The sequence below is a fragment of the Euprymna scolopes genome, chromosome 22 (genome assembly GCF_053919585.1).
Source record: "Euprymna scolopes isolate OS-2025 chromosome 22, ASM5391958v1, whole genome shotgun sequence".
NCBI classification, from domain to species: domain Eukaryota; kingdom Metazoa; phylum Mollusca; class Cephalopoda; order Sepiida; family Sepiolidae; genus Euprymna; species Euprymna scolopes.
In genome coordinates this window covers 79772347-79916525 of record NC_136503.1, presented here as the reverse complement: position 1 = coordinate 79916525, position 144179 = coordinate 79772347, and the positions used below count along the sequence as shown (strand labels likewise).

Here is a 144179-nt window from a genome sequence, read left to right as displayed (position 1 = left end):
TTTTATTCGATTTACAAAATGTTAGTAATTGTATTGAAATATTTGTGTTGGTTTTTATCTTGAAAGACATTTTTTTTTCTTGAACTTGAATTTATTTTTTCTACTTACCCGCCTTTCCATAAATTAAAATTATTTTTAACACTGAACATTACAATTTTTACCACATTTGAAGGATATAGATTGAATAAATATTTACTGTTTTGATTTTTATCGTACACTCTCTGGAATTTTTGTAAGGTTGGGAGAGTTTGTTATTCTATTTTTTTTTTTTTTTTTTTTGGAAATCGCAAATTATCTGTAAGAAAGTAAATAATCCATTTAAATCATTTTTCTTCCGCATGCTTGCGTGCCCATAGATTTGATTGAGTTCGTGAGTAATGATTAAAATAACTATTAAAAATATTATTTCACATCTGTTAGTCGTTTTTTATTAAATAGGATTTTATATTTGGAAATAAAAGAAACGTAAAAATAAATAAATGATAAGTTATTTGAACTAGTTTTTTCTTGTTTTTCTTTTTTTTTTTCAAAAGTTTCCGCAGTCGCTTGTTTTGTTTATCCTCAACTATTTTATATTAATTTACGTGTTAAAATTTAAAAAAAAATTATTGCACTAGAAGGGACACCCGACTTTTTCCAGGATCGAACGATGATCAACGAATGTTTCACATTGCTATATTTTTATTGTCATCGAAATCTATGAAATCGCCCATTTTTTTTTTTTTTTCAATCAAATCGACTGATTGCCCGCTTACTTTGGAACCCATCACAGTGCACCGGGAGGAAACTTCACATGCCTCCCTGCAGTGACGTAGTACCACAATACATTGTAGTCTACATTGTACTGTAGAGAACAACCTACTGTTGATTTTATGAAATTATTCATATATATAACGACTTGTATCAAAGTTTAAAATGAAAAAGTCAAGTATCACGATCCAATCTCCTCTAAACAGATGCATTCATTCTGTTCGCGCCCGTCATATCAAAGAACCTACTGTTGATTTTATATGCCAGGCCTTACTGCTTGTGCAGTGATAATGGTTTGAATTTAAGTTTAAAATGAAAAAGTCAAGTATCATGCTGCAATTGTGCTTTAAGCAAAATATTCATTTTGAAGGCGCACCTGTCATATCAAAGAACCTATTGTTGATTTTATATGTCGAGCCTTTCAGCTTGTATGGTAATAAAACTTCTCAAATGCACTTGTGTTGTTAGGCTGTGTAAGGTGTTAACTTTGGGCAAAATCACTTGTTCCTTCTTCCATTGTTTTTATTCCTGATTATCGATTATCAATACTTGTCAAAGACATTCTGATACAACACTGCCGGGCACATAAAATACCTCCATGTGAAATTTCATAAAAATCGGTCCAGCCGTTCTCGAGCCGTTACGCGCGAGCGCGATTAAGTGTTGATACCTGTACGAAAGTCAGTTAAAATGCGTGATGACAACGATTCCCTCCGTCCCTTGATCAGATTTTATTTGATCACTGAAAAGCGAAGCATTCACACGCCTACGCTTTAAACCAGTGTTTCTTAAAGTCGGGGGTATTGCCTCCACTCATGGGGGCAGGGGGCGGTGCTTTGATATCGATGGGGGGACGCTTTAATGCAAAAAGAGGCGGTGAGAGGGGCGGCACCGCAAAAATAGGTAGTTGGAGGGCGGTAACCAAAAAATAGGCGGTTGAGGACAACAGTACAGTAGCTGTAACTGCTATAATACACCGTCGTCATAAACTGTTTGCGGTAACCATAAAAAAAGTAATAAAAATTATAAATATAAAATTTCAAAAGATATGCCAATCTTTTACCTGGGGATTAAGGGGTCAGCCACGGCCACCGAGAGTAAGAAGAAGGCCTGTTAATTGAAAAATGTCTGCAGGCAATGTAGGTAAGATTTGTCAGACTGTCAGTACTATATGAGGGCCATTCGAAAAAGAGCAATAAAACATTTTTAAAAAGAAAAAGGAACACAATTCGATTAATACTTAAACTGAACTTTATTCAATATAAAATATAAATATTATCTATGTAAAATTAAGTAATTTTAAAGCAATATACAATTTAATACTGATAAAACTGAATTATGAATTTAGGGGACAAACAATTAAAGAAACATTAAACAAATATTTTTTGCCCTCGGAACAAAATCAGTGTAGTATCTGTTTTGATGCTACACTTTACCTTTTCTGTTTCGGTCGGTGGAGGAGAAATCTTTCATGACTGAGATTATTTTTGTTCCTATCCAGAGTGCCCCTTATTGGGAAGCTGGATTTTCTCCACAAGATTATATGTTTAAATATTTAAATAACTATTACTTTAAATACAGAAATTATATTTAAAGTTTTGGTTTTCTGTTCTTCTATATCCATTTTTTCCCCATGTTTTTCATCAAAATGTGTAGCGTATTAGTTGTCTCACAAGCCATCATCAGTGATTGCTCACTGGCAGTAACCTGTGGTGTTCCCTGGAAACCAAGTGACGAGTCTCCCCAGATTTCCAGTGTTCTCCACCTTTTGACCACTTGTGCAGATGATTGCATGTTATCGCAACAGCCGTTGTCACAGATTTCTCGTTGGCATCGGCCATTGGTGTTTCCTGGGGTTTGGATGACAAAATGCCTCCCCAAGATACCAGATTTGAACTGCACACTTCCAGTGGAGATTTGGTCAGTACTCTTTCGCCTCGGTCTTTCCATCCTCCCTAACCCTTCACAACTAGTTGGTGTGGTGTGGTGTGGCGCCAGTCGATATCATCTACACGAGTTTTTTTTATTATTATTACTATTATTATTATGATAATAATAAGAGTGCTTGTGCAGTGTACACACGTGTATTTTAAATATTATTTTCAAGTTAAATTAAATTTTAGGTTTGTATTACTGTACACATAGATTCTAAAAAGTTGTCAAAAAACAATATATCACAAGTAAATGTTATCAAAGGCAAGATAAGTTACTCTTCTACCTATCTGGGAAGGTTTTTAGTGGTTTTACTCACTTTAAAACGTGTAATCGCTTCGAAAATCATACAATGTTTATCAATATATTTTGTAACTTATCTTGCCTTTGATAACATTTATTTGTTATATATTTGCTTTTTGACAACTTTTTCGAATCTATGTGTACAGTAAAACAAACTCGTCATGTAAATTATTTACAGTTAAAATGTTATAAAAAACAAAAAATTGAAGTTTTAAATATATTTCAAAGAAATGAATTACGCCCTGTGCTAAAATATTGATAATTCACCAATCGTAAAAAAAAAAACACTGCCGTGAAAAATGCTTACTTTAAAAGGGTTTATATTACTATACACATAGATTCGAAAAAGTTGTCAAAAAAAAACAAATATATAACAAATAAATGTTATCAAAGGCAAGATAAGATACTTTTCTACCTAACTGGATATGTTTTCAGTGTTTTTATTTAATGTAGCATGTTTATTCAGCTCGAAAAACATACTGTGTTTACCGATGTATTGGAAAATTAAAAATGGCGCCCGACTCTCTCTTTAACACGGTAAGTTTGGGAAAAGGTGCTATAAATATAAAACTAGACAAAATACTGTTAGAAACTCGCTCAATATATATTACCGTGACATAGGTTGACATATATTCGGTGGTTTTTTAATAGTACTTTGTCTAATGTGAAAATGAAGACTATAGCAGAATATAGGATTCCTAACCATGTAACTGATGAAAATACGCTACATATTTTGATGAAAAACATGGGTGGTATAGAAGAAGAAGAGAAAACCAAAACTTTAAATATAATTTCTGTATTTAAAGTATTTAAAGATATTTAAATATTTAAACACATAATCTTGTGAGGAAAATCCAGCTTCCCAATAAGGGGCACTCTGGATAGGAACAAAAATAATCTCAGTCATGAAAGATTTCTCCTCCACTGATCGAGGACAGAAAAGGTGAAGTGTAGCATCAAAACAGATACTACACTGTGACCTTGTTCCGAAGGCCAAGAAATGTTTGTGTTTAATATGCTTCTTTAATTATTTGTTCCATAAATTCCTAATTCAGTTTTATCATTATAGTTTGTATATTGCTTTAAAATTACGTAATTTTACATAATATTAATATTTTATATTGAATAAAAAGTTCAGTTTCATTATTAATCGAATTGGGTTCCTTTTATTTTCTTTTTTAACATGCCCTCATATAGTATCTGACAGTGATAGCTTGACAAATCTTACCTACATTGCCAGCAGGCATTTTTCAGTTAACAGTAAAAGATAGTTTTCGGTCGAAATAAAGCAAATAAAAAATATGCTGCTTTTTCACCTAAGGATTACGTGGTCAGTCTTGACCGGCAGTAAATGAGAGATTTTGGTCGAGATAAAAAGAATAAAATGATAGTTACCTATATAAATAGTAGACCGCAATCTCAATGCTATAAAGATAGATTGTGGCTGTAGACTGCATGCTAAGTGCACTATATATATATATATATATATATATATATATATATAGTCTAACTACTTCATTTACTCACATAAATTTAATATGCGAAAGTATAGATTTATGCGTAAACTTTAAGTATTTACTTCAAAGTGCTCAATACGTAGGTAGAGCTAGTTAGTAATTTATAAAATATATATGGCGACTAAGCTACACTGAATATTCTGCGTTTCATCCACTGTAGGATTCGTCAGGCTTATGCGCGAATTTTGTGGTTGCTTCTTGTTTTTATATATGTTGAGGATTACTAGTAAGCCAATCAGCTTTCTAGTATCCACCGCGCCCCCTTCTATCAGCCAATGGGCATGCATTTTATCGAACAAAGGATCTGTTTTAGAACTAGGTTAGTGGTTTAAGGTAGATCTTTTCCCTCTTTTTTTTTATATATATGAATATGCCTATGTGTACACACACACATGCACACACATATACACATATATATATATATGTATATACATATATGTGTGATCGTTTATGTATATTCATGTTTATTTAATTTATTTATTTATTTGTTTTCTATTGTTATTGTTAGTTTTAAAGCTATTTTGTATCGCTATCCTAGAGTGAGTTTTATTTCGTGAACACAGTTGTTTGCTATTTCTTGTCTACAGTTTAATAGATTTTGAGGTTCTTTAAAGTACAGGATAACAAATTTTTCATGGAGGCATAATTTACATGGGTCGTCTAAGTGTCTGCATGTGGTAGCTTGTCTCATTATTTTCCATTCGACTACCGGTGAATGTCCGCTTTCTTTGAGTTCCCAGTATTTATTCGCTAGTGTTGTTTTTTTTTTATTTTTGAAGGTACTATATATATAAATGGTGTTGTCCGTTGTCGATGCAATTGCTCGATTCTATCTAATTCTGGGTTCTAACTTTATTGTGAAAAGTGTATGTGAATGGGTATATATATATATATATATATATATATATGAACGGAAATGTATAAAAAGAATATGAAAAGTATAAAAGCTTATAACTTTTCTTTATTCGTTTTCAATTGGTGGTGACGTGCAGGAATACAAAATAATATTATGAAACAAAAATTTAAAAAAACTTTTTTTGCAGGTACACAATTTCGACCGATCCTTCGGCCTTCATCGGTGTAGTGAAAGTGGTAGCATACACGGGGAAAAGGGGAATGGAAAAGGAAGGGGGAGGAGGAGGAGGAGGAGGAGAAGGAGGTATAGCCAATGAGAAAGTGGCACGCCAGTTTTAAATATATACACATATAAGTCCACACATGCACACAGTACATGTCTATATATATAAAAGCGAAAATGTATGTTCGCTTTTTGTGTATATCAAAGAAAAGCTTTTTTCAGAGAAGCGGTCGGTCGCCTAACAACTTTTTAAAACTTTTTATATTGCATGTAAATCGTAATATCTCAGAGTTAACAACGGAGCTCGCCTGTCTATTTAATTTGCTCGACTTCGGGAAGATAAATATTCAACAGTTTTCGCTCACCGCATATAGGTTAGGCCTTTTCCTATAATGTTTCCCCCTACTCTCAACGTCTTGGGGGGGGGGAAGCATTCCCGCACTAAATGAAATGCTACCCCGCAGTCAAAAGTCGACTTCATTAAGTCATTAAAACGTGCACCTGCTAATGTAAGTAATTAAATAAATTCAAACGCCTTTCTGTTAGCATCTCGCGGTGGCGCAATGGTTAACGTCGCACGTTTTTGTTTTTCACACTTTAATATCCAACTTTGACTCAAGAGTTCGGGTTCAATCCTCATACTTACCTACCAAAACTTTTTTATTTTACCCCCCCCCCTGGAGTTTTGATTTCCCCCAAACCACACACACCTCCAAACACCTGGGCAACGCCGGGTACCCCTCGCTAGTACACATATAAACGAAAAATTAAAAATTAAACAGTAAATAAAAATGAAGAAACGCGCCTTTAACTGTCCAATCTTTTGAATTCTAACGATGTTATCTATTCCAAGAGAGAATAAGAATTCAAAGGTTATAAGATGTTATGAGGAGAAACGCTATGGTGCTCATTTGTAAATAAACGGTTATTTCTCGTTCGAAAATGAACGAAAACGTCGTTTCCAAATTCAACCGTTTAAAGACAGAAACGAAACGCTACTTTTTATTAATTTATATATTAATATGTAAATACACATGTAACGGGATCCCAGGCGATGCCAGGTATCTTGTTGAGCTAGATGAAGATGGGAGAGGATGAGGTATAGTTAGGGGGGGCATGCTAACACTTGGTCGAGGAAAAACAGATGCTTATGAGATTTCTGTCCACCAGAGAAGAAATAGTATCTTTTTCAATGAAAAGAAAATATAAAATCTGATAATAGGATTCGTGGAACAAGAGATTGTTTATCTAGTTGGGTTTGGTAAAAATGAATTTAAATAACTAATTGAGTGAGACAGGTACAATGACTTGGGTTCAAAGGGTCTGCTTTGGTGTCTGGGAGATGTTGTCATTTGGGTCCACCTGTTGTATTTAACTACCAGGCCACCAAGCCAAGTGATAAGTTAGTGTGACAGATAAATAAATAAAATTGAACCTAGGGAGAGATATGGTCACGAAAGAGGAAGAAGACGTTCACAAGAAAAGAGGAAAGAATATAAAATAAGGGGATGGAGAAAGGAGTTTACGAGAGAAGAAAAAGAATAGGATAATGGGAAAGAGAAAGAATAACTCCAAAATGGTAGAGGGAGGAATTTCTGGTTTGATAAAAACGATTGGTTTTTTAGAGTTAGGGTCCTTTTACTGGCTGGCATTGAAGATTCCACATCGCTCTCACCCCGCCTGGGTGGGGGCGAAACCCTCATAAGAGCTAAGTTTAAAAGCTCTTGTTCTTAGCTGGGAAATTAATTAGAGGAACTTAAGTTATACAACCTGCATCATGAAGCTCGGATCAAAGAACTCGATTTTAAACAAGGGAAGAACGATTTATGAATAATTATTTTGTTGGTTTTTACGAAAATGAACCAGAGTTTTTCTTTCTTTCTCGATTACCAGCCTGAATGAAGATGCAGTTTATTTCAGGTATGCCCTGGCGCCAGATGATGAAGGAGACAGACTGGATTTAGCACGAAGCCAGAGTGACGTCCGAAATTGACAATGTTGCCACACAAACTTAGGGTCATACACATTTGCATGCCCTGAGCAGCAGAAAGATATTTTCCATTGGCCAGTGGGAGTCTGATCACTCTTGAGGGGTCCACCACTAGACAAGTAAGAATGTATCCCTGCTGGGTTGCATCTATTGTCCTGCGAGCCGGGAGCGATGAATACGGCCAGAAGTACATCACAAGTATGCTCCCGTGAACCAGGTTAGCGACGCATGCTGCCCGGCCCTCGAACAAGAGAGGGTGTTAGGGTTATACACATACGTATACAAACAAATACTCACATGTACAAATATATACATATATATGCATATATAAACGCATGCATATATACACATATACATATACTAACAAATACACATGCATATACATAAATATTTGCGCATATATTTACACGCAGAGACAGCTGTACATATATACACAAGTCAACATAAGCGAATGTAGGGAGAGAAAGGGAGAGAGGAAGAGAGGGACGGGAAAAGAGGTATAGGTGTGCGAGAAATATATATATATATATATATATATATATATATATATATATATATATATATATATATATATATATAATTTAAAACAATTTATGTCCGCATGGTGTCGGTGAACTTCAAAGGAATTAACCCTCCTACTGCGGTTTATTTAGATATTGGGTTCCCACGCCTGTTCTTAATCTTGCAATTCTCATCTTTTAATCATATCCAGCTGGAACTGACCTGATTCTGATAAAAGCAATTGTCGGCGTTTCTTTCTACTTGGTGACTCACGGTCAAAATTTCATCCATTAATCCTGCAATTTTTACGCCTCATGGAACTTACTTTCAGTAGAAAGTTCTGTCATGTTTCTGTATAAATAGCGCTTGTCAAACTGATCAATATAACAGTCAACAAACAGGTAGGCTACATGTTTCGTTTTCAAAGCTCGTCTCAGATATGTGGCCATTTCACTTTAATTTCAGAATTTGGAAATAGACAAAAGATGTGACAGAATAGGAGTCTATTAACGTAAGAACACAACAAGATTTTTAGAATATGGATGGTTGAACCTATGTCTGTTTTTACGCTTACGGAATTTGGTTTGTTGTTTATTTGTATTAGTGATTAATACTTATGGTTTAATTTTGTTTTGAAATGTATTTTGGTCATTTTTTGTCATTCGTATATGGGATGACATGGCCATATTATACGAGGGGCATGCAATAAGTAACGCCCCTGGCCCACTTCCAGTTGTCTGATCTAGCTGAAATTTTGCATGTGCAATTATTTATATCTCTACGAGTTATGTGGCAAATTACAGTTCTGAACTAATTGTGGTTTCTGTTTTACAGGTGTTTGAACTGAGTCAGGAGTGAAATGGAGCCTGTTGAATGTCGAGCAGTGATCCGGTTTTTGTATTTGAAAGGACGCACACCACAGGAGACTTTTGATGAAATGAAAGAAACTTATGATGATAATGCCGCATCATATGACCTTGTAAAACGCTGGCATTGTGAATTCAAACATGGCCGGAAGTCTGTGGTAACAGCTCCCAGACCTGGTCGCCCCGCTTCTGCCATTGATGAGGCATCTGTCTGTCAAGTTCTGCCATTTTGGAAGATCGGCGCGTTACTATTCGTCAAATAGCCCAAGATGTCAACATTAGTACAGGGTCTCTGGAAACTATCATTCATGATCATTTGCATATGCATAAGGTGTCTGCCAGATGGATTCCCAGGTGGCTCACACCATTCCAGAAGCGAGAACGCGTCGAGTGCTCGAGGATGAATTTGGAGATGTGCCAAGAAGATGAGTCAAAGTTTTTCAAAAGACTGATTACACAGGATGAAACCTGGGTCCATCACTATGATCCAGAGACCAAAGCCCAGTCAATGCAGTGGAAGCACTTGGACTCACCACCTCCAAAGAAGACAAGGGTTCAGCCCTCCACTGGCAAGGTCATGCTCACAGTCTTCTGGGACCAGGACGGAGTAGTGATGACAGATTTCCTGGCAAAGGGTACCACAATTACAGGAGCCTATTATGCTTCACTTTTGAGGAAATTAAGGGACGCTATCAAAATTAAGAGGCGGGGCAAGATCAGCAAAGGTACCCTCCTCCTGCAGAACAACGCTCCGGTCCACAACTCGCATGTCGCCAGATCAGAAGCATGGGTGTGTGGTTATGAAATCCACCTCCCCATCCTCTCTACTCTCCTGACCTTTCACCCTCTGACTTTCACCTTTTCTCAGCCATGAAGTTGTTTTTGAAAGGAAAGCGTTTTCCAGATGATGCAGCCTTGATTTCTGAAGTCATATTGTGGTTGGAGGACCAACCTGGGGTGTTCTACAAAAACAGTCTCCAGAGCTGCATCAAACGATGGGAGAAATGCATAACTCTGGGTGGTTCCTATGTAGAGAAAGACTAATAACTGTGCCAAGTTTCGTTGCTCTACTCCTATGGGAAGTGGGTCGGGGCATTACTTATTGCACGGCCCTCGTAATGTATGAGCGTGGCACTTGTGACGTAAAGAAAATAGTTTTTTGCGACATAACAGAAACATTTCTATGAAAGTACATTGAAATGAAAAAAGAATATTGATAAATTTCTATGAGTCAATCTGTTTATAATCGTTTATTTAAAAAAAAACTTACAGCCATTGAATTATAAGTGGTTTGCCATACTTATAGGTAAATGTGCACTGAACAGATACCATAATACTTAAAATCAAATTCAAATTTTGATACATCTTTTAATTTAAACACGAAAAAACCCCAAAAAACAATTGGGACGCTGAAAATGTACACAGTACAACAGTATGTTTTATTGTCGCGTTGATTATTTATTCCTAACACAAATTAAAAAAACATATTTTCAGGGTTATTTATTTATGTTAGTAGTGTAGAAGAAAATGTATGAATGCTTTTAAGAAATGTGTATTAAAAAATGGAGAATAAATTAAAAAAAGGAAGGTGGTAGATAAATCGCACTTATAAAATGCTCTTATGGTTGTCAATGGATTAAAATAACTTAAACATAATACGGAAATGAACGATGTAAAAAAAAAATTCAGAAAGTATTAACAATTATTTATTTGGATAATTTTAACGCAAAAAAAAAAAACAATTGGGATGCTGAAAACGTACACAGTAAAACAATATGTTTTATTGTTGCGTTGATTATATACACATGCGCAACCGGAAGTCGTAAACCGGATGTTGGGTTACAACACCCGTTAGAAGGTCATTTGAGTTTTATAATTATATAGATTTATGCACATGTTTAGTTCTGAGCGCATTTTTAATAATAAAATAATCTTTTTAGAAAACGTTTTATTTTGGAAATTAAAAAAAACATAAATAAAAATACATCGTTTTATTTAGAAAACTTTATTTAAGCAAAATAAAAACGCTCTCTCCATTTATTATATACTTCTTTTTCTCAAGGATTTGATTTTTAAAATATGCTTAAGTGTATGGAAATTTGTAAATAACTAGAATTCGATGGTATAATGAGATTCAGACGTGATTCTGATGAACACTAAAAAGCATATAGCTCTAATTGCTACTTTCTTTTTTTTCTCCATTTCATTGCAATTCGCTTTTCTCTTCATTTCTAACGGCAATTTAGTTTTCACAAGAATATGTTAAATATTTTCGACCAATGAAAATCGGTTCAAACCCCCAAACGTAACAAGTAGAGTAATTATTCGGAAGCTAGAGAGAACTTTTATCTGGTGATCACCTTGAACAGGACTCTAACAACGTACCTTCTGGATGGCTGAGTTTGTAGGCTTGAAGGAATTTCAGTGTGGGGTATTTCAGTCTTCTAGAATGGGCGCTGCTGAAAAGTTGAGGCACGTCGCATCACCCGGAAAAACTCTGAACTTGTTGACCAACTCATTGTTTCTTTTTATAGGTTTGGTTGATTTTATATAGGATTATTACTTTGGAGTTTGAAATGATTTTTATTATTGGAAAAATACTTTGAGTTCACACGTTTCTGTGAAAACTAACTTGCTTTTGAAGTGGTGAAGAAAATGAATCCTGATGCAGCGTAAAAAGAAAATGGGTACAATTAAAGCCATTTGCTTTTAGCTTTTGTCCGAATTGCACTTCGATGTAAAAATCTGATGCCAGACTGCCATGAAAGAAGTAAAAAGAAAAAATAGGAAAAAGTCCGATGAACAAACAAAGAAAAGACATAGCTCGTTCGCTTTGCGCATAAATTTCCAAACTACCACAAACTCACTTATCTTTTCATTGTTTGTCCTTTCATGCAATGGTTTTCATTACATTCTACTAAAATATAGGAGTTGGTCTTATCACATATAAGGCAAGTTCTCTAAATTGTAGTTGTCAGATATCTGTGTTATGTTTGATGATACATGCTATCGATTTAATAACCATGATGGTCATCGGATAATACATAAACTTTAATACATTTAATTAACAGATTTACAGATTAGATGGTCATATAGAATGGATGCATAATGATGGAGACGCATTTTATTTACCTCCGAAACTGTCATGGTGGAATGACAATACCCAAGGGCGATAACTCTGTCTGATTTAGTCCAATTGGAATGTCTCTATTATTTCTTTTTATTTTTCTAGATTAATGCATAACAGTTAGCTTTAATATTAATAAACTGCATTGGAGTAGTGCAGGTCACTTAGCATATTTGTGCAAATACTCGAATATAAGAAATTTTACTCAGGACGAATATCTGTATTGTTTCATCCAACAAACATTGTTCCTTAAGATTCACAGTTATATTTAATGTGATTTTAAAAAATCCGCAACAATGATTGGTATCTTAGCATATATTACTATAAAATCCACAGAATTTCTTCTTATCTTTAAATAAAATATAGGAGTTAGTCTTAACATCTATAAGGCAAGTTCTTACAGCCACCTTTAAATTGTTGTATTATATTTTGAAAGATACCATTCATTCCAATATTCCTGGCCTGTTTTATTTCTAGCATCCCACTTAGTTCCCACTCTCCATGATGAGGTTTTGTAAATAAAATCCTTTTAAAACAAGTTGGGCATCGTCTAACAAAATGGTCTCCAAATTACAGCCTGCGGGCCAAATCTAGCCCATCAAAGTCTTTAGTTTGGCCTGCGGAGCTCTTATAGAAAACCTAAGATATTAAAGAAAAAATTTTAAAAAATGGAAATATGTGAAAATTTTGTGGTGGTTTTTCTTTTTGTTCAGAAAATAATTTAAAGAATAAGGTTTTGGAAAAACCAGCTTCACTAAAAAGTAAAGCTAACAAGCAAAGCAGTAAAAATACGTTCAGATAATTGTTTTGTGTTTCGGCCCACGTAGCTCTAAAAAGTCAGCAATATGGCCTGCCGTTCAACAATTTGGGAAACCTTACATCTAAGATCAAGCCACAGAGTAAATATGGCATTTTGGTGAGTGTCTAGTATAGGGTAAGCCCCACAGTTTTGATAAAATGAAATGACGATTGAACCGTCACCATCGAGAGACAAGAAGGCGTGTTAACTGACCTATGATGTCACAGTTAGGTAATGCCTAATAGGCAACAGACCAGACTTCCAGTAGAGATCAACTGTTTTTCCTCGTTTTTCTGTCCCAAAGTGCCGTGGGAATCATAAAAACAGATCAAAAGTTGGTGTACGATTCTGCATTTGGATACGTGCAATTAGGTTGGTTGGTTGGTTGGTTGGTTGGTTGGTTTTGTTTTAAGGCATATCAACCCTTTTCGGGTTATTTAATGCCGAATCCAAAGATTTTGAAGAAAATTTTTCCAGAGAATATATTTGTTGTTTCAAGTCGGTTTCTATTTAACCCATAGGTGGGACCCTAACAGGTACTACCACTCTGGGTCAGAGTGGACCTGGGAGCAATGGTAATTAAAGGGTAGCTTCACACTCTCCAAAGCCCGTAAGCTGAGTCCTCACCACTGGATATAGTTTAAGATCATATCCAGGACCCGTGCAATTAGGAGAAATAATTTTAATTTGAGAAAATATAGCAAAGTAAGTGACGTTGTTTTTAATAATTAAAAACGTATTTAATTAGAACTGCATTTAAGTAATTACATGACATTTGATAACATTGTCAATACAAATTAAAGAACCAATCAGGTTTATTAATAATGCAACAAACAATGTGTTGAATTTATTTTCTTTTAATTATCAATTTTTCATGGGCTTAAAAAAGATTTTCACAATATGTCTATCAGAGAAAGTTGAAAATTTCATGTTTTTTTTTTTTTTGTTGTTAAATTGTAAAACATAATTTTTATATGATAATATTTTTTTCTGTCTTTTCTTTTAATAATAGATTAAAAATTTCATTGAGTACTAGCGGGATGTGGATGGGGGTGGGGGTGGGAGTCTGGCTTTGCCTGGACATAAAATATGCTTAAATATGATATTTTAATTTGTCCAGATTTTGTATATTTTTATAGAGTCGTGATTTCAAAAGTAAAAAAATAAAAACAGTATTTAGGGGCCCATCAGCTAGAATCGAAACTGAAACTTTAGCATTTAAAGCTGATGACGTTACCACTGTACCAACGTGACATGCATATAAACCGATTAAAAATTAAAAATTAATAATAAACTAAGATGAATGTACAAAATGTTGAACGATTTTTTCTATTTTGACCCATTTTTTACCCTTTAAAAACAATTTTAACTGGCTAAAGACCCAAAGGAGAATGTGCCATAAAAAATCCAATCATTTGAAGCCCCTAGCGCCGCTCTGCGACTTTTACTTTCGGAGGAGATAGAGTTTGAAAATAAGGAGACAGAGAGACAGACCGACAGACAGACAGACATATAACCGTTTATATATTAGATTTTCAATTATTTTAAAGTTACGTGTATTGTTTGGAAGAGACGTCATAGTTTGCACACCATTTGTTTTGTTGAAATATATTTATATCCGTTAAATGTTTTGTTTATTTGTATGTTATTACATTTTAGTTCTCAATAATTAGCGTGACTAAAGTAGGAACTAATTGTAGAAAAAATTTGAAAATTTCAATACTTATGTACCTATGTTTCCATGCTATTATTGTTACCATGCTATTAAAAGTATTTTTAAATTAAATTAAAGTTTATTAAATTGTTAGGTGAAAGTACAGAATAGTCCCAGCATACTTTCTCCATGTTAAGAATGACTTTCTAAATAATAACATTATTATTTCAGCATGGTAACATAAGTGCATAAGTACCATAATTTTTTGTTAAATTGTTAGGTGAAAGTACAGAATGTGATGGGCATGCACGGAAGAGCTCAAGACGTGTGTGTTTGTGTCTTAGTCGAGCCTACCTGCGGTAAAAAATGAGTTCATCAAAGGGATACAAAAAGACTCATTTAGCGAATAATTGCTGAGGTTGCTCTGGTGGCATGTCATGTCATATCAACGGAGTTGTTTGGGATCATATCAGGTTATATCGACAGAATCATTTGGGACCATGCCTGGTCGTGTCAACGGAATTGTTTAAGATTGTTCCAGGTTATGTTGATAGAAGTGTTTGGTACCATGTCATGTCAGGTCACATCAATGGTTATTGTCCGTGTCGGGTTGCATCGACAGTATTGTTCACGTTGAGTCATTTAGACAGAAGCATTTGGTTTACGTTTGTTGTTCAGTTAACTTGACGATTGTCACAGTTGTACTATTGCATATGATGACAATATATATATGGGGGAGGTCTGTCTTTTTCCTTCATGAAGTGACAAGTTATTTCGGCCATTATCGCCTTCAATCCGAAGCTTATAGTAGTGTTCGATGGCAATTTTGTTATGCCCACATGCTAGTGGGAAATGGAATAATCGAGAGGTTCCATCGTACAATAAAGTGCATTGCGGCAAGAACATGGTGCACGATCTTGGAAGCAGTAAGCTGGCACAACGTTACACTCAAGGGCAATAGAATGGCTATGATTGCACCTGCAAATGTAACATACAACTATAAGATCCGTGTTAAGAGAGTATCGATGAAGTAGTGACACCTAACAATGCAACTGCTAGTCTGTACAAGGAGAGAGATGCTGTTTAGATGAGGAATCCAAAGGGAAGATGTGCAACGCAGTTTAGCATGAGTAAAGTGCTGAAAATCAATAGCCCACACTCAATTTCGATTAATGGAATACCATGCCATATAAAAGATGTGCGTCCAGCGTGTTGAAATGATTGCCCATCCATGACAACATAACCTCTTCAGATGATGGAGCCCCACTGCTATACAAACGACCACATGAAGAAAGTGATGGACCCAACGAACTACTGTAGGAGGAGTTCAATGATGCTACAAATGAAAGCGCTATTGAGGAAGTTCCTGGGCCAGCACCGGTAAGATGAAGTATGACACTTTTTAATTAAGTGTCAAAAGGTTGACTGGCGAAGTTAATTAAATAATAATTAATCCAATTATAATAATAATTGTTTTATTGAACAGTATAAAATTCGTTTGGGTAGCAAACCCTTTTTAAGAACCAGGTGTAATAAACTGTCATTGAGTGCAAAGAGATGATGACCCGAGAAAGAACAGGATTGACCTATAGAACTGTCAATAAAACAAAAACCATCTGCAGGTGTATCGACCTTTCAAAATTATAAAAACATTATTAAAATAAATTCGTTTTGGGAATCCAACATTTTAAGTGCAAGGAGATTGTGACTCGAGCAATGACATATAAAACTAAAACAAAGTGCAGGTGTTTGCACTTGCTGAAAAATCATAATTTTCAAAATTATAAACAATAAATGTATTTCTAAAGTTGGCAAACATTGTGGGTCGGCCTAGCACAAGTTTGGCACAAGGCTGGGCGGCTATACATCGTTAATTAACTAATCACAGAATTGCTCCATATAGCCCCTCCCAATGACTGCAACTAATTGGCCGATTATCTAAAACCAATCAGGAGCTAACCAGGGGGATTGTTACGATGATAGCCATTAGTCGGCAATCCCCATTGGCTGACCAATCAGACACTGATTGTTCAAGGATTGGGGCCAATAAATAGAGGATACCCAAAGCGAAAAATCGAGTTGGTTCGTTTTTGTCGCCGCTTAAAGAACCAAATCCGTTGCCACTCCGTTCTACATCATTAACGCTGCCTAATTGCAGTTAAGATTTTCTAAGAAAATTTTATTCCGCCAGTCAACCACAATCACTCCCATTCCGTGGTGTTGTTATTGTTTATAACAAGCGCTTTCCGACATTGTCTTTTGGGTGCTTGGCAACTTTTCTTCCCTCCAGCAACAACCCAACCTTCGTCGACTGGACCGTACTCATCTCTTCTTTCTACAGATCTTAAAGCAACGTGGGCGTGGAAGGAAACAGAGAAAGACCAGTCGAAATATGTGGTGATCACGAAACCATCGGCCAACTCGGGTTCGTGAAGATATCGTACCACAGAAGTACCAGGCAAAAGCGACCTGCCCCACATTGCCATTTGTGTGATCTCGAGATCAGGGAGAAGTGCGTGAAAGTGCTCAAGACTTGTGTATCACTCTTAGTTGGCCTTCCTATGGAGAAAAATGAGTTCATCTAAAGGCTACAAAAAGATGACGCCAGGATCGTTCATCGTGTAACTGCTGAGATTGTTTTGGTAGCGTGTCGGATCATATTGATTAAGTTGTTTGGGATCATATCAGGTTGTGTTAATGAAATTGTTTGGGACCACCATGCCAGGTTGTGTCGACAGAGTTGTTTGGGATCGTGTCAGATTGTGTCGATGGAATCGTTTGGGACCATATCGGGTTGTGTCAATGAAAGTGTTTGGTGTCGAGTCGCATCGATGGTATTATCTGCATTGAGTTGTGTAAACGGAAGTATTTGGTTTATGTTTGTTGTTCATTTGACTTGACAGTTGTCGCAGTCGTACTGTCGTGTGTGATAACAATATATATTGGGGGGGGGGTCGTCTCTCTTTGCTCGTGAGGTTACACAGAATAATTACAAAACACCCTCCCATGTTAAGAATGGCTTTCTAAATAATAACATTATCATTTCAGCATGTTAACATAAGTGTACAAGTACTAAAATGTAATGTTATTTTTTTTAGTTTTTAAAATTGTAAAACACAATTTTTAAAATTGTAAAACACAATTTTTAAATGATAATTTTTTTACTTTTTTAAATTGTAAAACACAATTTTTAAAATTGTAAAACACAATTTTTAAAATTGTAAAACACAATTTTTAAATGATAATTTTTTTCAGTCTTTTCTCAGATAAAAAATTTCATTGAGTTTTTTTGTTGAATTTTTGTTTATTTATTTGCGTGTTATCACGCTTTAGGTCTAAATAATACACGTGTCTAAAATAGGAAATGATTACAACATGACTAAAATAGGAAATGATTACAACATGACTAAAATAGGAAATGATTACAACATCGAAAATTAAAGAAAATACTAGAAACACATGCAATAAATGCTACCAATCGTGTGAAAATGTAATGTTCAATCAGTAAATATTTTAAAATATAACAAAACAACAACAAAAAAAAAATGATAATGTTTCCTTCCAAATTCATTCCCACCCTGATATAATATTGCAAATGTCTGTCTACTATTTTTTCTTAGTTTTTAACAAGAGTCAACATTATGGTACTCTTGTCATTTAAGTTATTTCTTTAGTTCTTTAGTCCATTTTCGACCTAGAGATATAAGAAAGGAGACGTTAAAATTTGATCAAAAGACAGGTAGTATCATTACAGTCAAACATAAAAGACAAAGCCTTCGGAATGGTGCTATTCCTAGAATTTTGCCAAATTGTGCAAGAATCACCAAACTCCTAGAATGTTTGACTGAAGAATTTTGTCATTAAATATGCTATACAGAAAAGTATAAATTAAAATAATAAACGAATTTTAGCCTATGGAATCAATCATAAACCCCAATGTTTATCTTTTAATGCAAGGACAACATAAACTTTTCTTTTTGAATTAATTCTTTTAGTTAATATTGAATAAAGTTAAATTTAAGCATAAATAGTCTTCGGTATTTTTCCCTTTTTCAATATATTAAAAAAAAATTTCATTCTTTCTTTAAATAATACTGTCGTTTATTACCGGCAGTCTGACTGTGCAACAGATCTTGCTTGATTTACCTACTATGCATGACACAATTTTTCAGCTAACAGGCATTGTTTCTCGATGGTGATGATCGAAGCCTTCTCTAGATAAAAAAAAAATACATAAATAAATAAATAAATAATACAAAAACGATTCAGGCTTCATGCCTAAGGCAAACACTCAACTTTATGATTATTGTTTTTTGTTTATAAAAAAAAAAAACAACTTGTGAATATAAATTTTTTGCTTAAATAAAATTACTTGTTCTCGTATTTAGAAAAAGAGACATATCTATTTTATTTCTGGGTATGGTTGCAGTCATCTGAAAGAAAATTTTGAAGAAACTTACATAAGAATAGAAAATAAGAATATTTCAGTGCTTGTGCAAATTAGTGATGTTTTAAACCAACGCATGTCATCAGGTAAAAACATCATTACGTAGTTATGTGTCATATCGAAATTAGTAAATTCCAAAAATTACGAAAAATGATCCAGTGAATGTGCTAATTATATTTTAAACAATAAATCATCCGCAATTACGCTCTGAGAGATGCGTAATTAAAATCAAGGGAGAAAAATCAATTTGTTATGCAGATTGCAGAATTGTTTATAACTCTTTCACATTAAAACATACGATAATACTCGATAATTCGATGAATTCTATTTTTGCTCGTAATAATTTTTCTATTGGATCACTTTTCGTAATTTTGGAAATTTATACTAATTTCCCTAAGAAACATAAGTATGTAATAATTAGGGCTGTGACAACAGCATATTCTTTTCATTGTTATGACTCTTGCGTATATCCCCGTTAATATCTTATATGTTTTTATATAGACTGATGTGGTTATCGATTGATGGGCCGTGTCTTACTGTGTCAGATATATACCTGAGAGTCAAAAGATGAAAAGAATATTCTGTTGTCACAGCCGTAGCAATAGGTATATCAGAATTTTTGTAGGGATTTTTGACACCCCTAACACGAAACTGCGAATAAAATATAAAAAAACTCGTAATTTCTCTATAAAAAATGGGTTGTTTATTTTCTTTATGGATTATATTTCCAAAATAAACTATTAAAGTTGTTTTAAAAGTAATAGAAATATATATATTTTTTAAACAGTAATGAATTTTACGAGTTAAATATTTTTCAATTTTTAAACTTTAAAAATCTATCAAAATTTTTCTATTGATTCTATTTTTACGATATTTTCAGGGTCAATGTGAAATTTTATGCTCTTTCCAATAAACGGAATATAATATTTTAGACAAACGTTTTTTTTTTAATTCACGCCCCCCCCATTTTCAAGTGTCTATAAAAAAGTAAATAATTAATTTACTCACCAAAGTTTTATATATCACAAATTGAAGAGAAAAGGTCAATAAATAATATATTGAAATTTAAAACAAAAAATTAGTGTTTTTTAGAAATTTACCTGTAAAGTTTAAAACCTTCTTTTTAGACCACGTTGTTTGTTTTTTTTCTTTTGTTTTTTTTTAATGAAAACTTGGTCCTTGCTCCTTTAATTGAAAAAAAAAAATTAAGGCTTGAATTACATTTTTCGAGTAGCTATAAGCTTGGAAAGACAGGGGGGTCGAATAATTCACGCCTCCCATTTTGAAATGTCTATTAAAAAGTAAATAATTAATTTACTCACCAAAGTGTTATATATCACAAATTGAAGAGAAAAGGTCAATAAATAATATATTAAAATTTAAAACAAAAAAAGTAGTGTTTTTTAGAAATTTACCTGTAAAGTCCGAAGTTTAAAACCTTTAAAAAAAAAACAAACACGTTGTTTTTTTTTTGTTGTTGTTTTTTTTTTTTAATGAAACCTTGGTCCTTGCTCCTTTAATTGAAAAACAAATTAGGGCTTGAATTACATTTTTCGAGGAGTTATAAGCTTGGAAAGACGGGGTTGAATTATTCACTATTTTTAACGAAATTTTTGACACACCTACCGTAGCAATAGTGCTATTACGTCGGTTTAAATCATCACTAATGCCAAATATATATGTGCATAAGAACCTTTATCTCTCTTTCTCTCTCTCTCTCTCTCTCTCTCTCTCTCTCTCATATATATATATATATATATATATATATATATATATATATACTAGCAAAAGTACCCGTCGTTGACTGAGTTAAAAAAAACAACCTACAGAAAATGGACTGTGATTTATTAAAGTATGATAAAGGAAGGATTGTAAAGAGATAGCTTCGAATTCGGGAGTATCAAAACCAAAGAAAAATATGATGAAAGTAAAAATAAAATAGATAAACCCCATAATTTATTATACCATACCTGTTCACATTGAAACACTTATCACAATATTCTGTGGATCTATATTAAAAAACCTTGTTAAACTTTGTGACATATTTCCATTCTATGGAGGTCAGGTGCGAACGAACACCCCATAATTTTATTATACCATATTTCTTCAAACCGAAACATAATTATCAAAGGATACTTACGTAGATAGATATGAAAAGTCTTTATTAAAGTTTGTGCCTATTTCCATTCTATGGAGGCCAGGCGCGAACGCAGACCCCACAATTTTATTATACCATCCCTGCTTAAGTTAAAACATACTTATCAAAGTATTATTATGTACATCTATATCAAAAACACTTGTAAACGATTTTTTTTAATTTTTAATTTTTTTATTTCCATACTTTGTGGACCAGGCGCGAACGCAGACCCCACAATTGTAATGAATCACCATTCTGCCAGATCAAACATACCCATTCCTGTGTCTCTATACATCTTCTATCATTATACGTAATCAGTTTTTTAAAATAGTGAACCAACCATATAGGAGCCTATTCGTGACCACACACACAGCTTTATATATATATATATATATATATATATATATATATATATATATATATATATATATATATATATATATATATATATATATATATATATATATATATATATATATATATATATATATATATATATATATATATATATATATATATATATATATATATATATATATATATATATATATATATATATATATATATATATATATATATATATATATATATATATATATATATATATATATATATATATATATATATATATATATATATATATATATATATATATATATATATATATATATATATATATATATATATATATATATATATATATATATATATATATATATATATATATATATATATATATATATATATATATATATATATATATATATATATATATATATATATATATATATATATATATATATATATATATATATATATATATATATCTGTAATTATTTACCGCGAACATTAAAGAAAATTATACATTTCATTGTTAAAACCAGACACATCAAGTTATCAAGGGAGCAAACTCGTGTATTCCTGTAACTAAGGTTATTTCCCTTGGATTATTGGTCTGATGAAAAGAGTGAAGACTAAATTAATTGAAATCGACGTGCTATAGTTGTTGAGGAAAGGTATTTATTTTATACTAGCATGACCCGTGTACCGGCGTAGCCCAATCGAAGTATGTCTCCTATTCCATTTGTCAAAAAAAAAAAAAAATTCAGTACGGTTGTTAGTTGGATCCATTGTCCGACCATTATAATATCAGGCACTAGCACCCGTAGCCAAAAATGAATGTACCGTGGCAATATACGGGCGCATTTCATATTATTTATATATTCGAGTGTATATCTTTCAAGTAATTGCGTATTTGTTAATATGATTTTTTGCCAAAAGAGAAAACAGAATTTTAAGAAAAGAAATCTGTTGAGGAGGCCAAGATCACAGTGTAGTATCTGTTCTGATATTGCATCTTACCTTTTCTGACCTCAATCAGTGTATGAAAAATCCTTCTAGACTGAGGCAATTTATATTTTTGTTCTTATCCAGCGGGCAACACAACTAAATGAGAGCTAACATTTGTATAGAAGTCATGTGTCAAACTGTAATTTTTTGTTGTGGTCGTCGTAGTCGGCGGTAGTGTGATAAAATCATGAAAAAAATAGTTTCGTATTTTGTTTATTGTTTAATGTTTTAAGCATACTTTCTATTTTGGCATAATAATTCAAAGAAAATACACTAATCAGGAGTTAATTGTTTCAATTGAGTCACGTGTCAAAGTGTAAGTTTGATTATGTTTTGAAGTCATAGTTGTCGTCGTTGTGCTAAAATAAAAAAAAAGAATACACTTTCGTAGTTTGTGAATTATATATATATTTTTGTTGTATTTTTTTTTTTTTCTTTGTGATTATAAATCCTAATAGTCATGTTGATCGAGTACTTGCTGGTAATACTTGCTGGTATAATAAGCCAAAAAAAGGTAAATGGAAAAATGTTTTATGTAAAAAAAGGACTGCACCCATAAAAAAAAAGTAAAAAGTAGCAAGCAACCCCTTTGGATTAGTTTTGCATTGCAATGTATTCTAATACTTTTATTAGGTCGAAAAACAATAACCGTTATTATATTTTTAATTGGAAACATGGAAGTTTTCTCTATGGAAATGTAACAAATTCATTTATTTTTAAGTCACCGAATTTTGTAATATGGTTTTTTGCCGACAACCGGAATTTTAAGAAAAGAAATGTGTTGGGAAGGCCAAGATCACAGTGTAGTATCTGTTCTGATACTGCATCTCACCTTTTTCTGACTTCGATCAGTGGTGGAGAAATCCTTCCAGACTGAGTCAATTTATATTTTTTGTCCCCTTCCAGAGTGCAATGCACCTTTTTAATTTAGTCATGTGTTAAAGTGTAAGTTTTATTATGTGTTAAAATCGTTGTGGTCGTCCTCATTGTGCTGCAATTAAAGAAAAATACATTTTCGTATTTGTGAATTGTAAACATTTTTTTTTGTATGATGATAAATCCTGATGGTCTTGTTGGCCGAGTACTTTGGTTATTCTTGCTGGTATAAAAAGGCAACAAAAATAAGTTGAAAAATGTTCCAATCAAAAAAAAAAAAAAAAGTGCATCCCCCAAAAGTACAAGTAGTAGTGGATTAGTTTTCTATTTTATTAGGATCGGACAACAATAATTGTTAATGTGTTTTTATAACGGAGACATGGAACCTTTTCATAAGGCACTGTAACTTTTCGCTTCGCCGAGCAGTCTTTTTTATTTCAGTCGGCATGTGTATAAAATGGCGCCCAATAGTTGTTCAGCCATATTCTATTCAAGCGCTTTTTTATCGGTGCATCTGATTATCATCAGGAGCGATTGTTGTTGTTGTCGTTTTCTTTTTCTTTTCCTTTGAGGCTTGGTGTATTTATAGATTTTTTTTGTTGGTTATATAGGTGGGTGCAGGATGGTTAGGGGCGAATTATTTTTATTTTCAATTTCGGTTCTCTTATTTTATAGTTTATTTATTTAGTTTCTTATTAGTTATTAAATACTGTTAGTATATTTGTCCCGGTGTTAAATGAGATCTGGTTAAAAAGGGGCTGCAGTTTTTGATAAGTATGGCTTCTAGTAATTTTAGTCATCATGTGCAATCATTAAGGAATCAAATTTTAGTATTGTTAGTTAAGATATTTCTAATGTCGGACAACTGTAAGTTTTTATGATGGGATGTTAGGTGTTGTTTTATGGCGCTATTGTCAACTAAATGATAGGTTAATCGTTGGGAGTGTTGTGGTGGTGTGGCCTATGTATGCATTGTATGAGTTTTTAGAGTGGGTTCGGAGACATTCTTTGAAGGGGAAAATAAATTCATACGTAACATTAGTTTGCTTTAGTGTGGTGTTAGTATTATTATTGTTTTTAATTATTAAATTGGAGGTTTGAAATTTAGTATAATATATTATTAGTTTGATCTCTTTGTTATGGTCGGTGGATCTGGTGGATCTTTTAATTAGGTTTGTTATTATTTTTGCATCTTTTTTGTAGTTAGTGTGTAGTTGGTTTTTATAGTATATTTTGATGGTGTCGTTTTTGTTAGGGTTAGAGTTTATGTTTTTGTTGTGGAGTGAGTTTAAATAGATGGCTGATGGTATGGCGGAACAACAACTTTTGGGCGGCATTTTATACAACATGCCGACTGAAATAAAAAAGACCATTCAGTGAATCAAAAAGATATCCAGAAAAATTGAAAAAAAGAATAACTTTGTCGTGTTCAATCAGATGTGCTTGAATATATATATATATATATATATATATATATATATATATATATATATATATATATATATATATATATATATATATATATATACTAGCAAAAGTACCCATCGTTGACTTGGTTCAATAACAACCTACAGAAAATTGACTCTGATTTATGAAAGTATGATAGGCTATGAAAAGGAAGGGTTGTAAAGAGATAGCTCCGAATTTTGGGGTATCAAAACCAAAGCAAAATATGATGAAAGTAAAAATAAAATAGATAAACCCCATAATTTATTATACCATACCTGTTCACACTGAAACACTTATCACAATATTCTGTGGATCTATATTAAAAACCTTGTTAAACTTTGTGACATATTTCCATTCTATGGAGGCTAGGCACGAACGCAAACCCCACAATTTTATTATACCATCCTTATTTAAGTTAAAACATACTTATCAAAGTATTATTATGTACATCTATATCAAAAACACTTGTAAACGATTTTTTTTAATTTTTAAATTTTTTATTTCCATACTTTGTGGACCAGGCGCGAACGCAAACCCTACAATTTTAATGAACCACCATTCTGCCAGATCAAACATACCCATTCCTGTGTCTCTATACATCTTCTATCATTATATGTAATCAGTTTTTTAAAATAGTGAACCATATAGGAGCCTATTCGTGACCAGACCACACACACACACACACACACACACATATAGCTTTATATTATATATATATATATATATATATATATATATATATATATATGTATATATATATATATGTATATATATATATATATATATATATGTATATATATATATATATATATATATATATGTATATATATATATATATATATGTATATATATATATATATATATATATATATATATATATATATATATATATCTGCAAAAGTTGGGGTCATTTCTTGGATTAATAGTAAAACAAAAGAGTCTCATTTCAAGTTAGTTCAACCTCCAAAATTGACTTACTATCTAATTTATAAACTGATTGTGCATATACCATATAAGATATAAGGTTTATTAATTTGCATAAGTTTTGATAGTAAAAGTATGTATACAAGTTTTTATGGCAAAACTTATAATAGATACATTCAATAAGTTATTTTTTTTTTTAAATTGCCAGATTTATTTAGGCTCAATAACAAATGATTCGCACTTTCAGAATATATATAGTTTACTAACGATATATAGTCATCCGCAGAAAGACTGTTTCACTGTATTAAAGTTCTTCAGTGCAGCAACTACCCCAAGCCAGGATCGAAACTCGACTGCTTAGGTGCTTCTAATTGTTACACTATTTGGCGGTTGCTAAGATGTGTATATGAAATTATAATGATCAAACGCCTAAGCTCTATTTGTTTACACAAAAAGCATTGCATTATATGCTAGTAGCAGTGTTATTTCACTCACCAATATGCTCAACCCAATATAGGGAGCATTTATAGTCATCCAAAGACAGACTGTTTCGCGGTATCACAGTTTTTCTGTGCGGCTAGACTAGCAACTATCAGGATTGGAAAAACTACTTGATTAATTTACGTAATATTTGGAATATGATATGGCACTGGTAAATCGCAAAGATTTTCTGTATTTTTAAAAAATTAGGGTGAACTCTGGATAAGAAGCAAAAATTGTGTTGCTACCCTAAAATACACAATTACCTCTATTTATTTATTATTAAATTTAAATCACGCCCCCTTATTTCTTGAACGTATGTTGCGTGCATGTGCATATAATATATAAACGCGGCATTTGTTTTTCCAGATTTTTTTTTTTTAGAGTTACGTCCCTTGTTAGTTGAACTCTTTGTGTTTTCTTAGCAGAAACCGCACGCCTCCGAAATATCGCCAAACTATTTTTTTTTTTCTCCTTTACTGGCCCCTTCATCGCCCACAGATTTATATCTGCGAGGAAGGATATTTCATGGACGGCTTCACTATTTACTGACTTATTGCTCAACTGTTCACTTGGTGTATTTACTTTTTTCTTTCCGGGAGTGATAAAATACGCAGCAATCCTATTTTCTCCCAGGTGTTTCTCACGGAAGAAAGCCCATTAACTTATGTCGGCCTTTATTTATAGACAACTTCCTGCTGACGGAGCGTGAACAGATCTCGCACGCACGTCCTACTCATTTGTTGAACATAAATAATTAAAATATATATATATATTATCGATATATCTATAATTGATCTAAAAACATATTCGAGTAAAGTCGACGTAACGCAAGCACAAGCATCATGAAAAATAGGGACCTTATGATCAACCGGCTTCGACAGTTTGACGCATATCCAAAAACATTGGAAGATTTTCGCGTGAAAACATACGGAGGAGCAATCGGTAAGTAGATCTAGCTGTACTTACGCACTTATTGGACCGTGCTGAAATAATAACTTTATTATTTAGAAAGCCGTTCTTAACATGGGAGAGGAGGGTGTTTTGTAACTATTCTTTACTTTCACCGGTACTAGTGCTGTGACTGCAGAGAGTGAGCCATGCTAAAATCATAACGTTATTATTTAAAAAGCCATTCTTAACATGGGAGGGGGTGTTTTGTACCTATTCTATACTTCAACCTTACAATTGAATGAAAAAAACATATCATAAAACTTTAATTAAACTTAGAAATACGATTTAAAAATAGCGCGGATCACTCTCTGCACTTACTATAACCCTTCCACCTAACAATTTAATAATTAAAAAAAGATATCGTAAAGCTTTAATTTAACTTGAAAAAGCACCGATCTAGCTACCCCACACCCACTTTTAACTACAACGAAGTTTGACACAAGGTCAGGTTATAATGGGGGGGGGGTTTAGATCCAAGGGACTTGATTGATTTCGATATTTATGCAGAATACAAACCGTGCGTGCTGTTTTTGCTTTTTAGATCGGGTTTTCAAGTTCAGTTTAATTTTTATGGTATCTTTTGTTTATTAGATTGTTAGGTGAAAGTACAGAACAGTGAACCATTGGTTCACTGAACCAAATCACATAAATTGATCGAGTCGTTTAAAATGATTTTTAACGATTAAAAAAAAAAAAAAAAACAGAAAAATAATTATGACGTATACCGGTTACGAACCAAAACGGCATGTGAACCATTAACCAATAATTATTTTTCTGTTTTTTTTTTTTTTTTTTTTTTTTTTTTTGCTTTTTTGATTAGGTTGAACGACTTGCAACTAAAGGTTTTTACTTTCATTTTTCAATGCTTCTGCAGACTGTGCTTTTCCCCCAGGATTTTCAAGTTAAATTAAATTTTTATAGTATCTTTTGTTTACTAAATTGTTAGTTAACTTAGCTTCCTCTCATGTTAAGAAAGGCTTTCAAAATAATGTTATTTCAGCACGGTCTCTAAACTACACAAGTACTTTTTTTTTTCATTAAAATTACCATGTTTTCGATTGTAATTTTATATTTTTCCTTAATTTTTAACGGTTTGTTTGTGTTTTAAACATTGGCTATCATTTTTGGTAAACAAACATTAACAAATAATAATAAACAACAACAAAAAAAACACGAAGTTTTCGTTCGGCAGATTCCGGTGTTTTACCTGCCCGGGATATGTCGGCGATAACGCGGTTAGTATTCTGTATAAGAAAATTATTAAGATCTATTCTTAAGATGGACGGAGGGGGGGGGGGTAATTAACCCTAACCTTAATTTATGGATGGCGGGGGGGGGGGTGAAAAAGGTTGTTTCGTATACTCTCCGTACTAATTGACTGTTCGGCTACGGTTGACCATTTCCAGTCTATTCTGTACATTTCAATTTGAATCTTTATGAGGGGAGGGCCCCTGCCCCTGTTATAAAATTACTATTTGAAATAGGATTTTGAAAGTTAAATTTAATTATTACGTTGACGTTCGGTTATGAACTAAAATTTTAAGACTATAACTAAATTTTTTGTTTTTTTAACTCATATTGTTTTATAAAATTATTGGATGTAATTCTGTTTTTTACATGGGATTTATCGCATATCAAGACCCAGAGTCCACTCGAGGATGAGGGCTAATGAGTGTAAGGTGGTCACTGAGACAAGTGGTGGAAATTGGGTAGAATTTGTTTATTTTAGGGGACGGGACATCAAGAACTTGTTTACATTTGACTTGAAGATGGCCATGTTATAGTCAGCTGGGAAGCAGGCCAGCAGAACAGTGTTCCACAGGCGAGCAGTTCTAGGAAAGAAGCTTTGTTCATGGAATTTGTGCTTAGATTTAGGCGCTAATAGAGAGTAGGGGAAATTGTTCGTAGTGGTCGTAGCTAGACGAGTGCTTTTTGTGGAAGTTTGACAGAGTGGGACCATAGATTGAAGCTCAGATGAGCACTTGCCATGAAGCACAGAGACAGGCTCGCAATGTTTCTTCAGTAGGAAAGAGGTCCAAGGAAGGAGAAAAGGGCATCACCTGCTAGATTTTAAAGCCGGTTTTGAACTCTGTAAAGATAAGATGCTCCAAGCAGCTCCTTCCCAGTTGTGGCAACATTACTCCATTGTAGGGCCTATTTGGCTCTAATACAGATAGAGGAGTGCATCAGGAGTGAGATATCTTCTGGAGCGGTAGAATGATGCAACCATTTTCCCAGCGACCCTGGCAACAGATTTGATGTTAGTCTTCCATTTCAGGGCAGGAGTGAAGGTCAGTCCTACACGCTCGTTAAAGCAGGGTACGTCTTTGAGACGAGAGCCATTCATATCAATTGTAGTAAACTGGGGATCAGAGCATTGGTGGTGAAAAGATAGAAAATTGGTTTTGGATGCATTAAAATTAACCTGCCATCTTTTGCACCATGTACACACGGATTTTTTTTTAAAGAATTTTGGTAAAGTTGGAACATAGTTAGCAGTTAAGAAATCATAAATACCAAATAACTTGTACCAAATGCAGTAAAATTTAATTATCTACCGACTTGCATATTTTTAATGTGCTAAAACTAAGTTTTATTTTATTTTTTTTATGAGGTGGGGGTTGGATTGAAAATTTTTTTTGATGTTCGTGTAGTTTGCTGTCATATTAAATCCAAATTAACCGATCATGTAAAGCCTTACTTTGTACTGAAAAGGTAGTAAAAAAAATATTACCATACTATTAACTCTAAGTCCAAGTGGTAAGCCCCTCCCTTCCAAACACTCTCTTAAAACCACCTTTAATTGCCGGAAGTTTAGCAAAGTAAAGCTACGACTTTGCCACCATGTTGTTTTGGTGTGTCTATCATAGAACTAAAACGACAATGCTTTTTATGTCCGCCACCAATCGCAATCAGGATTTTGCCTTGAGTGACTCAAACCATTTGAAATCGGAAAAGAACGTCTGCTTAGAATATTTAAGAAATGCAAACTGGCGTGAGTTTCTTTTAATTCAAAACCTTTTTTATGCTTTAAATATTTTCGGATTTTACAATAATTTTTTTGTTTATTTTGTAAACAGAAGAAAAACATCAATCTATCATATTTTAGATGTAAAAATTATATTGCAATTACAACTCAACATAATGCACTGTGTATATAAATAAAATATGTAATGTTATATTACAGGATTCTATACTTTGAAATTTTCGTTCTAAAAATTACTTTGTCAGACAGTTCGTCATAAGTTTCATTTGTATACTAGCAATGGGGTGGGGGTGCCCGGCCTTAAAATACGTTTAAATATATTTTCATTCATGCAGATTTCGTATCTATTATTACAGAGCTAATTTTTTTTTATTAAATATTATATATTTTTAGTACTGATTTCAAAAGTTACAAAAAAAAAAAAAAAGACTTGGGTGCTATCAGCTAGAATCGAAACCAAAATATTTAGCGCTCCAGCCTTGCTCCCTATCATTTGAGCTATCGCAAAATAGACGAGAAAGATTTAAAATCAAACCACTTCAAGCTAAGAATGAAATTTGCTGCGCATGTGATAAAAATATGTCAGCAAGTTGAAATGAACAGTTTGCATTTCAACTTGCCGATATATGTTTGTACACGTTATTCATCCATCCAAACAAAAGTTTTACTCATTATGAACTATCTTTGGTGTATGATTACTATTTCCTGTTAATTTGTTTTATGTGACCAGTAGTTTACGAGTTTAACAATTAAATATTCACACACACACACACACACACACATTCTTACTGTTTTATATAGATTGGTTGGTAAGTAATCAATCAGGCAGCATCACAATCAATTGATGTTAGCAACAATGTTTTGCTATTCTGTTTCTTTGTAGTCAGCTTGAAGAACAGTAGAAAGCTTTCACAATTGTAATGTGGCTGATCAAGTTTTTTTTATATTTTTTTTTACAAGGAAGTCATCACTTATCAAGGTCTGAAGGCTACTTAAGAATAAGGGTTAATGAGTGTAAGGTGGTCAATGAGATAACAGCGTAGTTATCATTAGTGGTTAAAATTGGCTAGAATTAGAAGGGGGCAGCTAAACAAGAACTTGTTTACATTGGATTTGAAAATGATCATGTTGTAGTAAGCTGGAAAGCAGGCATGCGGAACAGTTCCACAGGCAGGAAATTTTAGGAAAAAAAAAAAGTCTTTATCAATTCGTGTTTAGATTTAGGCACACGTGAGAAAATTTGTTAACAGTTGTAGCTAGACGAGTGCTTGTTGTGAATGTTTTGTGGGAAGGAGCATTGATTGAAGCTCAGTCGAGCACTTGCCATGAAAATAATGATAGAGTAGGGATAGACTTGCAACATTTCTTCTGTATGAAACAGGTTTCAAGGAGAGGAGGAGATTGCCTACTAGGTTTTGAAACTGGGTTTGAACGCTGTCAAGACAGGAAAGGGTACTCTTAGCAGCTCCTCCCCAGATATGGCAATAGTACTCCATCTTAGGGCGTAACGAAACCTGTGACGATATACATTCATATTAGACCCTCTGCATAATCACACCAATGTTTGCTCAGAGATGTACCGCTGATATCTTTTTGCATTGTGTTCTGCAGTCCTGAACATGCTGCCTCAGATTTGTGTGAATGAACACGTATCACGGTCACATTTTCAGAGTTTTGTATTGTCTAACTTTTGTGATATTTCTAAGTTTTATGCATTCCCTAATTAGCTTTGTAGCCTTTATCTTTTGCTAATAGTTTTGTAACTTGGTTTATTAATGAAAAAAAAATTTTTTTAAGTATTTATAAATTCACAATGTAAGTTTAGTAAGCCAGTTCAATGCAGATTTAAAAAAAGAAAAATAAACATTTATTTGTTTATAAATCAAACTTTTCAACATAATCACGTCTTTGTGAGGATAGACAATTTTTTGTTTTTAATCTTTTTTATCCCTCATGGCATTATGTCAATAAGAAGAACAAAACCCGTGTGGTAAATCAACCGTGCTTTTTTTTTTTTGTTTATGTCCAAGCCAGGAGATATGCATGGTCGCACGTGAAACGTTGCATGAAGATATGTTTTTTCTTTGATAAAAGCGTTGTTTAAGTATGAATTCAAAATGTAAGTTTAGAAAGCCACAGGTCTTCTTTTTTTTTTTTTTTTTCAATAAAGGGTCACCACTTATGAAGGCCCGGAGGCCACTCGAGGATAAGGGTTAATGAGTGTACAGTGGTCAAAAGGACAATATCATAGTAATCGTTAGTAGTGGAAATTTGGTAAATTGGATTACTTAAGGGGAACAGCTCAACAAGAATTTGTTTACGTTGGACTTGAAGACAACCATATTGTAGTCAGTTTTATGTGACCAGTACTCCATTTTAGGATGTATTTGGATCTTCTACAGGTTTTCTTGTTTTTCTTAGTAGCATCATGCTATCAGGGATAAAAAAGATGATCATCAGAGAAAACATCTTAATATAAAAATATTTATGTTGTTTGCATCTTGTTGTGCTTGGCTTAGATCCTTATTTCGATTCCTTTAACATCACTTTTCCCTTGTTCAAGGGTCAGATCTTTTCTGATGTCATGTAAGCTCACAGTTCAGTGAGCAGTTCTCCCCCCCCGCCCAAATGTGGCAACCGTACTTCATTTTAGGACATATTTGGCTCTTATGCAGGTAGAAAATTGTGTCGCAAATGAGATACCTTCTTTTGTGTTACAAAGCTAAACTAAAATAATTTCACTGCATTCCGGACAACGCCGGGTAGATATCATGTAATTATCTTTTGTATGAATCGAGTTTGTAAACCAGCACATTTCTGCTGTGATGAATCTCAGTGACTAAAAGTCAATAATGAATATCATTTAACTTCATTCTGCATATATTGTCGCCATTTTAACATCTTTGCATCTTCCCCATTTTTTTTTTCTTTTTAATCTTTCATCTTCTATAATATAAAAGCAAAAATGTATTTTTCAGGGGGGGGGCTACCGTTTCTTAGAACTTTTTATATACTCCCTTGATTATAATATCTACGATTTGCGAACGGACGTCGTGTCTATCTTTTATTTGAGCAACTTTTATTTTATAAAATTCCCGCTATTCTGTCTTCTCACGTGTTTGTTTGTGTTTTTCGTATAAAGCGAAAGTAATCAAAGAAAATACGATTCGCTGGCACTCTTGCCACGGATATCCAGAAAAGCAATAAGCTTTGATCAATGTCGAGAAAACCCTTCATATCAAACAATTGCTATTCATTTGGACACTCCCCTTTTTGTAGGGAGCTGGTTTTCCCCAAAATCGTGAGGAAACAAGCTTAACTGGCTTGAAGCCAAAGTTAAGTGCGTGATTTCATTCCCCTATGGTGTGATGTTTGACCTTGTTAAATTTACGTACTTGTGTGAACTCATTTACTTTTTAATCGTTTAATTTACACCGTTCTCACTTCTTCTGCCCTCTTAGCGTTGTGGTAAGATATCATGTTTCTTTCACTTTCTTTTCTGCCTCAAGGCTTTGGGTTCGAGCCTACATGCATACTAACTTTTCTTTTTTTTTTTTTTTTTACATTCTTTTTCTTCTTCACTTTTTTTTTCCTACACACACACCAACAAACACCTGGGCAACGCCGGGCACTCCCCGCTAGTCTCTCTCTCTCTCTCTCTCTCTCTCTCTCTCTCTCTTTCTCTCTCTCTCTCTCTCTCTATATATATATATATATATATATATATATAAAAGGCAAGTGGCCACGCACATTTTTGTTTGTCCAAGAAAGGCTTTTTTCGGGGGAGTTCTCGAGAGGGTTATTATTTTGGAGAACTTTTTATATTCTTCCTAGATTATAATATCTACCATTTGCAAACTGTTTATATTCTTCCTAGATTATAATATCTACCATTTGCAAACGGACGTTGTCTCTACATTTATTTTAATCGACTTTTATAAAATTCCCTCTTTTCCATCCTTTCGCGTGTTTGTTCATCTTTTTTGTATAAATAAAGCAAAACTCAAAGCAAAGCTGTCAGTGGCCTTTCGTACCAAGACGTCCAGAAAGGCAATTAGCTTTCAATGTTGGGGAAACCTTTCATGTCAGATTGAAAAGTTAAAAAAAGAACTTTCTTGTCAACCTGATAGATAGTACTGATTTCAAAAATTAAAAAAAAAAAAATTTTCTTTAGTGTGCCATCAGCAAGAATCAAAACCAAAACGCACCCCCAGCTGAATAGAAGTTCTAAGTAAGTTTTTTGAGCAATCAATGGAAAGATTAAAAGATTTAAAATCAAACCACTTCAAGCTATGAATGAATTTGCACATGACCAAAAGTAACAGAAATATGTTGGCAAGTTGAAATGAACATTTTGCTTTTTAACTTGCCGACATTTCTGTATGCGTTATTCATTCATCCAAACAAAGATTTTACTCATTATAAACCATCTTTGGTGTATGATTACTATTTCCTGTTAATTTCAGTGTTATGTGATCAGTAGTTTAAGAGTTTATTGGTTAAATATTTTCACATACACACATACATACATTTATTATTTTATTTATATAGATTAAATGATCAATAGATTGTTGATATGCTATAAAACAAACTAAATCAAACTAAGTTACCAACAGAGCTTTGAAATCGGTAGGCCAAACGTGCCCGCTCATTAAAATTTTAAAGGTCGGATCCAACCAAAGAAATTTTCTTATTTGGATTCTTTGGACTACTGATCTCATCTTGAGTGTCATTTTTACACTTTTTTGTTTGATGTAACCACTGTTCGGACCCATAGCGCAGTGGTTAGAGTATATGGAAAAATCAATTGTAAAAACGACCTTCTCTTGAAGGTTGAAAGTTCAATTTTCAGCATGTGCAACCGAAAAATAAAATTGTGAATTACTTAGAACTTCTATCCAGACATGGCTGACAGAACGAGAACATGCTACCCCAGTAAAGTAAATAAAGGCTTCCATTTAAAATTCAGTCCAAATTTTCACGTTTGACAGAAACATTCCTGAGTTCGGTAAGATACTCTTGATGAAGGTTGGAAGTTACATTGACCAAAATGTTGTGAAAATGACAGAAGATGAGATTACTAGTCCGAAGAATCTAAATAATGCAAATAACCAATCCTTATCTCAAAAATTCAAGAACATAAATTTTCTTCTATTTATAGTTTATATTTTTTACTAGCATTTCAGCCCGGTGTTGCCCGGGTGTTTGGAGGTGTATGTTGAGCAAAAAAAGAAAAAAAGTGGTCAATTTTTTTAACTTTGACCCCTATTATGACCCCTTAAAATTTATTGTTTTGGGTTCAAATAAAGTTATTAAGTTAGATCCATGTCCAAGGAATCTATATCTAAAATTTCAAGTGTTTAGACCCAAAATTGGCGGAGGAGTTTGGTAGAGTTCTCAAAGGTCAAATCGTTGAACTTTGACCCCTTAACAGCCAAATTTCTGGCCGAAAATGGCTTACAAAGATTTTCCCAAATCTCATTACCCTGCATATCTAATTTTTAGTCTATAGACTGAAAATTGACAGTTATTGCATAGGAAAATGTACACACACACACACACATGTTCACTTTTATATATATAATCTATATATATAAAAGGCAAAATGTGTGTGACCATTTCGTGTATGTCTCGCAAAGGCTTCTTTCGCACACGCTCCAGGTGGGGGTGGGGGGGGTTACTAATACTTAGAACTGTTTATATACCCCCTATATAATAATATCTACGATTTGGGAATGCAGGTCGCCTTTACATTTATTTAAGTCGATTGTTACAAAATTATTGCTATTTCAGCCCGTCTTGTGTTCGTTCAGCTTTTTCGTATAAAAAGCGAAACTAATTCAAAGGCTAACACAGTTCTCGGCATCGCGCCGGGAAACGTCCAGAAGCAATCAGCTTTGATCAATGTGGGGCCAAACTCAGACAATTGCTATTCAATCTGGACAATGGGGAGCTGGTTTCCAAAAAAATCCAGTCAAATTTGGGTAAACAAACCCAAATGCTGCCCCGCAGCAAAAGTGAACTGCGTGACTTCTATTTGACCTCATTAATTAGGTCAAATAGAAGCAGCAGAATGAACTTTTATTGCGGCCACGTGTAGTTAAATAAATTCAAACGTGTTTCCGTTGTATGTCGCGTCGCATGTTTTTTTTACACACTTTAATTTCCAACTTAGCCTCAAGGGTTCAGGTTCGATCCTCATACTCACCTACCAAAACTTTTTTTTTTATTTTAGTTTAGTTTGATTTACCCAAAACCACACACACCTCCAAACACCGGGGCAACGCCGGGTACCCCCCCCCTGCTAGTAGATATATAAAGTGAAGTTTTCCCTTATTTCATTGAATTAATGAAACCTCTGTTAATACCAGCTGTTACAGATACAAATCTGTACCGGTAGCCATTCACACAAATTATTGACACATGCTATCAGAAAAGATGTGTTCCTTTCATTTGTTTTCAATAATTTGGATTGCATATATATTTGCACACATTTCCATATTAAAACAATAAATATTTTTAAAAATCGGGATAATAATATTAGTAACAAATTAATAATTAAATTAACAAAATATTAATAAATATATAAAACAAAAGAATACATAAATAACTTTAAAACAAATTCACGACTCGCTGTTATTCATCTGTGTGACAACTATCTTGGATTGTATTTCTTGTTCCATTTTTATGGCACATTTGTTTTTTATTTATTTTTTTTTTTTTTGAAGAAGAGGTTTGCTCTCAAAATTATCAAAGGCATAACACCACCCCAGTTATATTTAACAGTTAATCCATATTTACTGATTTATATGTGAAAGATCTTTTGAAAAATAGATATGTGAAGAATTGTAATTTAAATGCAACCTTCAGTTGTCTGTTTTATTTATTTTTTATTTATTTTTATTTTTTTTCATATACAACTTTGCATCGCTTCATCATCTTGGTATCTTCTGTTGCTATCAGCTTTTTGAAACGCTCACATACAATCTTTACATTTTTTCCAGCTTCTCCTAACATAGGCATCCATACAGGAAGTCGGAGGTATTTTCACTCTCACACTCAGATATACTGTCATTACCACTACCTTACACCTTGCAGTCTTATTTATTCTAAAACTATTACTAACTAGAAAGCAATTTTTTTAAAGCCAATTATGCAAAAAGGTAATGCAACTTATAAATTTAATACTAAAGTTTATTTCTTACTTTTCTGGTTGCTGTTTTATATTAATCTTGTGAGGTTTGTGTTCCTATTGAATGATAAGCAGCAAATAATTCAATTGTTCAAGGTTGGGAGCCAGGAATTTCTTGAGTTACTTTCCCAGGCAATGCCAGGATACTAGTTTGCTAGTACATAGTATAGATATTATTTATAGTATTTTGATTCTGAAGAGAAGGCTTTGAATTAAATGATTTTTGTTTATTTATTGTTAATGAATGAAATCAAAAGTATTCAATTACTGTTTAATAAAAAAACAACAAAACAAACAATACTACAATGAATAAAAAGAAATAGCAAGTCGAGAGGAGTCAAAATGTAACGTGATTGCAGAGTAAAATGGAGGGAGGGGATAAGTTTTTTAAAAAAAAATTCTACACTTTTTTTTTTTTTTTTCAATCTTTTTTATTTTTTTTATACACTATCGAGGGGTACCCAGCGTTGCCCGGGTGTTTCTAGGTGTGTGTGGAAACTCTGGGGGGTGGGGGTGGGGGTTAAAAAAAAAGTAAGTATGAGGATCAAACCCAAACCATTGAGACAAAGTTGTAAATTAAAGTGTGAAAAAAAGGTGCGACGTTAACCATTGCCCCACCGCGAGATGCTAACAGAAACACGTTTAAATTTATTTAATTACTTGAATTTGGCAGGTGCCCGTTTTAATGAGTTAATGAGGTCAAGTTTGACTGCGGGATAGTACCTTCATTTACTGCTGAACGCTTTTTTTTCCCCCCAAGATGTTATAGGAAAAAGACTAACCCACATGCGGCGAGCGACAAATGTTGAATATTTATCTTCCCGAAATCGAGCAAATTAAATAGACAGGTGAGCTTCGTTGTTAACTTTGAGATATTACGATTTATATGTGATATAAAAAGTTTTAAAAAGTTGTGAAGCGACCGACCGCTTTCTGAAAGAAGCCTTTTGTAGACACACAGAAAAAGCGAACACACATACATACATACATACATACATTTTCGCTTTTATTTTTTTATTTTATGACCCCCACCCCAGGCAACACCAAATAGCCCTGCTAGTCTTTTTATAAATTTCAAGTTTTGTGTTGTAACATAGTTTCCACCTGTGCACGTGTGAGTATGCCAGAAGTGGTCTTGGCAATGAATGATGTGATTAGATTCATTTTTCAACCTCTACAACATCTGTTGCAGATGTTTACATTCTTCACCGTTTTTCTGAAAATGTTTATCGCAAATATTAGTTCGCAAAGCTAACTTTATTGTAATGTATTGACAAAAGATTTGTATTTTGATTATTTTGGCATATCTAGTATGAAAAAAAAATGAGTGTCCCTTTTATTAGGAATTCTAAATATAAGCAAAGTGGATGCGGGATTAAGTAATAAGAGTACTAAGTTTCCCCGGCAGAAAATCGAGGCAGCATTTTTTGTCTTGCAGAAAACATAAGTTTTCTTCACAAATTAAGTGCAACACCACAAAAAATGTTGGGTAAGGAGACTGGTCATCTTCTGTCTATACTCTTTTTTTTTTTTGTTTTTACATGGGGGGGGGTCATCACTTGTCAAGGCCCAGAAGCCACTCAAGGATAAAGGTTATTGCATGTACAGTAATCAATGGTATAGCATTGTAGTAATTTGGGATACTAGTAGAACTACCGTAGGAATACTACTTTTAACGAGACATATTTTGATCCATTAATGCTTATTGAATGCCTATGAGACACTGGAGAGAACTTGAATGACTACTAGACACTATCCTCGAGTGTTTAAGGTCTCTCTGTACAGCGGTTTGTCAGAACAACCTGGCCTGAGGATACTTTTCCTTAGAAGTAAACCCTGACTAAATATTCAAAATCACATGGTATTTGCAGCCCAAAAAAGGTCTCCTCAGTATGGCTAATCTACACTAGTATTTGCAAGGAATGGTTTACTTTTTCCAAGTGATGTTACCTCAAAGTAACAGCATGAAGATTGATACTCCACCAGAATAGATGAATTGTTGTCTTGAAATTCAGTAAGACAAAGAGACCACAAGTAATAGATACGATAACATATTCAAATGGTCAATTAGAGAGAGGGAAATAATGTTCTCAAGTTCTTTACTAACTCAACATTTAAAAGGTAAAAAAAGAACTTTAATGGAATATTTAAAGATTTATGCATTTTATATAGAGATCGTGTTAGCTCGAGGAAGGGAGTCCCCTTGATATCTGAGAACTTTGAAGTAAAATGAAAAAAAAAAAAGTGACGATGGAAATAAGTCATACACCATCAACTGTGACTATGCAATTCTTACAATTAGAAAACGAAGCTATTAAACCTGACATAGTAATGTGAGACAAGAAAGAGAAAGAAGCAACCTTAGTAGAAGTTAATGTCCTCAATGATGTTGGCTTAAACAGACTTCAGAGGGAAAATACATAACGAAATGGCAAGGTTTTATGTACAACATGAAAAGAAACCGGAATCTTAGGAAGATCTCTATAATTCCAGTAATTATAGAAGCAACCAGACTCACGAAAAAGAATTTCGAAAACTACTTGGCAGATATACCCGGTGAACCAAGTGCAAGAGAGATTCAGCAGTTAGAATCTTAAAATGATGTCTCAGTTGGAATGTATGAGATAGCAGGTGAATGTCTGACATCCAGTAGGATGCCTCAGGCCCTGCTGGAACAAAATAAGAAAATTAAAAGAAAAAAAAATGATGTCAGTACAGATGCTTATTTTTGCAGATCATGCACACCTTTTTCTCCAAAGATATTGGAACGAAGTTTGGTTTGGACAAATGGGTCAAGTTGGGAAGAAGATCCAAACAGAAAATGTACGGCTTGATGAAGATATTGACATCAAGGACCTAGAAGAGCAGGAAGAATATAAATACCTTTTAAATTTTCATGATTAATAAGTTTTCATGATTCTATGTGGTGCTTCGTGATTAACATCTGTAACAGTGTCTATATGGCTGACTTGTGCCTGTAGTTCAGGTGTATTAGTCTTCGCATTCAAGGGGTTTTCTTAATATATTAGCCGTTTTCATTATTTTTATCTGTTCTATCTTCTCAGCCATCCTTCTGATTCCAATTTCTCCCATTCTTTTTTTTTTTTTTTTTTTCAAAGTTTTTTTGGGTTTGTTTCTTGTGCTTCTACTATTAGTGGTGTTATCTTGACTTTCTTCATTTTCCATATCCGTTTCAGCTCTCTGACCAGTTCTGTGTATTTGTTCTGCTTTTCTGTCTCCTTGATATTGACTCTAATTTATGAGTCTATTTTGTGATTGGTCTGATGACGAAATAAAACTGTTCCAGGTTTAGAAATCTGCTATGCTTGTAACATGGTAGTTACATATTAACGTATACTCGGCGTTGTGTATGAAAATCTCACAAAGAAACAAATGGAAAGAAATTTGTCGAAAGATTTTTTTTAGTTGAAAGAAAAGGCATTCATTATTGGTTGTTTACATACTCTCGAGGATAATGGTCAATGTGATTATAGCGTAGTAAACATAAGTAGTGGGAATGTTGCAAATTGGATTACTTAGGGAGACGGTTCATAAAGAAATTGTTTACAATCAGATTGTAATCAACCGGAAAGCAGGCAATTGGAAGAGAATTCCACAGGCGTGCAGTTCTAAGAAAGAAGCTTTGTTCATGGAATCTATATTTAGGTTTAGGCACAGATAAAGAGTGTGGGAAATTATTGATAGTAATTTTGGCTAGACGAGTGTTTTTCGTGAAAGTTTGGCAAGGGGGGGACCATAGATTGAAGCTCAGATGAGCATTTGCCATGAAAATAATGATAAAGCAGAGACAGGCTCGCAATGTCTCTTCTGTGGGAAAGAGGTTGTAGGGAAGAGAAAAAGGCATTCCCCATTGAGCTACGAAGTCTATTTTGAAGTCTGTCTAGGATCGATTAACAGTTTCTTAGTCTGCAGCTATAACCAGCTGTTGGCCTTCGGGACAAGATCAAAGCGTAGTATCTGTTCTTCAGATGCTGCACTTCTATTTCTTGTTCTCTTTCGGTGGAGGAGAAATCCTTCACGACTGAGACAATTTTTATTTTTGTACCTTTTCTCCACGTTAAAAAACGACCCTGGTGTCTAACTCTGTCCCGTGGGGAGGCATAGTAAATAGGTATAACCAGCTGTTATGTCTGTAATTCGTTCCACTGTTTATGGTCATCCAAAAATCTTGTTAAAAGTTTGTAGGATAAACAAATCTTGCATCTTGTTTAAAAGTTCCTGTCAGGCTGCCATGTGATTAATCAAAAACAATTGTCATGTTGACACATGCTTTTTTGTTTCTCTTCCTCTTCCTCTGATTCCACTGTGACATTACCCTTGTACCACAGCATGGTCATTTGCATCTGTGTTGGTGGCTTCGTTACATGCTGAGTCCAAACTCCTATTGTTATTTCCGTGGAAGGTGTTTCCCAGAGTTCCAATCTTTGGTTCCTTTTTGTAAGATATTCACAGCAACAACTCGTTTTTCTACCTCAACAAAAAGAGACTTTCTTTTTTTTTTTCCTCCTCTTTATTGCAAAAATTATTGGATGTAAAAAAGCTTTGAAAACTCAATCTTTTAATGCATAAAGATTTTTTTATAGTTTATAGACAAATTCTTTTCACAAAGTATAGCTGACTGTTTATGAAGAAATCAACATCTTCTATTTACCTCTCCTCCCTCAGCCAAGATCTCCTCCCTTCTGTTGGTGGTCATGCTTTGCATTTTGCTTCTCTTGAAACCATAGGAGCTTCAATGGTCTGGAATATGAATGAACTGCTGGGAGGTGGATTTCTAACGATTTCTCTTTGGAAATTTGTGATGATGTGGACTGCCCTCCCCTTCCTCAGCTAAGACCCTAAGGAATGTTGAGGTGGGAAAGATTCATAAAAGATAGTATGCGAAGATAGCAATAAATAGAAGCCAATTTCTGATGTTTGAAATAACTTTATTAAGTCATCTTCAGTAACATGAAAGAGAAAGGGTGTTAGTAAAAAAATATGTCTGTGAGTATGGGCGGAGACAAATGGTTAGAACGTGCTGCTTATAAAAACAAAAAGAATCCATGTATGAAGGGAGGATGTTTTTACGTCCATATGTGTGCTGCTGTAATACTCATGTTGAAACTTAGAGCTTCTTGTTGAACCCTGAACCCAGACGGGCCGGTGGGGGGGGGGCCCTAAGAGAAAAGGTTAGTGAGTGAAAGGAGTGCTGTGGAATGAGTTGGCTCGCTTTGGTTTTTGGAAAAGAGAATCCAGCTGGCAATTTTTTTTTATCAACTTCCATCAAGTGCTCAGCTTCTCTGAGATCGCTTCCAATTGGTTAAATCAAAAAGGAAGCTGAATGCTTGCACCAATCGGTGTCAAGCTTAGAAACTAAACACAGATTCAAAATCGAGTACCGTGCATTGTTGTCACTACTGCTGCTACTAGCACGGTTGCTAAAAGATAATATGCTGTTAAAAAATAAATTCCAGTGTCAAGTATATGACAAGTTCATCTTATTCGCTGCTTATGATATGTATATATATTTATATACATGTTTTGCATGTTTTGCCATGTATATATTTATATGCATGTTTTGCCATGTATATATTTATATGCATGTTTTGCCATGTATATATTTATATTCATGTTTTGCCATGTATATATTTATATACATGTTTTGCATGTTTTGCCATGTATATATTTATATACATGTTTTGCCATGTATATATTTATATACATGTTTTGCCATGTATATATTTATATTCATGTTTTGCCATGTATATATTTATATGCATGTTTTGCCATGTATATATTTATATGCATGTTTTGCCATGTATATATTTATATACATGTTTTGCCATGTATATGTTTATATGCATGTTTTGCCATGTATATATTTATATACATGTTTTGCCATGTATATATTTATATGCATGTTTTGCCATGTATATATTTATATGCATGTTTTGCCATGTATATATTTATATGCATGTTTTGCCATGTATATATTTATATGCATGTTTTGCCATGTATATGTTTATATGCATGTTTTGCCATGTATATATTTATATTCATGTTTTGCCATGTATATATTTATATTCATGTTTTGCCATGTATATATTTATATTCATGTTTTGCCATGTATATATTTATATTCATGTTTTGCCATGTATATATTTATATTCATGTTTTGCCATGTATATATTTATATGCATGTTTTGCCATGTATATATTTATATGCATGTTTTGCCATGTATATATTTATATTCATGTTTTGCCATGTATATATTTATATGCATGTTTTGCCATGTATATATTTATATGCATGTTTTGCCATGTATATATTTATATTCATGTTTTGCCATGTATATATTTATATTCATGTTTTGCCATGTATATATTTATATGCATGTTTTGCCATGTATATATTTATATGCATGTTTTGCCATGTATATATTTATATTCATGTTTTGCCATGTATATATTTATATTCATGTTTTGCCATGTATATATTTATATTCATGTTTTGCCATGTATATATTTATATTCATGTTTTGCCATGTATATATTTATATGCATGTTTTGCCATGTATATATTTATATGCATGTTTTGCCATGTATATATTTATATTCATGTTTTGCCATGTATATATTTATATTCATGTTTTGCCATGTATATATTTATATTCATGTTTTGCCATGTATATATTTATATTCATGTTTTGCCATGTATATATTTATATTCATGTTTTGCCATGTATATATTTATATGCATGTTTTGCCATGTATATATTTATATGCATGTTTTGCCATGTATATATTTATATTCATGTTTTGCCATGTATATATTTATATTCATGTTTTGCCATGTATATATTTATATTCATGTTTTGCCATGTATATATTTATATTCATGTTTTGCCATGTATATATTTATATTCATGTTTTGCCATGTATATATTTATATTCATGTTTTGCCATGTATATATTTATATGCATGTTTTGCCATGTATATATTTATATGCATGTTTTGCCATGTATATATTTATATGCATGTTTTGCCATGTATATATTTATATTCATGTTTTGCCATGTATATATTTATATGCATGTTTTGCCATGTATATATTTATATGCATGTTTTGCCATGTATATATTTATATGCATGTTTTGCCATGTATATATTTATATTCATGTTTTGCCATGTATATATTTATATGCATGTTTTGCCATGTATATATTTATATTCATGTTTTGCCATGTATATATTTATATGCATGTTTTGCCATGTATATATTTATATGCATGTTTTGCCATGTATATATTTATATGCATGTTTTGCCATGTATATATTTATATGCATGTTTTGCCATGTATATATTTATATTCATGTTTTGCCATGTATATATTTATATTCATGTTTTGCCATGTATATATTTATATTCATGTTTTGCCATGTATATATTTATATTCATGTTTTGCCATGTATATATTTATATTCATGTTTTGCCATGTATATATTTATATGCATGTTTTGCCATGTATATATTTATATGCATGTTTTGCCATGTATATATTTATATTCATGTTTTGCCATGTATATATTTATATTCATGTTTTGCCATGTATATATTTATATTCATGTTTTGCCATGTATATATTTATATTCATGTTTTGCCATGTATATATTTATATTCATGTTTTGCCATGTATATATTTATATTCATGTTTTGCCATGTATATATTTATATGCATGTTTTGCCATGTATATATTTATATGCATGTTTTGCCATGTATATATTTATATGCATGTTTTGCCATGTATATATTTATATTCATGTTTTGCCATGTATATATTTATATGCATGTTTTGCCATGTATATATTTATATGCATGTTTTGCCATGTATATATTTATATGCATGTTTTGCCATGTATATATTTATATTCATGTTTTGCCATGTATATATTTATATGCATGTTTTGCCATGTATATATTTATATTCATGTTTTGCCATGTATATATTTATATGCATGTTTTGCCATGTATATATTTATATGCATGTTTTGCCATGTATATATTTATATGCATGTTTTGCCATGTATATATTTATATGCATGTTTTGCCATGTATATATTTATATTCATGTTTTGCCATGTATATATTTATATTCATGTTTTGCCATGTATATATTTATATTCATGTTTTGCCATGTATATATTTATATGCATGTTTTGCCATGTATATATTTATATTCATGTTTTGCCATGTATATATTTATATTCATGTTTTGCCATGTATATATTTATATTCATGTTTTGCCATGTATATATTTATATGCATGTTTTGCCATGTATATATTTATATGCATGTTTTGCCATGTATATATTTATATGCATGTTTTGCCATGTATATATTTATATTCATGTTTTGCCATGTATATATTTATATGCATGTTTTGCCATGTATATATTTATATGCATGTTTTGCCATGTATATATTTATATGCATGTTTTGCCATGTATATATTTATATGCATGTTTTGCCATGTATATATTTATATGCATGTTTTGCCATGTATATATTTATATTCATGTTTTGCCATGTATATATTTATATTCATGTTTTGCCATGTATATATTTATATTCATGTTTTGCCATGTATATATTTATATGCATGTTTTGCCATGTATATATTTATATGCATGTTTTGCCATGTATATATTTATATGCATGTTTTGCCATGTATATATTTATATGCATGTTTGCCATGTATATATTTATATTCATGTTTTGCCATGTATATATTTATATGCATGTTTTGCCATGTATATATTTATATGCATGTTTTGCCATGTATATATTTATATGCATGTTTTGCCATGTATATATTTATATTCATGTTTTGCCATGTATATATTTATATTCATGTTTTGCCATGTATATATTTATATTCATGTTTTGCCATGTATATATTTATATGCATGTTTTGCCATGTATATATTTATATGCATGTTTTGCCATGTATATATTTATATGCATGTTTTGCCATGTATATATTTATATGCATGTTTTGCCATGTATATATTTATATGCATGTTTTGCCATGTATATATTTATATGCATGTTTTGCCATGTATATATTTATATGCATGTTTTGCCATGTATATATTTATATGCATGTTTTGCCATGTATATATTTATATTCATGTTTTGCCATGTATATATTTTTATTCATGTTTTGCCATGTATATATTTATATGCATGTTTTGCCATGTATATATTTATATGCATGTTTTGCCATGTATATATTTATATTCATGTTTTGCCATGTATATATTTATATGCATGTTTTGCCATGTATATATTTATATGCATGTTTTACCATGTATATATTTATATGCATGTTTTACCATGTATATATTTATATGCATGTTTTGCCATGTATATATTTATATGCATGTTTTGCCATGTATATATTTATATTCATGTTTTGCCATGTATATATTTATATGCATGTTTTGCCATGTATATATTTATATGCATGTTTTGCCATGTATATATTTATATGCATGTTTTGCCATGTATATATTTATATGCATGTTTTGCCATGTATATATTTATATGCATGTTTTGCCATGTATATATTTATATGCATGTTTTGCCATGTATATATTTATATTCATGTTTTGCCATGTATATATTTATATGCATGTTTTGCCATGTATATATTTATATGCATGTTTTGCCATGTATATATTTATATTCATGTTTTGCCATGTATATATTTTTATTCATGTTTTGCCATGTATATATTTATATGCATGTTTTGCCATGTATATATTTATATGCATGTTTTGCCATGTATATATTTATATGCATGTTTTGCCATGTATATATTTATATGCATGTTTTACAATGTATATATTTATATGCATGTTTTGCCATGTATATATTTATATGCATGTTTTGCCATGTATATATTTATATTCATGTTTTGCCATGTATATATTTATATGCATGTTTTGCCATGTATATATTTATATGCATGTTTTGCCATGTATATATTTATATGCATGTTTTGCCATGTATATATTTATATTCATGTTTTGCCATGTATATATTTATATTCATGTTTTGCCATGTATATATTTATGTTCATGTTTTGCCATGTATATATTTATATGCATGTTTTGCCATGTATATATTTATATGCATGTTTTGCCATGTATATATTTATATGCATGTTTTGCCATGTATATATTTATATGCATGTTTTGCCATGTATATATTTATATGCATGTTTTGCCATGTATATATTTATATGCATGTTTTGCCATGTATATATTTATATTCATGTTTTGCCATGTATATATTTTTATTCATGTTTTGCCATGTATATATTTATATGCATGTTTTGCCATGTATATATTTATATGCATGTTTTGCCATGTATATATTTATATGCATGTTTTGCCATGTATATATGTATATGCATGTTTTGCCATGTATATATTTATATGCATGTTTTGCCATGTATATATTTATATTCATGTTTTGCCATGTATATATTTATATGCATGTTTTGCCATGTATATATTTATATGCATGTTTTGCCATGTATATATTTATATTCATGTTTTGCCATGTATATATTTATATTCATGTTTTGCCATGTATATATTTATATGCATGTTTTGCCATGTATATATTTATATGCATGTTTTGCCATGTATATATTTATATTCATGTTTTGCCATGTATATATTTATATGCATGTTTTGCCATGTATATATTTATATGCATGTTTTGCCATGTATATATTTATATGCATGTTTTTCCATGTATATATTTATATTCATGTTTTGCCATGTATATATTTATATGCATGTTTTGCCATGTATATATTTATATGCATGTTTTTCCATGTATATATTTATATTCATGTTTTGCCATGTATATATTTATATGCATGTTTTGCCATGTATATATTTATATGCATGTTTTGCAAAGTATATATTTATATGCATGTTTTGCCATGTATATATTTATATTCATGTTTTGCCATGTATATATTTATATTCATGTTTTGCCATGTATATATTTATATTCATGTTTTGCCATGTATATATTTATATTCATGTTTTGCCATGTATATATTTATATGCATGTTTTGCCATGTATATATTTACTCTGGCAACGTTAGTTCCCCCCTCCACATGAACTCTGGCAACATTTGTTTCCCCCTCCACGTGAACTCTGGCAATGTTTGTTCCCCCCCCCTCCACGTGAACTCTGGCAACATTTGTTCTCCCGTCCACGTGAACTCTGGCAACATTTGTTCTCCCGTCCACGTGAACTCTGGCAACATTTGTTCTCCCGTCCACGTGAACTCTGGCAACATTTGTTCTCCCGTCCACGTGAACTCTGGCAACATTTGTTCTCCCGTCCACGTGAACTCCGGCAACATTTTTTCTCCCGTCCACGTGAACTCTGGCAACATTTGTTCTCCCGTCCACGTGAACTCTGGCAACATTTGTTCTCCCGTCCACATGAACTCTGGCAACATTTGTTCTCCCGTCTACGTGAACTCTGGCAACATTTGTTCTCCTGTCGACGTGAACTCTGGCAACATTTGTTCTCCCGTCCACGTGAACTCTGGCAACATTTGTTCTCCCGTCCACGTGAACTCTGGCAACATTTGTTCTCCCGTCCACGTGAACTCTGGTAACATTTGTTCTCCCGTCCACGTGAACTCTGGCAATGTTTGTTCCCCCCTCCACGTGAACTCTGGCAACGTTTGTTCCCCCCTCCACGTGAACTCTGGCAACGTTAGTTCCCCCCTCATCGTGAACTCTGGCAATGTTAGTTCTCCCGTCCACGTGAACTCTGGCAATGTTAGTTCCCCCTTCCACGTGAACTCTGGCAATGTAAGTTCCCCCTTCCACGTGAACTCTGGCAATGTTAGTTCCCACTTCCACGTGAACTCTGGCAATGTTAGTTCCCCCTTCCACGTGAACTCTGGCAATGTTAGTTCCCCCTTCCACGTGAACTCTGGCAATGTTAGTTCCCCCTTCCACGTGAAAGTTTCCCCCTTCCACGTGAACTCTGACAATGTTAGTTCCCCCTTCCACGTGAACTCTGGCAATGTTAGTTCCCCCTTCCACGTGAACTCTGGCAATGTTAGTTCCCCCTTCCACGTGAACTCTGGCAATGTTAGTTCCCCCTTCCACGTGAACTCTGGCAATGTTAGTTCCCCCTTCCACGTGAACTCTGGCAATGTTAGTTCCCCCTTCCACGTGAACTCTGGCAATGTTAGTTCCCCCTTCCACGTGAACTCTGGCAATGTTAGTTCCCCCTTCCACGTGAACTCTGGCAATGTTAGTTCCCCCTCCACATGAATTCTGGCAATGTCTTATTCTCTCCCATTAATTCTGGCAACGTTTTTTCTCTTCCCGACTGCATGTTAACTCTGGCAACGTTTGTTTACCCCTGACAAGTGAACTCTGATAAGCATTTGTTTTTCATTATCTTTTTGTATTGATTTGTGTTAAAACACATTTCTTTTTTTTTTTTTCTTATTTTTTGCAGTGACCCTTGTTAGTTCCGTCTTGATGTTTGTCCTCTTTGTATCCGAACTGAACTATTATCTCACAAAGGAAGTCCATCCAGAATTGTTTGTCGACACATCACGAGGCCATAAGCTTCTCATCCATGTTGATATCACTTTCCCAAGATTGGCTTGTTCATGTAAGACGTTTATGAAATCTCTCATTTTTTATTACGTAACTCGTTTAGATTTCAGGTAAAAAATGTAATCTGGAAAATTATTACTGTAAACAAGGGGATATCCTCTATCAAAAAATGAGCCCCCCCCTCTCCAAAAATATTATGCTTATCCATTGTTCACGCTACTATTCTTATAAAATAAAAACTAAATCAATGAAGTTAAAAAGAAAATAAAAATAAAATATCTCAAGCTGGAAAGTTTTAAAAAAAAAGGAAGAAAAAAGCTATTCTTATAGGAAAAAGAAGGAAATCTCTTATTTACAGAATCTGTCATTTGTATCACTTGTTCAGATTTCAAGAAGAAAATGTAGTCTGGAAAATAAGTATAAATCTGCTGTCAAAAATGGCAAAAAAGAAAATTATGCTTCACCAGTGTTCACACTACCATTATAAAAATAACAACTAAATCAGTGAAGTTAAAAATGTAAGATAGTCGTTACATGTCAACACTCGGGACCCACACGTTTTATGCAGACAGTTGCAAGGAAACAAGACAAGAATTCAACTCGTTGTTTTTTCAATTCAGACAACAGACATTTATTTTACAAAAAGAAATAAAAGAAAATATCTCAAACCGGAAAGTTTATTAAAAACGAAAAACGAAAACATTAAATGTTCCTATTTACTTGCCTCCCCATGAGGGCAGAGTTAGACACAAGGTCGGTTTTTAATGTGGGGAAAATCCAGCACCCCAAAAAGAAGCATTTAAAAAAATAAAAATTGTCTCCGTCATGAAGGATTTCTCCTCCACTGACCGAGGGCAGAAATGCTAAAGTGTAGTAGTAGTAGAACAGATACTATACTGTAATCTTGGCCCAAAGGTTAAGGAGAAAGAAAAATTTCCAAATTTATTTGAAGTAGTTAAGTAGATGGTCTGACTTTCTATTTGCTTTCTGCTTTCCCCTAAATACTTTAAATGGTTTCATCCAGCATTTTTATTTTTTTATTTTCCAAGTTTTCTGTGACTGGATGAATATATATTTATCTACAAATAAATACGTAGAGTGAATGCTTTTATAATTTAATTACTCATTGTGCCACACTCTTTGATTTCTCTGTCTCTATAAAGTTTATAGTGTTTAAATGAACATAAATTGAAAAACAGACATTTGTAATTTTTTTCTTTTGTTTTCTCTATTCCTTGTCAAGTCGTGAGTACAGATGCCATGGATGCTTCTGGTGAACAGCAGATTGATGTAGAGCACAATCTTTTCAAGCGTCGGTTGGATCTTGAAGAAAATCCGATTACAGATGAAATTGAGAAACATGGTAAGGTGCATTCACGTTTCATATATTTTAATTAATGTTAATTAAGGCATGAATTTTACATTTCATCTATTTTAATTAATGCACTATCTGTTGATCCTGTAAAAGTTGACTCTGAGAAATCTTACATTTTTTTTCAAACAAATTAATCAAGTATATAAATAATTGAGTGTAAAATTCACTAATAAAAACAGTTAAACTTATGGTACTTATGCAGTATAAGGACTGTGCTGGCATCAGTCATAGGGGTGGGTTTTTTTCGGACAAATGCAAAAAGGTGTTGGAACACTGAGCGCCTTAACCCTAAGACAAAAAATTATAAAGAAAGCATTTGTTTGTTATCATTGGTTTATTATAAAGACAAAAATTTAAATATGTTTTGAACAAAAAAAAATCATAAAAAAATAAACAAAAAGATTTTTGTTTGCTATCAGTTGTTTGTTATTCAAAAGATAAATATTTATGACACTTACCTTACAATGAGTGTTTTTTTTTTTTTTTAATCTGGATTTTAATTCTCTAAAAGTTATTGCTTTCATGTTTCAATTAATTTTTAATCAAAATTGTTTACATTTTTCAATTATTTTTTTGTATTGACAGAAATAATATATTTTCAATGAAAAATTTGGTCAGCGTTTGTGTAAAAAGAAAATTTTCTAAATGACAAAACTTTTGTTCTGCAATTTCCGTCATTTTTTGTAAACTGTGTGGACAGTTCTGACGATAGCATGGTCCTTATACTATAGTACCAAACTAATAAATTATACATGTTTCTTATTTTTCAATTCAAACTAAACTTAAATAAATCTTATTAGAATTTAATAATTCTTAATAACAACAAAACTTAATATTTATAATTACTATTGTAAAAATTACATTCCTATTCATTTCTTTTGTTTGTTTTATGACATGTCAACCATGTTTTAATTATTTAATATTGAAATATATAGGAAACAAAACGGAGTCGGTTGTGAGATTATTTAAGGAATGGGCCAAAGTCTTATTTCCATACATTGAATAAAATATGCTGTGGCAACGTTGATAACTAAAAAAAAATAAAAACTATCTGATCAAGGCTCTACGGACAAATCTATCTTTTAGTTGACCAGCCAAAGAAAAAAGTGACTAGCCAAACCCATATGATTTTTGGAATATGACATCTTCGTTCTGTTACAAGTACGTACACCATAAAGATTTTTCTGTATTATTTTTAAATAAGTGTAATTCCAAATATGCATCGAATTTTATCTTGAGACTTGAAAGTAAAAACATTAAAATTCTTCAGACGTTTTTAAACAGTCTTCATTTAAAAAAAAGAGTATATTGTTCTATTAAATTTTTTATTGTTTAAATAATTTGACTTTGCTCATTTTATTTCAAAAAAGTAATAATGGTTGAAAAGACATTTTTCATTCAACAATGAGCTTTGGAATATTGTCTGTGAAAGATAAACAATCGCCAAGAGATAAAAATCACTCACAAATGTGACTGTTTCACTTGCAATATAAAGCCCTGCTGATCTAGATGACATTTTGCACAATGGTTAGTGTTATCAAATAGTATCAGATCCATACATCAAATCTGTGCTTGATTTCTCCATGAATTGTATGAAGTATTTCCGAAATTATACCATGAAAACAATCATATTTATCTGATCAGGTGGAAATTTTATACCAAATTTTATCAAAAAGCATCAGATCCATACCTCAAACTTGAAGTTGAAATTCGGTCAAAATTTTGCACTTGACCAAACTTATTATGGTCATATAAGATGTCAGAACTTCATTGACTACAGTACGGGCCAAGTAGTGAGTCTCTATAATGAACAGAACTTAAAGTTATCACCAAAAGTTAGCTTTTCACCTTTTCCATGACCGTGACAACCCAAAATTAAGCCAAATGTAAGTTATTCCAGAGATGGGGGAAGAGTGGGTTATGGCATTCTGTGATTGAGTTCATCAACCCTGAAGTCCTCACATTTTTTGTTGTGAGAACTATACATGAGAACCCGACTTGAGGAGAGTGATACATGATTGGAAGTTTACTAGAGTTCCCACTCTGGTGGAGAAGAATTGATCAGGATGGAATTCAGAAAGTCTCTAAATTCTGTCTTGTCACCTGGGTGTATCACTCTTAGTTTTAAAGCCTGCACACTACTACAAAGTGGTGATCCTTCATGCAGGACTGCAGTAAACAAACACAGGTGGAGACAAATAGACTCCCCAATCTGCCCAAATTACAAGGAAGCCCCAGAACACAGAACACCTGATCCGACACTGTCCAGTCACCTGACTGGAAGCAGATTATGCGACAGCCCATCTATCTGAAGACAATTTCTTGGACAGGCTAAAAAATAGCAGTATAGTGGTCTAACTCATACACTACTACTACTACTACTACTACTACAGTTGAGAAAGATGCAGCCATGTTGAAGGGCGCCTGTTGGTTGCTGCCTGCAAACAATGCCTAGCACATCATACTTCTATGATGATAAGCATTAACCTAGCACTACAGTTGCAAGCAAAAGAAAAAGTTGTCCCTACATACGGGCTCCCTTTACGCCGATCAGTCAGTATCCGACACGGTGACCAAGAAAGCAATAATATGCAGGTTTGTTTTAAATTTTGCATGCCGATTCGGAAGTGAAAACTGAAGTGTTACAAACCAAAAGACCGTCACTCCATTTCATTGTGTGATCAAGAGATCAAGTAGGAGTCATCATGTGGGTCGACGAGGTCAAAGTATGGGCGCTTATGTCAACGATCATTAAATCTAAGGGAGATAACCAGTAAATTCATAGCAAAATAAGCATATTTTCCAAGATATAATTTGGGATGCTGAAATAATCAAAACAATGAAAGAATGCTAAATGAAAAAAAAAAAAAAAAAAATGATTACACGATTACTGTAGCCAAGTTCCGGAAATTGCTGAAACAGTTTACGAAAAGGAAACAAGTTAGCAAAGTTAATCAACGAACTTAACATATAACGATGTTAAGTAACAAAATAAACTTATTAATTAACGTATTACACAAAAAAAGTAAACTGTTACAATGTAACAATGTTAATTAATCCACAACAAAAATTAAATAAACTTGTTAATTAACGAAAATAAAGAAACATATTTTGAAGGAGATTTTTAGGTATTTAAACTGTCATATAATTTTTTTAAAGTATTTAAACCGTCAATGTAATACGCTATTTTTTAAATCGTATTTCCAAGTTTAATTAAAGTTAATCAAAGTTTTATGATATGTTTTTTTATTCAATTGTAAGGTTAAAGTACAAAATAGGTACAAAACACCGTCCCCTCCCCATGTTAAGAATGGCTTTTTAAATAATAACGTTATTATTTCCGCACGGATCAATAAGTGCACCATTTTTTTTTTTAATGAAAATAAAATTTTAAAAAATGACGGTTTAAATACTTCAAAAAAAGTTTTGTTATTTTCGTTAATTTAACAAGTTTATTTAATTTTTGTTTTTGATTAATTACCATCGTTTCAAACAAGTTTATTCAATTTTTGTAGTGGATCGTTACATTGTAACAATTTACTTTTGTTTTGTGTTAATTAATAAGTTTATTTTGTTACTTAACATTGTTATATTTTAAGTTCGTTGATTAACTTTTTTTCTTTTTTTTTTCTTTTTTTTTAATTTCCGGGAATAATTTCAGTTTCATCCGGCGCTTGCAGATATAGTCTTCGTGTAATCATTTTTTTTTTCTTTCTTTTCTTTACTGATTTTTCAGCGTTCCAAATGACATCTTGCAAAATATGCTTATTTTTGCAATGTTTATGCTGGTTATCTCCCTTAGATGATCCGTTGACATAAGCGCTAAAGTATGAAGGTCACGATGTGTGACGTCCATTAAGGAATAAACTGAGGGTTCTACTTACAACATAGCATTTTGTTTTTTGTCTGATGCTGAGTCCCCTTATGCAAATAAGTATATTTTTTTTTTTGCATTCGTAAATTTTCGTTGTTATAAAAACAATTTTTTCTTTATAGTTTAAAAATTTGTCAATGTCAAGTGTTTATAAAGAGGGAGGTTGGTCTCAGACATAAAAAAAAAAACTTAACACATGTATTTAACAAATTTACAGATTTGAAAATGACTTAGAAGCCGTTGGATATGCAATGATCGCCCCGTGTCGTGTTCTGCAAGGCACTTTTGTTTACATGTGAAATTCTCATAACCGATAAGGGCAGATAACTCTTTCTTCCATGGAGTACAAGGGAGATAACTGTCTTTCTTATTTTTAGGCTAACAATTTAGCATAAATCAACCAAAATGCCAAAAGACTGTTAATTTATGATGGGGAAAAAATTTCTTTATTTAACACTGAGTTATAATCAACAAAGTGCAATACAGCAAACCAACATAACATGACAGAATTTTTATTTTAGTATTTTTGGTGGTAAAACATTCTGCATTTACTACTACAAAAAAATATCCATTTTCTCTATTTTGAAGATGAAAACACTACAAGTGAAGGTAAGGTGAAGCCAGTTATGGCTTATTTTCGAGGGGAATCTTCAGAGACATTTTAGCTTTATACTTTTTAATCTTATGGAATAACATAATTGGTAAAATAATTTGCAACATGAAAATTAAAAAAAAAAAAGCTTTCACTTTGTTATAACATCTCTTCATTCTATCAACCTAAATTTTTCAGGATTCATTTCTTCTTATCAAATTGCATCAAAATCTGAGCCATTTTAAATTGTTTGATTTGTACTGAGCCATATATATATATATATATATATATATATATATATATATATATATATATATATAAACTAGATAGATAATATTATTTTATTATTAATTATTTTTTTATACCTACAGACACTAGTGTTTCATGCTTATGCAATCATCAGTGTAGGAAATGATAATTGCTACCAGCCATGAGATTTGAACTGTCACAAAATCACCCTTGGTACTTTAGGCTAGCATTCTATCTGAATTTAATACAGGAATTAAAGGAAATTAACACAGGAATTGAAGAAAATTAAGTAATTAAGTACCTATAATGTTAATTCAGTGGGCATAAGCAGTAAACAGTCTATTCAATGACAGGAAGTTTGAATTTTGCAATTTGTGCTTAGTTTGACCACCTAAAGTGGGCTAAACTTTATTTTCTTAAAGATGACTATAATAATATTTTTATAAATAAATATTGACAATTATTTTTATATCTACAGACATTAGTTTCTTGCTTACACAGTCATCAATGTAGGAAGTGATAATTACTGTTGGTCAGGAGATTCGACCCCAGTCACAAAGACATCCTTGACTTTGTAGGCTAGAATTCTACCTCCAGGCTACCAGCATGTAAAACTTAGTTATTCAAAGAAACATTGCATATTTCCTCCAAAAGCTTTTATTTACAAACTATTGTTTCTGCCTATTTCAAGAATGTATATTTTCATAATATACAAAATTGATTGATTGATATTCATGAGGAAATGTCATTATTGTATTAAAATTTCAGTTTGGCTGAAAATTTTTTAATGCATCTAACATTCGTTAAACGTGTACACATTTGCATTTCATTCAAAATTCAAAGAGGAACCTTTGTGTTAACTTTAAGAAATTTATATATATATATATATATATATATATATGGTGACCAAAAAAAACAGGACATTCAATTGTTTTTCTGAGCATTTTATAGTCAACAGAGAAAAAAAGGCCAAAGACCCTAGTGTTTTGATGTGATGTTTTGAATATAATAAACTAGTTATGACCAAAGTTTCATTTCATTCGGACAAAACACCAAGAAACGAGGCCTAATTAGAGTTAGGGCCCGTTTTTTGGGGGGTCACTCTGTATATATATGGTGGAACGATAAATTTGTCGCCCTAAAGAAAACAATACTACAGCTTTATTTTAAAAATTTTATTGAAAAATCAATTCAGGTAACTTGATTATGTAGTAGAACTGACATCTATTCAATGTAGCCGCCTTCAACCTCAATCACTGCCTTAATACAGGTGGAACTAGGAGCATGCCTTTTCCACAAGCGCCGACAGGAGCTTGGGGAATACTCGGCATATGGCAGCGATCAGGCTGGCTTTGGTGTTGTGGGAGGTCATGTTAGTGATGTTCTCGATGTATGACCAAATGAAGTAGTCCCGTGGGTTCAGCTCTGGGGAGGAGGAGAGCCAGTGAGAGAAGGGTACAAAGACATAGCACTCCTTCTGAAGCCAAGCCTGAGTCTCTTTGAACTTGTAGGCCGGCGCCGAGTCTTGCAGCCACACTAAGAGTCTGTCAGCGGTCACCTGATTGCACCAGGGGATCACCACGCTCTTCAGCACATCCAGGTACACTTTGGTGTTGACTTTCAAGCCAACCTTGAAGATGTAAAGTGACATGATATGGCTCTCACATGAAATCACACCAAAGACTATAAATGTGGCCAGAAACTTTGTTGTGCTTTTATTTTGAGGGTGCTGGTAATGGTCCTGTTGTCATAACTTGGATTGGTAGAGAACAGGAGTTGTACAGCGATGCATCTCTGATCTTGCTTCTTGAACATTGTGTCACTTTCAGACATGATAGAAGACTCTTATCGCTCTTAGGATTTGTACACAACTGACCAACTAGTAGATGGTCTGCAACAAAGAAAGAAAACCGGTGTTTATCAAACGGAAATGGAATCATGTTTTCTTTTGTATGGTGACAATTTTATCGTTCCAACCTGTGTGTATATATATATATATATATATATATATATTTATATATTGTTGCCATAAAAGAGACAACATGATTCCATTTCTATTTGATAAAAAACTGGTTTTCTTTTTTTGTTGGAGACCATCTACTATATATATATATATATATATATATATATATATATAGCTCATATGTTTATATATAATTTAACTACTTGGAGCTGTGATTACAGATGAATGAATAACAAAATTCTCAGATAGCTCAATAGTGCAATACTAGAGCTTAAAATATTTTTTTTTCAAGAGACCACGTTAATAGAATAGATACAGCAGTATTGACTTATTTTCAGAAAGTTTTTCATTTATTGGTCACAACAATGTGTACGATTGTTTTAGCCCCCCCCCATTCCTCTCATGTTTGTATATAAGGATATAATTGTTCATCAAATTATAACTTGCACAAACTTGAGCTTCATCAGCATGTTAGAAAAAAAAAAAACAATGTTCCAAAAGTATTTTTTGGGTCCACAAATAGGACCTTTCCAGTTAAATGAATGTCAACTGTATTAACTGTGGGATGAAAAAAAAACTTTTGAAATATTTTTTTTTTTTTCTAATGTGCTGATGAAGCCTAAGTTTGTGCAAGTTATAATTTGCTGAACAATTACATTCTTATATGCCAACATTGAGGGCTGAAACTATTGTATGCAATGTTGTAACCAATAACAGAAAAACCAATAAGAGAAGAACTTTCTGAAAATGAGTAAATACTGTTGTATCTATCTTTATTAACATAGTATCTTGAAAGAAAAAAAAAAACATAATTATCCACTGACACGTGTTTTGTTATCTACGACTCATCAGAGTGGCTGAATCTAGTGAGATTCAAAATCTCACTAGATGCAGCCACTCTGAGTCGTAGGCGACAAAACGCATGTCAGTGGATAATTATATTTTTAAAAAAATATATATGCCGCTCCCCATGTGGGGGTACCAAATTGGTTAAAGGGAAAATTATTCCCAACTCGCATTTAGGTAAAAATGCACTTTCGTAAATAATTGAATTCATTCAAAACATATCGCAAAAACAAAAACAAATAACACACACACACACACACATATATATATATATATATATAATATATATATATATATATATAATGTAGTTTCTGAATTTTTGAGATGAGGATTGATAATTTGGATTATTTGGACTACTGTTCTCCTCTTGAATGTCATTCGCACGACGTTTCTGCCAATGTAACTTCCAACGTTCTTCAGGTGTACCTTATCAGACACCAGAATTTTTCTGTCAAATTTGGGGAATGTGCACGGAACTTATAACAGAACCCTTTAGTTAACTCATAGGGGTAACATGCACTTTCCGTCAGCTATGACTGGGTAGAAGTCTCAAGTAATTTGTAATTGTAGTCTTTGTATCGTCCACGATGAGGATTGAACCTTTAATCTCCAGAAGAGTTTCGTTTACAACTAAATTTTATCTAGTACTTTATCTGTTATGCCACAGGTTCTTGAAATGAAAGATTCTTGAGTTTGACAAGATACACCTGGAGAAGGTCGAAGGTTACATTGACCGAAATGGTGTGTAAATAATACTCAAGATAAGTTTTTTCAAATAATCAACGTAGTTGTTTTTATTTTATTTTATTTTTTTAATTAAATTGTCATCCAAAATAAAAAAATCCATAGTTTTGTCCAAGTTTACAGCTGTTTCGAGATGTGTTCGATTTCAATTATACAAAATATTAAAATAATTTTTTTTAAATATGAGAACAGTGCCTTTTATAAGAAGAGTATGATAAAATAAATATTCAATACTCCAGAACAATATCTCTGATTAAGAAAGCATTATCACAACGAGAAACATACTTGAGATGGAAGTGAAATATCTTCATAGAATCATGAATGATGTATATACCATAGTGCAATAATATAATATGTAATATAATTAGATTTAGTCAATATCTCTCAATGTGTTGTTTATGTTTTTGATTTCTACAAGTTAAGTGATTGGTATATTGAAAGATAAAATCAAGATATAAAATAACAAAAAAAAGAAAGAAATATTTGAGTGATGTTAGAAAAATGAGAATTTATGAATCCTGAAAATCTCGAGGGACATACAATAAATAAGCTGATTTTTTTTTTAATTTAATTTTTTTTTTTTAATTTAATTTTTTTTAATTTAATTTTTTATTTTATTTAATTTTTTAATTTATTTTTTTTAAATTTAAATTTTTTTTTACTTTAATTTTTTTTAAGTTTTTTTAATTTACGTTTTTTTAATTTAAGCTTTTTTAATTTAATTTTTTATTTAATTTAATTTTTTGTAATTTTATTTTTTATTTTATTTTATTTTACTTTTTTAATTTTTTATTATAAGTTTTTTTAATTTAATTTTTTTATGTAAGTTTTTATTTAATTTTTTTTTAATTTAAGCTTTTTAATTTTTTATTTTATTTAATTTTTTGTAATTTTATTTTTTATTTTATTTATTTAATTTTTTATTATCCAAGAAAACGACTCCCATTTCATCCATTTTCATGTCTATCCTTTAAAACTCCTTTTATTCACCACAAAACAATCTCTTTTTAATTCTCTCAGCATCAAAATCTTTCACTTGTTCATTGCTAAAAACAAAAGTTCTTTGAGGAGGATGAACAAGATGAAAATTAAAGGAAGACTAAATTTGAACTGAAAAGAGGATGTGGCAGCCATTGTCGACCAACCTGAATTCGTTTTAGAATTTTTTGAGATCAGGATTGGTAAATTTGTATTATTTAAACTACTGTTCTCATCCTCAATCTTATTCTCACAATGTTTTGCCCAGTATAACTGCTGAGAGAGAAAAAGTATATATATATATATATATATATATATATATATATATATATATATATATATACTTCATTTAATCAGATAAATTAATATACGAAGGTATAATTTTATGCGTAAATTTTCAGTATTTACTCCAACAGTGCTCAATAGATAGATAGAGCTAGGTTGTAAGCTATGAAAATATGCCTAACAAATTCTTACAAGAATGAAACACGGAATATTCTGTGTAGCTTAATTGCCATATATATTTTCATAACTTTATATATATATATATATATATATATTATAAGAAAATTATTGACAAAATAAAATATATATACTGGTCTATATAAGTTTATTTATCAGTTCAAATAAGAACAGGACATCGATGGAAGGAGTGTTTAGAGATACTCTTTATACCTTATACTTTCGAAGCCTAATGCTTCTCATCAGAATAGGAAAGGAGTTAGGTTACATATAAGGGAATGGGACATCTAGCTTAAGTTACACTAAGAAGGCGACATTAGGAGGAAAAGTTTTAAATATCTGAAAGTAAAGGGGAGAGAACAGTATGGGGGTCAGTGAGAGATAACATAAGGCGGGTGGATGCATTGCAGTCAGATTGTGATTTTAGAGTCGTGGAAATTATAGATGGGATAAATATTTGGAGGTTTCCTATGGTAAGCTAGGGGGATATATCTAAGGTCAGAATGAAGGTGAAGGTATATATATATATATATATATATATATATATATATATATAATTTAAAGGAGATAAGAACAATAGTCTAAAGAGCAAAGTGTATTTTAATGTAATAGTAAAATTACTAGATTAATTAAAATACAGGGAAAGAAAAAGTGCTCGTTGTAATTTAGATATATAATAAGCTCGATAGGTAAATATCCTAGAGCTAATTTGATATTTAGTAATGTGATTGATAATTTAAAAATCAAGTTATAATTAAATTAAAAATCCGTTTCATAAGAAGGAACAACAACAAAATCAATTATTTGGACGATTGTTTCGGAAAACAATGTTTTTATTGTGGTAGACATCAAGTTACGGACAATAATTATTACATATAGTTTTTTATTAAACAAGGTTTCCATATCAGCAAATATTGAAAAGGGTTTTTATTAAATGTAAAAAAGACACCATAAATAAACCTAGCATTAAAGTAAGGCAGATGTATCTGGAAAAAATTAAAATAAAGGTATGGATTTAAAACTTATATATATATATATAAATGAAGCTAGTAAGAGAAATATATCTTATACAAAGCAAACTTATCAAGATAGAAAAAGCTCAACACTGTTAAGAGGAGTAATCAAAAAATATTGACTGAAAGATGATGAATAAAGATTTCATATAACTTTATTATAGCATTAGATCAATAAGGAAAAATATCTTAAATTATATTTTTCATTTCTAATTTAAATGTTGTAAACAGTTTTTATCTATATATTATATCTTGCATGATGCTGGGTTTACTCCTCTTCTGATGATAAGCATTTGGTTTTGAAATGCCATGACCTAAAAAGTTTTTTTTTTTTCCCTTATTTTCCTTCCTCATTGGTCTGATCTCTATCTCTTCTCTACTATTATATAAAAGGAAGTTTGTCTGCATGAAAGAGTTCGTTTCCTATGGACTCAAAAAATGACTGGATCGATTTTTATGAAATTTCACCCATAGGTACTTTATGTGCCTGGCAGTGTTCTTAGATAGGTTTTGTAACGGAATGTCTTCAATAAGTATCAATAATCGAAATAATCCAATGAAGAAGGAACAAGTGATATTGACCAAAGTTATCACCTTACACAGTCTACTATCACAAATGCATTTGAGAAGTTTTATGACCACACAAGTTGAAAGGCTCAACATAAAAGCAACAGTTGGTTCTTTGATATGACAGGAACACGTTCAAATTAATGTTTCTGTTTAAAGCACAATTGCACCATGATACTTGACTTTTTCATTTTAAACTGAAATTCAAGTCATTATCACTACACAAGCAGTAAGGCCAGACATAAAATCAACAGTAGATTCTTAGATATGACAAGTGTGTTTGAAGTAAATATTTTTGTTTAGAGCACAGTTGAAGCATGATACTTGGGTTTTGCATTAATTCAAGCCATTATATATAAAAATAATTTTATAAAATCAACAGTAGATTCTCTTCAGTATTGTAGACTGTCACTGTGAGGAGGCAAGTGAAGCTTTCTCTTATTGCACCACAATATATATATATATATATATATATATATATATATATATATATATATATATATATATATATATATATATATGGAAATAAGTAATAACACTACACTTCTGAAAACAAGAATAGGCTTAAGGCTCCTAAAATTCACACTAGAATTGTTCACATGGTTAAAGTAATAATGACTTCCAAGTTAGTCTTTTAGAGGTTTAAGGTTCAATCCTCAGTACAGGTGATACTAGGAGTATAATTATTTAAAACTTTTACTTGGTCATGGCTGGTGACACAAGAATAATCTACCTCCATGGATTAAATTAAAGGTTCTATTCAAAATTTTGCACAGATTCCCGAGTTCATGCTCTATAATCGATATGAGAGAAAAATGAATGTACACATATCCAAGGCAATTGCAGAAACTCAAGAAAGCAATCTTCAATCTGTAGTGGAATGGGGCCATAAATGAATGGTAGCAGCTAATGCTACTAAGACTAAGCTTCTTTCCTTTAACAACTATAAAACACCTTCTCAGCCACCGATTTCCATGACAACACCCTACCTGAGAGCTCATCCTTCAAACTCCTCTGCTTAACATTCGTAGGCAATATGAACTGGAACAAATACATTGAGGACATTGCCAAGGTTGCTGCAAAGAAGGTGGATTCCCTCTTCTGTACTAAAAAATTACTCACGTCAGAGAGTATCATATATGTTTACAAAATCATCATTTGCCTATGCATGGAGTATTGTTGGCAAATCTAGGCTGGTGCATCTACCATTTGTCTCAATCAGACAGTCCAAAAAAGAGTCTCACATCTAATAAGTCCTCCACTATCGGTTCAGCTCAAATCTCTGTCCCATCACGGCAATGTTGCATTCCTATGTTTGTTTTACAAGTACTTTAATGGAATGTGCTCTGATGAACTCTTAGCACTTGTGTCCTCTAGACGCACATATTCTCTACTAACTTGACAAGCAGAAAAATCTGGTCCTTCACTGTCGAGATCCCTAAATGCCAGAAAGCCTTCTACTCTAATAATTTCTTCACCTCGGATTTTTAAACTTTGGAAATCCCTCCGTTTCCTGCTTCTCTGATTGTACTAATCTGCAGCAGTTTAAATGTAATGTGAACAAAAATCTCACCACGGCTGAACTCTCCTCAGTCCCCCTTTAGACAACTTCCCAAGTAGTAACCCATTATGTCCAAGTGACAATATGCCTTGTTTGGTGTGAAAAAAGTTAAAAAAAAAACAAACAAAGACTAATAATTGCTTGGATAGTTAGAATCAAATAATGATTTTTGTAGAATAAAATTTATGACCAAACCGAGAAATAGACTGACTTCACTTTATTATATAGATTATTGCAAAAAAATTCACCTCATTTATTGAATTAGCCTTGTATTTATGTTAACATATTCTGGGATAAATGTCTGCATATATATTTAATACTGTTTTTGTTCTTGACATTAATTTTCTTTAACCATTTCTGTAACAAAGCTGAAATTATAATAAGATAACTAATATACACTTTGAATTTCTTTTTAGATTTGCAATATCTTTTTCTTCATGAGTAACCATCACTAAAAAATCAAATATATATCCTATCACGCCAGTATTTTTTATCCTTAAACTTTCTTTCTCCCCTCTTTTTCACTCTTCCTCTATTTTTCTGCTTTCTTCCTTCCCGCTTCCCTCGAATATCGGCCGCAATAACTTTTGCTAATTTAGAAACTCTGTCTTTCACACATAATCGCACAATTGTCTTTTTATTTGCACAATCACGTTTTGCTTCTTGATTTTTTTACCATCATTTTGTCTTTCAGGTTTATTCATTTATATATCTTAAGGTTTTCATGTATTTTAAGATACAACGTCATTATGACGTGAGAAGACTTTTTAGAATAAATATAATCATAGGAAATAAAAATGTAAGATGTCTATATGAAATGAAACATGCGTTTCTTTGTCTTCATTTATTTACTGTTCAATTTTTAACTTATATGCATATGTATTATATATGCATTGTGTGTATGTGTGTATATACATGTTAGGCTTACACAGCACCTTCTCATTGGTTATACCTTCTCCTCCTACCACCTCCTCCCTTGTACACACACATCCCCTTAGTTACTGAGGAAGACTGGAGGTACGGTTGGATATTTTGTTCTTCAAAAAATGTTTTGTATTCCTACATGTCATCCAATAAAAAATAAAGCAGCGAATTGACTAGTACAGGAGAGAAAGACTAAAGTTTTGTGAACTAATTATTTACTAACCTGGGTGATATACAAAGTTTCTCAGGGTGGTTAATTTTCTCTTAGTGATATTTCTCTCTTATCATAATTTGAAAAACTTTTGTTTTCTCTCAGCTCGACAAAATGTGATGTCATTACTAGTGTCCGGACGATTAATCAGAATCAGGAATCAAAAATATCGGAGTGGTATCGGAATCGTCAAAAAAATTGGTGCCTATTTTCCGATGCAAAAAAACAATTCTTTTGTTTTGATTTTAAAATTGATTTTAAACTTAATTTTCCAAGCTTCATATCAATGATGAAATGATTAATATTTATTGATTTTAAGTTATGAATAAAATTAAATTTGTAGATCACTCTCACATGTATTTTTTTTATGTTTGCGAAAATGTATGCCCATACTACATTGGGTTTTTCTCCCTCCCCTTAAAAAAAGCATCTTATATTTAAAAATTAAAAAAGAATCGGGATTGGAGGAAAAATATTGAATCGTCCCATCACTAGTAATTACTTTACTTTCTTTTCGTATCTTGTTGTGTCTTTCCCTGTGTTTGACCTGTTGCTTTGTGATTTGACCTTACATTTCACTCATCCTTAATTCACCTTTGGAAATGATTGTCTTACAGATTTTGGTCATTTCAACCTGTACTCAGTGTGCCTATTTCGGCCATATGGATAAATTTATCTTTAATTGACCTTTGACAACTAAATATTTTTGTTTACTAGCCAAATAGAAAAGTTATTAGCCAAACCCATATGATTTTTGGAATATGACACTTCGTTCTGTGATGTGTACATACATCATACAGATTTTTTTTTTTTTTAATAAGTGCAATTCTAAATATGCACAGAATTTCATGTTGAAACTTGAAGGTAAAAACATTCAAATTTTTTCAGGTGTTTTATTAAACAGCTTTTCGTTAAAAAGAAACCTTTATTAAACCTTTTATTGTTTAAATAATTTGACTGTGCTTGTTTTATCAAAAAAAAAAAAAAGGTTAAAAAGACATTTTTCACTCAATAATGAGCTTTGGAAGATTGGCAGTGAAAAAAAAAAACGCAGTTGCCAAAAGATAGGCGTTTTATTATTTTCTAGTCGTCACTTGGAAAAATCACTCGCAAATGCAACTGTTTTACTTGCAACATTAAACCCTGCTATGTCAAGCTTTATGCTAGCTGACGTAATCACCATCGACATGCTGTCCATAATATGTAACATATATGAGAGCATCACATTGATGAAGAGAAAATTTATTTCCACTTAACATTTAAATAAAATACTTTTTCCATATAAATAGTTGAATTTGTTTAAGTATCATAAATAAAAATATAAATAAATAAAAATGACGTATAATTTTGAATATTTAATTTAATGAGCAGTATGTGTAAAGGCAGAACTTTTTACAATGCCCAAGTCAAAGGTATGGCTAGCCAGGAAGATGCTGATTCATTTAAACACTTATGATGGAAGCATGTTGAAAAGAAGTCTATGATTCCCTGGCAGAATCAAGGACGAAAATCTCAGCTGCATCACCGTTCTCCATAATTTGGAGGTTAGTTAGGGAGGATCTCTTCGGTACGAAGCCATGTTGGAATTAAAAATCGACGCTGTTGCTAGGAGATGGACCATTGTGATACTATCAACATCCCCACTACCAAAGTATTAGGAAGTAAAAATAAAAAAGAAGAAAAACTAGAATAAAAACGAAAGGAAATAAGTTGATCAGCAGAACACAAAATGTTAGGAAGTGATGTTAGTAAAAAGACAATGGGGAGGAAGACTGAATAGTGACTGGCAGTTCCCCCCCCCCTCGCCCTTTCAATCAAACAAATTGTTTATTTGGTGCATTTTGAAATCTTTCTATCCCCATGTGAAATTGTTAAAATATATTTATGTGAGTCTTTTATTGTTTTCATCTAAGAAAACTAAATATCCATTTTGATAATAATTGACCAACATTTTTCGAATGATTATTGTTTTTCTTAATTTTTCTAACTGCAGAAATTGGAGCAACAAAAACGAATGATACCGGGGTAAGTAGTTCAAATGTAAGTAAAATAAATTAAAATAAACATATCATTATTATTATATTATTTTTTTTTATTTATTTATTTGAATCCTTTGAGATGAGCCTTTATCATTTGTTTATTCATTCTTCTGCGGACTGTTATCCTCATCTTCAGTGTTGTTGTTTCACCATGTTTCAGCCAACTAATCCTCTGGCCTTCTTCAGGTAAGTGGATAGAGATGTTTAGTCTCTACGGTTCCAGGTGAGCATTGTCTGAAGATAGCGGTTTCAATCCTACCCCAAGCAGGCCCAGAGGATTAGTTGGCCAAAACGTGATGAGACAATAATCATGGAAGGCAGTAATTACTGGGGATACAGTTACAAGACGGCATACCATTTTTGTGAATTTGTGATTGTAGTGAATCATCTGAGAAAGACCAGAAGATGAGTAGGCCGAAACATGGTAAAACAACAACAACCATGAAGATGAAGATAACAGTCCGCAAAAAAATGAATACACAAGCATTATTGTTTGATTAAATTAATTTGCATTTCTTTAAAGTGGAACTTTTTACTATTATTAATTTATTCCATGAGATATTACTGATAAAGGGGGAAGAATTGCTGTTTTCTGGATCAGAATCAATTCATTAACATTTTATCCTTTGCTAGTTTTTTTTTTTTTTTTTACCTCAAAGTAGTTTTGCTTTTTTAACTCCTTATATCAAATAGTTTCATGACTTGTCTGGAGCAATCTACATAAAGCAAAACAAAATTCAATATATTAATGAAAGATTAGCATGGCTAATTTTAATTTAGTTGTTGCAAGAAATGCTAGTAGGCAGTTAAAGCCTGGCCAGCAACAATCAAAGGGGATCTAGAAAACCTATTAGGTTTACAATTTGTTGGTCTTTAACTATGAAACAGGGATTAGCTAGACCATGGGTCTCCAAAGTTTTCCAACAGGGGGTCCATATTGCTGACATTTTAGAGCTACACAGGCAAAAATAAAACAAAATGATCTGGACTTGTTTTATATGATTTTGCTCGTTACCTTTTCTTTTTAGTGAAACTGGATTTCCAAAACCTTATTCTTTTTAATAATTTTCTGAACAAAAAGAAAAGTCACCACAATATTTTCACACATCTCCATTTTAAAAAAATTTTTCCCTAAATATTTTTCACGTTTTTCATGAGAGCTCTGCGGGCTTGATTAAAACCTTTGATAGACTAGTTTAGTATCATATGACCTAGCTAAGGATTAGTGAAAATGGATTGCGATGGTCAAAAGAAAATTGACTCAATCCGATTATGCTAATAGTCGCTACAAGTAGCAATACACATGAAAAAATTGAAATAGCTTGAAATATTTCAATATTGGTATGCATAGAAAGAGCTTGATGAGCTAAGAAAGAATCTTTTTAAATTTTTAAAATCTGATTTAAATTAAGGAAGTTATGGCTATTTTTGTGCCTCACACGTTTGGATACCATATGCGTTTCATCACATTTTTTACACTACTTTTTCGGTAAAAATGTTATATCTTTGTTAAAACACAAGACTAAAAAATGAAATTTACTGTATAAGTGTATTTTTGTACAAGGAATCAGAATATGCAACTGAAAATCTCCCAAAGTTTATGGTTTCCAAATAATCTGCAGTAAATGTGCATAAATATGCAGCAATTCCTTAAAAATGCCATGTATCCATAAACAGAAAAGAAGTTGGAGAACTCAAAGTTGAATTGTAATGTGCTTTATGTACAAAAAACTTAAATCTAAACATAAGACCATTTAAAAATGAATATATTGCAATATTTCTTTGGTATTATTGTAGATTAACACCTTTTGTTTAACCCCACTCAACTCCTTCTGACCACCCCTCCAAAATGTGATTCTACCTTTTTAGGAAATTATGTATAAAATGCCATGAAAAACTTTAATGAAAGATAAACAAATTATTTTAGAATTGAATGTAAAATAATTTCCTATTACAGATCATTCTAGCATTTTAGGGCAGTTAACTGTTTTTTTTTTCTATGGGAAAATATGCATGCTTTTTTTTTTTTTAAGATGATTATGTGTAGTTTTAAGAGGGTTTCTATGCAATGAGAATATGTGGAGGGTTGCCATTCGGACTTTGAATTAATTGTAGGGCTAAGGAAAATTATGTGTGAACATACTGAAAACTGGACAGAGACAAAGCTAACAAAAACAATATTAGAGGGGGGAGCGGTTAGTTTCACAAAAATTTAATGTAAAATAATTCACCATTTCCTGGCCATTCTAGCATTTTAGGACAGTTAACCAATTTATTTTTATGTGTATTTTCTTTAAGGAAGGATCTATTTTTTGTTTGTTTGTTTTAGATGCTTGTATGTGGCTTACAGAGGTATTTTGTTGGAGGGGGAGGGGGGCTTGCCACTCGAACTTAGTGTTATTGTTAGGGTTAAAGAGTGTTTTAGGAGGAGACTTGCCACACATAATTTGGATTAGAGGTGAAGTTAAGAGAGCTTTTTTTCAAAGAGAGCGTTCATCACTCATATTTACTGTTAGCGGTTCATAATTATTGGCTTTATATTATATATTTAGTTTTAATTTAATAAGAAACTGCGTTGCGAAATTTCAAAGAAAATTCCATAAATTTGTTGATTTCTATTTTCGAGGTTGAAGGTGTTAATTCCATAGGCCGTTTATACTACGCTGGAGCAGGTTGTAAAAATATCTTTCGCTTAATAAGTAGAAAAAAAAATTAACGAAATAAAAAGCTTCCTAATTGTAGTTTGATGTGTTTTCTAACTGCTTTTAAAATTTCAAGAATATTGATATAGATTTTGAGGGTTTGTATTACTATACACATAGATTCGAAAAAGTTGTCAAAAAAACAAATATATAACAAATAAATGTTATCAAAAGCAAGTTACTTTTCTACCTAACTGGATAATTTTTTAGTGTTTTTATTTAATGTAACATGTTTATTCAGCTTGAAAACAGTGTTTACCGATGTTTTGGAAAATTTTAAATGGTGCCCGCCGCCCGACTCTCTTGAAACGGTAAGTTTGGGGAAAAGAGTTAAAAATAAAAAAGTAGACAAAATACTGCTAGAAACTCGCTCAATATATGTTACCGTGACATAGGCTGACATATATTCGGTGAGTTTTTAACAGTATTTTGTATAGTTTTTTTTTTTTTAATTTTTAACTCCTTTTCTCAAACTTACCGTGTCAAAGAGAGTCGGGCCGGGCGCCATTTTTAATTTTCCAATACATTACATCGGTAAAGACTGTACGTTTTTCGAGCTGAATAAACATGTTACATTAAATAAAAACACTAGAAAATTATCCAGTTAGGTAGAAAAGTAACTTATCTTGCCTTTGATAACATTTATTTGTTATATATTTGTTTTTTGACAACTTTTTCGAATCTATGTATAAACGAGATTTTGATACTTATTTTGATTTTGAAAAAAAAAACATTTGTGGCTGTTCGCAGTAAAACATTGTTTTAATTCGCTGTTCAAAACTAATTTAAAGAATAAAAGTGCATGCAAGCTATATATCTACAAAAGTTTATTTTGTTTTTTTAACCATGTTTTTAAATTTGACGAAAAAATGTGAGAAATTGCAACAGATTCATTATGCCGAATTGGTTGGGATTGTTGTTATACATTCTGAAAACCGAATAGTTCTAAACTAATGTTATTCTGATAACAAAATAGCTCTAATTAAACATAAGAACATTTATATTCATATTTCATTATGTTTTCATTTTGTTTCATTTTGTTTTTCTTAATTATTTTCATTATGTTTCATTTTGTTTTTCTTAATTCGTTCTTGAATAAAAATTAAAGAACGCGTGCTTGTTTACAACTGTGCTATTGCTGATTCTACAGGCTGTAGCTGCTGCTGCTGCTAGTAATATTAACTTCATTTGACTAAATTCGATAAATAGAAACAATTTTTTTTTTCGGGTAGGTCCTTTTAAATTATCAATTACTGCGGTCCTACTCAACATAAAATAATACTTTTAATTGATAAAGATAGTAAAAAGATTGATTTACTTACTACTGGGTGTCCGAAGAATTTTTTTTTCAAAATGTTCGATACTCGGCATATTAAAGTCTTATTTTTAACACGACAAAAAAAGAAATGGTCAAAAATATTTCGGACACTTGACAGTATTAAGATTAACACCTCTTCTTATTGATTCCCAAATTTCATGACGAAATTCTTCATACAATCACGGTACGGACCTTTAGAAAACAGGGGGGGTCATTACAAAACCTTACCGAAAACGCCATTTTATGACGTTCACATTTTTATCACTTTATTTGCTCAAAACTCTTAAAATATATAATGTACATTCATATTTATTAATTCATTTGAAAGTATATTCATTTCCGAACAAAACAGTAGTAATTTGAAGACTTAAAGTGCTTTGGTTTAAAAAATATGGCTATTTTAGTAGAACTACCTTGAAATCTGTGATTATCCAAAGCGTTTTTTCGTCCGTGTGTATTACTACTACAAGTACGAGGTTAGAATTGTGTAAAAGAGTTATGAAAAAGGGAAAGTGGGTTATGTGCTGATGTGGGGACTGATGCAACCAGGCATTTAGAGACAGACAAGGTTTGAGATTCCCCTGTCTACGCTACATGGTGGTCTCTCACGCACACCCAAAGCTTAACTCATTTATATCAACTACTCATCTTCTATATATAAAGTAATAGCATTTGTGTGTGTCTGTGTGTACAACTTTCTTACAGCCCACACCACTGGACCGATCATGACCAAACCTGGCATCATAATGATCTCCCACCCAGGGATGGTGCAAACTATTTTTCAAGATTAAGATCAAGGTCATAGCCTATGTATATATACTCTCCTACAACCAACACCATTGGACCAATCATGATTAAACCTGGCGTGATGATGGTCCCCCACCTAGGGATGGTGCACACCATTTTCCAAGGTAAAGACCAAAGATCAAGATCATAGCCTATGTATACATATTCTCTTACAGTCCACACGAATGGACCGATCATGACTAAACCTGATAAGATAATGATCTCCGACCTAAGGATGTTGCACACTATTTTTCAAGGTCAAAGTCAAAGGTCAAAGTCATATTTGGTGCGGTTCTTCATAACTCCCACTTCTCAACTTGGTGTGCACCATCCATAGGTGGGGAAGTTTATAAAGAGCTATACCAAATATAATCTTAACGTTTGTTCTTGATCTTGAAAAATTTAACATTATGTTTAATACCCGGCAATGCCAGGTACATCTGCTAGTGTGTTATATTGTAACATAGTGACAAAGATGATCATCAGGTCACATGACCATGATTGACTTAAAAATCATTGCGTACAGCCTTCCTATGCATTACAACTTCTTAAAAGCCCGTGTGTGCATGTGTATAAAAGGGAAGCATCAGATGTAGTTTGAGCAGATTTTGAGAAACGTGAGCACTTTAAGGGATGCAATGCCTTAGTAACCAACAACTGATGCGGGTAGTTTGAGTATGGAATTTTTTTTTTTTTTTCAAAAGTCATGGGAAGTGTTTTCGGATGTGTAGCCATGTTCACGTGTGTTAGGCACATGGTGATCAGAAATGTGCTCCAGGTTGTTGGTGAAAAACAGTAGCAGCAACAACAATTGACCAGCACAGATTTCCGATGATGTTGGAAACTGATTCTGTTTTTTTCTTTCTAACTTCTTTTTTTCTTCTTTGTCCTCTCTCTCCTTTTTCCCTACTCCCATTCTCTTCTCTTTCTCTTTTACGAGGTGACTTCAATAACTTTCCAGACTTTTTTCCGTATGGACACTTTTATTGATAATACCCACATGAAACTCTATTTCCCTTCAAAGTAATCTCCTCCAGCTGCAATGCACTTGTTGTACAATTCCAACAACTATTGGAAGACCCATGGAAGTCCTCTTGTGTGAGCGTGTCAATGATCCTCATCACAGCCTCTTTCATCTCCTCAATTGTATAACAGCAGCCTCTAAGGTTTTCCTTGAGCTTAGGGAATAACCAAAAGTCACAGTGAACAAGGTCTCGACTATAGCGAGGGTGAGGAACTGTCTTGATGCACATGACGACCGTCTTTCATCCTGATCTTCTCTGAGCACCCTTGGAACAAACTTCACACAAATTTTCTGCATCTTCAGTTCCTCACGAATAATTGTGTGTACAGTTCCCACACTGACACCAAACTGTACATTTCTTATCTCTATAGACACACGACAGTCCTTATCCATGAAATTCTTTATTTGGCCAATCAACTCTGTTCTGATTTCCTTAATCCTCCTACACCTCTCACCATTCCTCACAGATTTGCTGCCTCCCTTGAATCTCTTATGCCACTCAAAAACTGATGCTTGATTCATGTAAGATGATCCAAAAGCAACCTGAAGCATCCTATACATTTCTCTTTTATTTTTTTTTAAGGTTAAAACAGAATTTTATTGCATGTTGTTCTTCTAAAGTGTCTTAATGTCCAGATTTCATTTTTAAATTCATCAGCTCTAACAATCAGGCTTTAGTAAGGGGTATTTTAATGCCTGCTGTAGCTGTTCATTTGAACCTGAAGTCATAAAAATTTGTCAGTCATCTTAATAAGATGTATAGCAATAACATACTGAATTTTCAAGAGTCTTCGACAATTTTAAATGTCTGTACAAAAAAGTCTGGAAACTTATTGAAGGTACCTCATATTGTCTTCGTTCCTTTCTCTTGTTGTTTTCTCTTTTTATCTTTATTGTCTTTCATCAATCTTTGCATCATTATTTTACCCCCAGGTAACAACAAGTAAAGCGTTACTCGACCCAAACCGATGTGAAAGTTGTTATGGAGCAGGAGAATCAATGGACAGGTATAGTAAGATGACGATATTTCATTACTTTCAGGTCCTGGATATGACCTTGAACTATATCCGATGGAGAGGCCCCAGCTTGTGGGCTTTGGGGAGTGTGGAGCCACCCTTTAATTGCCATTGCTCCCAGTTCCACTTTGACCAAGAGTGGTAGTACCTGTTAGGGTCCCAACTATGGGTTAAATAGAAACCGACTTGGAAAAAAAAAAAAAAATTCTATTAAAAACTTTTTACTCAAATTCACCGGATTTGGCATTAAATAACCTAAAAAGGGTTGATTTGCCGTAAAAAAAAAGCAACCAACCATTACTTTCATTCTTTTTTTTTTTTAATTTTCATTAATATTTGTAGGAATAGTTTAAGCCCTACACCCCACAATAGCAGTGTTTCCTTCAAGATTCAGGACAGGTTTTTCAGCCTCTGTTCATGTTGCCATCTTGTAAGGTAATGAGATATGTGTTGCCATCTTGTAAGGCAATGAGATATGTGTTGCCATCTTGTAAGGCAATGAGATATGTGTTGCCATCTTGTAAGGCAATGAGATATGTGTTGCCATCTTGTAAGGCAATGAGATATGTGTTGCCATCTTGTAAGGCAATGAGATATGCGTTGCCATCTTGTAAGGCAATGAGATATGCGTTGCCATCTTGTAAGGCAATGAGATATGCGTTGCCATCTTGTAAGACAATGAGATATGCGTTGCCATCTTGTAAGGCAATGAGATATGCATTGCCATCTTGTAAGGCAATGAGATATGTGTCGCTATCTTGTAAGTCAATGAGATATGTGTCGCTATCTTGTAAGGCAATGAGATCTGTGTTGCCATCTTGTAAGGCAATATGTGTTGCCATCTTGTAAGGCAATGAGATATGTGTTGCTATCTTGTAAGGCAATGAGATATGTGTTGCCATCTTGTAAGGAAATGAGATATGCGTTGCCATCTTGTAAGGTCATGAGGTATGTGATGCCATCTGGTAAGGCAATGAGATATGCGTTACCATCTTGTAAGGCAACGAGATATGCATTGCCATCTTGTAAGGCAACAAGATATGCGTTGCCATCTTGTAAGGCAATGAGATATGCGTTGCCATCTTGTAAGGCAATGAGATATGCGTTGCCATCTTGTAAGGCAATGAGATATGTGTTGCCATCTTGTAAGGCAATGAGATATGTGTTGCCATCTTGTAAGGCAATGAGATATGTGTTGCCATCTTGTAAGGCAATATGTGTTGCCATCTTGTAAGGCAATATGTGTTGCCATCTTGTAAGGCAATATGTGTTGCCATCTTGTAAGGCAATGAGATATGTGTTGCCAACTTGTAAGGCAATGAGATATGCGTTGCCATCTTGTAAGGCAATGAGATATGTGTTGCTATCTTGTAAGGCAATGAGATATGTGTTGCTATCTTGTAAGGCAATGAGATATGTGTTGCTATCTTGTAAGGCAATGAGATATGTGTTGCTATCTTGTAAGGCAATGAGATCTGTGTTGCCATCTTGTAAGGCAATATGTGTTGCCATCTTGTAAGGCAATGAGATATGTGTTGCCAACTTGTAAGGCAATGAGATATGTGTTGCCATCTTGTAAGGCAATGAGATATGCGTTGCCATCTTGTAAGGCCATGAGGTATGTGATGCCATCTGGTAAGGCAATGAGATATGTGTCGCTATCTTGTAAGGCAATGAGATCTGTGTTGCCATCTTGTAAGGCAATATGTGTTGCCATCTTGTAAGGCAATGAGATATGTGTTGCTATCTTGTAAGGCAATGAGATATGTGTTGCCATCTTGTAAGGAAATGAGATATGCGTTGCCATCTTGTAAGGTCATGAGGTATGTGATGCCATCTGGTAAGGCAATGAGATATGCGTTACCATCTTGTAAGGCAACAAGATATGCGTTGCCATCTTGTAAGGCAATGAGATATGCGTTGCCATCTTGTAAGGCAATGAGATATGTGTTGCCATCTTGTAAGGCAATGAGATATGTTTTGCCATCTTGTAAGGCAATGAGATATGTGTTGCCATCTTGTAAGGCAATGAGATATGTGTTGCCATCTTGTAAGGCAATATGTGTTGCCATCTTGTAAGGCAATATGTGTTGCCATCTTGTAAGGCAATATGTGTTGCCATCTTGTAAGGCAATGAGATATGTGTTGCCAACTTGTAAGGCAATGAGATATGCGTTGCCATCTTGTAAGGCAATGAGATATGTGTTGCTATCTTGTAAGGCAATGAGATATGTGTCGCTATCTTGTAAGGCAATGAGATCTGTGTTGCCATCTTGTAAGGCAATGAGATATGTGTTGCCAACTTGTAAGGCAATGAGATATGTGTTGCCATCTTGTAAGGCAATGAGATATGTGTTGCCATCTTGTAAGGCAATGAGATATGTGTTGCCATCTTGTAAGGCAATGAGATATGTGTTGCCATCTTGTAAGGCAATATGTGTTGCCATCTTGTAAGGCAATATGTGTTGCCATCTTGTAAGGCAATGAGATATGCGTTGCCATCTTGTAAGACAATGAGATATGCGTTGCCATCTTGTATCTTGTAAGGCAATGAGATATGCATTGCCATCTTGTAAGGCAATGAGATATGTGTTGCCATCTTGTAAGGCAATGAGATATGCGTTGCCATCTTGTAATGCAATGAGATATGCGTTGCCATCTTGTAAGGCAATGAGATATGCGTTGCCAACTTGTAAGGCAATGAGGTATGCATTGCCATGTTGCCATCTTGTAAGGCAATGAGATATGCGTTGCCATCTTGTAAGGCAATGAGATATGCGTTGCCATCTTGTAAGGCAATGAGATATGCGTTGCCATCTTGTAAGGCAATGAGATATGCGTTGCCATCTTGTAAGGCAATGAGATATGCGTTGCCATCTTGTAAGGCAATGAGATATGCGTTGCCATCTTGTAAGGCAATGAGATATGCGTTGTCATCTTGTAAGGCAATGAGATATGTGTTTCCATCTTGTAAGGCCATATGCGTTACCATCTTGTAAGGCAATGCGATATGTGTTGCCATCTTGTAAGGCAGTGAGATATGTGCGGAGGATGAAAATGTGTGTTCTCAACTCCAACATTTAAATGAGACAACAAAGACCAATTTACATATATACAAATAATATATTTATTATGAACAATGAAAAAAAAACAACATAAGAGCATGTGTGTGTGTGTACACGTGTGATCAGGCATAGTTCTGAATTGTTCATTAATGTTGTTTGTAAAATTAATTCAATTGTTCATTGCAAACCATTAATGTTTATGGTGAAATTATGTTATCTTACCTTGAATATTAGCACATGTGTACAGATTGAAATTTGTTCCACTCGTGTATTTTGAGTGATGCGATATCACGTGCATTTATGATCATGTCGAGATGAAAAGAAAAAGAAAAAAAGAGGAAAAAGAAACAGAAGTAAAAGGTCAAAAAGAAGTGACCTCAATGTTATGTCAGATCGACATTGTTTTTTGTGTGCTGCACATGTTTGGCTTATTTTGTGTCTGTGTGTTCGTGCCACACGCAAACCTGATGTAGTAGTCGTAATAGTTCCTATATATGGGATTCAACCACTTCTGATCAGCAATGGTTTTGGCATAATGATCGTGTCATTATTAGGTGGATGTGTAGCTGTAAACTGGAAGAAAGTATCTCTTCAACTATACTTAATTGGAAACTTGGAACTGATAGAATTAGGGATTTCTTATACAATTGGCATCTGATTAAAACTTGTCTCAGAACAGTTAAGTAAGATACTGAACAGATTCTGGGTTCAACAGTCTACAGTGTTTGCCGTTGGAACCGTGACTGTCTGTTGGTAGTGACAGCATTAGTGATGGATTGCCGGGATTGGTCAGCTTTCGTGCGAAATGCTGTAAAATCATTGGAAAGAGCCAGCTTAACGGATTCGAGGTGAATACCGCCTCAAGACAGGTAGTTTGGCCATACCATGTCTTGCATCAACTCCATAACATGCCTGGTTGCGCCAGGCACTAAAGTATGATAAATTAAGGAATACCTTGTGTGAGTGCATAAGAAGGGATATGAGTGCATGCAACCTGATTGATATCACTCTTTGATTGATATCACTCTTTGATTGATATCACTCTTTGATTGATATCACTCTTTGATTGAGCAAGTTTTGAGAAACATGAGTGAAGAGCAGGCATGAGATGTTGCTCACCCTGGAGTCTGGGGCATTTTGCAACATGTTAAATACCAAAACCTGATGATGATGAAATGATTGTTTTTCCTTGGCCTGTCAGCCTTTTTGTGATTCATGACATGCATGCTTCTATAACAGTTTATCCAGGAGGAGGAATGCTTTGCTTATGTTTGATATTGCATCTCATCTCCAAATCTGCATGAATGGACATCTTTTAACAATATTGACTCTTATTACTATTGACTCTTAATGATATTGACTCTTATTGATATTGACTTGTAACAATATTGACTCTTATTATGATTTTAAAACTATTTTCTGTTAAGACTTATTTTGATAAACAGGACTAAATATATTTATAACCACGTTACCCTGAACATATGTAAACACCAGTGTGTGATTCCTGGCCGTAAATAACATTTGATTGCAAAACTGCTCACTGTTCACACCTGGATGGTCGGTCACAAAATATCTGTTTCAGAGAGACACTGTATAGCATACCTCCTACCTATACTGTGTTGATTTGGTTAAAAAAAGAGCAGATAGATTCCGAAAGAACAATGTAATTCACAAATGAGTGGATGTTATGGGTAATAATTCAGTGTTTCATCAGAGCATATTGCATTAAAGTATTTGTAAAAACTGACATGGGATGCAACCTTGTGGCAGTAGAACAAAGGTTGGATTTGGCCGATGGTGCTGGACCTATTAGATTTGAGACTCATTTTTGGACTCTGTTTAAGAGAGACAGAGTGACTAGTGGTAGATGAACCAGCTTACATATGGCAACAATACTCTATGCATGGATGAATGGTGGCTTTGATCCTTCATTGTTATCTCATATTTCTGAAGATATTTGTTTATCCCGAAATAAAATAGTGGATTCAGTGTTGCATGAGTGGCAAGCTAACACATTATTTTCATATTTTTTCAAATTCTATTTATTTCCGTTTTTCAGTTGCTGTAACACGTGTGAGAAAGTTCGCGAAGCATACCGTAAAAAAGGCTGGGCTTTCAAACCTGCTGAAGTCGAACAATGTCAACGAGAAGGTTGGAATGAAAAACTCAAGAAAGAAATGAATGAAGGCTGTCATCTGTTTGGGACAATCGAAGTCAATAAGGTAAAAATACAACACAGATTTGTGAGATGAATCTGTGGAAATTATGACATCATTTGCTTTTGTCTTTTGTAATCATGTCCTGTAGGATTAATAAGAAGAATGATATGATGTTTCAGTTCCCAACTATCGCCATGGGATGAGTCAGGAATGTGATCCTATAACGAGCCAAAAGATCTAATATTTGGAATCTCTGACTCCGGACAAATTTTCCAGTCAACAACGATCTTTTTAGTCGCTAACACTTCACTGTTATTGCTTCTAGAAAATTTAATTCCGAAAGAATTTTAGCCATAGTTACAATTAAGTGTAACATTGACCAGGAACCAACATGTAGCCTCAGTCGCAAAGTAGACAAAAAATAGAAAAGAACTTTAACTGTTTCTTTCACAACAACATTTATTTCCTCAGACTCCCACCATGCAACACTTCTCATTACAGCTGTGATTTCTCTCATATGATCATCTTCTCAAACGTGCTCTCGAACGTCATCCACATCTCTAATGTTGTCATCTTCTCAAACGTGCTCTCTCCTTTTTATAGTCTTCTTTTTCCTTACGATGACGTTATTTTGCTCACAGTTCAGTATTTGCATATAACTGTCCATGCTATGGTACATAAGTACAAATTCTTAAAAATATTCCATATTGAAATGAAAAAAAAAAACAATCATTAAAACATTCATTTGCCTTTGTTTATGCAAATTTACTTGTCTCTTCATTTATTGGTATTTGTCGATAATTGTTAAATTTATTAACTCATTGTATTTCTTATTATTTGGTATGTATTAGAGTAGGTGAAGCAGGCTTTAGCCTTGGTATGCAATCACTTCGCGAAGGGTTAGCATTACTTCAACTAAGGAAATGACTTCCAAAGAAAATCTCTCAAATCTGTTGCCAAGATCGCTGGAAAAATGGTGGGATCCTTCTTCCGCTCCAGTAGATATCTCACTGCTGATGCTACCTATCTCTACCTATATAAGCGCCAGGTTCATCCAACGATGGAGTACTGTTGCCACATATGAGCAGAAGCTGCTAGAAAGACCTGATCCTGCCTTGACAGAATTCGTAGCCTAGTGGAGGATGCCTTTTTCTCTTCCCTGCAACCTCTTTCCCACAGAGACGTGATGAGCCTATCTCTGCTTCATTGTTATATCGTTATTTTCACGGCAAGTGCTTGTCTGAGCTCCAATCTATGGTCTTATCTTGCCAAACTTTCACAAAAAACACTCATCTAGCTGAAACCACTATCAATAATTTCCCCCACTCTTTATCTGTGCCTAAACCTAAACTATGCTTTCTTAGAACTGCATGCTTGTGGAACTCTCTTCTGTTTGCCTGCTTTCCAGCTGATTAGAATTTGGTTATCTTCAAGTCTAACGTAAACAAATTCTTGATGAGCTGTCCCCTTAAGTAATCCAGTTTACCAAATTTTCGCTACTAATGATTACTACGATATTGTCACATTGACTACTGTACACTCGTTAACCCTTATCCTCGAATGACCTTCGAGCCTTGATGAGTGCTGACTCCTATGTAAAAAAAAAAATCTTGCATTGAATAAAAATCACTCATTGAAGTATGTATTTTCTTTAGTTTATTCAAAGTTACTTGTCTTTTCGTTCATAGGAATTTGTCATTAATTATCTACTTTGTCTCAATTAGCTCATTTCAGCTCTTACCATCTAGTATGTAAAAAAAAAAAAAAAAAAATGGGATTGAGTAAAGGGGTCAATCATAGTTAAGGGTGACCCAAGGCTCTCTTTTCATTAGCTACTACATTAAAGAGGGTGCCACCACTCTTTTCCCTAGATTACTCCACTTACTCTTGATCTTCACCTTACAATACGGAATCAAGTATCATTTTTTTAATCTTTAGTATGTCCGGTCTCTCGATCCATTACCTATTATTCTAACTATGTATAAAGTGGCTGACCATAGTTAAGAGCAACTACTACAACAACTACAAGCTGTAGAGGAGGACGCCATTCCTTTCCCATCATTACTCCACTTGATCCTCACGTTATAATGCTGAGTGCTTAGCAAGAAAGCATATAGTACCATCTTAGTTTAGTTCTTGTTATGATTTGACTGAGGATTGAACCCTGATCTCCTGGCCCATTAGCCAACACCGTTACCATTATGCTAAGTGAGCTGTTATTTAAAACATATAAAAACATCAAACGAGTCTCACAGGAGAATTTTCTACGTATCTAACTGCTATATCAATTATGATAGAAAATTCACACACCCTCCAGTAAAAGACCTCAGTTGGAAGTTATAGGTATGGCTATTGTCATGGAAAGAATAGTTTTTTTTTATGTTTCTAGGAATGTTGTAGTTGCATAGTTTCTCCAGTGATATTCAGTTGTTTGTTTATGCTTGGAATGGCTAGTCCTCGACAGAAGACGCTCGGCAATCACTAACAAATTTGACTGTCACAATGTAACATACTTTTTGAAGACATTTCAACATTAAATCTGCCTTATCTTGAGAACAGCTGACTGGTGCTACCAGATCAGGCTGTTTGAAGATATTGGCTTCCTAACATGAAATGCACCTAACATTTATGCCTTTTGTTTTTCTACTTCTTTTTGCAAAAACATAAACAACAACCCACCTTTTCCCCCTTTTCCTTCTTCCCATTTCCCCTTTCTTTTTCTACCCCCCCCCACTTCCTGACTGGTTTCCTAACTTAAAATGTACCAAACATTGATACTGTAACCCTTTTCCCTCTCCCATTGCAAAACTCATGCTCTGTAGGGCAAAGAATAAAAACGATAAAATCCACTATAAAACAACCAAACCAAACACTACAAACTAGCGATTGAAGATACAAATAGCTTGAATAATAAAGACCTTCTACAAAATAACTCGATGCAACATGAATACTATTTCCAAAATAACTGGATTCTGCATTAAATAAACCGAAAAGGGTTGATATGCCGTAAAACAAAACAACAAAACCTAAGAACAGTTGTTGAGTGGTTTTAACAATTTCAAAAGAATGAATGCCTGTGTAAAGGAAAAAGAGATAAGCACAAGTTTCAGACGAACAAGTGGACAGAATTATTGCTGCAATCGAGAAGCGTCCGTATACGGCTAAAAATCCAGCTAGCCATCAGCTTATGATCCCTCAGTCCACTATTTGGCATTTGACCAAAACGATGTCTACCCTACAGGCTATACCCTGCTCAAACACTTACCAATAATAACAAGAAAGTGGATGAAATTTTGCGCTTGGATGCTTTTTGTGTTTGGCCTGTGAGATTCCCCGACTTCAACATGTGATTTTTTTTGTGACTATATATAAAGGATAGTGTTATGCTGTGAGACCACGTGCTCCCACATTCAACAACAATTGCCAACCGTAATGCTGTATGCAGTAGGGTTCTTCTCTTTTATCTTCTCTTTTATCTTCTCTCCTGACTGTGTTATCACTAAGGCTGTAACAAGAGAATATTCTTTTCATTGTTTTGACTCTCAAGTATATATCTGACACAGTTAATCAACAGAGAACCACATCAGTCTATCTAAAAACATATAAGATATTAACTGATATATACTCGAGAGTCAAACTAATGAAAAGAATATTCTCTTCACCTCTCACATTGGCAACTTAACAAATACCCCGGATATCTTAGCACTAAGTGAGACTAACCTATACTCCTCCATCCTCTCTAACCACTTTAACATGCCTGGATATCTCCCACTCTGCCGTAAGGACTCTGACAGACACATGCACGGACTTGGAGTTTACATTCGTAATACCCTCCCCCTGACTAGAGAAACAAACCTAGAAACAGATGATCAAGCCTTTATGTGCTTTAGACTAAACATGCAACACAATATTAGCTACTATTATTTTCTCTACCGCTCTCCCTCGACTCAGGACTGCACCATAATAAACAAAGTCTCTGACAGCATAGATACAGCACTCTCCCTCGACACTAGCGCACAAGTACATGTATTTGGTGACTTTAATGCCCACCACAAAAACTGGCTTGGATTCTCTACTTACACAGATGCAGCGGGCAGCACAACTCATAGCTTCACTATATCTCACTCCCTATCACAAATTGTTACGTTTCCAACCCGTTTCCCTGACCAGGAAGAACAACACGCATCACTTCTAGATCTGTTTTTGACCACAGTTCCCGATGACTGCATAACGAAGGCCCACACTCTAGAGCCAAAACTGAAGAGCCAGTGCTCAAAACAACGAGATATTATAAAAAGGCTGACTGGGAAGCCATCAGGGAACTAATCAGAGATGCCCCATGGAGAAATATTTTTTCTCTCCCTGCTGAACAGTGTGCAAACGAGACCACTGACTGGTTCAAAACTGCAATCGAAGCGCATGTTCCCATGCGGAAATTTTATAGTAAGCCCCACTCTCCCCAATGGTTTACGTCGACTTGCGCAACTGCCATTGCTCAAAAGCAGCATGCATACCGTAGGTTTAACCGACATAAGTCCAGTTCAAACAGACTGAAGTATATAGAAGCTAGAAATAACGTTAAGAAAGAAATAGCGACAGCTAAGAGAGAATTTACGGAAACCACTAAAAAGCGCATCGAAGCACAAAAACTAGGAACGAGACTTCTGGAAAATCTACAACAGTGTAGTAAATAATGGGCAATCAACAATTCCCCCACTAACCAATAATCACGAGGTTGTCTCCTCAGCAACCAACAAGGCTAACATGCTTGCCAGCCGGTTTGCCTCAAACTCCACACTGGACCCTTCCAACCACCCCCTACCTGACTTTCCTATGCAGACAGACGCCACGTTAGACGATCTGAAAACCACCCCTGCTCAGGTGCATGCTATCATAAAAAACCTTGACACTTCAAAAGCATGTGGACCCGATCTTATCCCAGCTGTGCTATTAAAAAAGTGCTCAGCCGAAGTAGCTCCAGTTCTCTCCAAACTCTACAACAAATGCCTTAATGAAGCTTGTTTTCCGGGCTGTTGGAAAACTGCTTCTGTTGTACCAGTATTCAGGAATTCTGGCGAAAGGACTGACCCATCAAATTATTGCCCCATTAGCCTCCTCCCACTTTTTGCCAAAATATTTGAGACCTTAATTAACCATGCTCTAGTCCATCACCTTACAGATGCTAAACTTCTGACTGACAAACAATATGGATTTAGACAAGCCCGTTCCACAGCAGACATCCTAACTGTAATCTCTGAATGTATATACCATTCACTGGACAAAGCGGGGGAGGGCAGAGCGGTAGCTCTAGATATATCTAAGGCTTTTGACAGGGTCTCCTCAGGAAAATTAGATCATACGGTATCACTGGTAGAATACTTAACATAATTAAATCCTTCTTAGATAAGAGAAAAATCCAGGTTGTCCTCGACGGTCGTACATCTAAACAATATGATATAAATGCGGGGGTGCCCCAAGGTTCTATCCTTGGACCTCTATTGTTCCTGATATTCATAAATGACTTCCCCGACAAAATTGCCTCTGAGATGGGTATATATGCTGATGACACTACACTCTATGGCAGGCACGACAGGAAGACGAATGAACACATTTCTAAAGAAATGGCAGAAACACTAGAGGAAGACCTCCAATCTGTGGTGGAATGGAGACAAAAGTGGTTGGTCGCATTCAATGCTGCCAAGACTAAACTAGTTTCTTTCAATAATTACAAGAAACCCTCTCTACCACCTATAGCAATGGCCAACGACTCTTTATCTGAGAGTACATCTTTCAAACTCCTTGGCCTAACGTTCACAGGAAACATGAGTTGGAACAATTACATTGAAGGCATTGCCAGGGCCGCTGCAAGAAAGGTGGGCTCTCTCTACCGTGCTAGAAAACTACTAACACCCGAAAGTATCCTGTACCTCTATAAGGCCACCATTCGCCCATGTATGGAGTATTGCTGCCACATCTGGGCTGGTGCATCTGCTACTAGTCTCTCGCTCCTTGACAAGGTTCAAAAGAGAGTTGCAAACCTGATAGGCCCTGAACTGGCATCTAAGCTTCAGCCTCTGTCGCATCGACGAAATGTTGCATCCCTCTGCCTTTTCTACAAGTATTTTACTGGTGAATGCTCTGACGAACTGCAATCACTTGTACCCCCACGACGTGAGCACCTTCGACAAACCCGACAGGCTGCTAAATCTCACCCCCATACTGTAGAGATCCCTAGATGTAAAAGATCTTTTTACTCCAATAGTTTCTTCCCCAGAACCGCTAGACTCTGGAATTCCCTTCTGGGTCCCTGCTTCCCTAACAGTACTGACGTGCAGAAGTTCAAGTGTAACGTGAACAGACATCTTGCTGTCCATATCCCTACATAGTACCCCAGTAGTTGTTGCCCCTGATAGTAGCCCCTACACCAAAGTGGCAATTTGCCTTGTTTGGGGTGAAAATGTAATAAAAAAAATTAAAAAACAATTTTTTTAAAACTGCCAAGGGGGTGCGCACGAGTTCACAAATATGAAGAAATAAAACAACTCCAAACACAAACTCTAGCGAAACAAGACTTCAACACATTTTATATATATTGGTTGGGCTCTGGGTGCATGTGTGATACTACCATGGGAAACACTAAGTACAAAGGTCCACATCTGTCATGGTCAAGGCCTCTTTGTCGTTGGTTGAGGTCAGTTTAACCCCAACTGACAATTGTCCTCAACTGTTGCAAACTCAAGACTGTCTGCAAACTTTTCCTAACTGTTGTAAACTATTGTCTTAAAACTGTCAATAAACTAACTTGAAATATATTGACATCCATCACTGCCACACCTTGATTAACAATCCTATTTCAGTTGCCTTTGCGGCCAACTTTCCCTCTATTGTCTTTCTACTAAACTCTATAGTTTTACTGACCAGTATCTTTAAAAAAAAATTTTTTATTTTTATTTATTTATTTTTTTTAAAGTTTTCCTCTTTTTTTTCTAATACTTGGGGTGGAGGAATGTTGATAGTATCACAAAGCCACTATTCACTAACTTTGATGACCTTAAGTGCTAAATAACAACACCAGTCAACTTGGTGGCTCATGATATATTTTGTCTGTGAGGAATTCTCTTATTCAGGGCTCCACATTGCGAGTGATTTTTCAAAGTGGCGACTAGAAATAATGAAACGCTTATCTTTTAGCGATTGCATTTCTTTCACTGACAATCTTCCAAAGCTCACTACTGAATGAAAAATATCTTTTCAACTCTTTTTTTTTTTTATAAAACGAACAAAGTTAAATTATTTAAGCACTAAAAGTTTAATAGAACAATATACTCTTCTTTTTTTAATGAAGGTTGTTTAAAAAAATATCTGAAGAAATTAGAATGTTTCTACCTTCAAGTATCAACATAAAATTTGTTGTATATTTAGAATTACACTTATTTAAAAATATGCAAAAAATCTTTATGGTGTACATACTCATCACAGAACGAAGATGTCATATTCTAAAAATCACGTGGGTTTGGCTAGTAACTTTTCTATTTGGCTAGTAAACGAAAATATTTAGTTGTCAAAGGTCAACTAAAGATAAATTTGTCTGTAGAGCCCTGTTATTGCTTTGGTGTTGCCTGTGCTGAACACTTGTAAAACAAGAAATATGAATAGAATATTTGTGGTCAGGTTAGAATTTTCTATTTTTTTTTTTCCTAATTAAAATATTGCATCATGAAATTGTTTTTTTTTTTTTGTTTTTTTTATTAACATTGTTCAGTCTATGAGGAAGTGGGTTTACCCTACTTTCATTGTTTTTTTTTTTTTTTTTTTTTTTTTTTTTTGCATATTGCCATAGGGCAAGGCTATTCCTATAACAGGTCAAGATGTATGGAGCTTTTTACTGAATACAAGATTTTTAGTCAGCTAACATAACTGCTTGCAATTTTCACTCTCATTACTCCAAGAAAATTTCATTCTGAAAGTGGATTCTAACCCATCAGATTTATTTGAACTGAGATTCTGTAATAAATTTACATATTTTTGTGAATATACTGTAAAATATCAAAATTGAATTTCATTGAGGATTATTTTTTTTCACTATTTTTAATTAAAAAAAAAATGGTGGTTCTTCATTATAATAGCGAAAATCAAAATATTGAATTTGAAGTAAAACAAACAATATCTACTGAATTGTCATGTCACAGTGATGAACATATCCAAAAATTACAAAAAAAAAGATGAAGTAAAAAAATTAATTATTAATGAAAAATTTCCAAGAAAATTAACAAAAATTGAGTTTTGCTAAAATTTTCAGAAAAAATTACCTCCCTTGTTACGATTCAACCTCTCCCGTTTCTTCTTTAACAAAACTTAATTTTCACTAAATTGCCTTTGAAAACTATTTTCATTTAATAATTGATTTTCTACCTTATCATTTTGTATAATTTTTGGATATGTTCATTACTGTGACATGACAGTTAAGTAAATACGATTAGTTTTAGTTGAAATTCAATATTTTGATTTTCAAATTTTGCCATTATAATGAAGAAGCACCATAAAAAAACATTAAAATTGTAGTACAAACTGTTTTTATTTCTTAAGCTAGTTAGTTTTATTGTATCCCCCCCCCTTGATAACTGCCGGCCTAATGCTGTTTGCCGTGGTTTTCTATTCATCTTCATTCTTTCATCTGGTTCTCGTTCTGACCATGTTGTCATCTCTCATTAACAATTGCTGAGAACGCAAGCACTGGCTAATAAATATAAAAAAAAATTATATTTTTGTTATTTATTTGTATCGTTTGAGATGAGGCTTCATAATTTTCTGTATTCTTTTTGCAGACTGTTATTTTCATCTTCGTAGTTGTTATTGTTTGACCACATTTCGACCAACTCATCCTTGGGCTTTCTTCAAATGATTAACTGCTGAGTCTTATAACTTATCCCCAGTAATTACTGCCTTCCGTAGTTGTTGTCTCATCACCTTTTTGGCCAACTAATCCTCTGGCCCGTGGCACAGTGGATAGAAGCATTGATTCTCTACAGTTCTATGTGAGCATTGTCTGAAGTTAGCGGTTACAATCCTACCCAAGCAGGCCAAGAAGAAGAAGAAGAATGAGTTGACTAAAACATGTTGAAACAACAACTTTGAAGATGAGGATAACAGTCCGCAAAACGAATGAATGAACAAACGCAAAAATAAAAAAATAAACACGTTGTGTGTGGTATTCATCCATCTCATAGAGGAGGGGGGAGGCACAAGCCATCTTTTGTAGCGAGTTCTTTTTTTTCTCCTAACCTCCCCAGAAGATACATACAGCACTTAGCCTTCCCAAATGGTCACCCATCTGGTACTGGCCAGGCTCAACATTGCTTAACTTCAGTAATCTGGCGAAAACTGGGATTGTGCCGTATGTGTGTGTGGTATACCATTGTGGAAAACGACTTTCCAAAAGTCCACGTCTTTGCTATCTGTCAAGGCCATCACTATCAGTTAGTTGACGTCAGCTCATCTCTGGTTGGCTAAAGCTCTCCCGATCTGTTCCAAACCACAAACTGTTGACAACTGTCACAAACCAACCCTGACTCTTAAATTTATTAACTCAAAACTGAAAATCATAGACGTCTCATCTTTGTCTTGGAGTGATCAATAAGCAGAAATGAGATGAATCATTTCCGCTGTTGTACTGGTTAATGGCTTTTTTTTTAAATTTTTACTTCCAACAGGTTTTTCTTCTCTTTTATGAGTCCTTTCGTAACACTGGTGTATGTGTGTGTGTGGGGGGGGTCATATATATATATATATATATATATATATATATATATATATATATATATATAGTTAGAAAGTTACTAACGCCCAAAAGTATCCTGCACCTCTATAAGACCACCATTCGCCGATTTATGAAGTATTGTTGTCATATTTGGCCTGGTGCATCTTCTACTAGTCTCTCGCTCCTAGACAAGGTTCAAAAGAGAGTTGCTAACCTGATAGATCTTAAACTCTCATTTAAGCTTCAGCCTCTGTCCCATCGACAAAATGTTGCATCCCTCTGCGTGTTCTACAAGTATTTTAATGGTGAATGCTCTGACGAACTGCAATCACTTGTACCCCCTCGACGTAAATACCCCCGACAAACCCGACAAGCAGCTAAATCCCACCCCTACACGGTAGAGATCCCTAGATGTAAGAGAGCTTTCTACTCCAGTAGTTTGTTCCCCAGAACTGGTAGACTTTGGAATTCCCTTCTGGGTCCCTGCTTCCCCAACTGTACTGACATGCAGAAGTTCAAGTGTAACATGAACTGACATCTTGCTGCCCAACTCCCTACATAGTACCCCTGTAGCTTATGTCCCTGATAGTAGCCCCCTACATCAAAGTTGCAATGTGCCTTGTTTGGAGTGAAAATGTAATAAAAAAAAAATATATATATATGTATGTAATTTGAGGTTGCTATTTTTCAAAGGTAAGGTAACCAGCTCAATACGGAAGTAGAGAAAGTTACACTTTCAATTTGTCTTTAAGACAAATTGAAAGTATATATATATATATATATATATATATATATATATATATATTTATATTTATTTTAAAAACAGTAATCTATGTAGACGTGTTTCAGAGCCCTACTCCTCTTCAGCGTAGCTTGACTGTTGTTAGGATTCGAACCGCGGACCTTATGTATTTCAGTCCAGCGCCCTAACCCGTTACACTATGATGCTACAGACAATTTACTGTTTAGTTGTTATTGTTTATCTGTTTACATAGTTTTTGTTGTTGATATTTTAAACAATATTGAGGTTAACGTCTCCGCCTCGGAGAACCGGTGTTTTTCTTAGAAAGTCGCCCATTTTTTTAATTTGGCCATATTTTTTATTTATTTATTTATTTATTATTTTTAATATATATATATATATATATATATATATATATTGTGTCAATCTTTTTTAAGGTTTGCTTCTTACATTGACAGCATTGTTTATTCCAGAAATATTACTTTTTCTCTCATGTTTTAGTTAAAAAAAAAAAAAAAAAAAAATTGCTGACATTTCGATTCGTTGAAGGAAAAATGTTTTGCCCACAAACTTATAATTTTAACTAGCACGTCACTTTGCATTGCCTGGTCAAAAAAATATGCATAAATATATTTTACTTTATGCAGATTTCTTATTATTATAGAGACAATTATAAAAAAAATATCAATTATATACCATCTGCTAGAATTGAAACCAGGACACTTAGCGTTCTAGCCTAATTTGTTATTTATCTCTCCAGTGCCGTTATCATCTGAGCTATTGACAGATGGATATGAAAGATTAAAAATTAAGCAAGTTTGAACTATGAATGTTTAATTTTAAGCATATGCAAACGTAACAGACGGAGTAATGTTTTATTCAACTATCCTACTAAGGTCAACTTTTTTTTTTCAACTTTGACCCCTTAGCAATTTTTACCAGCTAAAATCCAAATTGAAAGTGTGCTACATGTCCAAATACCCTATATATCAAATTTCAGCTCTGTAGACCAAATATTCAGAGGAGTTTGGTAGAGACTTCGCACACACACCGATTAGGTTACTTATATATATTTCCGTGTGTACATTTTCATCTTAAATTCTACGCAATTATGCAGAATGTAGAAACTATGCATAAAAAGAACTCAATGTAATAGTGAAATGAACCAATCATCTAATAAAGAAACCATGAAAAATGAATAAGTAATTAATGCTCATTTTTTGAAGGAATATGCAAATTAGTTAACATTTATGTGGTTGCTCACATATCCATAACTGAGTATATTAAGAAGTTTGTTTTAATAATTTCTAAATAGAAAAAGTAGGCTTTTAGTATAAATGTCAGGGACAAAAAACTTAACTTTATAGATGTAATCTCAGTTGAAATAAATTTAATGAGCTAAGGTCTCTTTTCAGAATTAAATTTTTTCATAACGATGAGTTGGCCTTCAGGCCAAGATACAAGTGTAGTATCCGTTCTGATGCGACACTTCAATTTTTTGTTCTTGGTTAGTGGAGGAGAAATCCTTCATGACTGAGACAATTCTTATTTTTGTTCCTTTCCCCACATTAAAAACCAACCTTGGTGTCTAACTCTACTCTTGTGGGGAAGCAAGTAAATAGGAACAATGAGAATGAAGTGTTAGCCAGTGAGAAATCTTGTCTTCAGTAAAAACCCTAAATGCTAGATCTCTTGGCCTATTATAGGGATGACCTTGTCATGAGGACAATAGTCCAAAGAAATATGATGTAAATAGGCTAAATGTTATTGATGAGCAATGTTCATTTATATTTCTCTTTCAGCCGATGTGCTTTCTCACCTTAAGTGAAAGCTTGTATTACAATAAAGTAACTTTGAAAATATGAAATGTTTTGAACGGATTTGTTAACAATGTTTGATTAGTCTGAATGTTTTGCAAATATATATACACGTGTACTTATTTATTGAATTAGGTTGCTGGAAACTTCCATTTTGCTCCTGGTAAGAGTTTTAATCAACATCACGTTCACGGTGAGTTAATAAATTTCCCCTTCCCCCCCCCCTTTTTTTCCAAATGCCAACTGTGTGTGTGTTACACATATCATCAAAGATGGTTATGTCTCTCCATCTGACTGATCACTACTGAGAATGGTGTAACAGGTGACAAAGAAATTGCTAAGATGCTGTTAAACAGATACGAACTGAATGAAATTTCTTTTAGCTACTCCAACATTTCAGGATAAATATCTAGCCATAAGAAACAACCTAAAAATCTAACAACAGTTACAAAGAAGAAACTGGAATACTTGTGCCATGTTGATTAATCGGATTGTTATTCTCATCTTGGGTGTTATTAGCACAACGTTTCGGTTGCTGCAACCTGCAACCTTCTTCGGGTGTTGAAAACATGCTTCTTTTTCGTAAAACATTTGTTCACTAATATTAACAATTAGTATCCCGAAAAACTGAGACATAGGAAAGACTTTAAAAAAAATCTTAGTGATCTCTGAAGATTGAACCTTCTTTATGATCCATGGACCCACCCTCAAACCCATGGTTCGAATTTCTTGTAATGCAGAGCCAACACTCTTTTCCTTAGAGAAAAAGAAGCATGTTTTTAACACCCGAAGAAAGTCGCAGGTTGCAGCGACCGAAACGTTGTGCTAATAACGCCCAAGATGAGAATAATAGTCCGATTAATCAACATAACACAAGCGTTCACATTTCATCTAAAAAATTCAGAATTGCAAGAAACTGGAATGTTTGGTAAATAAGATTTTTCTGAATATTTTTCACTGACCAGAAACAGTTTTAAGAATCTTCCCTGGCAGAAAATATTTGATTTGGAGTTTGTCATTTTTATCTCCCTTGCCTACTTAGACTCCAACCATATATTCATTTTAAAAGCTAGTAGCAGTATTTGTGATATAAAGCGTATTTTATTTCTGTTTTTCATGTAAAAATAAATGTTTTTTGTGGGTGCTTCTACAGAATTGGGACGAGATTTTCAGAAATCATAAAACTGAATTCTACATGAAAACAATGGTATCTACGTATTCCTTGTATTTTTAAGATGATTATACCCAAAAATTACTAAAATCAATGAGGTAGAAAGTTTTTTATTAAAAAAAAATAAAAAATAGAATTTGATGAAAAACAATCAAAACACAGGCAAGTTCAACAGAGAGGTAATTTTCTGTTTGAATTAAACAAAGATGGCGGCAATTTTTCACCTGCTAACACAATTAAAGTTTTTTTTTTTTAATAATTCAATAATATTCCGGTAATTTCACTGCATAATTTGGAAGCTACCATTGTGATTTATTAGAATTGACAAAAAAATCAGTTGAAACGATTGTTTTCTATTTGAAAACTCCATTTATTGGCTACAAAATCTCGTCCCAATAGTATAGAAGCACCTTTTTGTGTTTTCGTTCTTCATTTTATTAGATTTTTCTTTTTAATTTGTTGCACGCTTCTATCCCCCGAGACTAACACGTGACAGTATATTTTTCTTTTTTACTCTCTAGTTCACGATTTACAGTCTCTTGGGAGTCAGAAGGTAAGTCTTTATCTCTATACATAAAAGTGACCTTGTCTGTCTTTTTTTTTTTTTTTTTTTTTACAAAGGAGTCACTACTTATCAAGGCCTTGAGGCCACTCAAGGATATGGGTTAATGAGTGCACAGTGGTCAAGTGGAACATGTTGTAGTCATCGTTAGTAGTGGAAATTTGGTAATTTGGATTACTTAGGAATCATCAGGAATTTGTTCACGTTGGACTTGAAGACAACCATATTGTAGTCCGTTAGATAGCAGGAAAACAGAACAGAGTTCCGCAGGTGGGCACTTCTAAGAAAGAAGCTTTGTTCATGGAATCAACGTTTAGGTTTAGGCACAGATAAAAGAGGGGGGAACTATTGATAGTGGTTTCAGCTAGACGAGTGTTTTTCATGAAAGTCAGGACAGAGGGGGCCATAGATTGGAGCTCAGACGAGCACTTATGTCTGAACAGTTTCTACTGAACTCCTCTGACAATCTTTGGTCTACAAACTCAAAACTTGATATTTAGAGCAGGGTTCATACAGATTTTCAATGTTCATTTTCAAGAACTCCTGATAAAATTCAAGTTTTCAAAACAAAATGATATAATAAATCAGAAAAATATAAATTGATATTTAAAAAAATATTTTAATCGTATTTATATCGATTTTGTATTTCACTTTGACTACATCTATAAAAACTTTTTGGATAACACTGGATAGTTTTGTGATAAAGGGGCGTAACTCTTGTATCAACAGTACTGGAAATAATATGATGCAATTTTAAGAATGTGTTTATTTCAATTTTATTTTTAATATCTAAAACATACTTTAGTAGTATTTATTTCTATTTTATTTTTAATATTCCAACACAAATTTTCGCTAAACATGAAGAATACGATTTTCAAGCCCTTTTCAAGACATTCCCATATTTTCAAGATCAAAACATTTTTTCAAGGTAATAGAAATAAAGCGTTTTCAAGACAAAGCTCAAAATTCAAGGCCTTTTCAAGCCTGTACAAACCCTGTACTTCTAAAGCCGGTAAAAATAGCTGCTAAGGGATTAAAATTGGGAAAAAAATTGGAACTTGGCAGGCGTAAGTCGAAATAAAGTACTCTTCTACACATGCGAAAATATACATTTATAGGTTAAACGTTATTTTTTAACTTTTTATGTGTATAGACATTGCACAGAGAATAATTAATAAGGCTGGAGAGCTATATATTTGGATTTCAATTCTAGTTGTTGGCACCAAAGTCAGTTTTTTTTTTTTTTTTTACTTTTGAAATAACTATATTGGGTACAATATAATAATCAATAGAAAATTGGTTCTATAAAAATAAATACGAAATCTGCATAAATTAAAATATATTTAAGCATATTTTATGACCAAACAGCCTGCTAATTATTTCTAAAGCACAAATTAGTGTAGATTTTTTTATAATTTATTTTTATTAATATGAATACTGTGTGTGTTCAAGCTCCATGATTCAGCTACAAACTGGCCTTTCTTTTGAAAGTGTGACAGATTCAATGAATTACAGATCCATGAGATTTACCTATGAGGCAGCACTACTCCATCCAAGATGTATCTAATTCTTATATAGACAAAGGATTGTATCAGGAATCAGATACTTTCTGGAGCGGTAGAGTGATGAAAACATAGCCTCATCAAATTTAAAACTCATTTTTATGTAAATTTTGGTGACTCTGCAGCTGATTGTCGAGGATGAGTGGCATTGACGTTTGATACAGTTAACGCCATGGGAGTTGGCTCAACCCATCCCAGGTGAACATCGCTATAAGTCAAGTCAGAATTTGGAATAACGGTTTAAATTGAACCAGACTTTGGTTATGGGGAAGAAAAGCACTTAGATAAAGATTCTTCCACTTCCTGTTTTTTTTTTTTTCAGTGGGGGCGATTATTTGGGCTGTTCTTTTCATCTTGAGTGTTACCTCCAACCTTCTTCAGGTGTATCTTGTTGAACTATGGAATGTTTCTGTAGAACTTGGGAATCAGGATTGACTGCAAAGACGTGTCATATAATGAGCAAATTACTCAAGATTTCTATCCGGTCATGGATGACAGAACGTGAGCATACTACCTCTATAGATTAAATAAAGGGCTTCATTCAAAATGCTGTACAGATTTTAGAGTTTGACAAGATACACCTTAAGAAGCTCGGAAGTTACATCGTCTAAAACGTTGTGCGAATAACATTCAAGATGAGAACAGTAGTTCAAATAATCAATTCACATTTCAAAAATTCAAAAACGTAAGAGAAAAGTTTTTTGTTTTTTTTTATTATCAACCTTTAAATCATCTCTTGCGTTCTCACACAATTTTTTAAAAAAATTTTTTGGAGGGGGGGGGGGTCATTTTTAGCTGCACTAGTTTTTAAGAATGAAAATCTTTTGTGTTACAAAGATTTTTTTTTTTTTTTAAATCTTTTTATGTCCCGTTTATTTAGATTGTCCCCATCTGACATGTTTCAACCGAGTTAAAAAAAAAAAAAAAAAAAAAAAAAATGGAAAGACTATTTTCTGCATTCCAAAATTATTCTCAGAACTTTTTAATCCAAAATATTCATTTACAGAAAAGTTATATTTGTAACTTTTCCAACTTACATTATTCGGTTTCATCCTATCTTCCACTGCCAGCAAGTTATTACACTTATTAACCTCAAACAAAATATATTCCCACTTGGGAAACAAGGGGCCACTATTTGGGACTATTCTGGGTACAGTGAGGAGTTGAGCAGCGGGATGTCGGTTCACATTACATTTCAACTTCTACAGTTCAGTACAGTCAAGGAAGCAAGAAACAGCGAGGGAATTCCAAAGTTTAGCAGTGCAAAGGAAGAAACTATTAGAGTAGAAGGTTCTCCGGCATCTAGGAGTCTCTACTATGAAGAGGTGGGATTTTGCTGCTAGATAAATTTGTCAGGTGTATGTACCTTGAGGAAGTACAATTAATTGAAGTACTTTTAAAAACACAGGGATGCAACATTATGTGATGGGGCAGAATTGGAGGTTGGTTGATGGTGTGGGACATATTAGATTAGAGACTTTTTTGGGCCCTGTTTAAGAAGAAAATAGTAGAAGTGGAGGTACCAGTCCAGATATGACAACAATATGCCATACGTGGGTGAATGGTGGCTTTGTAGGTACAGGATACTCACTTCCAGAAAAGTTATACTTGTAACTTTTCCAACTTATTCATTTTTATCTCATCTTTTTACTAACAACATATCGAACTTGATGTGCCACCAACAATTTATTGCTTCGTTCGTTTGGTTTGGTTTGGTTCACTGAATCCTGAATGAGGGCCGACCAAGCATGGTGATCCATCGACAATCAGTGAAGACACCTTACAAAAAAGAGTTTGCCAATAGGAGAATATATATATATATAAAAAAAATTTTTTTTTTCATTAACTTAAAAAAAAAGAAAGTGTTTTGATAGAAATTATAGGTGTTGCTGAAAATTTATGTATCTATAAAATCAAAACCCATTTCTATCTTTCAACAATCTCAATTTACTTCATGTAATTTGGAATGTGTTTTTTAAGCAAACTGCATGTAATTTGTAATGTGTTTTTTAAGCAAACTGCATGTAATTTGAAATGTGTTTTTTAAGCAAACTTCATGTAATTTGTAATGTGTTTTTTAAGCAAACTTCATGTAATTTGAAATGTGTTTTTTAAGCAAACTTCATGTAATTTGTAATGTGTTTTTTAAGCAAACTTCATGTAATTTGTAATGTGTTTTTCAAGCAAACTTCATGTAATTTGAAATGTGTTTTTTAAGCAAACTGCATTTAATTTGTAATGTGTTTTTTAAGCAAACTTCATGTAATTTGAAATGTGTTTTTTAAGCAAACTGCATGTAATTTGTAATGTGTTTTTTAAGCAAACTTCATGTAATTTGTAATGTGTTTTTAAAGCAAACTATAACATATATTCTGCTGTTCCAGTTTAACATCACACATAAAATCAAGAATTTATCTTTTGGTGAACCATACCCTGGAATTGTAAATCCGTTAGATAATACAAAAGTAATTGCAGAATCTGGTAAGTTCCATCCATTTTTTTCTTCTTTATATACTCTTGCAGAAGAGATCTCCAAAAATTTTACAGAGATTCCAAACTTAGCTAATTTGAATGAAAAAGAGATTACGAACACCAGTTAATTTTTGGTGATTTCTTATTTGTACCGGTTTTTGGATAAATGCTTCCCAACTTCTTTTAATTATTTCAGCAATAATGTTTCTTATAACTTCTTTGCCTTCTTCTTTCTCTGTATGCCTAATTCCAATATATTAGCCTCCATTTGCAGTCTTCTCCCCCACACCCTCCACAAAAGATTGAAATAAAATATATATAAGAATTTCCAGAAGTTTATCAGCCCCCCCCCCCATCCCAAAAAAGTTTGTCAAGCATTTAAGTAGCTACATAAATCATGAATGAAGAATCTCCATAAGTATTGAAATTCTTTGAATGTCAATTCTGCACAAGCACTTTTTTGGTTTTTATCCAGAATTCCCCATATTAAAAACAAAACAAAAATCTCTGATCTATATACCCATAATGAAACAGAAATATCATATTCCAAAAATCACATAAATTGATCAAGTAGTTTGATTTTTATAAAGAAAATCATTTTTAATCAATTAATGGGAATTTGTAGGCATTACAACATAAATGTAGTAAACATGAATTATAATTGTTTTTTTTTATTATTTTTTTGAGATTTTTTTCAAAATGAAAGGTGAGACAGTCATTCCTTGAATGGTTTTAAAATTTAATTTTTTATTTAAAAATAAAATTACTTGGTCAATTTACATGATTTTTAGAATATGATATTTTTGTTTCGTCATGGATACATAGATTATACAGTTTTTTTTTAAAGTAAGGAAAATTCTAAACAAGAACTTTTTTTTTCTGTAAAAGCTGTCAACAAATTTCGATCAAAACTTCAAAAAATTTTTTTTAATAACTCTTAAAAAGGTTGGAAACAAAAAAAAGATTTATTTTCAAGAGATTGATGTAATGGTGTCTGTTTTCGTAGTTGCTCTAAGAAGTTTTGATTGTTTCAAAGTAAATTACATATTCATCCTGGGTCAGCACCGAATTCCTGTACCAATGGCCATAAACGTTCCAAAAGTTCCTCCACCCTGAACCATTGTTTTACCAACATTCTGAACTAATTCTCGGCCCCGAAGTCCAAACCTGAAAAGAAAGAAAAGAAAAATATTTTATCTTCACATATTAATCAGAGCCGGGAAATCCATTATAATCTTATTCTTGTCCGTTACAAACAGATAAATGATTATACAGTGCTTTACGGACACATTTATATTCAATTCAAATCCACATGATTATTGGAATATGACAGTTTCATTCCATGATATCATAAAGACTTTTCTGTTTTTTTAATCAAATGCAATTCTAACTATACATTGAATTTTATGTTGAAACTTGAAGGTATAAACACTCAAATTTCTTCAGATGTTTTTTTTTTAAACAGCCTTCATTAAAAAGAGTATATTGTTCCATTAAACCTTTTATTATTGAAATAATTTGACTTTATTTTTTTTTTAAAACGAACAAAGGTTAAAAACATTTTTCACTCAGTAATGAGCTTTGGAAGATTATTGGTGAAAAAAAAAAATATAATCACCAAAAGATAAGTGTCTAGTCTTGAAAAAATCACATACCAATGCGACTGTTTCACTCGCAACGTAAAGCCCTGTTATAAGTGTTAATTCGGCATTGGTAGATTTGTTCTACGAATTTTTTCTACTCTTTCATTTGCTTCTTCCATCCAATAGAAACGGTTAGAACTGAATTCCACTTAGTTTGTTTATAAACTTAAATATAAACTGCAAAGCTAAATGCAGTTATTAATCTATATATCACTAGCACTGAAACCCAACATTGCCCGGGATTGAATGTTCCACACTTCTTATACTTTTATTTTTGTCGAAATCACCTATTTTGCAATCAAATTAATTGATTAATTGTTTGTGACTTAGTGAGGTGCACTAGAAGGAAGCTTCACATGCTTCTACAGGTGACTTAGTCCTCAATACATTGTTGTCTACATTGCACTGTAGAGAACTTACTGTTGATTTTATAAAATATTTTTATATTATGGTTTGAATTAAAGTTTAAAATGCAAAAGTCAAGTATCATAGTTCTAAACAAAAACATTAATTTCAAATGCACCCCTGTCTTACCAAAGAACCTACTGTTGATTTTATACGTTGAGCCATTCTGCTTGTATAGTAATAAAACTTCTCAAACACAATTGTGATGTTAGGCTGTATAAGGGTGTTAAATTTGGTCAAAATCGGACTGTTTTTCCTTTAATTATCGATTTTCAATCAGAAGCATTCCGATACAAAACTTATCTAAGAACACTCCCAGACACGTAAAAACATTTTTAGCTGTTTTGGAGTTCATAAGGAGTGAACTCAAACACACAAAGTGCCTTTTATATAAAAGTAGAGATTAAAAAAATTGTGTTTTTGGAGTGGCTGTACATATGCAAATAGAAACCTGTCATTCCCTTTTTTGCCAAACATTACTAACACAGTAGTTTTTATATCAATATTGAAGTTTGAATCTCACATAAAGCCTGAAGGCTTTTGTTATTTTTTTATACTGGATACATGTTTTATAGATTCAAAGAAATTAGGGAATAGGACAATTTGGCGTCTACCATGCCAGTCATATTTTTATAAGGATTTTATAACTTTAAAAAATTAAGAAAAACAATATAAAAAATATTTCACTTTAACTGTTTTTAAGAAAAATCAGGCTTTTGCAAAACTCGTTTTGGTTAATTATTTTCTGATTAATTTTTAAAAAAATATAAAAAAAAAAAAAAAAACTTTGACTATAATGACAAAGCACTAACTTGACACCGAATTGGTTAAGCTAGAATATACCAAACCCAAGAAATTAACATAAAATAAAAAAAGCATTACATAAGTATTAAAAAGTAAAAATGTTTTTTTTTTATAATAATAATCTGAAGTATCTGGTTATTTGACAGTAGTTTAAAGTAAATCATTTTTGTTTGCAAATATAATTTCTAATGGTTTTTGCCAAAAAAATGAAAATATAGGTCCCTCTCTGATAAATCGGGGGACCAAAAGAAAATAAATAAATAAATATAAATACATTAATCATAGTTACTCACTCATACAAATACTAAGTAGTGTATTTTTCTTTCCACAAAATCTCTATATATAAAGCAGGAGCGTTCGTGTGTGTGTCTGTGTGTGCAACTCTCCAAAAGCCCACACCACTGGACCGATTATGATCAAACCTAGCATGATGATGGTCCCCCATCTAGGGATGGTGCTCACCATTTTCCAAGATAATGTTCAAGGTCATAGCATATATATATATATATATATATATATATATATATATATATATATATATAGCAAACGTGTTTCAATGACCCCCTATCAGGGAAAATCACCTCATCAGGCCAAAAACCATCCACCTGATGGCCTGATGAGGTAATTTTCCCTGATAGGGGGTCATTGAAACACGTTTGCTAATGTGTAGCCAATAGCTCTCCAACAATCAATATATTGCTCTGTTTCATGCATTGAGCACTCTTTGGAATGACATATTGTGTTATGAGTTACTGAAAAATTCTACCAACAGTATAATAATAATATATATATATATATACTAGCAAAGATACCCGTGCTTCGCACGGAGCTTTGTTGCGCACTCGGGTACCAAAATCTGTGGGCACCTTTCCAGTAAGTTGATGTTGTAAGAGCAACGATTGCATAAGGTGATTAACATTTTAACTACCTCTTGTAGTGACTGAAATTCAATCAGGAACTTTACAAAACATTTTCATCAAAAAGGAAGGTTACTTGATGTTACATAGTAAATTTTTCATTGAAGTAATTTTCAACTCTTGCTTAAATTTTATCTTGCACATTCAATACTAAAAACTTACCACAATCAGATCATGTCAGTTTTTCCTCATATCCATTTCTCGAACTTTTCACTGAAGAGCCTCAGGGTAAACTACATTTCTGCTGCTTCGATTTGGAGCCAGAATGTAGAGTTTTTCTGAACTTCCTGTCCGGCTGATGGAGACGTAGAACATACGGTGACTGAAGCAGTCTGATGTCAAGTCTACGCCAATGGTGTTAAATGTCTGACCTTGACTTTTGTTTATGCTCATTGCAAAACACACCTTCAAAGGAAATTGGAGTCTCCGGAATTTAAATGGAAGTTTTGAGTCCGATGGATCTAAGGGGATCCTTGGCAGTAGAACGGTTTCGCCTTTGTAGGGACCACAGGAAATGGTGGCCTCAAGTACATTGGTGTGCAATCTGCTGATAACACATCTGGTTCCGTTTGTTGTTTTTGGCGGTTCCAAGGATCGAAGAATCATGATTGGCGATCCAATTTTGAGATTTCAAATGTGTGGAGGCATTCCAGATATCTCCAAAGAGTTTAAAAACTCCACAGGGTAGTGAACAGCTTCATATTCATTAGTAGCCGAATCAACTGACTTGTATTGCTTTGTGTCTCCTGGAAATTCATCCATTATTGAATTGTTCAAATGATTCACATTGCTGTTTAATGGCGAAATAATAGCCCTCTCAGCAAGCCAATCCGGTGATTTTCCATTGTTTTGCAGGTCTGGGTACACTTTGTCTTTCAGTTGCTTCTGATTACCGACACATTTACCAAGTGCAGTTGGAATCTTAATTGTGTCAGGTGAAGAAGTGATAGGAAACTGACCATTACCGATTTGGAGAAGCAATTTTGAGAAGTCTGCTGCAGCTGTGTTATCAGAGATATAGGCTCTCATATTAGTAGTCAGTCTCTTCACTATAACGTGCCTCCAGAGATAGGATTGTTTCAAACTTGCATTGACAATGTTAGCCCTTGTGCCATTTTTAACCACTGGGAGGATTTGACAGAAATCACCGCAAAATAAGGTTGGAATGCCACCCATGGGATTCTTGTTTCCTGTGATGTCTTGCAGTGTTCGGTCAATTGATTCATAAGCACTCTTGTGCGTCATTGGGGCTTCGTCTACAATGATTGCAGAGGTGTCTCTAATTACATTTGCCAAGGCTGAGTTACCAGTAATTTTGCAAACTGGCTGATCCATTCGATGAGTATCCAAGGGTACTTTAAAAGTGCTGTGAAGAGTGCGGCCACCTTGTAGTAGAGTAGCAGCAATGCCACTGAATGCTGTTGCAAGCACAATCTTTCTCATGGATCTAATCTTTGCAAGGATCAAATTGATTACAAAAGTCTTGCCCGTACCACCTGGAGCATCAAGAAACATCATGTTTTTGTTCATTTCACCTTGTGCTTCCAACATTGCCATGAATGAATTGTAAACTTCTCTTTGAGAATCGGTCAGTTTTTCTTGCATATTTTCTGCTTGTAGGGAAAGTTCTTCAAGATTATAAGTAACTTCACGTTGATACTCTCTCGCGAGTCTTTCATCTCTTCCTTGCATTGGTGCAGGTAATCCATAGCTTGCCAATGGTTGACCGCACATAAGGAGAACTTTTTCTTCAATTAGACAAAGAGTTTTATTGTAGATGTCCTCATTAAAATCTGCTTCTGGATTGTTAACTTCTTGCCTGTATCTGTGAAGAATGTCTTCAGATATTACATCACGAAAAGCCATCCAGATCTCAAGAGGATTTCTTGGCTCACAGGCTGTTAAAATTATCACAAATAGGCTTCGCAAATTTGAAGGTGATTGAGTGGCACTTGCCTCTCCTACTGCTTGATGCAAGTGATGGTCATTTTCTAGAAGGCCTCGAGCAAGGCACGCTGCTCTGTATGTTTCAAACACCTGACCATTGTATGCTCGCAAATTTTGAAATGAAGTTGGACCAGCAACCTCATTGAGCAACAGGCGTAAGAAATAACACTCCCCTGCTTTTGGACTAATCGTGTAGATTCTCCCAATGCATGGTGCCTTCCATACATCATCATTTTCAGTACCTTCAACTTGTACCCCACGCATTCTTCTCATCCATTTCTTTGTCGATTTGTTCCAAGTGTAAAACTCAGGGACTTCTACGTATTTGAGACCCCTTGCAAAGTCATCCTCATGGCAGAGTTGAAAAAATGCTGTCAAAGTTGTGGCAGGCGGTGGACCTTGGGCTCGTTCCAGAGCAGTATCAGCTGAGAACATGACACGCTGCCCATTTTCAAGATGAACAGAAAGTTGTACAATTGGGGGGAAATGTTCATGGATGGGATGTTCCAATATCCTCCAGGCCGCCTCTGAACTGCCGACATACCTTGCATTCTGGAACTGCTGGATCTCATCCACAATGTGACTTTGTACTTGGCCTTGTTGGTTAGCTGCTCCATCAGTTCTTTGTAGTTCAAACACTGCTTGATCACATCCTTTATTCACGTATTTGAGGACATATTTGATGCTTTGGATCGAGCTGCAAATTTCTACGTTAATGTGAGCGTTGAACTGCTGAAGGAGGACCTTGTTGTACGGAACAATCCACTGGTTTGTTATTTCTTGATTAACATACCGACCATTTCTCTTCATCCTTATTCTACCAGTCTGGCCTCCATCTTCTGGTTTTCTTCGCCTGTACTTGGGGTAAGAGTCTTGGCCTTGCTCGGTACACTGAAGAAATTCTTTTGGGTATTTTTTGGAACATTTGTTGTCAATCATACATGGACAATTTGGATTAAATGGTCCACAAGGTCCATGCACCATATGTGCCATCACTTTAGCATGAAGATCAGGATCTTCCTCTTTGTCAGGGATCTCTGCAGATATGCAGAGATCCATTTTTTCTGGTAGAAGTTTGTCCTCTGGGGCCTGCCAGGTGAGGATGTGTGCATGCGGCAGTCCTCTTTTTTGATATTCAATACTGTACAGGAAAGCCCTCAGCCTGCCAAATCCTCCCTTTTTAATAAATTCAAGTAACTTTTGTAGCTTCTGCCTGAAAACCCTGGCAACAATATCTGGACGATCCTGAGGGTCTTGCCCTTGAAGACAATTTTCTGTAATTTCTGTCCACTTTGGATTTGTTGTGAACGTGATGAAGAGGTCGGCTCGGCCCATTCGCCGAACATATGCCATGGCATCACTTTGACGCTCAAACATGTATCGAGGGCCTCCTGTATAAGTTGCCGGAAGTACAACTCGTTGACCAAACTGTTCTGGATTCCCATCCTCCCTAAGAATTGAATCTCTCAAGTTGCTATAATTGTCAGCTCTCAGGGTCTGTTGCTCACGCCTCAGGAACTGTAAACGTTCTGTTTCAATCTTGCAGTACACATCCACCAGCCATTGTTGAAATAGCCTTCGGTACCAGAGAAAATAGTTTCCAGGCCGAGTCATTAAATGGTACGAATAAAATTGCTGTTGGGTAACTTTTCGCCCATTGGATGCCTTCATGTAGATGTTGTAAGATGGAGAACCATAGGGGTACATTAACGGGTACATTAAAGTATCGTAGAGGGGATGTAGTTCGGAGATCCATTTTAATGTATCATTTCTAAAACGCAAGACAATATCCCGGTTAGCTGTTGGTTCATTCTCCATTAATATTCCAATCTCATACGTTGTTGTTGGAGCATTGAATCGCCGTGGATGCTCTTCTTGCGACCTTCGGTCTTCCCTTATGACAACTTTATGTTCTACCAAGTGTTCTTCTTCAATCCTCTCCTTTGTTGTTTTCAGCTGACAAATAAAGCTGTTGTTCTCATGTAAAAATTCAGTCAGACTTTGGAGAATGTCTCTATTGAGTCTACTGTCACGTCCCCGATTATGTAGTTCCTCTTCCAGACTATCCAAGAAGTAGACTTGAATAAACTTTGCTGTTTCATCTTCAGGTGGTAAAAGACTCCCAATCTGGTGGCAAACCTGGCCTCGAATTCTAAAAGAAGGACTCCACCCATGTACTGCCGCAATTTTGTGACCAAATGATGTCATTGCAAAACAATTGTTATAACAGCGTAGATTTTGCAGAAAATCTTTAGAGATGGGACCATTGCCGGAGAGCAAATCTTGAAGCAACTGAGGCAGTGGTGGAAAGCTATCAAGCACAACTTTGCCAGAAGAACAACAACAACCAGGGGTTTCTCCTTTAAATTTTACAGCTGAGCAATGTTGACATACTTTGTCCATTTTTCCTATATCAGCTGTAGTGAGAGAGTCATTTTTGTTGTAGAGCAATCCTTTTCTATTGCAGTGTTCTATTTCATAGTGTCTCAAAGCAGTCATTCGTTGTCTAGCTGCCTCGTTTTCTGTCAATTGCTGGGGCAAAGTCATACTCTCTCTCCATGCAGCCTCTCGTTGTTGCCCTTGGTATAGGCGAAAGCTTCGTTGGGTTTCCGATTCATTCTGATGTCGTTGAGCCACTCTCAACTGACCTTGTGTACGTCTACTTACCTCATATAATTCATTCGATCGTAATATTGCTTCTCTTTCCAGTGCATATCTTTGCCTTTCTTGAATTTCATCTTGTGATGAATTTAACCGCCTTACAGCATGTCTAGTTCTGTCAGCTTCACGTTGGGTTTCTCTTTCCAAATCTGACAGTCTTGCTCTCCTTTCTCTTTGACGTATCCTGTTAAGTTCTAGACGTCTTTCTCTATCTGAATTGTTTTCATTGGAGCGAATTGCAGCAACTCTTAGTCTATTAGCTTCCAATCTTTCCATTCTTTCTTCCTCACTTTCGTTTCTACTTCGTTTGGGTGGCATAATTTCGGTTTTAAACGGAATTGTTTAACGATATTAATGATTGTAAATTAATTAAGCGTAAAGGAAATGTATACTAACTGAAATGGACGAACTATAAATAATATTTCTGAATAGTACAATTATAAACAATTATATTGTACCTATTTACTATGCCTCCCCACGGGACAGAGTTAAACACCAGGGTCGTTTTTTAACGTGGAGAAAAGGTACAAAAATAAAAATTGTCTCAGTCGTGAAGGATTTCTCCTCCACCGAAAGAGAACAAGAAAATGAAGTGCAGCATCTGAAGAACAGATGGTATTTATTTGCTCCCCCACTGAACAAATTAGGCACAAGGCCGTTTTTAATGTGAGGTAAAAACCAGCTCCCCTTAAAGTAGGCAAAAAGGGGGCACTCTGGTTACCAAAAATAATAATTGTCCCAGTATAGAGGGTCTCCCCTCCATTGACCGGCACAAACCATCCCAAGTGCAGCATCTGAAGAACAGATACTACACTTTGATCTTGACCAAAAGGAATGAATAAAAGCGACCTACGTGTGACTCATTACTTCCGGGTGTAAACGTCACAGTCTAAAAGTAATAATTAAAAAAAAAAAGTAAATGTAAAATAAATGTAATACCAACTTAGGTTAACTAAGTAAACAGTACAATTAAAACAGTTCTATTAAAACAAATAATTACTAAGATCTAGGTAATTGTTAGTCTCATTGTTATGGTTTTAAAGAAAAAAATGTGTAAAAAAAGTTCTGCTTTTGTGAGTACGTGTATTTCTTTTAAATTACATAACCTTTTTATTTTATTAATTATATCTCTTTTAAATTTCTATATTTTGTTAGTAAACTGGAAGAAATTCAGTTGAATAAAACCTTGTTCGTGTTCTTTACGTTAAACTCATATTTTTATAAAAGGTTCATCCGGTTTAAAGAAAGCACTAAGTTTAAATAAGACTGGAAATAACTAATTCAATATATAAATAGAAAAATGAAATAAATATAAGCTTTAAGTCTTAAGATAGTAATAATCAAAATGTAATAAATTATTTGTAGTTCAAATCTATGATAAGACAGGCTTTCGAAATAGGCTCGACCAGAAAGATTAAATTGGAACGAAATTATAATCTCCGTGCCATTTTCAAAACAACCCCACAAAAGTAACGATATCCTGCAGTTGGTTAAATGACAATGGTTGTAAGAAAAATGTAAAAGAAAATGCGCTTATCTGTTTATTTTGACCTGTTTTATTTAATTAAAAAAAAAATTGGCTATAACTGGAAGAGAGCGTTATGTTTTGGGGGTTGTTTAAAAAATAGAATGGAAATAAAGTTAGTTCCGTTTTAATTGTCTTTAATTGCGGCAAGAAGCGCTAACAAAATCGAAAAATCACTGTTTACATTCGAAATGTTAACTTTTATAGGTTTACAGGTTTGCTGACAAGGCTGGGGGTGTTTAATACAATTATTTTACTAAATTGATTTTTTTCATTTAAAAATAAAATTATTTCTTTTTTAATAAAGTTTTAGGTAAATTTATACAAATACCGTGACAGCGAATTAGTAGAAAAAAATGTACCCTAACCCTAACCCTAACCCTAACCCAGTTTTCAGATTCGTGTTCAGCACACCGAAACGTAACAGAATACTACGTAAAAGATTTTACTAATTCGCTGTCACGGTGTTTGTATAATAATACCAAGTATTTTAAAATATTTGTTTTTGTTTATTTATATAAAATTACGATAGTTGAATTGTATTCTTTCAATTATATTGGCAAGTAAAATATAAAAGATTAAAACGGAACGAAATTGAAATTTCCATTACATTTTCAATACAATCCCAAAACATAAAGCTTTGCTCGCCAATGAATTGTTTTGATAATATACGTAAAGTGAAATAAATCGAATATAAAATTAAATGAAAATATATTAAATAATTAAATGTTAAATAGATTTTGTAAATAGTACAGTTGAAATGATTAGAATATTTCCAATATGTAATAAGGTCGAGGTAATTAGTTAAAGAGATTTAATATAATGTGATATGCAAATGAGCATAAGTCATTCGATATGGGGGTGGTTTGTAGACTAGTATATAAAGAAATTAGGCATAGATTCTTATGTCTCCTATAACAGAAACATCCTAAAATGGGTTCTAATGTTTCTCTACCAGGAGAGATCTACCCTCTTACCTCCTTTATATTTCGTTGATGATGGAGAGCTGTACACACAGACAGAAACACACGAACCCTATTACTTTATAAAAATATATATATATATATATATATATACACACACACACACACAGTCTTCTACAACCAATATCATTCGACTAATCATGACCAAACCTGACATGATGCTGGTCTTCGACCTAGGGATGGTGAACACCATTTTTCAGGCTCAAGGTCATACTTGATGTGGCTCTTACAACATCCACTTACTGTAAGGGTGTCAGTGAAGCAGGTACCCGAGTGTACAGCAAGTCCTGAGCAAAGCGTGGGTATTTGCTAGTTTAAAATATTTTCATCCATACTAGCTGTAATGTGGTAGAAGCTAAGTAGAGATGAAGGTATTTATGCAGAATACAAACTGTGCTATCTTTGGCTAGGATTCAAGTCAAATTCAATTTTTATAGTATCTTTTCTTTGTTAGGTGAAAGTACGGAATAGTTACAAAATGTTCTCCCCCCCCTCCCCCATCCATGTTAATGGGTTTCTAAATAATATCATTTCAGCACAGTCCATACTCTGCATAGATGAGATGAAAATAGAGATACCCAGGTACTGTACCAACACCGTTCAAGGAATGGGTATGAACTAGCATTAGAATAAATTGCTGCAATCGTCAAATATTTCAAAAGATTTATTTTCGTTTTTCTCATCCTTCAATGCTTCAGCAATCTTTTTTGTTCTCAATGCCAATCTCTTATTACCATTGTTTTTTGACAAACGGTTCTTAGAACATGCCATTTGTGACTTGGAGCACTGTTGAATATGGATCTGTATATGTTCGTTTCTCCTGTGAAAGTTCCACATTTGGATATTGGATCATGAGGACGTAGAGAGATAAGATTGAAGATTCAGCTTATTTCGTTGTATTCTTTGGCGCGCCATAAACAAATCTACTCATCTATGACTGACACTGCACGAGCGTAAAAAAAATGGCTGTCAAAGAATACAATGCAAAATACAACTTTTTATATCTCGATAACTAATTATTTCTGCAAAATTTCAATGCAATTTTCGTATTCAGCATAGTCGAAAACCTATAAAAGGTGTCATTTAAAAGAAAATTGTGGAGGTGAGCCTAATCTAAAAAAATACGAAGGTAACAACTAAAAAAAATAAATACACATCATTAAGGAAAAACCAAGGTACTTCTGTTGATTAAGGAAACCGTAATGATTCTGTAGATGACTGCATCAAATTTAGTGGTGGTGGGAGGGGGAGCATTACTGAACATCACATGCCCATCTACAATATAAATTTCGCCTGTCTGTTTAAATGTGTGTCTGCCTAAAACTTGCGACGGATTTTCACGAGATAGGTATCTTTGAAACTCAACCTTTCGAACAACAAATTGGCTAAAAACGTTAATTCCTTCACCCTCAACTGAGCATTTTTTTTACAGGGAGGGGTCGCTTTTTTCGCCAAAAGTCATCACCTTTTTTCAATGTCTAGCCTTAATTTAAACCTATGTCACTTCTGGTTTGGCAATGGCCGCAACAGCAAACACATCACGTTTTTTTTTTTTTTCACGTTCTTTTCCTCCTTCACGGTACGAGTTCGAGCCTGTCTGCCTATTACAACTTTTTTTTTTTTCTTCTTTTTTTTGCTCAACACACACTTCCAAACACCTGGGCAATGCCGGGCACCCAGGTTAGTCTATATAATAGTTGTCTGTGTGTTTGTATGTGTAGCTAAAACTTAAAAAATACACAACAAACCCCTACAAAATTTTTAAATCAGCATAACCCTCGAAAAATAATATCTCCAATTTATAAAAAAAGGATTCATTCTTTGGGGGTATTAATGAATGTTATCAAGAATTAAATACGATTTTTAATGTCATCATGTCCAGTTTTATCAAATTGAAAGACATTAGCCCTGGATTTGATTTATTTTTTAAGGATTGTTATATCTCTACAAAGAATGAGGGGGGGGGGGTAGAAACTTAGTTTTAGTGGTGTTCTGGAGGCACCCAGAATTTTATTTGGTGCTTTCAGTTGCACTTAAAGGTCTCTTTAGTTTTATTGTTTCACTAATTATATATGAAGAATTTCTCTGGAGATAATGAGAAACTTAACACAATTTAACATTTTTTATTTAGTTTTTTATAGCTTCCTGAAATTATAAAAAAAAAATGTGACTTGTGCACTTTACATTCCCAAACATGTGGCATTTCATGTACTACAAATTGAGATATCGCTTAATCATCTTGTATTGCTTGGATTTTATAACAGTTGCAAGCAGAGTGTGGTTTAATTTTTGTATATCATATTGCAACTGAAGAATAAGAAGTTACTATGGTAGTAGCCAGATTTATAAATTGGGCAACCTGGGTGAGGATTTGACAAGATATTGTTGATACTGTTGTGAAAACAGGAAAAGAATTTTAAAGGCAAGCAGTTTGAAGAAAGAAGCTATCAGTGTAAAACATTCCAGTACCTAACGACCTCTAGAGGGAAGGGGTGGAATTTAGCAGCATTCGAGTAGGTAATTTTGGTTCAGCAGATGCAAATACGATAAGTTCATCAAAGCATATTCTGTGAGAGTACTTATAAAACAAACACTCGGTGACGGGCGTGGAGTTTGGCAAATGGTGTGGAACCTATTAGGTTAGAAATTCTTTTTTGCACTTTAGCGAGAGGCTAGTGATTGGCACACCACCTCAGATGTGGAAATCCATATTGTCATACAACTATTGTGTATTTTCTCATTTATTAACTAGCATGGATACCCGGCATTGCCTGGGTTCACATGAAGTTCTGTTTGGACACACTTGCTATATTAATGATATTGATCACTTTCTCATTATTATATGTCAACTCCATCAATAGGCAATGTCGATACTCCCACAACAATTTAAAAAATAAAATAACGGATAAAAACACAAAAATATAATCGCTGAAAAAAGAAGTATGTAACAACCTCTCCACCAGATGTTTCAGTAGAAAGGATATGAAGAGAAGATATTTACCGGATATTTAGCACTTTTTGTTACCCGTGCGTTTTTTCTGAAATTTTGCCACAAATTGTATTTCATTAAATAGATATGCACAGTAAAAAAATTTTTTTGCAAAAATTCCAATTGCGCAGAGGGGCTCAAAAGAGGCCAAAAAAATGGCCCAAAATGACATGTTTTGATCCATTCATTAGGTTTTTCTGAAACTTGGCCAAAATGTGGAGCCCATTGTTCTTAATATAAATCCAGTAAGGTTGACCCTGGAAAAATTCTGGTTCACATCCCGGGGACTTTTACTGCTAAAAAGCTCCTTTTTGTGGCTCTTTTTTCATATTTCTCAAACACTTGATATGTATGTCTATATAGTGGTTTTCCATGGTGCTGAATTCAAATATACATGTCTTAAGTTGTGAAACTGCATCATTTGTCCATTTTCAATGGGATTCGGCGTTTCCAGGAGCTCAAAAGGTGTCACAAATGCCCCAAATTATAAAAAATGACTCTTTTTACCCCATAACTTTTGCCCCATCCATTAGATTTTTTTGAAACTTGGTGAAAATGTGAAGGCAACGTTGGCCCTTCACATTTCTCACATTCATCCTTTCTTCACTGTTTTTTGTGGCGTCATCTCACATGCAGCATCAAAGGGGGGCCACACACTCACGCACGGCTTGTTTTGAATATTTGGTCAAGGTTTACTTTTAGAATGAAGTATCCTCATGTCAGGTTCTCCTGACAAATCCAAGTACAGAAAGACTAAAGATACTTGAGGACAGTTTTATTGTGAGTAATTCAAACTCACCCGAGAACTTTTATTATTATTTTTTTTTTGGGGGGGGGGGTCAACATATGAATATTTTATAGAATTACTGAACAAATGAAATGTTTTGTAAAATTACATTTTTCGAATGCATGTTTATTTACCTGAGAGCAGAAAATCCACCAAATAATGCACCCGATGCCATTCCTACGCACATACCAATCATGAAACCGACTTTGACACGATCAAAACAGCTAACACCCCCTGCCATTGCGGAAACAATTCCTGGAAAAAGAGGGCCTTTTTTTAAAAAAATAGGATTCAATGTTGGGTTAAAGATTAAAATTTAAAAAAAAAAAAAAATGTTTAGTATTTTTGTTTACACATTAGAAAAAAATTACTTGTAGTTTGCATGCACATAATAGAAACCCCTTCAATAATTGTTAAAGATTGCGGCCAGAGTAGAATGCAGCAAAAATTCTGTATATGCATTAAAAATGGTTTTATGTTGTTGCTTTTCTTAAATATTATTGGATGAGGAATCATTTAGAGTTAAAATCCATTTAGCATTATGCATGTAACTTGAGAAAAACATTATGGTGAATAAGTGAAATCACACGACATGAAGTCAAATCTGGTCGCCATCTTGTTTTGATTTTGTTTATTGATATTAATGTGTGGACATGTTTTCAAGTGTTTTTTTCTCAAGTTACATTTAACAAAAACGATGGCAAGAAACCATTTTTAATGACTGAATTTTTTCTCACAATTGTGCTGACTGAAATCTTTAACAATTACCACCGTTTCTTATTTGGGGAGCACCTTGTTTTGATGATATTAAGAACAAGAAAGCGCTGATTATTTAATTCCATTTTCAACACTAAACTAAATACTATATTTATTCAAAGCAAATACAAAATGGCATCAATCGCACTACATTTCTTGTGCATCCAATGCTTACAAGTACCACAAAAAAATATAAAATTATACCTAACTTCCTTTCAACAAACTGAACAAAGGAACTTTCCTCTTTCTGGATGCTGTCCAACATGAAAACCACTGATCATTATTTTAGTTACTTTTACTCTTAGACTTTTACTTTCCAAAGCTTTCGGTGCTTGTATAGTTTAATCAAGACATTAAAAAAATAAAAATATCGGGGGGGAAAAAAAAGGTTATATTGTACGTATCCATTTTGGACTGAAGATCTCTGGAAAAAACATTTCACTTAATTTGATAGAGTAGGTTTTTTTTTTTTTTTTTTTTTTTTTTACAGCAGAAAAACACGTTTTTATAAGAGCACAATAAATTTTTTTAACATACCATGTGGAGATAACTCAGTTTAAAGCGCCAACATTCCCTCCCCATCTTTAATACTAGCTTTTCTTCCTAAAAATCAAAACATAACTACTTTTTGCTCGGTATTACAAATTGTTTTTATGCTGTAAAAAAAAAACTTCATTCCATAATGGATATGTACAATATTAGCTTTTTTTGATGTTTTCATTTTTTAATGTCTTGATTAAACTGTACAAGTACCAAGCTTTCCTCTCAAGTCTTAACATCTAGACCTTCCATTGTTTCACAGACAAGTACTAAATCATCTACATCTTTCAGACAATCCATACTAAACACAAATGAAAAGGCACCGGACTATATGGATCCCTGAAATACTCCTACTTTAATATTAAAGCTGTCATTTAAATGTGCTGTTAATTCTAATAGTTTTCTGTAAAATTATGCTTGAAAACTACACAACTTATTCCCCTCCCTCTTAATTAATCTACAGGAATCAAAAAATGAGATAAGTGATATGTTTTTATTTATTTTTTCTCTCAAACAAGGCCTCGTGCCACTGGAATGTAAGAGGGTTATAATGAATTAGAGATCAGATTTAAATGGAGCATCCTCAGTGGAGAGTTGTGCAGCAAAGTGTTTGTTCACATTACATTTAAATCCATACATGTTGGTACAGTTAGGGAAACGAGAAAGAAATTCCAAAAGCAAATAGTCTGAGTAGAAAGCCTTTCAGCATCTGAGGAGCTCTACAGTGAAGGGGCAAGATTTTGCTGTTGGTCGGCGGTACTTATGTTGCAAGAGGGGCAAGTGCAGTAAGTTCGTTGGAGGACATTTTTGTAAGTACTTCTATAATAACAAGAATGCAACTTTCAAAGTGAAATAAAAATTGAAGTTTTATTGGATTCGGATCACTTTACTTGCACGCACAATGTGAAATTTAATCTGTTAATCCAGTCACAGTTCATTTTTAACATTGACTTTTAACCATGCAGCTGTTTATTATTATTATTGGTAAATTTTTTTTATTTCCTTTCCACCTTAGGCTTCACCTTTAAAATGACATATGCTGAAAATGAATACCACATTTAAATTTTGCACAGACAAGTAGCTTTCTGGATATTAAAAAATTTTTTTCTAGTGCATTACTTAATAAATGTCAGTGACATTTGCTATTCTTAACATGGAAAGGAGGGGTGTCTTAGTATTTTTCAGTTGGAAAAAAAAAATGGACACCAGTAAAAACAATAGATTACATTGGATAATAAAGGTTTTAATATTTAGAAAACTATTTGTCTAACCAAAATTTAAATGTGATATTCGTTTTTAGCATACTTGAAAATCTATAAAAATCGTCATTTTAAAGGTGAGTATTGAGGTGAACCTTATTAAATTAAAAAATTTTCAGAATTTTACTCTAAAATAAATAAATTTAAACTTCGGTCAAAAATACTCACCTTTCAAAAGTTGATTTTTAGAGGTATTCAGATGTTGTGAATGAATATCGCATTTAAAATCGTCCGTGGCGACAATTTTAAAGGTGGTATTCATTCAAAACAGGTTCAAATACCTCTAAAAATCAACTTTTGAAAGCTGAGTATTTAGTTGGCACACAAAGAGACTTCGACATAAACTTTATCGATAAGCCGGTAAAGGAGGTTATGCACGTGTCAGGATTGACTTCCCATTTCGTTGAATCACGTATATGCATGATATTCTATAGCAATCAAATTTAAACAGTGAATTGTGATAGATATAGAAAACATACAGTTATTTTTGTAGTGGCATTGCAGCTACAAAGTTAAACACAAGGTTAACTCCCTCAAAAAGGAGTTGGAGATTGCTACTCTGAACAACCCTGAATTTCCTGGTGAGGTTACGTAAAGCAATCGGTCTTATCAAAAGAGGAAGTAATATGGCCTACTGCACTTTAATTCCTAGTCTAAGATAGACTTATGATATACTATCTTTTCTATCATAAGTCAAGGTCATTAGTTATGCGACTAGGGTATTAAGACCATATACTAAGGTTTTGATCCTCTTCTGTTGAAGAGTTTCAAGTAGCATTAGTAATTCACATGAAAACTATGAGGGTAGGGTCACTGGCTCAGTAGGAAAACTGGTATTTGTATTTATGGTTCGTCCATTCTGCAGCCAGGCATGACTTGAAGGCATTTACTAAGGGGACATTGATGATGGTGTGAGAACTTAGCCTGTCCAAATAGGAGCCACTCTACTAGAAAAGTGGCGGCCACCGGGGCCAGGATGATGCTGGCTCTGCATTTTCAGATTATGTCCCCTTGTTTTAGTGATGTCAATTTTCTTTAGTGGATTTTTTATTCTATTATATTAAGCCCCCCCCCCCCCAAATATTTCCTGCTAACCCTAAATCTTACTAGTAAGACACTTTACCCACAGATTAACTAAAAATCAAAACATATGGCTTTAAAGGCCAAAAATACATAGAAAAAATTTGGGAGATTATCGAAACTCCTCAGATGATCATCTTCAGTCAGTTTTTTTTTTTTTTTTTCTCTCCTAGTTTTAAATTGACATTCGACAGTACTTGTGTTTCAAAGAAAATGCTTTAAAATGAATTTAAAAAATTATCCAGGTAGATAGAAGTTAATTTTCTTGCTTTAAAAAACGACATGGTGTCTAACTCTGCCCTAATGGGGAGGCAAAATAAAGAGGAACATTTATTTGCTATATACTTTTATTATATATTTTTTTTAAAACCTCTTTTTCGTTTTGCTGTAAGCACTGGAAAATTCTCAATCGGTCTTTAAAAAAGGATATAATAAATTGGGAGAATTGCACTTTGATTCTTGCCCCGAAGTGGGGGATTTTTTTTTTTTTTTTTTTAAGAATCATCCTCTCCACCCTTACAAAAAAACAAAAAAAAACTACCACTAATCCTAAATATTAGTTACAACATATCCCCCCCCCTCCAATATTTAACTAAAATCAAAACATGGATTTAATATATACACTTTTAACGGCCCAAAATACGTAGGAAAAGAAAATTACTTCTGCACTTTAACACCCGCAAATGTTTTTATTTTAGGAGAGTTTCGTCTGCTGAAGGGAAGAGGTGGCGGACCTGAACGAGTTTTCCCCACAAATAAGAACGTGAAAAGGAATTAATTTTACAATTAATTCATTTTCACGTTTTCTTATTTTTTCTGCGGATTATCGTCGATAACAGACTTAACGGTCAATGTGCATTGGTTGTCCGACCTACAAATTGTGTTTATTCCGAAAGCTGTTTTTCACATGGGGTGGTTGAAAAATACGAAAATACCTTTCGGAATAAACAACCCTAACCTCCTCATGTTAAGAACGGCTTTTAAAATTTACACCGGTGGAATCCAAGTTTAGCGTTACAAATTCCAGAGAATTATTTGAGGATGGGCACTATTGCCAAACGAATTATTTTTCGCTAAATAGTATTTTTTGTTTAAAAAATTAACCCTTGTAAACGTAGAAAATATTGAAGCCGGTCATTTTGTTTATCTTATCGCCATCATGTAAATTTAAAAATAAAAATGTCCACTTCTTCGTCTTCATAAAGTCATCCTTTAATCTGATTGGTCCATTTTTTTTTCTTCGAGAGTGATCTACCCTTGGGGAGGGGTCCTTTCTTTTAATTTTACATTTTTGAACGGAATAAAATAAAATAAACGAAAAAATTATTAAACAAGATTTGAACAAAATAAAATAAAACAAACTAAAACCTTATTTAAACAGTTATTTTACATTTGTACAAAATAAAATAAATTTATTTTATTTTGTACAAATGTAAAATTTATTTTTAAATTTACATGATGGCAATAAGGTAAACAAAATGACCAGCTTCAATATTTTATTCTACGCTTACAATGGTTAATTTTTTCAACAAAAAATACTATTTAGCACAAAATAATTCGTTTCGCAATAGTTTCCATCCTCAAATAATTCTCTAGAATTTGTAACGCTAAACATGGATTCCATCATGAAGTAACTTTCATATCAAGATTTCTTCTTTTTTTTTTTTAAAGTTTATTTAATGTCTTTTAATGTGCGGGATCACTTTTCAATTATAACATTCTATTAAATTTATACCCCACTTTGCAGTCGTTCTTTCTTATAATTTTTTCTTTCATAAATTGTTTCAGTTTGAATTATTACAATTTCTTTTCCTTCTTCCTTATAAATTTTTATACCATAGCAGAAACGTGACACCTTAAGGAAAGTTGTGCTGACTGACCGCAAAGTGGGGTATCAACTTAATAGAACGTTATAATTGAAAAGTGATCCTCCATGTTAAAAGTCATTAAATAAACTTTTTAAAAAAATTTTCAGTGCTTCTGTAGATGTGTCAGAATTTTGGGGGAATTTTTGACACCCCTAACACAAAACTGCGAATAAAATATAAAAAAACTCATAATTTGTCTTTTTAAAGTGGGTTGTTTATTTTCTTTATGGAATATACTTTCAAAATAAACTATTAAAGTTTTTTAAAAAAATAGAAATATGATTTTTTCTTTAAAAAAAAAAGAAAAAAAAAAGTGTTTATAAAGTGCATGAGCGCGCTCATGCAGCCATTTTTTCCACGTACTGAAATGAATTTAATTTTACAAGTTTTTTTTCAATTTTTTCACTTTAAAAATCTATCAAAATTATTCTATTGGTTCAATTTTTATGATATTTGTAGGTTTAATGTTAAATTTTATGCTCTTTTTCAATAAACCAAATATTGAAATGTCTATTAAAATGAAAATAATTTTCTCACCTAAGGTTTATATATCACAAATTGAAGATAAAAGATCAATAAATAAAATAATCTAATTCAAAGCAGAAAAAAAAGAATGGTTTTGTGCAAATTTACCGGTAAAGTCAAAAGTTTAAAACCTTTTTTTTTTTTTTTTTTTTTAAAAACACGTTTATTTTTATTTCATTTTTTTTTTTTAAGTGGAACCTCATATTTTGAAAATATTGTCTAGCACTTACTATAAATTTTTCTGTTTCATTCAATGTTGTTTTATTTTAGATATAAAAAAAAAAATTCATTCTATAAAGAAGAAATAAAATATTTTAAATCAAAAACTCATGTATTTCTTTAAGAGAATAAAAAAAAAAAAAAAAGGTACTTGTACAGTTTAGTCAAGACATTAAAAAATGAAAATATCGAAAAAAGGTTAAATTTCACGTATCCGTTATGAAACGAAATTCTCCGGAAAAAAAATTTCACATAATTTCACTCAAATAGTTTTTTGTTTTTTTTTGTTTTTTTTACAGCGAAAAAACAACTTATGATACCGAGCAAAAGGTTTGATTTTTAGGAAGAAAAGCTAGAATTAAAGATGGGAAGAGGGTGTCGGCACTTTACATTGAGTTATCTCCCCGTGGCATGTTGTTCAGCAAATTTCACAATGGCTGACTTCAACGCGTTCTCATAAGAACGTGTTTTTCCGCTGTAAAAAAAGAAAAAACTATTCGATCAAATTAAATTAAATTTTTTTTCCGGAGATCTTCAGTCCAAAACGGATACGTACAATATAATCTTTTTTCGATATTGTCATTTTTTAATGTCTTGACTAAACTGTGCAAAAAAAAAAAAAAAAAAAAAATGGAAAATTTGTCGAGGGGTTTGTAAACTTATGAGTGAATATGATCATTTTTCAAGTATGGTGACCCATATTAACTAACTTTTGTTGACAGTAAACACATGTCAGAAATAGAAAGGGGAGATTAATTATGGCGCTTTTAGGCTACTGTAGCTCTCAACTGGAAGAAAGGGAAACAAACCCGCTCTGTGACCATCTAATATGACAATTTAAAGTCGCTGTATTTTTTAATCCTTGCTTAAAAAATTATTTTATTTAAAAAGTACATGGAATATAAAATATAAATATGGATACATTCTTAAGAATGAAGAATGGAAGTACTCATTGATTAATATTTTTTATAGGTAAGTGATTTTTTGAAATTTATATATATTTATTATATTCGAAGTAAGTTAAAATTCGTTGATTTTCTTGAAAAAATTTTAAAAAACAAATATTGCATATTTTGTTATTAAACCTGTTATTATTTAAAATTTTGGTCTTTGTTACTTTTATTGAAAAAAATTAGGGTTTAAATTACATTTTTCAAGTAGTTATAAGCTTCGAAAGATAGTAAGTCTAGTTATTCAAGTTTTTAATTGCGATTTCTGACACTGTTAGTGTTTATGTATTTTTAGTACAGCGCTATTTTTAAATATTTTTTTTTTCAGTTTAAATTCAAGTTTCACAATATCTTATTAAATAAATTGGGGTTTATATTACTATACACATAGATTCGAAAAAGTTGTCAAAAAACAAATATATAACAAATAAATGTTATCAAAGTTACTTTTCTACTTAACTGGATATTTTTTTAGTGTTTTTATTTCATGTAACATGTTCATTCGGCTCGAAAAACATACAGTGTTTACCGATGTATTGGAAAATTGGTTATCCTTTACGGAGATGGTCCCGACGTCCGCCTCGTTCTGAGTTCGGGGAGCGGCCGTCTGACGTAGGCGGTGTTGAGGCAGAAAATTACCCTAACCCTAAAATATGCGATATGTCACAGACAGATGCTTTTACAAATATTGGGAAACAAATCGCAGAATTTTACAGGGTTAACTAACCACGTGGAACTATTCTAATCATGTGGACTGTTTTTTTTGTTTGTTTTTTTTAATTCTTATTATTTGAACTGTTTATTTTTTTATATTCTAATTATTGGAACTGTTGAATTATCAAAAATTCGGGTTTGTATTACTGTACACATACATTCGAAAAAGTTGTCAAAAAACAAATATATAACAAATGTTATCAAAGGCAAGATAAGTTACTTTTCTACCTAACTGGATATATTTTTCGTGTTTTTATTCAATGTAACATGTTTATTCAGCTCGAAAACCATACAGTGTTTACCGATGTATTGGAAAATTCAAGATGGCGTCTGACTCTCTCTTTAACACGGTAAGTTTCGGAAAAGGTATTATAAATAAAAAACTAGACAAAGTAGGGTTAAAAAAAAACGCCGAATATATGTCAACCTATGTCACAGTAGCATTTATTGAGAGTTTTAACAGTATTTGGTAATCTCCAAAAATACCGTTAGGGCTTACAACATGGCCGCCAGAAGAGTCACGTGATCCGGTTGATCCAAAACATGAATCGTGCAAATGGAAAACGCAGCCTTGAAGGCAAACTTTGACAAACAATCACAATTTGTTTGTATTTAATTTTTTGTTGATATAATGTTGTTATAAAAATAGGCAAACTTTGAGAAACAATCTTAGGTTGTTTTTAGTTAAAACAGTGTTTATAAAAAGTATTTTATTCAGAACAAACAAGTGGTTTGCGTTTTCCGGTTTCGTAATACGGCGATTCATGTTTTGGATCAACCGGATCACGTGACTCTTCTGGCGGCCATGTTGTAAGCCCTAACGGTATTTTTGGAGATTACCCAGTATTTTATCCAATTTTTTATTTATAACACCTTTTCCGAAACTTATTGTGTTAAAGAGAGAGTCAGACGCCATCTTAAATTTTCCAATACATCGGTAAACACTGTATGGTTTTCGAGCTGAATAAACATGTTACATTGAATAAAAACACGAAAAATATATCCAGTTAGGTAGAAAAGTAACTTATCTTGCTTTTGATAATATTTTATTTGTTTTTTGACAACTTTTTCGAATGTATGTGTACACTGTACAGTAATACAAACCCAAAAATTCTAATTATTTGAACTGTTTATTTTTTTTTATATTCTAATTATTTGAACTGTTGAATTATCAAAAATTCTAATTATTTGAACTGTTTATTTTGTAAAATTCTAATTATTTGAACTGTTTATTTTTTAAAATTCGGGTTTTTTTCTTAAGTTAACAACTGGGCACTTTATTGAAGGGGTAATTTTCTGCCTCGAAACCGCCTACGTCAGACGGCCTCTCCCCGAACTCAAAACGAGGCGAACGTTGGGACCATCTCCGTAAAGGTTATCCGGAAAATTTAAAATGGAGCCCGACTCGCTCTTGAACACGGTAAGTTTGGGAAAATGAGTTAAAAATAAGAAACTATACAAAATACTGTTAGAACCCCACCGAATATATGTCAGCCTATGTCACGGTAACATATATTTAGCGAGTTTCTTACAGTATTTTGTATAGTTTTTTTTATTTTTAACTCATTTTCCCAAACTTACCGTGTTCAAGAAGAGTCGGGCGCCATTTTAAATTTTCCAATACATCTGTAAACACTGTTTTTCGAACCGAATAAACATGTTACATTAAATAAAAACACTAAAAACGTATCCAGTTAGATAGAAAAGTAACTTATTTTGTCTTTAATAACATTTATTTGTTAAATAATTGTTTCTTGACAACTTTTTCGAATAATAAAACAAACTTTGAACACTATACCAAAAATGCATAAGTTTCATTTGTTTTGTTTCCTGTTAATATTAATGTTAAGTTTGTAATCAACGGTAATCCGCAGAAAAAATAAGAACACGTGAAAAGGAATTAATTTTACGGCGGGGGGGGGGGGGCAGCTCGTTCAGGCCCGCCGAAGACGGAAAGCCTCGAAACCCCCTCCTCATGTTAGGAATGGTTTTCTAAGCTTGCTTGAGGATGTTAAACTGCACAAGTGCCGTTTGTAGACTGGAGCGATTCTATATGTTGTAGTTTTGAGGGTGGGATTTTGTACTTTTGACCACATTTCTGAAGATCGGGCATACAGTGTCAGTACACTATTAGGACGAAATTTCGGAAATCGTAAAACTGAATTTCACATGAAAACAATGGTATCTACGTATTCCTCATATTTTTACGATGATTATATCCAAAAATTACGAAAATCGATAAGGTAGAAAACTATTTATTAAAGAAAAGAAAAAGAATTTGATGAAAACAATTGTAAAACACAAAGTTCAAAAGGGGGGGTATTTTCCGTTTCGATTTAAACAAGATGGACGCAATTTTTCACCAAACACGATTAAAATTGTTTTTTAATAATTCAGTTAATATTCAGATAATTTCGACTGCATAATTTGGAAGCTACCATTGTAGCTTATTAAAATTGACAAAAACATCAGTAGAAACCATTATTATCATATCTGAAAACTCCATTTATTTCGTCCTAATAGTGTAGAAGCGTCTGGAAATGTTTCAATGAGCTAGTTTAAAATATCGCAGCAGAAGAGTTGGCGTCAAATCAGTTGAAACAACGAATGGTGATAATGTGTTGTTCCTATTTACAATGTCTCCCCACTGGACAGAGTTAGACACCAGGGTTGTTTTTTAACGTGGAGAAAAGGAACAAAAATAAAAATTGTCTCAGTCGTGAAGGATTTCGCCTCCACTGACAGAGAACAAGAAATTGAAGTACATTATCTGAAGAACAGAAAAGTCTAACGTAAATAAGTTCTTGATGAGCCGTTCCATATAAGTTATCAAATTTACCAACTTTCATTACTAATGATTACTATATTGTCCAATTTCTACTGTACACTCTTTAACCCTTATCCTTGAGTGGCCTCTTGGCCTTGATAATGTGGTGATGCCTATGTAAAAAAAAAAAAAAAAAAAAAAAAAAAACACTACACTTTGATCTTGTCCCGAAGGCCAAGGTTGTGAACAATGTGTTGTTATAGAAAACAAAACTGAATTTCTGCTTAGTTTATTTTTTATGCTTCTTAAATGTTTAATTTTTTTAAAAATGCCAAAACCGGCTTTAAATGACCTTCGTTGAAACCGAATCGTGTTCAACTATTTCATTTAAATGTCTTAAAAAAAAAAAAAAAAAATGTTCATGCGAACATATTTCAACATTTTTTTTTCAAGAATATCGTGGTTTTTGACAATGCGAAATTTAAATTAGGAAAATATTTGCAAAATGTTAATTCCTAGAGGACGAAAGCGAAGATATTTGCATTTACAAAATCACACAAAAAGAAGGAAGAGTTGATCAGTTAACTTACCTGTAAGTGAATTTATTTATAAACGTTTTGCGAATTTCATGCAAATCTTAATATTTCCGACTTGATCACGTCCGCGTGTAAAAAGAAAAAAAAAAACAGAATCTTGTTTGGGGGAAATGACCTTCAATCGTAATGACGTCACTTCCTGCCCCCCCCCCCCCCGCCTCAATTAGTGGGGAGATAACTCTAGTCGTATTCACAATTGCTTTAATTATTATTATATATATTTTTTTAATCCATTTCTATAACTTCCACTAAAGAACTTTTAAAATATCCTAAATAAATAAATAAATAAAATCAAATAAGCTAAACCAAGAGAAATACAATAGCATTATTATAGATTAACACTCATCAAAATCACAACACAGAGACACATACAAAATGAGATTACATTTTTTAAACTTGAAAACTTGGCAGAAAGAAAAAAAAATATTATTTTAGAATTTAAAGGTCAGTTTCATATATAAATTTAATGAACAATGATTCCCCATTTCCGAGACAATTATTTGTTTATTTAATTACTTTTGCTATGAGAGATAACATCTGTATTTTTATTGGAGAATGTTTAGTTTTTTTTTTAAATTTTTCTTATTAGTTTATTCAAACTAGGGATGGGGCATCCTACTGGATGCCACACATTCACCCACTGTCTCAGATACTCCAACCAAGAGTTCTTTCTAAGATTCTGACCGTCCCTTCAAGTGCAATTGCTTGAATCTCTCTTGCACTTGGTTCACTGAGTATATTTGTCAGATAGTTTTTGAAGTTCTTTTTCATGATTCTAGTTGCTCCTTTGATTACTGGAATAATGGAGATCATCCTAAGATTCCAATTTCTTTTTTGCTTATTATTTTAGGCAATTATGTGTGATTTATGATATTGCCAGTTGTGCATAGAGTAAGTGGCAAAGCAATTTAGTTAATTACCATGAAGTTAGGGTGGGATATCATTTTATGTTAATTTTATATATAAAACTGATCCCTCATTAAAATGTTTTTTTCTTTCAGAGTGTTCACAGGTAATTGCTTAAAACAAGTAGAATATTATTTTAGAAAATTTTCGCTTTTTATAAATCTATTCATTAACTAATTTTAAACTTCCCTCAACACACGCATCAAGCTTAGCATTTAAAATTTTTTCATATGTCTGCCAAAGGCTTTTTTTGGCGGGGGGAGGGGGGGTCACTGTTTCTTAGAACTTTTTATATACTGTCTAGATTATAATATGCTCGATTTACAAAACTACGTCATCAATATCTTTTATTTCAGCAAATTTTATGTTACAAAATTTGTGCTGTGATTTCATTTTCTCTACTACTACTACTACTACTACGATGTGATGTTTGACCTAGAAAACCACACGTTGATGTTCAACCACCTGCTTTTTTAAAACGTTTATTTTCAGCTGTTCTTAATTCCCTGTCCTTGTAGCGTTGTGCTAAGTCATCAGGTTATTCCCCTCAAAGCTTCAGGTTCAAGCCTACCTCCCTCCCCAAACTTTTTTTTTTCTTTTCATCCGGGCAACACCGGGCACCCCTGCTAGTTAATATATATTGGTAAATTATCTTTGACCTCATGAATAATGTTGATATGAGGTCATTTTTAAGGGTAGCACTTGTGGGGTAGGGGAATTGCAGAAATAATTAAATAGATTTAAAATTTTCTGAATAAGTAATCACGATGATGCACTGATTTTTGTTAGATCACTGAAGTTAAGCAACACTGAGCCTGGTCAGTACCAAATGGGTGACCCTTTGGGCATACCAGGTGCTCTATGTAGAAGTATGCACACAATTCCCTGCAAGAACTGCAAAAATCTAACCTTGTCATTTCCCCTGACTGACTACAAGCGACTGGGGACCGCTTGTGATATTATATTCCCATGATACTTCCTCCTTGAAGTCATTGTCCTATTTTAGTCTGAAATAACTTTTTTATTTTAACAGTTATATGCATGAAATTATAGTATCATAAAACAAAGGCAATAAACTTTATTTTTTTATAAGTAAGCTTGAGAAACTTGTATTGTTAAATGCAAAAAATGACATCCTGCAACTACCTTCCATTTTCTGCTTCACAAATTTTAGCTCTTTTGATTACCTCTGCCATAACCTTTTTCCAAAGTTTCTGGCCTTATTTTTCTTATTTCTCTAGTGATGTTTTCCTTTAGCTCTATTAGAAAGAGATTGGGACTTGTTGACAAAAACCTTTTCTTTTAGCTATCCCCACAAGAAAAAGTCGGGGTTAGTGAAATCAGGAGAACGAGTTGGCCAATTGAATTATTTAGCCTTGATTTTGATAGTAAAATTGTACAATTTTTGTACGTTGGACGATACTGAATTTTTCCATAATTTATTTTCAGGATCTGAAAAATAAAAAAAATATTAAGAAATTAAAAAATACTTAGAAATAAAAGAGTTATTTAAAATTAAAATGGATCAGTGACTGTTGCTCACCCTGTAGAAGAGTTTAAAAAAAAAAAAGCGTACAATCCTTCTAACCGTTTCTAAAGAATAGATCACTCACTGTTTTCCAGTTTGGATTCCAAGCGAAAACAAGCGAGTTGATCTTTAAGTGTGAGTTGGACTTTTTTTGTTTTACAAAGGAATTACCGCTTAGCAAGGACCAAGAGCCACTTGAGGATAAGGGTTAATGAGTGTCAGGTGGCTGGTAAGACAACACTGTGATGATTATTAATAGTGGAAATTGGGAGAACATGATTATTTAAGAGGGTAGCTCAATAAGAACTTGTTTACATTGGACTTGAATGGGATGAAGTAAGGATGTGGTTTGAAGGTGAATGGTGTACTTACTATATTGTTTTTATTTGAAGAGGCCAAAATCAAAATAAAATAAAGCAGAGAATAAACATCTTTGATCTTAAATTGAAAATCAAGAAAGTGTGGCGTTTTACAATAAATAACCCAGAAGTAGTTGATATTCTGTAAAACAAACATTTCCCTCCCTCTCCCCCCTCTCTCTCTCTCTCTTTAATTTTGTGAGAAATTTTTTGCTTATGCTTTTATTATTATTATTACTTTTTTTTTTTTTTTCAGAACAAATGATGTTCCAGTATTTCGTAAAAATTGTACCAACAACATACGTAAAAATCGATGGCAGTGTAAGTATCATCATCATCAATTCAATGCTGGCATGTGTTAGACAACTTCTAATCAAATCTATCCTCCTTTCTCTCTTAAATCCATCCTTATCACTTCCTTCCATATTTTCCTTGGCCTTCCTCATGTCAGCTGACCCTGCTACCTCAACTGTTCTACATCTACTAACCAAATAATTCTCATCCATCTGTTTTCAAGGTCAGTGTTAACAAATTCTTGAGTCATTCTCAGAAGTAATCAAATTCTGCCCAGATCGATCCAACTTTTATATTTCTCCTTTGTCTATTAGTCAGGTGCAGAGACGCTATCAGAGTAACACTTAAAAAAAAAAAAAAAAGTACTTAGCTTTGTTTCCTGGCTAGGACAATGAACACCACCCTACCAACTCTTTCTGAGCAACTTGAGGACACTTGCTTGGCATTTATTTTCACACAACTAGTCTGGATCACCATTGATCTGACAGGTTGAGAGTGCAGCGTGTCTGGCTGCCATTTCTGATTGATAGTACAGGAACCCTAACTCTTTAGTAGCACTAAGAGTAGCGGTTCTGTCAACAGTTGTACAATATCAGAATAACTGTATTTCCATATTGTACATGGAAAGGGACTTTGGATTTATCCCAGTGAGTCCACAATTCCATAAATAAAGACTCAGGGTTATAGTCAGCTAATGTATTTCCAAACTTCCGGCGTCGCTGCTACGGGAAGCGGTGATAAAACAAATCAGTTCCTTCACTTTTTTTTTTCTCACGCCTATATCTCCCTTGTGCATATATTCTTTTCACTGTCTTTAGGTTTTGGTTTTGATCTCAGCTTGAGAATTTTTTGTTTTTTGTTTTTTATACTTACAAGAAGTGAACTGCTTAAAAAAAGCATAATACTCACATGCACATGTCTCAATTTCTTTATGAATTAAAATATAATATTTATGCATATTTTACAATCGGGCAATGCTGGGCTGTCTGCTAGTTTCAAATAAAAGAAAACCTTTTATCTTTTAATTTCGTTATTAAAAGGTAAGGAAAAAAAAATCTGTATTTTTTATGTCTGAGCGGTGAACGTTCATTTGCGTGTGTAGAAACTTGACTACAGTCCGATAGGTTGATTCCACTTTAACAAAAAAATCTAAAATCTACTGAACAAAACTTTAGGCTAGTTTTTGATACCTACTATTTTATTAAATAAAAATAAAAAAATAAAATTATTTGTTATTGAAGTCTAACAGTTTTGTTTTGTTTTTTGAATAACCAGCCACCTGAAAAATTGAACAAAAAAAGAAAAAAAAAAGAGGTGAAAAATCTTTTTTCTTGTCCTTTGTGAGACATTTTAGTCTTTACTTATTCATTCCCAAATCAAAAAGTGTTTAGAAATTGTCTCCAAATTCATGTGAATGGAATTTAGTTTTCAAATTTGTGGAAATTATCAAAGTATGATGTAACATAGTGAATAGATACGATTTGAATTTGTCTGAGATTCAAGTAAAAAGTTTTTTTTTTATTAAAAAAAAAGTACTTATTTAAGAAATTTTTTTAAATCAAAATAATAGAAAAGAGTGTTTTATTTCAATCAAAAATACAAGTAATTGAAGAGTATTCTCAATAAAATAGTCTAACAAGAAAAAATTTTTACGAAAAAGCTATTGGGTTTTATTTTGATAAAAATATTTGATTAAATATTTTTAGATATGAAACTGACTGTTGAGAAAAAGGTATTTTGTTTTGATTAAAAAATATTATTAATTGAAGGATGTTTTATTTTGAGGGGAAAAAATCTATTAAGGTATTTTTAAAGTAATAAAATACCAATAAGTAAAAGGTGTTTATCATTTTGTGAAATTATTCATTTTTTTTTTTTTTTTTTTAAGATTTAATGATTAAGAGACCAGACGAGTTCAAAAATTTGAAAAAAAAGTATTGCAGTTTTATTTTAATAAATAGAAATGTTTATTAAAATCAGTTTTGCACTTGTCTGGTCTTTTAACCGTTAAATCTTAAATTCTTCATTTTGAGTGCTTTTCAAACAGTGGATTTCCTATTATTATTAACCCATGCATTCGACCAAGCATTAACACTGTTATCAGACATTTAAACATCATTCAACCTCAACTTCAAACTTCTGAAGATGTGCTCCACCATGGTGCATAAGAGAAGGAAGAAGAAAAAAAAATTGCATTTCCTGAAGAAGAATATTTTATTATTTGAAAGTTTGGAAAAAAAAAAAAAAAAATTCAGTTTTATTTTAATAAATAGAAATGCTTATTGAAATCAATTTTTGATCTTAAACTATATCCAGTGGTGAGGCCCCAGCTTGCGGGCTTTGGGGAGTGTGGAGCCACCCTTTAATTGCTGTTGCTCCCAGGTCCACTCTGAGTACCTGTAAAAGTCCCAACTATGGGTTAAATAGAAATCGACTTGAAAACAACAAATATATTCTATTAAAAAATTTTTCTTCAAAATCTTTGGATTCCGCATTAAATAACCTGAAAAGGGTTGATATTCCGTAAAACAAAAAAAAACAAAAAAAAAATCAATTTTGAACTCGTCTGGTCTTTTAACCATTAAATCTTAAATTCTTAATATAGAGTGCTTTTCAAACAGTGAATTTCTTGTTATATATATATTTTCATTTTTTTTATTTAATACAAAATTAAATATGAAAATAGAAAAGATTAAATGCAAGAATTTTATTGCGATGAAGCCTTTAAAAAAATTTAAATGGATGTTTATAACATAACCATATAATTGAGCTATTTAAAAAACAAGTAAGACCTTTTTTTTTTAATTTTTTTTTTTTAAGATTGCCATAATAATTAATTCTGTTTTTGTGTAAATTTTTTGCTTTAGGTGCTGCATACGAATCAGTTTTCGGTGACAAAACATTCGAAAGTTGTGTCTTCAGGAATGGGCGATGCAGGTTTACCTGGTGTCTTTATAATGTACGAACTCTCGCCAATGATGGTGAAATATACCGAAAAACAAAGGTATCTCTTCTTTTGGGCTTCTGCCTTTATGAAAATCATTCGTTATGCTGATGCATTATTTGTGAAGCTATGGCTAAAATCTGTACTACTTGGATTCTTCAGACTATGCAATGGTTGATGTCACCCCCAACCTTCTTCAAGTGTATCAGTTTGAGACTCAGGGAATCTTTTTGCTCAGTTTGAGACTCTTTTTGCCGAACTCAGGAAATACTATTGTAAATTAATTAGAACTTCTACCCAGTCATGGCTGTTGAAACAAGAGCTTGTTATCCCCATAGATTAAATAAAGGATTCTGTTCAAAATTCCATGCAGATTCCTGAGTTTGACAGAAAAATTCCCAAGTTTGACAAGATACACCTGAAGAAGGTTAAAGGTTACATTGACCAAAACATTCAAGATGAGAACGATAGTCTGAAGGATCCAAATAGTCCATTCTCATCTAAAGAATTTAGGAATTGTGACTGAAACTCTACTGGACAGAAAAACGTCAGGAAGATTGTCTACTACAGAATTAGATTCTTTGTCTAATGGAGGCATATTTAGTTTGGAGAAAATAAATTGATTCTTGTCCACAATTCCCTCTATATTAAAAAATAAAAATCTATATGATGTATATACCCGTGACTGAATGAAAATGTTATATTCTAAAATCATGTAAATCAAGCTATTTTATTTTTTAAATAAGAAAATCAAATTTTGTAAGTAACCAAAAAAGGGCTATCTCATGTTGCCATCTTAAAGAAACAAGGGCTATCTCATGTTGCCATCTTATAGAAACAAGGGCTATCTCATGTTGCCATCTTATAGAAACAAGGGCTATCTCATGTTGCCATCTAAAAGAAACAAGGGCTATCTCATGTTGCCATCTTATAGAAACAAGGGCTATCTCATGTTGCCATCTTATAGAAACAAGGGCTATCTCATGTTGCCATCTTATAGAAACAAGGGCTATCTCATGTTGCCATCTTATAGAAACAAGGGCTATCTCATGTTGCCATCTTAAAGAAACAAGGGCTATCTCATGTTGCCATCTTATAGAAACAAGGGCTATCTCATGTTGCCATCTTATAGAAACAAGGGCTATCTCATGTTGCCATCTTATAGAAACAAGGGCTATCTCATGTTGCCATCTTATAGAAACAAGGGCTATCTCATGTTGCCATCTTATAGAAACAAGGGTTATCTCATGTCGCCATCTTAAAGAAACAAGGGCTATCTCATGTCGCCATCTTAAAGAAACAAGGGCTATCTCATGTCGCCATCTTAAAGAAACAAGGGCTATCTCATGTTGCCATCTTAAAGAAACAAGGGCTATCTCATGTCCCCATCTTAAAGAAACAATTGTTAAATCTTACAAAATCAGCTTTGTAATACCTATGATTTCCCATTAATTTCTTTAAATAATTTAAAAATGATTTTCTTTATCAAAATAAAACTACTTGATCAATTTATGTGATTTTTGGAATATAATCTCTCCGTTCTGTCACATGCACATATATCAGAAATTTATTTTGTTTTTGAATTTTTGAATTCTAGACAACCACCAATAAATCAGATTAAGAATGACACTAATCTAAATTGTTTTTTTTTTTTAATTAGTTTTTATTTTTATTCACTCCATACTAATGATGCTATGATTTCGATACTTTTTCCAATTCCGATACAATTATCAATTTTGATTCTGATACTTTTAAAACCTTTAAATATTTAATTATAGTTGTTGTTTTTACTTTTTATGTCTGAATTAGCGTAAAATCTCATGTAATATGCATATAGTTTTACAAAAGTAAAAAAATATATCTCTCTTTTAATTTTACTGGCATAAATTTTTAAAAAATTATCAAGTTAGCGAGTTAGCAATGGAAAATTAAGTAAAAAGAAGAAAAGCAATTAAAAGAATTGTTTTTGGCATTGGAAAATATGTGCAAATTTTTTCTGATTCCAATACTGATTTTGATAATCAAAAAATTCTGATTTTTCAGATTGTTGATTCCAGTTCTAATTAATCATTTCATCGCTACACCAAACCAGCTATATTGACACTGATTCATAAGGGGTTACTATGGTAATGACCAGATTTATAGGGGGACAACAACCTCAATTGGGAGTTGGGCAGCAAGATGTCTGTTTACATTGGATTTAAATTTCTGAATGTTTGTATGATTGAAGAAATGGGGAGCAGGAAGAAAATTCCAAAGGCAAGCAGTTTGATGAAGGAGCTATTAAAGTAGAAAAGCTTCCAGTATTTGGGGACCTTTACAATGAAGGGGTGGGATTTTGCTGCTAGTTTGAGTCAAGGATATTTTCTTGGTGGGGGGGGATACAAAAGCAGTAAGTTTATTTAAATACATTCCATAGAAGGACTTGTAAGATAAGCACACGGATACAACATTGTAGTGATGCGAGCGAGGCTGGAGTTTGGCAGGCAGTTTTAAAAATTAATTGAACAAATTCTTAGTTTGTCATGTGTTTCATTTTACTTCAAAATTCTCAGAAATCAAGGGGCTTCTTCCTAACACTTGATCTCTACATGAAATATAGAGATCAAGATATTCAAACATTCCATTAAAGTTCTCTTTTACCTCCCAAACACTAAGTTAGTAAAGAAGTTGAGAAGATAATTTTCCTCTCCTCAATTGAGCATTTAAGTATGTTGTATCTTTCTTGTGATTTCTTGGTCTTACTGGATTCCAGGACAGGAATTCATCTAGTTTGGTGGAGCCTCCACGCTCCGTGCTGTCACTTGGGGTAACAATTTGGAGAAGATGTACTATTCCTTATAAAAAGCCCACATAGGTTAGCCCATAGCGAGTTGATCTTATTTGGGCCGTGAAAACTATGTAATGGTAAATATTTAATCAAGTAAATATGTGATTTTGAATGTTTACTTGTAGTGAAAAGTATCCTTGAGCCAGGTTGTCCTGACAAACCCCTTAGACACTCGAGGATAGTGTCTAGTAGGCATTCAAATAACGCCAGAAATGAATCGTTACATTCAATGCTTCGAAGACAAAGCTCCTTTTCTTTAATAATTTTTAATAAGAAATTTTTCCTACTACCAATTGCCACGGCTGATAGCACTTTCCGAAAGTTCAACGTCCAAATTCATTGGTCCAACATTCATAGGCAATTCAAATAAATACATAAAATATATTGCAATGAAAATGGGTTCTCTCTACTAGGCTAGAAAACTTCCTGCACCTGCCAATATCTTATATCTCTACAAAGCTAGCATTCAAATGTGCATGTAGTATTATTGCCACATTTTGTTTTTTTTACAAGAAATCAGTACTTATCAAGGCCCAAAGACTACTCGAGGATAAGGGTTAATGAATGTAAGGTAGTATTGTACTAATCATTAATGGTGTAGGTTGGGGAGAATTTGAATTATTTAGGGGGAACGGCTCAAAGCTAATGTCTTAACTATTAGTTTCCCTCCTGGACAGAGTGCTTACCTTATAGGTCCCGCATTGTCGACCAAGTTCCAGTCCCTGTCATCATCATCTTTGTGCTTGTTTTACTTGCTGCAATTATGTACCCCCCCCCTTCAATGTAAAAACTCTCGACCAACTCAACAAGCAGCAAAATAATACCCATTCACTTTAGAGGTCCTCAGTTGCCAGAAAATTTTCCACTCTAATAGCTTCTTTTTTGGGACCACTTGCCTTTGGAATCACATGATCACAATCATCTTCATAAATGCTGGATGAATATTATCATTATATAAAGAACAGTTGTGTGTCTATGCGTAGATAAAAGTTACAAACTGCAGAAGACACACTCAAAAAGCTGTTATATTCTTTTTAAGCATTGACTCTAGTAAATATTTTTGTTCTTTTGCAGTATTGATTCTTTTGGAGGTTACCGGCAACAAAATTAATTGAATTAGGAGTGGGGGGGGGTCGACATTTAGTAATTTATTTTAAAATATGAGAATTTGTTTTTAAAACCAAATTTGATGCTAAAAGATTTATGTATTTTTCAATAAATCAAAAACAATACGAGTCAAATATTTTGGCCAACACAGCATTTTCCAATGAGGCATAGACATTGTTATTATTTTTCTTTCTTTTTTTTTTTTTTGTTTTTTCATTATTGTAAAGTTATAATGATGAATACTGGTGATAGCCGATCTTTTTTGGTGTCAAATAGAAACAGTTATTAATGCTGAGATGTTGTGTAGGAAGCATGACGGTTACATGTGTAAGGTTAAAAGATCCAATATTTCTACATTGAAAAGCTTTGTAGAATTAAAAGTATAGGAAATCATTTCAAAAATTAAATTGGATACTAAAAGACTTTTTGGCACTTCTACACGATTGGGATGAAATTTTGTAGCTGATAAATGGAGTTTTCAGATAAGAAAACAATGGTTTCTACTGATTTTTTTTTTTTTTGTCAATTCTAATAAATTACAATGTTAACTTCCAAATTATGCAGTCGAAATTACCTAAATATTAATATTATTAAAAAAAACAACAACTTTGATTGTGTTACCAGGTGAAAAAGTTTGACCATCTTGTTTAAATTGAAGCAGAAAATTACCTCTCCTGTGTCGTACGATCATTTTCATTAAATTCTATTTTAATTTTCTTTAATAAATAATTTTCTACCTTTATAGATTTTCATAATTTTTGGATATAATCCTCTTAAAAATACAAGGAATACTATGTACCATTGTTTTCATGTGAAATTTAGTATTACGATTTCTGAAATTTCGTCCCAATTGTGTAGAAGCACCGACTTTTTTTTTTTTAATAAATGAACAACATTATAAATCAAATATTTTGTCAAACTCCTGCCCTCTTCATCAAATTATAGATGTTATTTTTTTATTTTCACTTTTTTTCTTCATTGTTGAACTAAAATGATGAATGCTGATAAAAGCTAGTCTCTCCTAGTGTTTTTCAGTCTAGAAATATTAGATCTTATTTAATTTGTTTTTAATTAAATTTCCAAAATTTCCTTTTTTTTTTTTTTTTTTTTTTTTTTTTACTCAAAAAACTATTTTGTTATCAATGCTTCTAGGTAATTTGTAATATTCCACATTTTGCACTGTAAGAGGCAAACATTTAAATGTCTTTTTAAAATTTTTTTCAGATCTTTCATGCACTTTCTTACAGGTGTTTGTGCAATTATTGGTGGAATCTTTACAGGTATTTTATATAATTTTTTACATTTATATAATTTTTTACATTTGTATAATTTTTTACATTTGTATAATTTTTTACATTTATATAATTTTTTACATTTATATAATTTTTTACATTTGTATAATTTTTTACATTTGTATAATTTTTTACATTTGTATAATTTTTTACATTTATATGATTTTTTACATTTGTATAATTTTTTACATTTATATAATTTTTTACATTTGCATAATTTTTTACATTTATATGATTTTTTACATTTGTATGATTTTTTTTTACAAATCAGCATTTCTCAAAAATAAACTTGTGCAGAGTTTCCATTTAAAAACTAATTTGAAGAAATTATCAACGTCTTATGAATAAATCTGTGATAAAATAAAAAAAAACATATAATGATAATATGAAACAAATTTTATACAAGAGGTTAATGTAGTTTGCTTGACGCATTGTTTAATGTGTATATAAAGGAAATTTAAGTTATATATTAAATAATAGTTATTCATTGATACCTACTAGTGTTGGAACGATTAATCGGTGCTGGGAGTTGGAAAAATTGGAACTTTTTGGGGTATCGGAATCGGAAAAATTTGTGCCTATTTTCCGATTCCACAAACGATTCCTTTAATTATATTTTTATTTGATTGTTTTTTAAAAAAAATCTTTGTCTGCGGTTTTACGTTTGAGGAAATATATGCACATTTAACGTGTTTTTTATGCTAATTAGGACAAAATATTTAAATATTTATAAAGAATTGGGATCTGTAATTGCATCAGAATCAGGAATTTGGTACAGAATCGATAATTGTATCAGAATCGGGGGAAAATATTGGAATCGTCCCATCACTAAAATCTACAGACAGTTTCATGTTTACGCAATCATTGATGTAGGAGGTGACAATTCCTGCTGGTTTGGACATTCGAACCCAACCACGAAGCCACTTTTGATTCCAATTGCTAAGCCTTTACCTTCAAGCTACCAAACAATTGTCACAGGAATGAAGGGAATAATAAATGCACAATTCGGGCGCAGACATTAGATAATCGAGAGTGTTTAAACAAGCATAAACAATGAACGTTGCATAAACGCTAATTGATTGCCTCTTAGTTTATACTTCCCAGACAATGCCCATCCTTAAGTATTCTTAAAGGAGCTTGATAATTATAATTAAACTAGCCAGAATACCCGGCGTTGCCCGGGTGTTTGAAGATGTGTGTTGAGCAAAAAAAAAATGTGGTAGTATGCAAACAGGTTCGAACCTGTACCGCGAAGGAGGAAAAGAACGTTAAAAAAATGTGATGCATTTGCCATTGCATCCATTACCAAACCAGAAGTGGTGAAAGTTTAAATTAAGGCTAGTCAATCGAAAAACCGACAATTTCATCAACGTCATCTTAGCTCAGCTGCTTAAAGCGCGGCCTCATTATCTAAAGGTTTTGAGTTCAAATCGTGGTGTGAGATGTCTTCTTTTTTTTTTTTTTTTCGATTTTTGAAATTTTAATATTGAAACAGGGTTATTCAAGCCATTTTTTGAAAATATCGGCAAAAAAAAGCGACTCCTCTCTGTCAAAAAGTGCCCAGTTCAGGGTGAAGGAATTAATGTTTTTAGACATTTTTTTGATATTTGTCGTCCGAAGGGTCAAGCTTCCAAATGATACTAGTCTCGTGAAAATCTGTCGCCTCTGTCGAAATCTTTAGGCAGACATATTTACATACATACATTAAAACAAACAGGTGAGATTTATTTTATAGATAACTAGCGGCATTGCCCCGGGTGTTTCGAGGTGTGTGTGCTCAGGCAGGGGGGGGGAGGGGGAGTGTTAATCAAAACATAAGAATAAGCGAAGTAAATATTTAAAAATTTTTTAAAAATCGAAAAAAAAAACACAAAAAACTAACATAAGGCAAACGAACGATGTTAAATGTAAAAATCGGAAAAACAAAAAAAGAAAACGTGAAAAAGAAACAGAAAAATGAACGTTAAAACTTCTTTAAAAAATCTGGAAAATAAAAACAAAAAAAACATATGAAAAATGGCTTGAATAACCCTGTTTCAATATTAAAATTTCAAAAATCGAAAAAAAAAAAAAAGAAGACATCTCACACCACGATTTGAACTCAAAACCTTTAGATAATGAGGCCGCGCTTTAAGCAGCTGAGCTAAGATGACGTTGATGAAATTGTCGGTTTTTCAAATATTTAAAGTAAATCATGTTCCCACGTCGTATGACGCATGCGTAGAAGCGAACTTGTCATGAGAGGATAGTTTTTGTTGACCCCTCCCTGTAGAAAACTGATGATTTTAGGGTGAAGAAATTAATGTTTTTGGCCAATTTTTCGATATTTGTCGGACAAAGGTTAAAAGTTTAAAATGATACCAATCTCGTGAAAATCCGTGACCCGTGTCGAAAGTTTTTGCGAGACATACAAACACACACACATACATACATACATACAAAAAAACATTTTCACTTTTATATATATAGATAATTCATATATTGTATCAATAAAGGTGACAATGGATAGCTTATTCCACCATTATATATCTTGATTTGCTTCAGTTTGTGTTGATCCATTAAACCTTTTGCCTGCTCTAAACTTAAATTTCTTTTATAAATTTCATATAGCTCAGAATGATTTGTTTAGGAATCCGTTTCCAATTGCATGATAATATGGTTGACTATAATCAAGGGTGACTTGAAGACTCCCTTTGCATTAGCTGCTATATCAAAAGGTCGTATACAAAGACAAGGATACCACTTTCACTCCACTTACCCTTGATCCTCCCCTTATAATGCTAAGTGTTTAGCAAAGAGACATCAAGCATCATTTTTTATGTCTTTCATATAATCCACCTGTTCTCCCAGCTCATTAGTGAACACTCTTACCATTATCACAGTCTTACCATTATCACAGTCTTACCATTATCGCAGTCTGGTTTGGCTGATGAAAAGAAAGCCTTTGAGTCGCGCTTGACTATAATCAGCCATTTAATTTTTGCTGGATAAAAAGCTGGATATTTAAATCCAAAATTATATATTTCTAGGGAAATTCAAAGTTAGCAAGACTAACCATTTGATCCAATACAGTAATCATTGATAATGTGATAGGAATGGGCGTGCTTCCTAACTGGAGATTCTATGAATTTTAGCTGATTTCTAGATTACCCCGAGCCCATTTTTAAATGTCCGGTAAATGTGAAGTTTCCTGACCTGATAATTTGGTGTTTGTCTAGAACTCCCCCTTCCCAATAAAAAAATAAAAATAAAGAAAAATCTGTATGATGTATACGAGTGCATACCTGTGATGGAAAGAAAATATCATACTCCAAAATTGATAAAGTAGTTTTGTTTTTGAATAAGAAAATCAAATTTTATTGCTAAACTCGACAATCTCACATGACACCATCTTGAAAATATTCTGATAAAAAAATGGGAGATAAGTCCAAATCAAAATTTTAGAAAGTCCTTCTTAATATGCAAAGTGTGTGTGTGTGGGGGGGGGGTCATTGGAAAAACACAGATTCACTTAAAAATAAAACTACTTGATCAATTTACGTGACTTTTGGTGTACAATAGTTCTTTCTGTCATAGATACATACATCATACAGATTTTTCTTTTTTTTTTTGTTCTCTAAGCACCAATATTTTTATTGGAAAAACGTCATATTGTCATATTGGTATGAAAATCGATTTAATATTATGTATGAAATATAAAAAATCACATTTTTTATTTGTAATTGTACCACTATATTTGCAATATGGCAGACTGTATTCTTGGCAGTAGTCAATAAAAATGAGTTATATAAAAATAATGAGTGATATAAAAGTAATTTCTTTAAAACAAAATATTTATGAAAATATTTGTTTCACAACTTAATTCTCATAGTTTCACAACACATTAAAAAAAATATATAATAATGAAAACATTTTAAAGTCTTAAACGTTTCTTTGTTTCTTTACATTTCGATATCCCAGAATGCAATTTCAATAATGCATAGAAATTTGAGTATCTGCTACATTGTTGATATTTATTAAAAGGGGCGGGGGAGACAATTGTGTTTTAAAAACACAATTGGTTTGTTGTGAAATAAATATTCTGAATTTTTGAAATGAGAATTGATAATTTGTATTACTTTAGATTATTCTAATGGTTATAGTCAGCTAGCATCTCCCTTAATTTTCTGTGTGTCGCTATCGGAACTGGTGAAGAGGCAAAACAGTACCTTCGCTTTATTTGCACTAATTGTGCTATTTTTATCTGTATAATTTTGTTATATCTATTGTATACTTTTCAATAATGTCCTTTTTTTATATTTTATTTTAATAAATCGCTTCAAAATACAAATACTGAATAATAAAAAAAAAAAAAACAAAGATACTGTTTTGCCTCGTGACTGGTTCCGGTAGGGCTACGCAGAAAAAGGAAGACGCTAGCTGACTATAACCATTCTAACTACTGTTCTCATCTTGAGTGATATTTTCACAATGTTTCGATCAACCTCCGACCTTCCTCAAACTTACAACTTAATTTTACCAAGTACTTCATCGTTACAACATGAGTCCTTGCAGACAGTACTAAGTAAAATTCAGTTGTAACACTCGCCTGAAGGTAAGTGCAAACAATACTCCGAATCCAATTGCAAATTACTTAGGACTTCTATTCAGTCATGGTTGCAGATGAAATAATGGATTCCATTCAAAATTCTCCGCAGATTCCCAAGTTTGGCAGAAAGATGCCTGAGGTCAACAAGATGCACCTGAAGAAGGTTGGAGGTTATATCCGTCGAAATGTTGTGAAAGTAAGACTCAAAATTAGAACAGTAGTTTGAAGAATTCAAATAATACAAGTATTTTAATTTTTGTAAATAAATTATTTTTATATAACTCTCTAAAAACTCTACTTCTTTTCGTTTGACCTATTTTCCATTCCCATTTTTTATTGTCTACCATCCAGATTCATCTATGTTAGCTAAATTAGTAATTTAAAAAGTTTGATTTTTACCCCCAGTTCAGGCATAATACTAAATTTAATTTTGTTTAATAAAGTGAAAATTGTTTGACAATTTGCCATATTTTTAGTCAACTAATAAAAAAAACAAGATTATAATTTTCAACAAATTATTCATTTCATCTGAATCTATAAAAAATACATTAAAAAAAAATTGTTGTCAAATTGTGCTCAAGTTTCTTTCTTTTTTTTTTTTTTCTTTTAAAATTTCAGTAGCCGGTTTAATCGATTCCATGATATACCATTCATCGAAAGCAATCCAGAAAATAGAACTTGGAAAGGCGTCATGACATTTGGTTCAATAAAAAAACAATTCTATAGAAAACTTCTTTTTTTTTAAATATTTTTGTAAATCTATACTATATTCCTTTTTGCCTGTCTCTTTCATTTTTTTTTTTTTCAGAAACTACTGGGCTAATTTGATTGAAATGTTGTATTGACTTTCTTTATATTAAGATGCAGCGAACTGAGTATTATGGTATCTGTTTGATGCATAATTAGGGATTAGTATTATTGCAAAAATAAGCATGAATTTAATCATATTCAATCATCAATTTAGCTTAAAACACTCATTCTGAGTCAACGGGTTATAACTTTTGCCTGTTTTTAATGGGCTAAAAAAGTGGTCTTGTACTAGTGTGTGTGTGCATGTGTGTGTGTGTATATATATATATTTGATGAGAATAATGGAAATAGTATTCCAACAAAATAGAGAAATAAAAACGAACAAACCGAGTTATATTTTCATTAACGTTTCATTGAGCCAGTGGGTGAGATAAAACAACCCAGAATTTCCACCGGGAAATATGATCAATGATTGGAAGAATGCAGTCTCGTTATATACAAAATTTGTATTGCATTGAATAGTGAAAAGGGATCGATGAAAATACCAGTCAAGGAAAAAAAAGACGATTGAGGAAGTTGACAGACCTGTACGAGAGTACTTTTTATTTTATATTTGTTCTCATTTATTATTATTTATCTATTTTTTTATAATTATTCATTTGTTTTATATATGTAATTATTTATTTAATTTTATTTAATCATTTATATTTTATAATATACATAGGGGGGAGCGGCTTTGCCCGGTCGTAAAATACGTTTAAATATGATATTTTAATTTGTCCAGATTTCTATATATAGAGTCGTGATTCCTGACAACCTGAAATATATGAGAATAGATTACCCCACAAAGAAAAAAATTACTTTAAATTTTATTATATACAAGTCTACAGGAAGAGTTAGGCTCTGAAAAGGTGCATATTCTCTCCTGACTACCAGACATTATCTGGAGATCAGAATGAAATACGCCACACATTAAAACATTTGATAAACTTGATTATAACATGCCTGCAAGGTAAGCTGTTCCTTCCAATCAACATCTTCTGTTGGTCGCTCGTTTCTTTTTGAGTTTCTGCTACTCTTCCGGTAGCAAATATTATTCTTGTATATACTGGCAGGGTGACTCAACATTGCCTGGAATTCAATGATAATCAACAAATGTTTCACACTCCCATATTTTTATTGTCACCAGAATTGGTGAAATCACCCTTTTTTTCTTTCAATCAAATCGATTACTCTAGTTGGGGACCCATCACGGTGCAGCAGGAAGAAGTTCACATACCTCTTGCACTCTAGCACAATACATTGTGGTCTATATTGCACTGTAGAAAGCCTACTGTTGATTTTATTAAATTATTTTTTTTATATATAATGGATTGCATTAAAGTTTAACATGCAAAAATCAAGTATCATACTTCAATATTGATACTTATCAAAGACATTCTGATACAAACCCTATCTAAGAACACTGCTTGGCACATAAAGTACCTTTGTGTAAAATTTCATAATTGACCCAGCCATTTTAGAGTCCATAGGAAATGAAGTTACTCACATAACAAAACAAAGTTCCCTTTATAATATAGTAGAAGATAGATAGATAGATACTAGCAGGAAGACCTGACGTTGACCGGGATTGAATGATGATCTACGAATGTTTCACACGCCCATATTTTATTGTCATTGAAATCGGTCAAATCGCCTATTTTTCAATCAAATCAATTGATTGCCTGCTCTAGTTGGGGGCTCATCACGGTGCACCAAGAAGAAACTTCACATGCCTCCTCACAATAACTTAGTTCAAAATACATTGTTGTTTACATTGTACAATAGAGAACTGACTGTGGAGTTTATAAAATTACTAGCTGTACTCTGCCATGCGTTGCTGTGGCTCAATTTGGTGTAATGGAAAAATCTAATAAAAAGAGAAAATACATGTTTCTAATATTCTTAGTACAACAATCCACTCCAAAAAGTGAAAAAGAAAAGGCGAAAATGTAAAAAAGATGGTACTCTTGCAGAACTGGATCCGGATCCTCGGGAGTTTCCGTCAATCATGGCTTGGACTCGACCAACAATCAGTGGATTAAGCCAAACGTTACTAAAATGTTGAAACACTAAATCAAGTTTTTTTTTTTTTTGTTTTTTGTATTTTTGTAATTAGTATTTGGGTGATGGGGGAGGCGTTACAATATACAGAGTCGAAAAAGTTGTCCAAAAATAAATAAATTGAAGCAAAGGTAAGGTAAGTTATGTTTCTACCTAATTGGATGATTTTTTTAGTGTTTTTATTTAATGTAAAATGTTTAATCAGCTCGAAAAACACACAGTTTTTATTGATGTATTTGAAAAAGACAAATGGTCACGGACTGTTGAATATTCTGGGATAGCTTCCATATTGTTCTGGAATAGTGTCCATACCTTTATATCTGATCTACCCCTGCATTCCATGTTTAAAAAGGATGTGTCCTCTATAGTATTAGACCTTACTGAATGGTTAATTGTAGGCATAGACCGATTCATACTATCCAAAAAATTCCACCAAAAACCTAACAGCCAGCCATGGTTCTCTCCAGAATGTGCTGTTGCCATTGCGCACAGAAATCACCTTTTCCATAGCTACCAATGTAATAGATGCACTGAAACTAAAGCTGCTTTCAGGACTGCCAGCAACCACTGTAAAAGCGTAATAAAAAATGCAAGAGAGCTATATGCTCAGTCTATTAAATCCAAAGTAGCTAAGCAGCAGCTTGGTTCCTACCAATTTTGGCAAATAGCAAACAGGATCCTGAACAGAAGCGTGCGTTCTATCCCAACCATCATCGATGGTCATCTCGTCAGCATCAGACAAGGCCAAACTATTTGGCAAGAACTTTGCAGCTAATTCTATCCTATACGACGAAGGCCATTAACTTCCCGTATTTCCTCCTATAACAGACAACACGCTGTGCAATATACAAATATCTGTGCATGAGGTTGCCAAGCTAATCAAGAACCTTGATTCCAGTAAAGCAACTGGCCCTGAGGGCATTCCAATTATAATGCTGAAAAAGCTTCAACCAGAACTTGCCTCCATACTTACAAAACTGTTTAAGCGTTGCCTTAAGGAGAAGTGCTTCCCAACGCCCTGGAAAACTTCATCAGTATGCCCTGTATTTAAGAATTCAGGTGATAAGTCATCTCCCTCTCAGTACAGACCAATAAGTCTCCTGTGTGTCATGAGCAAGTTGCTGGAATCCATATGAAATAGAGTAGTCAACTACCTCAGCAGAAATAACCTTCTTAGTGACATGCAATATGATTTTCGTTCTGCTAGATCTACAGCTGATGTGCTAACGGTTATATCTCATACGATTAGTGAATATCTCGACAAAGGCTTCCTTTCTAGGGCAATTGCTCTTGACATATCAAAGGCCTTGGACAAAGTATGGCATAATGGCCTACTTCACAAGATCTCCAGCTATGGTATAACTGAAAATGTTTTCTCAATCATTTCTCTCTGATAGGCTTAGAAGAGTAGTGGTTGATGGGCAGAAATCAGAGGCCCACAGTATTAATGCTGGAGTCCCTAAGGGGTCCATCCTCGGCCCAACTCTCTTCCTGATCTACATCAATGATCTCCCTAAACACATACTTAAATCATTCGTTGCCATCTACGCTGATGACATGACCATCTATGGCAACACATCTAAGGCCGTAAATGACAAAGTTCTCCCTCATTCTCTCTCCTCTGATCTTGAGTGCGTGGTATAGTTGCGGAAAAGGTGGCTGGTTACTTTTAATGCATCTAAAACCAAGCTTCTATCTTTACATCATCAACGCTCTGATCCCCATTTGGCATCAATTGAAATAGATGGCTCTCGTCTTGGGGAGGCTCCATGTTTTGATAAGCTTCTGGGCTTGACCTTTACTCCTGACCTGAAATGGAACACGTACATCAAGTCAGTTGCCAAGGTTGCTGGAAAAATGGTAGGATCCTTCTACCGGTCCAGAAGATATCTCACTGCTGAGCAATTCTCTATCTATATAAAAGCCCAGTACGTCCAAAGATGGAGTACTGCTGCCACATCTGGGCAAGAGCTGCTAAAAACAGCCTATCCTGCCTT

At 33.2% G+C, this 144179-nt stretch overlaps 2 protein-coding genes across 6 annotated transcripts; one reads left to right on the top strand and one right to left on the bottom strand.

Moving 5' to 3' along the window:
* Positions 1-26580: 26580 nt before the first annotated feature.
* LOC145243489 (endoplasmic reticulum-Golgi intermediate compartment protein 3-like) lies at positions 26581-140059 on the top strand. 4 transcript variants are annotated; one of them, XM_080106432.1, is made up of 14 exons: positions 26877-27125; positions 49892-50050; positions 51239-51358; positions 55833-55853; positions 67348-67379; positions 74157-74230; positions 79364-79526; positions 91915-91972; positions 93472-93503; positions 97459-97555; positions 126531-126595; positions 129436-129572; positions 134674-134729; positions 139948-140059. In XM_080106432.1, the coding sequence occupies exons 1-14, from the start codon at positions 27026-27028 to the stop codon at positions 140022-140024; spliced, it is 1191 nt and encodes a 396-aa protein (XP_079962558.1). In that variant the 5' UTR covers positions 26877-27025; the 3' UTR covers positions 140025-140059. The 4 variants fall into 4 exon arrangements, with proteins under 4 accessions (XP_079962560.1, XP_079962558.1, XP_079962557.1 ...); XM_080106431.1 differs by having other exon boundaries at positions 67348-67394; XM_080106434.1 differs by lacking the exon at positions 55833-55853 and having other exon boundaries at positions 26581-27125.
* On the bottom strand, positions 98489-123646 carry LOC145243490 (reactive oxygen species modulator 1-like). Of its 2 annotated transcripts, none has more exons than XM_080106435.1 (3): positions 123476-123646; positions 112342-112462; positions 98489-98713 (listed from the first exon to the last, which is right to left on the bottom strand). In XM_080106435.1, the coding sequence occupies exons 2-3, from the start codon at positions 112446-112448 to the stop codon at positions 98605-98607; spliced, it is 216 nt and encodes a 71-aa protein (XP_079962561.1). In that variant the 5' UTR covers positions 112449-112462; positions 123476-123646; the 3' UTR covers positions 98489-98604. The 2 variants fall into 2 exon arrangements, with proteins under 2 accessions (XP_079962561.1, XP_079962562.1); XM_080106436.1 differs by having other exon boundaries at positions 112342-112477; positions 123476-123582.
* Positions 140060-144179: the final 4120 nt, after the last annotated feature.

Bases quoted from the DNA above. Each gene is read 5' to 3' on its own strand.
- LOC145243489 (XM_080106431.1), top strand. From the start codon at position 27,026: ATGAAAAATAGGGACCTTATGATCAACCGGCTTCGACAGTTTGACGCA. The intron at 50,051-51,238 runs GTAAGACGTTTA...TTCCTTGTCAAG, and splicing joins CCCAAGATTGGCTTGTTCAT to TCGTGAGTACAGATGCCATG. The intron at 97,556-126,530 runs GTAAGTTCCATC...TTTTTTTTTCAG, and splicing joins AAAAGTAATTGCAGAATCTG to AACAAATGATGTTCCAGTAT.
- LOC145243490 (XM_080106435.1), bottom strand. From the start codon at position 112,448: ATGGCAGGGGGTGTTAGCTGTTTTGATCGTGTCAAAGTCGGTTTCATG. The intron at 98,714-112,341 runs GTAAATAAACAT...CTTTCTTTTCAG, and splicing joins GGTGGATTTTCTGCTCTCAG to GTTTGGACTTCGGGGCCGAG.